This window comes from Hemicordylus capensis, chromosome 1, assembly GCF_027244095.1.
Source record: "Hemicordylus capensis ecotype Gifberg chromosome 1, rHemCap1.1.pri, whole genome shotgun sequence".
In the NCBI taxonomy this organism is placed as follows: domain Eukaryota; kingdom Metazoa; phylum Chordata; class Lepidosauria; order Squamata; family Cordylidae; genus Hemicordylus; species Hemicordylus capensis.
Window position 1 is genome coordinate 73,857,592 of NC_069657.1, and position 137,130 is coordinate 73,994,721.

The 137,130-nt window shown below is 43.3% G+C and overlaps 2 protein-coding genes across 2 annotated transcripts; both read right to left on the reverse strand.

Annotated features, from left to right (window-relative positions):
* Positions 1 to 200: 200 nt before the first annotated feature.
* On the reverse strand, positions 201 to 84,564 carry LOC128352626 (cytosolic phospholipase A2 epsilon-like). Its single transcript, XM_053313282.1, has 22 exons — positions 84,551 to 84,564; positions 83,731 to 83,814; positions 76,096 to 76,198; positions 52,390 to 52,462; positions 50,942 to 51,078; positions 46,345 to 46,473; positions 43,260 to 43,300; positions 41,070 to 41,112; positions 38,949 to 39,012; positions 37,254 to 37,420; positions 34,470 to 34,553; positions 33,729 to 33,766; positions 33,073 to 33,208; positions 30,743 to 30,879; positions 26,579 to 26,801; positions 22,705 to 22,819; positions 21,287 to 21,424; positions 19,830 to 19,937; positions 5,685 to 5,882; positions 2,796 to 2,962; positions 1,530 to 1,716; positions 201 to 564 (listed from the first exon to the last, which is right to left on the reverse strand). The coding sequence occupies exons 1-22, from the start codon at positions 84,562 to 84,564 to the stop codon at positions 332 to 334; spliced, it is 2,619 nt and encodes an 872-aa protein (XP_053169257.1). The 3' UTR covers positions 201 to 331.
* An 11,276-nt stretch (positions 84,565 to 95,840) lies between these two features.
* On the reverse strand, positions 95,841 to 122,831 carry LOC128335058 (cytosolic phospholipase A2 delta-like). The gene is made up of 13 exons (XM_053273234.1): positions 122,807 to 122,831; positions 121,726 to 121,839; positions 119,626 to 119,663; positions 116,189 to 116,324; positions 114,613 to 114,749; positions 113,279 to 113,501; positions 112,602 to 112,719; positions 111,138 to 111,275; positions 107,959 to 108,066; positions 106,397 to 106,588; positions 105,628 to 105,794; positions 101,555 to 101,741; positions 95,841 to 96,762 (listed from the first exon to the last, which is right to left on the reverse strand). Exons 2-13 carry the CDS (start codon positions 121,783 to 121,785, stop codon positions 96,554 to 96,556), a joined length of 1,713 nt encoding a protein of 570 aa, XP_053129209.1. The 5' UTR covers positions 121,786 to 121,839; positions 122,807 to 122,831; the 3' UTR covers positions 95,841 to 96,553.
* Positions 122,832 to 137,130: the final 14,299 nt, after the last annotated feature.

Consider the following 137,130-nt stretch of genomic DNA (forward strand, 5'->3'; position numbering starts at 1 on the left):
AAAATCTTAGATGCATAAACTTCAAACATTCCTTAAAAATCACCCCTTTGCCCAATTGCTTTGAAATTTGGGTGGTAGCTTCCACCCATTGAGCACTACCACCACTACCCCCACTCTCTTGGCTCTGTGGCCCTTTTTTGGATCCAAATCGATTCAGAAAATTCGGATACAAATAGAATCAGGGGTGATTCAGGGGGTTCAGATTCAGACCCAAAACAAATCGGGGGTGTTTCAATTCAGGTACAAATCAAAATGAAAAAAATCAATTCGTGCACACCCCTACCCTACAGCTTCCTGAGTAAAAAAGTGTAGAAAGCACATTTGGAGAGCATTAAGAACCAGGGAATAAGCACTCTCTCTTCTTCTGTTTTTTCCGCTCTATCGCTATATGCAAAGCCCGATGAATCAAATGTTCATTATTGAGGATATTGTAACTGGTCAAATTCAGCAGCTTGTTGAAATTCTCCTCTGAATACTGCAGCATGCCAGTAGCATATGGGGAAAAAATAGTGCTGTTGACATCAGCTTGGCCTGCTTCCATTTCACTAGGACTGCGTTCCACACCTATGGTGGGAGAAAAGGAAATGCATAGATGTCAGCGCTTAGCTACAACTCTAGTCCAATGCTCATCTAATTTCATTGTACCATTGAAAATAAATTAGAGAAGTATATGTGTGTCGGGTGTCAATATTTTTTAAATTTAAAGGAAGATAATTCAATCATGCTTGGAGGTAGCAGCTGGGTTGTGCATGCTTTCCGAGGAGGAATGCAGGGGCATGCGTATATCTGTTGCTTTTGGAAATTTGCATTTCACTTGTTCTGCCCCTTGGGGAAGCACTTTGTCTTCTAGTGAGAAATGCAAGCTGATGATGGCGAAGCAAAATGAAGTCCTCCATCTACCACACTGATTTGGGTTCTGGCAATAGGAGTGGTGCAGAGATTGAGGGGTGAGTGAGAGGGGTGCTTGTGGTGACTGTCCAGTAAACACTGTCAATCAAGAGGAATTTAAACTTAGGATCCGCCTCTGGAGAGAATCCCAAAGGGAGGGGCTTTGGAATGGAGTGAACAGGTGTGCTTAAGGCTATTAGCTGAAAGTAACTGTCAACAATGGAGAATGAGCTGGGGGAATAAGAGGTATCAAACCAGTTAGACAACTAAACAAGTGAGATCAAGGGAGCAGTGGGCGGCAGGGGAACTCAGGCTCCAGGCTCCAAAGAAGAGTCATGTCTATGAGGGAGAAAACCACACACAATGAGGGTCTCTCTCACACACACACTCTTTGCTGCAGCATTTACTATTGTCAAAGAGACAAAGCACTTTTAAAAAAATTAGCAGCAGCTTGTCTCTTTGGCAGCAGGGACTGCCCACTGACAAAATAGCAAATGTAATTCTGACTACACAGTTCTGTCCCTCCCACACTTCTTTCAGTCCCAGCCATGAACGGGGGAAAAAATCAAACTGGGCTTGAGAATCAGTAGATAGGGAAATCATGCTGTCCCTAGATGGAATTCTGCTCCTCATATACTTACCAGGTGCTTTGTATTTTTGGAAGGTGTCGCATACTAGTGGGAAATACAGCAGTATAGGAGCTCTTGGACTCTCTGCCTGATCAAAGAGGTAGCACTCCTTGAGGTGCTCCCTGTCTTCTTTAGTCAGCACAGCTTTGGGGAATGGAATGCCCTGCTCCTCATAGTACTTTTCAGATAAGTCCAGTGGCTAGAGCATCAAAATATGAGCAAATTAGAATCCACAGAACTAATTATAACGCTTTGATTTCATAAAGGTTAGAAGTTCTTCTAGAAAGGGATGGGGCTATACTTGGTGACAGAAGCACATGCTTTGTATGCAGGAAGTTTCAGATTCAATTCACCTGCTATCTGCAGGTAGGCTGGAGGAGACCCCCCCTGGCTGAAACCTTGGAGAACTGCTGTCAGTCAATGTTGACCAATGGTCTAAGACAGCTTCATATGTTCATAACAGTGGATAGGCACCTGTTAAGAATGTTGAGGGTATGGGATATTCTGCCTTGGTATAGGGGGCTGGATTAGACTTTCTAGCACTATGAGTCTATGAGAGGAAGAGGAAGAGCAGTGATGATTGCCATGATCCAGCAACCCTAGAAACCCTTTCCACTGCTTTTCTGCATTCTGCTCCCATGTTATCCAGGGTCAGACATAAGAACTGTCTTGCTCTACATCGTTTCCTGTGTATAAATACTGTGTGAGGGTTGAGACTGGCTCTTTAGGGAAGGGAGAAATGGTGACAGTGAGCAGGTTTCTTAAACACAACCCAATCATAACGGAAATAAGCTCAGTTGATTACAATGCCACATATTTTACACATACACTGTCATTACACCAAATGACAGTACAAAACAGCTCAAGTAATTTTACAAGCTTGTAGAATCACCTTCTCTTAATGTTTAGAAGGGCAGGAGAGCTGGTCTTGTGGTAGCAAGCACGACTTGTCCCCTTATCTAAGCAGGGCCCACCCTGGTTGCATATGAATGGGAGACTTGATGTGAGTGTGTGTGAGCACTGTAAGATATTCCCCTCAGGGGATGGAACCGCTTTGGGAAGAGCAGAAGGTTCCAAGTTCCCTCCCTGGCTTCTCCAAGATAGGGCTGAGAGAGATTCCTGCCTGCAACCTTGGAGAAGCCGCTGCCAGTCTGTGTGTAGACAATACTGAGATAGATGGACCAATGGTCTGACTCAGTACATGGCAGCTTCCTATGTTCCTAGAAGAAACCCAATGGCTAAGGACAAGGTGCCAAAGACAACAAAGAATCTTCTCACCAATGTCTGTGATCCTCCACTATAATTTAAATGCAAAATAACATCCACTTTCCTCTCTGGCCTCAGAAGAGGTGGGCAGCTGGTATTGATGAAGAAAGCTGTATCAAGAAGTTCCAAGTATTCTGCCGTATCTCGCAGCTGATTAGGGGAAGAATCTAGTACAGTGTCTGCAAGGAAAATTGTTCACATGAGTAACTTTGTAAGGGAAGCTCTTCAATGATAATAAAGAGAAGGGTGCAATTAATCCTGTATTCTTGACATATTCTATGCAACTGCAGTACAGCCTTAATTCAGACCTCTATAGTTCATACGTTTTGCCATTCAAAGCATGGATGGCTCTGAATGATTGGGAAATTTTGCATTTCCATTTTCCAAGTCAATACAACCACATTTTAAATCTGAGGCAGTTCTTCAAAGCAACAATAAACCTATCAAGAAATTAGCTTCACAACACATTTGCAAAAAAATATTTCACTTAGGGCAATACTGCATGTGAAATCAAACACATTATTAGGGCTTCTTTTGAACTGAGCAAGTAGCAAGCAGATCAGGCCCCAAATAGATTGAGACCATGGTAATAGGGGCTTTAATCTTACCCTCTGTCATAGTCCCAGTCTGGGCCAGGTCACTTGTGACTGATATTGTATTGAACAAGAAAAAGAAGTTCTCATTGGTACCAATTGGATTACACTCCCCACCCACCCCACCTTGCTATAAAAAATAATTATTCCTTAATAAATTGAATAAATAATATAGCATGTGGGAACCTAATTGGATGACCATGACAAAGGGTAGGGTTAAAGACACTGTATTCCCTGACTGTAGTCCTAATCGTGTAGGCCCTGATCCAGTTACTATTTACTCAGTTAAGACATTCTGCTGACTCTGGAAACGGGTTTAACAACACATATAGGCTGCATCTACATGTAATGCGGGTTCTGTTCCCAGGGAGACTGCAGAGAGGGAACGGGCTGCATAGGATTTCTTCTTGACTGAATGACAGCCCTGGCAGCCAATCACAGCTGGAGGGAGAGAGGAGCTGCCTCCCTCAACTCCCTCAGCAGAGTGGGACTGCAGTGCAGCATTGAGATGTAACACTGGCACCACCAAACCACAGGTAGGGATGACGAAACCCACTACAAACCAAAGGTGCAAATCAGAGTTGCCAAAGGAAAATCTCAGGTCACTTTTGGGTCCAAACTGCAGTTGCACGCATTCGGACATACAAAAAGTTCAGCCCGAGACCTCTTCAATTCTGGTTTCACAATACATGCAAATAGGCTTATAGTTTGCCTTCATATTACATCCTAACAGTTCAGATTCTGATGAGCCCAGCTGCAGACTATGAGAAAGTTAAAGGAGAGGATAAATTAAGCATCATACTACCACCATATATTTTTAAGTACCCTGAAGGTATCTCAGGTTATTATGGTTACATATTACACCAGCTAGAGCAACATAATTGTGATACCACTTCTTTAAACCATATCTGAGGCTTTCCCTCCTTTGCTTCTTATTCCCTTTGCTATTGTAGTATTTGCAAAAAGGCAGTAATGCAAAGATTTTAGGAAGCATGAATGATTTGCAAAATTTATTCTGGATGCACAGTGAGGAGAAGGGGAGGGTGGTCAAAAAGGGAAAAGGAATTGAAGATTAGATTCAGAAGTCAAATTGGACCATGGAAGGAAGATGACTGGCCATGCAGGTTTGTGCTGTCCTACATATTAGAATATTCAAGACATACCCCACCTCCGTAGCTCTGAGCCTTGCCCAGATACTGCCTACACACTGAGGCTGTTCTCATATTGCCTACAGACTGAGGGAAGCCCAGCCCAGTTTGGCCTGTGCATGAGAACCACTGGGAGCCATGTGTCTCCCAGCAGTGGCACAGCGGCAAACCCGCAAGGGAGCCCTTCCTGTTAGCCCGGGTTAAAACACCATTAGCCCAAGCTAACTGATCATGTGGTGCATTATGGGGGTTCCGGGGGCCTCCCAGACCCCAAACCTTCCTGCTGCCAGCAGAAGCCAGCAATCATCTGGGCGGGTGATCCACACGGCCAGCAACGAGGAGAGGATCATCTGGAAGGGAGTTAAGCTTTCCGAGGCTTCCTCCCCTCACCCCTTCAAGCCCTTCTCACGGATCGTGAAAAAGGGCTCTCTGTCTCTGTATCCATAAGGATTTTTTTTTTAATGGAATGTGAGATTCTCAAGACATCAGGATCAGATTCTGCAGCATGGCCAACCTTATCCCAAATGAGGCTGCATATCCTGCCTAAGATAGTGAACTTGGAACACAATTCAGGAGCAGCAAACTGCACCACCACCCAGCAATAACATACCACCCCAGGCCCTAGTGCCACCAGTTCCTTTCTCTAGTGATAGGGGGAAGCACCACTAAAATTATGCCAGACATGCACATTGTGTCCAGATTGCCCAAGATGCTGCTGCCCCCCGTCAGCTGCTTAGGAAATCTGTTTGCATTGCATACATTGATGCCCAGCATAATCCCAAGAGCATTTCTCCCCTGCCACCATCACTGGAGGGAAGAGGCCATTAAGGTTAAAGAGGAGATAGAGGAGAAGAAGGTAGAAGCTAACTGGGGAGGCTGAGGGTGGATGTTGACTGAGGCAGCAGTGAAATCTTGGAAATCAATCCCACTGTGTTCAATGGGGTTTACTCCCAGGACCATGTACAGGAGTGCATCTTTTTACCAACTGAGAAAAAAAGCCTAAGGCCAGACCAGTTGTTAAATGCTAACTATGTTGTGTGCAATGTGCATAGTCTTGTATATAGTTATGGCAGAGAATCACAAGACATATCGAGTGGATGGAAGGAGGGAGAGAGAGGGGGGAGGGAGAGAGAGAGATCTGGATTAATCTGTCATGTTACCTTTCCAGATACAAAACCTGGCATTTTCCAAATATTTATTATTCATTTGGAGGCCCCTCATGAAATTGTGATATTGTGAAACCACTGGACGCAATGTTACAACATCTCTAAGCAGATCTGTGAGGGTGCCGCTGGGGATGAAGAGGCGTGTTGATTCCACATATGGCCTCTTAGGCAGAGTGTATGGGTTATCGTCTTCTGTGGAGAGAGAGAACTTTGTTTAGATTCACAGTGCTCCTTTGTAGTAGCACTAAATATTGCCACTGTGGCTATGAATAACAGTGAAGAACAATGAAGAACACCAAGATTATTATTTTTCTTTTTTAAAAAAATCAAATCTTAAATGTAATATCAAATTTCAAATGTATCACAATATCAAATGTAATATCAAATTTCAAATATAAAATCTGAGAATGGCTTCCCACTGTTAGTCCTCCAATGTCTTTGGGCCTTATGCTATAGCAATGATCATGAAATTACAGGACTATTGGGGCTAGTTCACATGATTATGAATAGGGAGCCCTCCAACCCACGGCTGCTTAGCGCACTATCACTATCTGTTTTTTCACTCACACACAAGCAGAAAATGGGAGTGTGCACCATTTCCGAACTTAGGTAGGAGGCTTCTCCTACCATAAGAACATAAGAACAACCCTGCTGGATCAGGCACAACGCCCATCTAGTCCAGCATCCTGTTTCACACAGTGGCCCATCAGATGCCTCTGTGGAGCCCACAGGCAAGAAGTGAGGGCATGCCCCTGTAACTGGTATTGAGAGGCATCATGCTTGAGGCTGGAGGTGGCCCACAGCCAATTAACAGTCATGAGAACAGCCCTACTACTAAGAATATTACAGAATATTCCTGGAAGGAGAAAAGCTTTTCACTATAGTCCTGCTACAAGCGACGTATTCCCACCAAAAAATTCCTCTGCTTGCTTCCCTTTAGCATATCAAACTCTCAGTTCTAGTTTGACTGCGGGCTCCTGCTTGCATGCTGCTGCCACAGCAGGCATGAGGGTTCCCTGGCAGCATGAGGGTAGTGTTCATGCACAGCCCTTGGCATCCATGAGTTTTGTGGGGAGGGGTTGGGAAGGACAGTAGTTATCTAATACACACACACCATTTCTTTGCAAGAGAACATAGCCTCTACCAATTTACCCAATTTTATCTCCAAATATACTCCCATACACCCACTTAGACACTGCAATGTTTGCTTGCAGGCATCCCAGTTTACAAATAGAGGAAGAAATACTAGTACTACTGCACTGCTATCCCTTCTGTAAAGGACACAGAGGGTTTCTAATCTATGTTCTATGGACCACCAGACCAGTGCTTTTCAACCAGTGGCATGTGTATCACTGATGGTACTTCATAATATGGTAAGGGTACTTGGCTACATTGCCACGGGGATGACATGATGCTGCTCTGGCTCAATCTCTGCTGGGAAAGGAGATGCAGCAGAACTGCATTGGTAGTATGGAGCAGCTGTGCAGTGGCCTGGTCCTTCAAAAGAGGAGCAGGAGGAGGGTGTTGCAACTGTAATGAGGGTGCATAGTCTGAGCCATTTTTGGAAGGGCGGTATAGAGATCAAATTCTTAATAATAATAATAATAATAATAATAATAATAATAATAATTAATAATAATAAATTAATTCAGCCATCCCAGGTCCTTGGGAAAGACTCGATGTCTGGATAAAACAAACCAGTCAAAAACACCTGCCTGACTGTGTAAACAAGAAATAATAATAATAATAATAGTTGAGGAGAGATCAGAGGGCAGCAGCAGCTGGAAAAGCCTCTCCCCCACTGCAGGGACAACTTTGGGGGAGCTGCCAATTTCTGCCCTGGAAGCGGAGACTTCAGGGCTGACTCTCATGGAGCTCAAGTGCCTTAATGAACCAGTCTCTTTCACACCAAGGATCTCACGCTCCCGCAAATTTGCACAACAGCACCAACAGGCCAGGACAGATTTAATGGAGCAGAGGAGGAGAAGTGCTACACTGCTACTTTAAATCTCTCTGCTCTCTTACCTCATTAAAGACCATGGTACAACTGCTGTGTCGGAGGGAGCCCTCCCAAAAGCTGCTGCTTAGCACACTATCACCACTGGCACCTCTGATATTGTTTTTAACTCACAAGCAGCCACCCCTCTGCTCATTGGCAAGCAACCTTTGCTCTCACAGATGAGCAGGAGCTTTGTGCACCCAACCACCCACGAGATCAAAGTCGCTCCTACCAACTATCAGAGGGGAGGCTGTTTCCACTCATCAGCAAGAGCCTCCCTTGCTCTCGTGGGTGGGTGCTCTGGCAGAAGAGCCCCTGCAGCCCCATGAAAGCAATCATGGCTCTTGCCAATGAGCAGAGCAAAGCCTCCCTCTGCTGAGTGATTTTTCTGCGGAGAGCTCTCTTGAGCCCCTGTAGCTGCTCAAGTGGAGGAGGTAGTGGGCTGGTGAGCAGTCGATAGGTTGTTTCCTCTCCCTGGAGAGAAGTGGGAGGAGGGGGAGGAGGAGGAGGAGGCGGCAGCAGTGGGGCAGCTCAGATGGCCAAAGTATTCCATTAAGACACTTTAGAAAGTGCTACTTTTTTCTGACTCAGTAATGAAGCGATAAGAGCCAAGAAGCAAGAAAAAATGGTAAATAATGTCACTGAGTGTATGAACGGCACCTTGCTCCTGCAGCAACCTGACTTTCTTGTTAGTGGTCCTATTGTCCTCCACACTGTGTAGATTAGCAAGCTACTCACCAGGATGATAGGAGAAGCAGGCATCTACTGAAGATGAAGCAGGCATCTACTTTGTTGAGGATTGGTGCTCCAAACTGAGAATGGGCTCTTGACCTGGTGTCCAAAGCACAATGTCGAACAAAGGACAAGGGTCCATTCCACATTGATGCTCTACAGATAGCATCCAATCGGACTCTGTGGAGGTAGGTTGTGGAAGCAGCCACTGCCCTAGTAGAATGCACTGTAATAGGCGGCAGTAGTGGCTTCTCAGAAAGTGTATAGACCTGTTTGATGGCAGATGTAATCCAGGCATACAATCTCTGGCAGGAGACTTGTTTTCTCTTGCTCTGTCCAGCATAGCAGATGAATAAAGACATGGACTGATGGAACGGCCTGGTACGATGGAGGTAAAAAGACAGTGCCTGTTTTATGTCCATAGCATGCCACAAACGCTCTTCATCAGAAGTGGGTGAAAGAAAGAACACTGGAAGGCAGATGTCCTGAGAGACTTGGTACTGAGACACAACTTTGGATAAATAATTAACATCCAGCCTCAAGGGGTCTTTGGCCTGCTGGAAGGAAATGGACAGGGGGTCTGTCTGTAGCTCCCTGAGCTCCAGCACACGTAGGGCCATGGTAACTGTCAACAGAAAAGCCATTTTAATAGTCAAATACTGAAGTGCGTAGGTAGCCATAGGTTCAAATGGCTTGTGCATGAGGGCAGGCAGGACCAGCTTTAGATCCCAGGGAGGTGCCAGCCTTGGAGCCGGGGGATGCAAATGAAGCAGCCCTTTAAAAATGTCTTTAACAGGTTTTGAAGAAAAAACATGAACATGTGGAGACTAGCTTGCAATGACAGCATGAACTTTTAACAAAAAAACAAATAGGAAGAACTTTTAACCAAGGCACAGGAAGATCCAACTTCTTCAAATGCAACAGGTAGGAGAGAATAAAGTCTATTGAAGCCTCCCTGGGGACAATTCCCTTGGAAGTGGCAAAAGTAGTAAAATGCATCCACTTTATTTTGTAGGAGTGTTGCATCAAAGGCTTTCAGGAGGTTGAGATGACATCCAGAAGTGCCTGATCTTGGATCACCTGCTGGTGATCCTCCACACCATGAGTTGAAGACTCCAGACATCCAGGTGCAGAACCGACCCCTGTTCCATAGGGAGTAGATCTGGATGGTTGGATAGAGGCATGTGCTGGTTGTCAGAAAGAGCTAGCAACGTGGAGAACCAGAGCGTGATGAGTATACAACCTGTGTGGTCCTCCTTGATTTTGCTCAACACAGTCAGTATAAATGAGGAACCCATATGGAGTAGGTCCCTGATCTATGGAAGGAGAAACACATCTCCTAGGGATTTGTGGTTGTGGTACACCCTGCTGCAGAACTGGTCACACTGTTTGTTCTCCTCTGTGGCAAACAGGTCCACACATGGGAACCCCCCACTCCTCGAACAGGGACAGAACTGTTGTCCTGTTCCAAGTCCATTCTTGGGATTGTGTGTGACATGTGTGGCTCAAGGAGTCTGCCCACGCATTCTTTTTCCTGGTGATATGCATGGCAGAGGACCAGATGTGATGACTGAGGCACCAGGTCCAGATGTCCATGGTTAGGCAGCACAGTGCAGGTGAATGTGTTCCACCTTGGTGATTCAGGTAGGACATCGCCATCATATTGTCCATCATCACCAATACAAACAGGCCTCTCAACAATGGGAGGAAGGCCTTCATGGCTTTCCAAATGGCCAAGAGTTCCAATCGGTTGATGTGGAGCTTGCTCTTGTGGGTATTTCATTGGCCAGATACACTGTGGTTGGTGCAATGTGCGCTCCATCCTGAATTGGAGGCTTCTGTCATAATATACATTTTTGCTGGTGCCTGTACAAATACCCTGCCTTCTAGAAGATTGGAGATTTTGGGCCACCACCGGGAAGGAGCCAAGATGGCGACGTGAAAGCATCTGGCTCTGCTAGCTCCCTTTAGTGGGAATTTTCTTTGCCAATTTGTTTGGATTTTAAACTTCATTGTTTATCCTACCTTGCTCTGCTTATGTTGTTTCATGTTTGGACTCTTTTGGAAGATGAGATATTTTGTTTTGGTTTCTCTCTTCTCTTCAATTTGTATTTTTCTGTTTGTGGTCTGCCTTCCGGAGGACTTATTGTATTTAATCACCTACTGCACTGCTTGAACAGTTGGCCGGCTGATTGACTGTCTAGATTTTGCTATTTTTGGATAATTTGGTTTTTTAAAGGGGGCAACAGATTATGTTTTGCAGAAAACATTTGAGTCAACCTAAATAATGGGAACTAAAAAGTGCAGTGACTGGAAAACAGTGAAACAAATACGTCTGGATGAATTTATGACAACAAAGGATAACAAGACAACAAAAGAGACTGTAAGTTTGAGTTATTCTCTCCTCACATTGAATAGATTTTCACTTTCAGAGCAACAGGAGCTTGAGCTAATTGAAGTAGCAACAGTTATTATAGAAAGACAGTTGCAGGGAGATGACACTTTGGTAAATGATAAAGAGCCTTTAGCGAGCATATCTCCTACACAAGTTGAAAGACTGGTTCCAGGCGAGTGCCCTAAATCAGTGTTTCTCAACCACCGGTCCCTGGACCGCTGCCGGTCCCCGAAGGGTTGAGTGCCGGTCCCTGACTGGGAGTCAACCCCCCCCCCCCCAACTGAAATCAAGGCACTCACTTCCTCAATTTTGCACATGGCACGGAAGAGGAAGAGTATCACGGAGGCATGGGACCCTTCTTGTGCCTTGCCTCCACTTGCTGCTGAGATCTTCCTACAGCTACCTTATTCCCTATCTTTACAGCTTCAAACTGTATGCGATGCGGGGGCATGGAGGAAAAAGTATGGCAGTGGGCGCCACTTGAAGGGCTGCTGGTTCTTGCATGCTCATTGTTTGCAGCCAAAGATTGGTTAATTGAAACCCAGCTGCCTGTTGTGGTCGAGGCGCCTTGAGAGGGAACGCTGTTTCCCTCTTGCATCAGTGGGGCTTGCTTGTATGTTGTTTTCATTGGCCCCATGTAGCTTTTGAATTTTTCTAATGGCCCAACATCCCCTCTCCATTGAGTAATCACAAGCACCTCCACTGCAGACATACTGGAGACAAATTTGTTCACCCAGGCTTTTAGATTCAGGGGTTCTCAACCTTGGGTACCCAGACGTTGGTGGACTTCTACTCCCATAATCCCCAGCCATAATGGCCAAATGCCATTGTTGTTGGGGGTTATGGGAGTTTAACTGAGGGACCCAAGGTTAAGAACCCCTAATATTCCATGTTTGCAAAAGATTCCAAATTTAATTATTTCAATGCTTATATTATTTTCATTCTAAACTGCCCAGAGATGCAAGTTTTGGGCAGTATAGAAGTCTGATAGATAGATAGACAGACAGACTTGAAACCCCTTTACTAACTGCTGGTCCGGGAAACTGCGCATGAAGAATGTAGCGGTCCTTGAAACTCTGCATGAAGAATTTAGCGGTCCTTGACTCCAAAAAGTTTGAGAAACACTGCCCTAAATTATCTGTGAATCTTATCAGAGATCAATGTTTACTTACAGTTCAGACTATCATCTCAGTTTTCCAAAATTTAAACTTAATTAGCCAGAAGGTTGACTGTATTGACTTCTGTATAACTTCTGTATGATATTGTATGACTGTATGATATTGTATGACTTCTGTTGATGCCCTTGTGCAAAAGGACCTAACTAGTACAACTAGTTCTATCACAAAGACTTCTGTCAACAGAAATGCTGAAGGCAAAGGGAGTAACTTTGGCAAGATGACTGATACCAGGATTCTACCGATTAAACAGATCATACATCAGATAATTACAAACAAATATAATGTTTTGGTCCACTTGGCATTGGTCCACTTGGAAGGCGATTAAATTATGCCAATAACGTCATTGTCACTCTCAGAGTGTTGATATTCTTGTTATTGAATGGATGCCATCTTCTCCAAAGTGTAAATGAATTCTGTTAACTTTCAGTCAATCTGTTGTTCCCTTGATGCTGCTGAAAATGAGAACCTTCCTAACTAGCTTTCAAATTTTCCTTGTCTGTGTATTTCAAAATACTTCCATCCACCCATTAATACTGTTAAGGGTTAATACTTGAAGACCTGTGCCAGCTAGACTGAATATATCAAACACTGATAAGCTTACTGTAGAAAACGCTCTCCCACAGCCAGCTGCTGAGATAGATTTACATAAACAAAACGTGCTGATCATCTAGGTAGAACTTTTGAACAGTCTCCAAAACAACAGTCTAATTTCCTCTCTGATGATTTGGCAAAGGAGATGTAGCAGGGAATTAATGGAATTAGTGGGAATTTGCTTAGCCTCAAACAAGCCGTGTCTACAGTTCATGCACTAGTGAGCCCTCTTGCAAAAGATGGCCAACACCAAGCTGAGTGTAAGTTAACTGACATCTCTGGAACTACAACTCCTGATCAAATGGAGGTTGCAGTGCAACAAGACCTATTTGCCTTAACTAATGTCACCTTCGATAAGGATTTAATAGACTTCTTGAACTTGTAATATATACAGATGGATTCCTTTACTGAATGCCTTGCCACGCCAGAGGATGTGACTGTTAATGAGCAGATAAATGAGGGAGAAGGTTTTTTTAAAAAATCTGTTGAGCTGTTGGAGAGGAGCTCTATGAATAAAGCAGAGCATTCAATGAAATTACAAATGGAGACCATGAGCCAATTGAGCCAGGAGATAAAAAGTGTGGATGGGTCTGTTGCAGAAGTATACAACCCCACAGCCCAGCAGTTGGGGCACAGCTCAAGACTCAGGATGGAAAGTCCACAGGAAGAACCTTGGCTTCTGATTCACTAGATATTTCCGCTAGATTCCTTGTAAATCATAATCCACAGACAGGGGAAGCTTCAGAGACCAATATAAATTGCTCCATCCCTGAAGATTCTGAGAATTTCCTGCTTGCTCCTTTGTGGAACTGCAAAGTTGACTCCCATGCCATTTACAATGCTTTCTTGGAGTCCAATTTACAAGACTAAGTCTTCAGATCAATAAATGTGTTAGGCGAGTGTTCTGGAGGATATTTCCCATATCTCTTCCCTGGTCTATGAAGCCTCCCAAAGCCCATCATACCTTCAACACATACAGAAAATATTTACTTCATCAAGCCATGATTGGGTTGGCCTGCTAAACTCAACTTCCTTGCAGGAGAACTCAATTGACTGCCAACAGTCTCTGGTATGCTCCCATTTTGGTGCTCTGGCTCCACCAGTACTTACCCTGCTGGATTCTCAGCAGCTGCCCTCTGACCTACGTTTGAATAAAAGCAAAGAATTTTTATTGATTCCTCAAGATCTCTTACAACCTGACTTGGAGGAAACCACCCCAAATCTTATGACAGATCTCCAATGGTCCCTATTGATTGACATTCAGCACAATATGGCTCTCTCAAGTTTATTTCTTGGAACATTTCCAGGTGGCCTTCCAAAATTACAGATCCCTCCTTTAATGATTACATAGGACTTCTTGATATTGTTATGTTGCAAGAGACATGGATGTGTGGGAAGATATTGGCTGAAGGTTTAATCTCATTCGCATTGGAGGTGGCTGAGGGGAGAGGGAGGAGTAGACTTAAGGGTGAATTGGTTATTCTGTTTCCACAAAATTACAGGCTAATGTTAAGCACTTAGATCCATGTGGGCAAATTGCCTCAGCATGTTTAGTTAACCTTGATTGATTAAGTGCCATCAAGTCAGTGTCGACTCTTAGCGACCACATAGATAGATTCTCTCCAGGATAATCTGTCCAGTTAACTTCATAATATTAGTCATAATATTCTGTCTATAAATTTATATCTCCCTGCCCCCATTTACCCTACAATCTCAGGCCCAGGAACAATAACTAGCATTAGAAGAGTATATCTCTGAACTGTTGCGGACCTTCCTCAATGTCTTGGTAGTCGTGGCAGGTGACTTCAATGCTAGAACTGATCCTAATAATGAGCTGCTATATGCACATTTTAATGCTGTCCTCCTATGATCATTTTGAGAATGATCTCAAAACAGTGGTGCATCAGCTGGTAACCTCCAGGTTGCATTACTGCAATGCGCTCTGTGTGGGGCTGCCTTTGTACGTAGTCCGTAACAGTTGTGTGGGGTAGTGTTGGAAAACTGGTGTAAAACTTGAGCCCACATTTTACAAATGCACTATATGTCCAAGCTGGTTGGACATGTCCAAAAACTTCACTCACTCACACTATTTACATAGTATGTCATCAGTAAGAATGATTTTGTTATCATACGAAATGTTAAGGAGCCCTCGCACCCCTCTAGGGATGGCCCTGGCCACATATGAATGGGAGACTAGAAGCGTGAGCAATGTAAGATATTCCCCTCACGGGACAGAGCCGCTCTAGGAAGAGCAGAAGGTTTCAAGTTCCCTCCCTGGCTTCTCCAAGATAGGGCTGAGAGAGATTCATGCCTGCAACCTTGGAGAAGCCACTGCCAGTCTGTGAAGACAATACTGAGCTAGATAGACCAATGGTCTGGCTCAGTATATGTCAGCTTCCTGTGTTCCTATGACAGGGGCAATTTCAGAGGCCAGCAGGGGGGAGGCCCCTCTGGAGTTCCCCTGTGGCTGTGCTAGTGACCCCCCAAAGGGGTAAGTGAATTTAAATTTTTTTAAAAAAAAATACCTGCAAACACCCCTGTACAACCGGGTTTGTCCGGTCTGGTGCTGAACTAAACCAGAGGGTGTTCAATCCAGTGCCAGACCATCAAACAGAAAAGGTATGTTTGCACACGCCTTATAGGCTAAAGAATCAATCCATCAGCACCTTTGGGATATTGCGCTTCAAAAGGACAGAACGCAAACTACATACTGTGTGGTTGTAGGAAAGCCCAGACAAACCTTATCCCCGGCTAATTATATTTATACAAACTTATTTTCCCTAAGTTCCACCATGCCTTTACTTTGGCCCATTTAAATGTGTTACCTTCAGCTATTTTGGGGGGTAGATTTTGCCATATGCCATATTTCCAACGGCTCTGCCCCTACCGCTCAGGCATGTTTGAGTCAGTGGGGCATGTATTATTGTATTGTGTATTTTATATAGTTATATGCTCTCTTTTTATTGACCCAATTCTGTTACATTATTCAGGCATGCCAGACAACTTTTATGTAAATTTTCTCCTTTGTGACTCGTATGCCAAGATTACCTACTGTGTGGCCAAATTTTGCGCCACTCTTTGTAACATCAGGAAACAAATAGTTAACCCTTATGTTATGTAAGGTACATGTCTTACTCTGGTGGTGAGTTGGTACTTTAGTATTATTCAGCATTATTATTCATTATTATTTAATATCAGAGCATTTTAAGTTATGTTGCCTGTAACTGTTGATTATTGTAATTGCTGGGTGGTTGTGGACTATAATAAATGACAATGGATGATGTTGATGGACCATCACCATATTGACCAGTGAGCATCATCTGGTAGCATGAGACTTGTGTGAGGATGGTCCTCTTGTGGATGGAAAACTGACAGGAACCACTGCTGTAAGGGACACATCCGGAGGCGTGCCAGTGATAGGATGCAAGTAGTGGAAGCCATAAACCCCAGCATCTTTTGTATAGACTGTGCTGGGTGACTGTTGGAGGCTAGGATTCTGTGGGTCATGGCCCTGATGTCAACCATCCTCTGTGATAACAGAGAAGCCAGCATATCCTGAGAGTCTTGCCTAAGAACTCTATAGTCCATGTAGGTGTTAACTTTGACTTTTCCCAATTGACACATAGGAATATAGGAAGCTGCCATATACTGAGTCAGACCATAGGTCCATCTAGCTCAGTATTGTCTACACAGACTGGCAGCGGATTCTCCAAGGTTGCAGGCAGGAATCTCTCTCAGCCCTATCTTGGAGATGCCAGGGAGGGAACTTGGAACCTAGGTGCTCTTCCCAGAGAGGCTCCATCCCCTAAGGGGAATATCTAACAGTGCTCACACATCAAGTCTCCCTTTCATATGCAACCAGGGTGGACCCTGCTTAGCTAAGGGGGCAAGTCGTGCTTGCTACCACAAGATCAGCTCTCCTCTCCTAGATTCCACAAAAACTGCACAGTCTTTGGAGGAGGTGGTATATAAGAAGTTTCAATAAATAAATAAATTCTAGGAATTAGACCTGGGAAGTTCTGCATATGAAACAGATGCTATTCCACTAAGCAACATTCCTTCTGAGAGGGATGTGGTCACATGCTCTGTAAATGAATTATGGCCTAACTCTAATTAGAATACATTATGCTCAGAAAACCAAAAGTTGCACAGAGCTGTGCTATTCATGTGTTTTACGCAATGCATCCATTACAGTTTGTTCAAAATAGATCCATTACTGGTTAATCTATTATTGGCTATTGTAGTATATTACTTAATTAGCCAATGTAGTAATGGTCAGAGAACACTGGCTGACATGTCATGCTTGCTACCACAAGACCAGCTCTCCTCTCCTAGGGGAATCTCTTACAGTGCTCACACATCAGTCTTCCATTCATATGCAACCGGGGTGGATCCTGCTTAGCTATGGGGACAAGTCATGCTTGCTCCCATAAGACCAGCCCTCCTCTAGATATATAGACCCAAATGGTCTACGAGTGTGAGTGTAATTTGAATATGCTGCTGCAATTTCTCTTGCAACACCGGTCATCCAAATACGGAACTAGACAAATGGCCTGCTGACAAAGTTGTGCTACCACTATGGCTATGCACTAGGTGAAGACTATTGGGGCTGTGGACAGGCCAAAGGGCAAAACTTTCCATTGGTAAACCCTCCTCCCAATAAAGAAACAAAGATACTTCCTGTGGTGTGGCCTGATCGAAATATGAAGGTATGTGTCTTTCAAGTCTATCGCAAACCAATTGTTGTTAAACAAGAGTTGTGGGATTTGGCTCAGAGTAGTCATCCAGAAATGTTTGGAATGTAAGAAACTTTTGAGGCTGCAAAGATCTATGATGGGCCTCAAGCCCCCACGTTTCTTCGGGATTGTGAAGTAACGCGAGTAAAATCCTACTGCAGTATCGCTGTGTACTGCTTGGATTGCACCCTTCCTGAGAAGTGATTACCAGGTTCCCAAAAAGGGTGGCAGTGTGTGTGGAACTCTACTGCATGCCCCATACACACAATGGTCAACACCCATTGGTCCATAGTGATGTCTTGCCATGCATCTGCATAAGGGAGGAGTCTTGAGCTGGACAGTGTGTCACGTTCTCTTATTATAGGCTGCCTTGGATTTTGGAGTGGTCTTCTGAGATGGAGTAGATAGCTTGTGGAAGGAACTATAAGTTTGGAATCTGTTCCTTCATTGTTCCTGGTGGTGGAATGTCTGATATGAAGACCTCTGCTGTGATCGTTGTGTCCACTGACATTGCTTATTTGGCCTCTGCTGGAAAAACTGGATCCCCATAGACTTTGTTGTAGTTTTCAGCTTGTGGATTCTCCCTAATGTATCATCCATCTCTTTGCCTAGCAGATTGTCCCCATTAAATGGGAGATCTTCAATCCACACCTTCACTTCTGGTGCAAGAGAGGTCAACTTTAGCCATGCATGCCTGCGTAATGCAACAGCTGCTGCCATTGTTCGAAAACCACAGTCCGCCTCATGGTATGCTGAGTGCAGTTGTTGCTTAGTAGTCTGAAAGCCCTTGGAAAGGAAGGTCATGGCTGCCTCCTTCTGCTCTGATGGAAGTTGCTGGATAAACGGCCCAAGCTTCTCCAAAAGAAAATGTGTGTAACAGGCCATGCACCCTTGATAATTTGATATGCACACCTGTAAGCTTGCATTAGCATATGTGTGCTTTCCAAAAGAGTCCAGCTTCTTACCAACTGGGTCGAACGGCGCAGATAACAGCTTTTGCTTTGAACTATGCTATGAGGACTCTACCACTATTGAATTAGGCTTTGGATAAAGAAACAAATAGGATGCTTCAGTCTGGTGAACTCTGTAAATGTTTTCCAGCTTCTTAGTAGTAGGTTGAATGGGCACTGGTTTAGTACAGGCAGAAGATGACTTGATAAGGAGAAAGTCAGGGTCCGCTGCCTCAAGCTTTAACTGCTGTGTCTCTAAACCGGGGGCTGATGCCATTCGCTGTATTTGCTCAGTATAAAGTATGTAGTTTTCTGATATTGATTGCCCTTTATCACTATCTTGTGAGTCCTGTGGCCCAAGAGAATCTGGAGACATATCAGGATCTTTGGGATTAGAGGAGACAGTGTCTAATTCTGACTCAGAGTCAGAGTCAGGTGCTGCTGGCACCATAGAGGAATCTGGTTTGTCATGCTGAACAATTTCAGGTGGCTTTGCAAGTTTGCACGCTTTCCCTGTCTCTGAGCCTAATTATGTGCTTGTCCCCATAGTATCTCTCGCATTTACAGTATTCATCAGGATCACAAGGCTTGGTACTGGAGTGCTCAGTGTCCTCTGAATCTGAATCTCCCAGTCTGCTCCACCCTCATATTCCAGATCGGAATCCTGCTGTTCCTCCTCCAATTCCTGTGCACTGACTGGCATCGGAAAGGTCGCTACAGAGACTGTGGCATGTTCTTTTCCTTGTGGTGCATTTTTGCCTCTGTGCCTTTCGACTGTGCTTGCTCAGCTTTGCCCTAGAGGTCGAGAGTTTTGGCACCGAGAGAAGGGCGAGAAGGCGGGGCAGGGGAAAGACGTTGGAAACAAAAATGCAAAACCAGAAAGGCAGATATAACAAGAAGGTAGAGAAAGGGATTCCCTTAGAGAATTTTAGAGAATTCCCCAGGGATTCTCAAAACACCTAAAATAACAGAGGGACAAATTCAGTTCGCTCTCTCTCTCTTTCAACTAAAAACAGCTCTGCTCACAGGAAAAAAACTACAGCAGAAGGTCAGAAGAAGAATGAGGGAGGCAACATCTGAGGGACTGTATATGTCACCAAGGGGGTGGCGCTACCACCAAAAGGTTTGTCACGTCTAGAAGTTACCCAAGGTAGGTCTGCGCAGGCACAGATATCCACAGTGTGGAGGACAATAGGATCACTAACAAGAATGCACCCTGACTCTAAGAAGTAGGAGATTGGCTTAGTTCTCCATCTAGGAAAGCTAAAGGCAGGGAAGCAGAGCCTGAGAGGAATAGTCTGAGCCTGGAGGTATTTAGGACCTCATTTCATCCTTGGCCCTTATCAGAGCAAGTTGCTCACTGGGAACTATCCAGGGTTCAACAACCTTGATTGCCTTGTCTTGCCTTGCCTTCCCAATTTTGGGACAGAACAGGGGAAAAGCTAAGATAGGGTTTCAGTTTTCTCTTGAAAATAAACCATCTCCAACATTCATAGCACACAGGAGCCTTTCAGGGTAATTCAACAAGAGGGGGAGCAATGTTCCAAACATGACTGACCAATATCAACCATTCTGTCTCTTGTCCACCGATGCCAAAAGTCCTCTGAACAGTCTGCTAAATATAAGGCATCCAGCATATTCAGGGAAAATATATTGCTCCACATGCCTGGGAAGCAGAGAAAATGCAACAAACAAGTCTGATATCAAATTTTAGAAGCATTTTAAACCAACATTCATGCAATGGAAACAAGTTTCCACTTTATGGACAAGTTTCTTTTAAATGTATTATTTTGCAATTAAAATATGTTATTGTTGACTAATTGTTTAAAAATATGTACACCTCACCTTTCCATTTTATAAATATTTATACTGCACATTCCCATTTTATATAAAGTACTTAAGGTGGCTAAAACAGCATAAACATTAAAATACACTGGCTGACATCCTAATGAAGCATGTGTGCTTTGAGGAATTGCGAAGGCATGAAGGGAGCCTGGCACAACTCTGCCTTTCCCTCTGCGCACAAACACTGTGTCACCAGAGCTATTAGACTTGCAAGCACAACTCACTCTCTAGAAGGGCTCGGCAAGACTGGAAGCACATCACTCAGCAACGTGCTTCCATTCTTGCAGAGCCCTTTGAGAACATGAGCAGTGCTCAGTTTAACAGCTCTGGCACATGAGTGTGCACATAGGGGGAAAGGGGGAGTTTTGCAAGGGCTCCAATAAAGGGTGTGCAATTTGATTTGACCTCAAATTTATTCGGGTTGAATCAGGGATAATTCGCAAATCCAGTCCTGAATCAAATCACCTTCAAAATAGAGAGCCCAATTCGGAGTCAAGGAGAAACACTGCTGATTTGCCCTGAATCGATTTGAGTGATTCAAATACCATTTTGAGGCCTGTTTTAATGGGGAAATGGGGCCTCAAAATGGCACTTTTTCCCGGGGAGAGCAAGTCTATGAATTGGGATTGGTGGGTAGACCAGCCCTCCACTCCAGACTTGGCACACCACCCTGCCTCAGAGGATTGGTTTACCCAGGCTGGTCTACCTGCTGATCTCAATTGGTAGACCAGCTCTCCCCAGAAAAATGGCACTATTTTGAGGCCCCCTTTTCCCAGAAAAACAGGCTTCAAAATGGCAGTCAAATCACTTGAATTAATTTGTGTGATTTAAGATTGATTTGCCAAAGCAACCGGCTCAAAAACGTGAATGAATTCAGGTTTTTGTGATTTAATTTGAGCTCAAATTCAATTTGAGCTCAAATTGAATGGTGACAATTGATTCATGCACACCCCTAGCTCCCATCACACCCCTCACAGCCCTTCAAAGCACACATTCTTCCTTAGTTAGGATGTCAGCCACTAATTGTAGGAACTTAATCTTACTCTTCCATCATTTATGAATGAAATTGAGAGCGCAGTTAAATTTTCCTTATCCTGGTAGTAAAGACTCAGATTTCATTTCAAGAGATTTAAACTATAAACAGTATAGACTTTATTTTAGGTAAGCCACCTTGTAGGAAACAAAGCCGAGATTCCGGGATTTTCTTCATCAAACGACCCATGAAGAATTCACTTCCAAAATCTTCTGCATTAATGAAAGCTCCATATTTCAGGAACCCTACTTCATAGGGTGTAAATTCCACCCACTCTGCAAATAGTCATATACAAATAATGTCATCTAAAAATGTGATCATTCAAGCAGCAGAGAAAAAAGGTAATAAGCCTCTAGGCAGTGCATGAAACTAACCACTTCTCCCAATGTGTTCTACCTGAATGTGGCTTTGTACATCATGGCTCTCTCATGAAATGCCTCTAGCATAACTTATGTGAAAGCTACTGCATTTGGCAGCCATGATGTATACATGTCAACTGCCCAGTCATATGTTAAATTTAAATTTTAATGTGTTTGTTTTATCTATTATGATTTTATCTTCTTATGAATTTAAAATTTGTTATGTTTTATGTTTTTAATTCTGTACACCGCCTAGAGCTATCAGGTCTGACAATAGCTACAGCCAGAGAGCCATGGAGCACCCACTTCTTCTGTCCCACTCCAAGTGTCCCAGACCTCCTCCTTGCAGTAGCAGAGAGGAACAAGACTACAGCTGCAAGTTCCTTGTTGAGCTCTACTGATGCAAGAAGAAGCTGGACATTGTGGGAAGGTGAGCAAGCAGGCAGGTCCTCATGCAAAAGCACTGAGCGAGGAATAAGAAGGAGGATCTTTTGTGGATTGCGGTAGTACTTGTGAGAACCAAAAGCTACCACCACTACCTCCAAAGAAGCTCCTGGTAAGACAGAGATGCTATTTTTTAAAGTTATGTTAAAGTTTTGCAAAATATATTCAAAATGTTTAAGCTTTTATCTAGTGATGGCCATTGGTTTTAAGCTGCCTGATTCTACATCCAGGTTGCACAGAGGGGTGGGCGGGGGAGACTGGTGAAAATCCTTCCCACCCGCACGAGCATCCACACTTCACTAGCACGGTCACTAACACAGCACAGCTGCTTTTGGAAGCTGCACAAGCACACTGTTAGCGAGGATGCCAGCCACTGACTGGCAGCACCTCTCTAGGATTTCAGGCAAGGGTCTTTCCCAGCCCTACCTAGAGATGCCAGGGATTGAATCTGGGACCTTCTGCATGCAACACGTGTTCTATCACTGAGCTATGGCCCATCCTAAAGACAGGAAATACATGATTTACTAAAGTAAAAATAAAATAGACATATATATTATCTTGACAAAAGTATAGCAATGTTATACAAATACAATAGAAATAGAATAGAATAGAAAAGTCATCTGTGAGTCATTTTCAAGAAGATTTAGTGTGTATTTAAAGAAAAATGTCTGTTAAAAGCCTCCCACCTAGCAGACAGACAGCCTCAAAATAAGAGTTTATTTAACTGATATACTCTTTTTAAAACATCTTACCCTTAAAATCTAGAGTGCTATATTTTTCTCTGACATGAAGAGCTAAGTAGATGGGGAGTGGGTTCTGGCCAAGATTAACTGCCTTTCGTTGATCTGAGAGCTTGTTGGGATCTGGCTGTTAACAGAAAAACATGACACAGAAAGAAATGTCAGAAACACCTGTCATATACTAATCAATTTCCTTTGATTCAGTTCACATTTTTCAGAATAACCTCATTTTTATATGTCAAGAAATATCTCGCACTGCACCACTGGTTGATAGTACAGTATATTTCTATGAGATTTTGAATGAGTCTTCATGTTTATGTTGTAATAAAATCCATTGCATCATTGCTTTCTTCTTCTTTTTAACATGTTGGCATTTTATTTCTAATTATATGAATCCAGGGAGATATATTTGCACTGTATTATGCCATTTATACTTTATATGACAAGAAATATTTCTTCAGGCTTGTAGGCAGAAATTGTATGGTGTGGGGGCCTAGTGGGGTAAGGAATAAAAGCAGAATAGCTGGAACATAAATATAGGTAGCGTAATACTTTTTTAAATGCTCAAGGGGGCTGTTTTAAATTGTATTAAACATATATGTAATTTAAGAATTGCTCAGAACATTGGAAAGTGGGAGCAAGTTTACTTCTTAGTAAGCAACTGGGTTGAATACTATCTGCATAAGTAAAAGGGCTGGAGGCTTACTTGTTTTTCGTGAAAACTGGACATTCAAAGGGCGACCTGGAATATGGCAGAACCAGGGAGGAGGGCCAAAATCCCCATCCATGCATACAGCTCTGTACTGCTTGGGTGGGTGGATCCTTTTTAGAGTAAGGCTCATGAAGACACAGAGTCTATTCACATGTGCATGCAAAACCAGGCTAAGGAAGCCCAGCCCGGTTTTGCACGTGCATGTGTGCTGCCAGGATCGGACCTGATCCCAGCGGCACCACAGCAGCAAACCCACCTATGGAGCCTCCCTCTAAAATGAGGTTAAGAGAGCAAGCGCTCGCCAACAGCCATGGCTAGCAGACTCGGGGAGGGAACGGGAGATCCCGATAATGCACTGCGCACCCAGGCCACTGGGTATGGGAGCTCTGGGGGAGTAAGGCGGGGCAGGTTCCTGGCACCACAACCCTCAGAGCTACCGGCAGCAGCCAGTGCTCTTCTGGGCGGGCAATCCTCCAGCCCAAGGAAAGTGAACTGCTCACGTGCAGGGAAGGAAACTCTTCAGGGCTCCTCCCCACTAACCCCTGCTCACTTGGCAAAGAGGCACCTTTTAACGTGGTGATTCTCTTTTATTTAGCAGGGGGAGAGTAACTGGCCCTATCCACCCCCCAGTACAGTACCTCCAGTGACTGTTGCTGGTGTCTATCTTATTTTTCTTTTTAGTTTGTGAGCCCTTTGGGGACAGAGATCCATCTTTTTTATTCATTCATTCATTCTCTGTGTAAACTGCCCTGAGCCATTTTTGGAAGGGCAGTATAGAAATCGAATAAATAAATAATAATTACATAACCCTATTGCCCTTTCTCACTGGTTGCGAGAAAGGGCTTACAGTCTCCTCCACTCTCTCTAAGCTACTTGTTGGAGGGCCAAAGGCCACCTCCAGCCTCAAAGGCAGGATGCCTCTGAGTACCAGTTGCAGGGGAGTAACAGCAGGAGAGAGGGCACACCCTCAACTCCTGTCTGTGGGCTTCCCAGTGGCATCTGGTGGGCCACTGTTCGAAACAGGATGCTGGACTAGATGGGCCTTGGGCCTGATCCAGCAGGGCTGTTCTTATGAGCTATTTTTAGGTAATAACATAAGAATAGCCCTGCTGGATCAGGCACAAGGCCCATCTAGTCCAACATCCTGTTTCACACAGTGACCCACCAAAGCCCACAGGCAAGAGGGATGTGCATGCCCTCTCTCCTGCTGTTGCTCCCCTGCAACTGGTATTGAGAGGCATTGTGCCTCTGAGGCTGGAGATGGCCCACAGCCACCAGACTAGTAGCCATTGATAGACCTGTCCACCATGAATCTGTCTGAGCCCCTTTTAAAGCCATCCAAGCTGGTGGCCATCAGCACATCCCATGGCAAAGAATTCCATAGATTAATTACGCACTGTGTGAAAAACACAGTGCATAATTAATTATGCGCTGAGTGGATAATTCTCCACTCACATATATGCTGAATTGGGTCACATTATGGTCACTGCTACCCAATGGTTCTGCAACTCTAATAATTTTATTTATAAAATAAATAAAAATAAAATAAAATAAAAACTCTGACATCTTGCACCAAGTCCTGGGCACCACTCAGGATTAAGTCCAAGGTCACCATCCCTCTGGTTGGTTCCATGACTAACTGTTCTAAGGTACCTTCATTTAGCACGTCGAGAAATTTAGCCTCTCTGTCATTACCTCAATGTGAATTTACCCAGTCTATGTGTGGGTTGTTGAAGTCACCCATTATTACTGCCCTCTCTCTGACGCCTCTCTTATCTGTTTCTGCAGCTCCAGGTCACTCTCAGTGCTTTCATCCAGTGGGCGATAGCAAGTCATAAGAACATAAGACCAGCCCTGCTGGATCAGGTCCAAGGCCCATCTAGTCCAGCATCCTGTTTCACACAGTGGGCCTCCAGATGCCGCTGGAAGCCACTAGTTACTAGGAACACATTTCCTTTCAGTCCTCATAATGTTACCCATAATGATTCTGTGGCGGACTCTGGTCTACCTAGGTTTTCTAGCTTATTGGAATCTACCCCTTATTTGAAATACAATGCCACTCCTCCCCCAATCGAACACAGGAGTGATTTGTTTTGTCTCCAAATCACCCGAATCAGCAAGATTCAGGTACAAATCGATTTGTACCTGAATCAATTTGCACATCCCTACTATATACCAATGCCAGAAGCCCCTGAGCCAAGATGGGTGAGCTGGAGTATTTGGTTACTAATGAAAACATAGATATAGTGGGTGTAACAGAAACCTGATGGAATGATGAGAACCAGTGGGACAAGATTATTCCAGGATATAAACTCTATAGAAGGGACAGGGAGGGGAGAATTTATTTTTCTCATTCATTCATTTATTCATTCATTCATTCGATTCTACTTGGGATGGCTTTGGAAAATCAAGGTCAAGTTGGTAGGTCATTATTATGCAATCTGTGAGCCAATAGGCTTGTTCATACAATCTCCAGTAAGGTTGACGAAGTACTCAGCCTGGGTGAGAAAGCTGGGTATGCTTCCAATTTTCAGCCATGTGCTTGCAAATGATCATGTGTGAGGCAGCAGCTGGTAGGAAGCTTTCCTCATACCTTGGTAAAATGCTGGGGACATAATCTGTGTAGAGCATGCTTGCCTTACCCAGCTGCTGCTTCCTACACAAACATTCTCCCCACCTCCTACCTTAACATTTGCAAGCACATAACTGAAAATCGGGAGTATGCCTGGCTCTCCTACCCAGCCTAGGCACTTTTCCAACCCTGCTGGCAGTCATGTATTTTGCAATGGCAACAATGCTGAATTACAATAGGGATGATCCAGCTTCCATGCTCCATCCATGTTCTTCATCAAATCCATGTTTTCTGGGTGGCCTTGGATACACCCTTCTCTCTCTAAGCCTAATGGATCACAAATAATTGGTATGAAATGCCATTTGAGATCCTTGAAGGGAATGCAGGGTGCAAATAAACGATTTCATCAATAAACAAATAGTTGTTTTGCTGTATTTTAACTAATTATAATGGGATTTTTTTTCCTGATCTCAACTCTTCATAGTGGGGTGTGATATAAATTTAAAGAAACAAATAGTAGCAAACATCTTTTGTTCCCTCTTGGGGTTGAATCCTTCCATAAAGATCATGTAATGTTTTTTAAAAATGCATATATACTGTACCTCATCATGAAGCATAGATTCAAGAACGAGTCCCCAGAAATCTGTAAAAGACAACTTGTGACCTTCAAGGTGTCTCTGCCATATTTCTTTTTCATAATATTTTAAGTGCTCCAGAGAAAAACAACTCAATTTATTTTTCATTACTTGTCTCCGAGCATCACTGATCAACCCTTCCAAATCATTTTGTGACCAACGTGCGTCTTCATATAACTTTATCATAGTCCTAGGAAGAGGAATTTTAAAGGGGGAAAGGGAGAATATAATGTAAATCGGCCAATAACTTCACATGAATACAAAAGGCAATAGTGATAACCTACCACAGTGATAACCTACCACAGTGTTTGTATAACTGCTCAATAAACCAGCTATACCATTTCCCTACTAAGCAGTGAGCAGAATTTTACCACACAATGAATCAAAAATCCAGAGAATAAGGGAGGTGATGACATTCTCCTTACTACTTTGCACACTATCTTTCTACACCACTTTTGTGCGTGTGTGTGCGCGCGTGTGTGTGTGCGCACGTGTGTGTGTGTGTGTGTGTGTGTGTAAACTAGATGTCATGTCCACAAAAGAACCCCAGCTCTGACAATATATTTGAAAGTTTCTAAAGATTCCTAAGTAGTGTAATAGCTCCCTCCCTAACTGGTCAGTCTTCAAAATGGTTGTTATGGGCACATCCAGACCAGGGAACTTGTTGCCTTGTATTTCATTTCCATTTTTTGTTACACACACACACAAACACACACTTCCATTTCCTATTTCTTGCAGACTCATTTTTTTTATTTCTTTTTTTTATTATTCAAGTTCAATATGAGTAATCACACTCATACATCTCCTAATAAATTAGTTTTGGCATGCCCAAAAAAGAGCAACCCCCTGGCACCCTTAATGGCTCTGGCACCCCCAGAGCCCTGTGGTTGTCTTTGGTATATATAGTAGCAGTGGGGATTTGAACTAGCAACCTTCTGCTTGTTAGTCAAGCATTTCCCCGCTGCACCACTTAAGGTGAGCTTCTGCTAAAAAGGGGGGAGAGTGTATGGGTGACATAGCACACATTTAGTACAAAACGTATTTTTATCTTTTTAAAGGGGGAGGTTCTTATAACAAAAGAATGGGAGGAGAACAGGAGATTTCTGTCAAGAAAGCTTTGCTCCTCTTTCATGATGTACAAGCCTTCACAGGATTGTACAGTGCACAAACCAACTGAAAGTGGAGTGCTAAACAGTGACAGATCACAGGATGCTTGTGGAATACAGTACTACCTACTATGACTATCCATAGCAATGTGGGCAGTGGGCCGGGGCACCGTTATGCACAAACCTGGGGCCCAGGTCCATGTTGTGCCCATTCTCCTTCCCCAAAGGAAAATAGGGTCCCTTTTATATTTCTGGAATGGCTTGTCCTAGAGTTCTGAAATTTAGCACAGATGTAGGACAGGTTAACAGGATTGAACTGAACTCTCTCTTTGGACAATCATTCCACTCCCTTGTGAAGGATTCTGTCCTTTGTCTTCATTTAAAAAAAGTGCAACATGCCACCACCACCCCACTTTTGCTCAGCCCTTTACATTTCCAGAATGGCTGGGCTTACCATTCTAAAATTGGGTACACATGTAGTCCAGATGGCAGGACTCTGTATTTTTATTTCAAGGAAATTGGTCAATCCTTTGGTTTTTAATGATTGTTTCTCTTCTGCAGTAAAACTACCAGAAAAGGTTAGGGGTGTGCATTTCGTTTTGGATACAAAACGTTTTGTGCCCAAAAAAGGCCGTTTTGGCTGTTTTGTAGCCAAAACAAAACACCCAATGCTCAAAACAGAATATTTTGTAGCCGGAAAAAAAAGTCCCTGTTTTGGATACAGAACGTTTTGTTGTTTCGGCTGTTTTGGAACTCAATTTTGCAATCATGAAAAGTCTTTCTCCTTCAATCTCCATTTTGAGTTTTGACATCTGTTTGAATTTCCAGCCCTTCCAGCCTGTAGATTGGCCAGCAAAAGCATGGGCTGATCTGCTGGCAACTATTTATCTATCTATCTATCTATCTATCTATCTATCTATCTATCTATCTATTCAATTTCTATACCGCCCTTCTAAAAATTGCTTCCTTATTTCTTTTAAGGAAATTTAAGGGTAAAATTTACCCCCATTGGCCAGTGGGGCAGTGTGCATTTACCCTCATTGGCCACAGTGTGCACACTGCGTGGGGCAGTGTGCATTTCACTGTTGTTGTTTCACACTGTTGTGTGTAGATCAATTGCATTTCGGGGGGGCGGGATGTGGAAGTGCATGACCTTTGGAAATCTGCCTGATTCTTTGCAAAACTCTGCTGTTGTAGTTGATGTGTGATGCTGAGGTTATTTGGGGTGGATTTGGGCAGAAAAGGAGCTATGGGAGCAGAAGAGTGGGTCAGGTGGTAGTGCCCCAATGGGTGCCTGTTGCCACCCAGATTCCAAAGGAATTGGGGAAAGAGCTGGTTTTTAAAAAATTTCTGAAGTTTACATGTCTTTGGAGCAGTTTCAGGGCAGACAGGGGGCCTGACGGGCAAAACAGTGGGTTGGGTGGCAGTGCCCCAAGGGGTGCCTGCCACAACCCAGATTCCAAAGGAATAGGGCAAAGGGCTGATTTCTTAGGAATTGTTGAAGTTTATGTTCTTCAAGGTTTTTTCCCCCATAGGGAATAACGGAGGTTTCAGCAGACCCATAACTCCACCTGGGGCTCACTGGGGTGGTCGGGAGCGAGTGGTGGTGTAGTGCACATAGGGGGCCAACCATCCCCATGGGTTGCTAACCCATAGGGTGCTGGGTTCTGTTATTTCTGAGGTATTCTGAGTGTAGATTCTCTGGTAGCATAAGAGATTTTCAATGACAAACCATGAATCCACTCTCATATGCTACCAGAGAATCTACACTCAAAACATCTCAGAAACAACAGAACCCAGTACCCCATGGGTTAGCAACCTATTGGGGTGGTGGGCACCCTATGTGCTCTGCACCACCACTCGCTCTGGGCCACCCTGGTGCCCCCCAAGTGCAGTTATGGGGCTGCTGAAACCTCCATCATTCCCAATGGGAAAGATGCATAAACTCCATTAAATCTTTAAATATCAGCACTCTGCCCAATTCCTATGAAATAATTCTGGCAACTTCCTTGCCCCCACTGGGCACTACCACCCACCCTGCTCTGCTTTGGGCCACCCCTTCCCCGCCCTGCCCCCCGACGTGAAGCTATACTTTTGCTGAAACCTCCATTATTCCCAATGGGAAAAATCTTAAACTACAAAAATTCACCAAAAATCAGCCCTTTGCCCAGTTCCTCTGAAATTTGGGTGATAGCTTCCACCCATTGGGCACTTCCACCCCCACCCACTTGTTTTTCCCCGGGGTAGTTTATTAAATCCAAAATGTTTCAGATTCGGATTTTGGAATTTCAAATAAAGAACCCAACTGAGGTGTTTCGGATTGGCTGATTTCAAACAAAGAACAAAATGGGGGTGTTTTGGATTCAGGTAAAAAACAAAACAGAAAAACAAACAAAACGCACAACCCTAGAAAAGGTTATCTCTACTCATACTTCACATCTAGTGAAAGTGGAACTAATTATTACATCTGAATAAACAAACAACCTTTTTTTAAAAAAACAAAGTTTCTATGCTCAAATTGGTTTGTGATCCAAAAGGTCTGCATAAAAACTGTGAAGCAAGGGGCACGTATTGTGGTTTTATTTTATTTTTCCTTACAAATGCACTATATGTCCAAGTTGGTTTTGTGTTTGAACTGTGGAGCAAGGGACATGTGTTGTGTCTCACTTACTTTGTGAATGGTCAAAAAGCTATGTGAATCCACTGGTGCATAGTCTCTTTCTTTTTTCTTTTTTCAAGCAAATACACTCTGGCCCAGATGTATGGATCCTTTGGAGGTTGTGTAGTCTCACCCCACCTTCCAAATGCACTTGGCCCAGATCTGTGATTATGTGCTGAAGTGTGTGTGTGTATAGATAGATAGATAGATAGATAGATAGATAGATAGATAGATAGATAGATAGATAGATAGATAGCGGGGAGGCTTAAGGTCCAGGGTCCAAAATTATCTAGCTGTACCACGGATGGCAGAGAGGAAACTCTGTCTCTAGATATGTCCTCATAGCTTCATTCATGTTGTCCTTACCATGTTGTGCCAGATAAGCCTGTGATATATGAAAAGCAATCCAAGAGATTCAGTTTCTGGAGACCTAATAGGCTTCCGTAAAAAGCCGTCATGGATCTTATGCCACCTGCTGTTGTCATTGCGGCTACTACTGGAATCTGAACAAACAAAGGTGTAAAATTCAAATAAGCATGGCTCTATTCAGTATTACAGTATTGTTTTTAAAAGTTTAACCAAAAAGACCATTTTGAAATATAAATACATTTTAAAATGATGCACTAAATGTTTTGTACCCATGTTCTTCCCACATGTGTTCAAAATATCTAGTCAAAAGATACTAGCCCGAATATCACCCAGACTATAGTTTCTCATGTAACCCTGGCAGTACACAAGACACAGGCAGGGATGTGGGACTGGGGGTGGGGGGAAGAAGCCCAGCAGGAGGAGGGAGAAAGAGTCCCTGCTTGCCATTGCTGCTCAGTTTCTGTCACTAGTTACTGCCAAGAATTAGTCTCTCCCAGTCCCCGCCCCCTGCCTGCCCTCTCGTCCCTGATGGCAAAATATTCCACAGACCATATAATTTACAGCAGTTTATATTACCCAGCAATAATTTGGGATGCGGTAGCACTGGGTTCATCCAACTGGCTTTGGCTAAAATCACATCTAGCCCCGGTACATACTTAATTTGTGCACCGTGGTGTAAAAAGTGGCAATCCAACCCAGACACCGGTCATGTCACCACCCTATATTACAGTCCTTCCAAAATATAGCACACATTACTGTAAATATATAATCCAACTGGAAAATTGAAGTACTTCTTAAATGTTTCAGAAATTAGGGGTGCCTGCTACTTTAAAGGTTGAGAAATACTGACCCCAAGCGAGCCCATAGACAGCATGACAAATATGTGTATGAAGAATATGTTTTATGTACTGTATTCAGGCCAACCCTCAGTGTTGCAAGACATTTTTCTGTTTTCCCCCCGCACATTCAATGTCTAATGGCACAGCGGGGAAATGACTTAGGGACATAGGAAACTGCCATATACAGACCATTGGTCTGTCTAGCTCAGTATTGTCTTCACAGATCGATTATCAAGCCAGAGGTTACTGGTTCAAATCCCTGCTTGTATGTTTCCCAGACCATGGGGAAAACCTATATTGGGCATCAGTGATACAGGAAGATGCTGAAAGGCATCATCTCACACTGGGCGGAAGGAGGCAATGGTAAACCCCTCCTGTATTCTACCAAAGACAGCCACAGGGCTCTGTGGTTGCCAGGAGCCGACACCGACTCAATGGCACACTTTACTTACTTTATCAAGTTAAAATAGAGGTAGTGGCAGTGGGAGAGCATGGGTGGCCCATGTTCTCACAGGCAGCCCTCCTGTGGTGGTGATGGCAGGGACGCTCTACCCCAGTGGCCCCTGACAGCAATTATGGTGGAGGCATGATGGAGGAAGCCTCCCCACATCAAGCAACATTAGGGTAGGGATGTGCGCGAACCGGTCCGGAGGCCATCATAGAGGCCTCTGAACTGGTTCAAACGTGACCGAGGGGCTTCTTTAACAGTGGGGGGGTTGCACTTACCCCTCCCACTGCTTTCCCCCCACCGGCGCTCCATTTTTATTAAATGTTTTTGGGGCGGCAGCATTCCTCCCTGCCGCCCCTGCCCCCGTTGTAGGCCAGAAATACCGGAAGTACCGATCACGCATGCACCCACCGCCGCGCGCACACCCGCCGCGCACGTCACACGTTGCATGCATGTCATGCACGCAACATGTGCAATTCAGAAAAACAGAATCCCCCCCCTAATGCCAGCGGGGGGAAAGCGGGGGGAGGGGTAAGTGCAAACCCCCCGCCCTTAAAGGGAGACCCGCGCTGACACCAGACTGCACCCTCCATGGTTCCGTGCACATCCTTTGGTCCAGCTGGCTCTGTCCCCAAACAGCTGGGAAGCAGCAGCAGACTCTAGGAGCACCCCTGCTGCATTGGAGATGGGCAGCATGGCAACACCGTAGAGAACTGCACAGAAGTGGGTGGGTGGTGAAGTGGCCAGCAGGCAAAGAGAAGGGAGCAAGGTGGTCCCTTGGCAGGACAAGATGGCTCTGGAGGCAGGGCAGCAGGGGGTTTTCAGAGCCGTCTACCTTATTGTAGCTGTGCCTCTGAGTAGAGTTCACATATTATAGTGCAAAATTGGGGGGGGGGGCAGGGCATATGCTACATAGGGAGTTGGCCCTCCAACTCCTGGTCTAGGAGTACAAAATGAATGAATGTGGGTGAGTACGGACACCTATGCATTCTGTCACCACAACCTTTTCTATGCTTCTTCAGTTGCTCTCGAAGTCATACCTCATCCTCTTGCAGATCTTCTTCTAGATGAAGAACCTGTTTCAGAGCAGCAGCAACATATCTTTTGCGCTTACAGATGAATTCCTGCTCCTCTGGACATATACCAAATCCCAAGCGCATATCTAGGTCTTTCTGGCTAAATGATAAAGGCTCATATCATAAATCTGAGCAACTAAATAAGCATTGTATATGCTTTATGATTTGAATTAATTCCAGGACATAATACATAAGTATGAGCAAATGAAATAGTGAACATGATAAAATAAATGAACCTATTCCCATGCAAATCCACTACAACATACTGGACTGAAAAAACCTAATTTAACCTAATTTTGGCAGATATTTTTCAGCTTTGCTTTATAACATAATATCTGGAGCTGAATCCCCACTTCTGCCCAGTTAACTACCCACCCCCCACATCAGCATTCTGTACACAGATTCCCATGAGTGACCAAGAAATAGGATCTTGAAGGCTTTCAACGAATTTTATCCTGGATTCATAGGGAGGGGATGATAAAGCTAGTTATCTGTTACTTTTTAGGCTGTTAAAGATGCAAACAAATGCTCTCAAATTAATTTTTAAAAAACAGTCAATATAAAAATAGAACTTGAACTGCAAAGTCAAATACACATAAACAAGGAAAGATGCTTACCACCAGTTCCCTGTCGTCGCAAATATTTCATATGCTTTGTCCTAAAAAATATGAATTTTATTATCATTGATTTCCAAATCATTTCTAAAATGCCATAATCTGAAAAGCAATTTTGCTTGTTTTCTCCCTTATTAGTCCAATCTGACAACAATAATCAGTTGTGAATTCGATATTCCCAATGGGTTGGTTTGCAATTTTTCAGATTCACATCTTCATTCATTCAGGTTACATTCAGACTTCTGCTAGTTTGAATCATATCTCTGTGCCCCGGCACATATCAAATCTGCACAATCCACAGTGCACTCTGTACATGTGCTGCATCTGTGTGAACTGCATTTGCCCCAATCTAGTGGCTTTTTCCAGGCACAGGAATTCTGATACGCAGACAAAATTCCCACTGTGCAGAATGGCTTCTCCATTCATTTCAATTGAGAGTCAAATCTGCATGCATATTCCATTGGACACATGGGTCAAGTTCCCCCACTGAAAATAATAGGAAGCCACAGACACTTCTAAGCACATACAGATCTCTGGATTGAGGAGATCATCTGTAATCTAGCGAAGTCAATTACCAATCCACATTGTGCACCTGTAAATTTAGTTGTATTGCTTTGTATATTATACATTGTTTTGACTGTCAGTCCGGGAGTAGAGAAGCAGAATAGATAAGCTAAAGAACAACCCAACATACAATATAACAGAACATGTACCAGTTCATAAATATTGCTAGCAACCAGAACTCACGTTTGCTATTCCTACTCTTCCTTCCATAGGAAGTTGATTCAAAGGCAAAATTAGAGAGTCCTTTATCCCTTTATCTGAGGGCGACTGAAAGGGAAAAAACAAATTATCACAACACAAAATTGTTTAAAAACCAGTGGCTTATGCTCAGTGGTTGACACATCCTACAGCATAACTCAGGTGGTTCAGAACCACCCACCAGGGACGGAGCCCCACTGCGTGGCGGGGGGGTCAAAGAACCCAGGTTGCTGTGCTCAGGGGCTGCACCTGGTGCCTCAGCCACACCCCCAGCATATGATGTCAGATGCAGGGTGCGTGACCACTTTACCAAATGGGGCCGCGCACCCGTTTGCAAGTAAACTTCAGCCAACGCTGCATTTGCTGAGAGGCAGGGAATGCCTCTCCCTGTTTGCAAACGCGGAGAGGTATGTTCCCAGCCAGGCTAGGAGCCCAGAGCTGGCTGAAGCTTTTAAAAAATGGAGCCACACAGCAACTTGGATGTGTGTTTGATGCCTGCAACTGTGCAGGTGCTTCTGAAGAGCCTGTATTATGCTGCAGGATATGTCAGCCAGTGTTTTCTGACCATCACTACATTGACTGGCTAATTAAGTAATGTACTACAATAGCCAATAATAGATTAACCAGTAATGGATCTATTTTGAACAAACTGTAATGGATGCATTGTGTAAAACACACAACTTGTGTGTGCAACCTTTGGTTTTCGGTGCATAATGTATTCTAATTAGAGTTAGGCCATAATTCATTTACAGAGCATGTGAACACATCCCTCTCAGAAGAAATTTTGCTTAGTGGAATAGCATCTGTTTCATATGCAGAACTTCCCAGGTCTAATTCCTGGAATTTATTTATTTATTTATTGAAACTTCTTATATACCGCCTCCTCCAAAGACTCTACAGTCTTTGTGGAATCTAGGAGAGGAGAGCTGATCTTGTGGTAGCAAGCATGACTTGTCCCCTTAGCTAAGCAGGGTCCCCCTGGTTGCATATGAAAGGGAGACTTGATGTGTGAGCACTGTTAGATATTCCCCTTAGGGGATGGAGCCACTCTGGGAAGAGCACCAAGGTTCCAAGTTCCCTCCCTGGCATCTCCAAGATAGGGCTGAGAGAGATTCCTGCCTGCAGCCTTGGAGAAGCTGCTGCCAGTAGACAATACTGAGCTAGATGGACCTATGGTCTGACTCAGTATATGGCAGCTTCCTGTGTTCCTATGTACAGATAAGGTTGGGAAAGTTTCCATCTGAAACCCTGAAGAACTGCTACCAGTCAGTCATGTTTCGAGATCAGCTTCTTATGTAAGTCCAGCTGCTGTAGGTTAAATAAGGAAGCTGCCTTATACCAAGTGGGACCATTGGTCCATCCAGCTTAGTATTGTCTAACATGGACCAACAGTGGCTTCTTCAAAGCATCAGGCAGGAATCTTTCCCAGTTCAACCTGGAGATGCCAGGGATTGAATTTGAGACCTTCTGCATGCAGAGCAGATGCTCCATCCCCTTGTTCCATTCATTTCAATGCGACTTAGCTGGACAGGGGTCTTTGAGTGTTGCACCAGCTGACAGGTAATTGGGAGCAAGCACAGAACGTTTAGGTCCTCTGAACATGGGCAGAAATGTGCAATCCTCATGTTTGTGGACCAGACTACATGTTACAACAAGCCCATGATTGGGCCTTTGTGCTAGGCTTCGTTTCCTATTAAACAGCAGCCATGGGAGGCCCAATTCAGATTGGGACCAAAGAATGACATCATGATGGAAGTCCCATTTAAATAAATAGGACAACATAGTTATGACTAACTTGTCCTTTTGATTTCAATGGGACTTCCATTGAGTTATTTAGTTAAGTTGTCAACCACAGTATACAGGGAGGAGGCTTTAACCTTCCCTGCCATGGTCCTGGTCTGTTTCCCCACACAGCTGCTATTTAATCTGTAATCTGAGCTCATAATCGGCCTTCTGGAGAGAGCCCTTAAAACCTATCTGTTTGGCCCGGACTTCCAGGGTTTTTAAACTGTTGTAAATATTCGACCTGGTTCTCCAGGGTTTTTAACTGTTTAAATGTTATTGTATTATGTTGTTGTTAACCTCCCAGAGATGAACGTTTGGGGCAGTGTACAAATTTGACAAATAAATAAATAAATAAATAAATGTTTTAACTGTTAATTGGTTTTATGCTGCTTTTATAGTTTTGATTTTAGTTGTTAATTGATTTTAATAGTTTTTATTTTGATATAAACTGCCCTGAGCAATTTTTGGAAGGGCGGTATATAAATTGAATAAATAAATAAATAATGAATTTAGGAGAAGAAAGCAAGAATGCAAGGCCAATCAAAATTTTGTCTGGCCCTCGGGGTTTGCTATCTACACACAGAAACTCTTAACTCACACTTTAAAACAATAAAGAAACAAATTACAAAATCCATGTGGTTGCACAGAAAAAAACTGAGAATATGTAACCTAGAGGTGAAGCTTTCTGCAAACATAGATATGGGTATGGCAGGATAGGGGTGGATCTTCAGTGTTTAGGGGTGTGGCTTCACTGTTTCACTCAATACTTGCCCCTTCCCTGCGGTTTCTATTACAGCCCAGCTATCCCCAAGTCTTCAGAGCTCTATTGTCCTACCCAACATCAACTCTAATCCTCCCAGAAAAAATCCAAATTCCTTGGAAATCTGGACCATGGAAACCCGAATAGCATGCCATTTGATTAACATGTGCCATTTATTCTTGTGAAGAGCACCCTGGTCCTGGAAATAAGTGACAATTACTCACACAAATGGAACTTCTCTTCTTCGGTAATATAACCTCCAATTCTGGATTACAGTGCTTGACATAATGGAACACTGCAAAATTTGGGGGGAGGTGCCTGCTATGAGAGTCCAGTAAAATTTCCTGAGATTCTTCATCAGATCCTGCCACATTGAATGTGAAGCTTCGCTCTGAATGCAGGTTAGAGAATATAAACAGAACTTCAGTATTAATTATTCAGAAGTACATCATTATTTATAATGGTTAACATCCAGACTAGACTTGTGTTAGTGTAAATGTGCTAGCATAAGGATGTAGTGCACCATAACTGAATGAAGTCTGTACCAGACTAGTTCTTATGCAACCTGTTTTGCAGCCTGATACTGTAGGTTAGGTTACTGTAGATTACTGTAAGGTACGTTAGGCTGGGTAGATGGCCTGGGCTTCCATTTTTTCCAATGGAAGGAGCTCTTCATGGCTGCCTAGAAGCAGTTTTCAGTCATTCCACAGCAGCCCCACCGTCGTACACAGTTGAGGCTGCCTTTCAAATTGTGCACAGTCCCAGTGGGTCCTTAATGTTGCTGGATGGCTGCCTGTCTTGCCATCCAATGACTTACCCAAAGTCACCTCATAAACTTAATGGCTGGGTGATGATTTGAACCCAGGTCTGTGCAATCTAAATCCATTCTATTGGCTCTCATTTACAAGTTCAGATTATATGATGAACAGAAGAGAAGTACACGGTGTCCAAGAACTATCCAGACTGGTGGGTGGGGGGACTGGCATGCAAAGCAGTGGGTATCCAAGGCAGGAGGACTAGGGATGTGTGAGCCGGCTCCGTTTGAACTGCGATTCGACTCTCCAGATTCCTCTTTACAAGTATACCCCCGCACCGGCCTGCAAACAGGTTTGATGGCCCAGTTCATGCAAATGGCCAGTGTGCATGCGTAGAGGCCAAACAAATGGCCTTCATGCATGCGCTGAGGCCCGAAATGGGCTGAAGAAGGCCCAAACTGGCATGAATTGGGCACTAAGTGGACCCAGGCCAGCACTGAACACTCAGGGAGAGGCTGACATGGGTTGGGGGAACCGTCGCATGGCCTCCACCGTGGCCTCAACGGCCACTGTGAGTAAATGTTTCTAGCCCTCTTTACTGAGCAGTAGGAGCTTCGAACTGGGCCCAAGCCGGTTCAGCCAGTTCTGCTTGACCTAGAACCAAACCAGAACCGGTTCAGTTTGAGGTTGAACCTTTCAAACCAAGCCAGTTTGAGTGCGAGCCAGCTCAAGCTGGCTCGCACACCTCTACCCTGGGCTCATAGTACCTTGAATGTTAGGGGCTGAGTCTGCAAATGAACGTTTTAAAACCTGTGAGTGAATGAGGCCACTGTGAGTGAACATTTCTAATCCTCTTTACTGCACAGTAGTGGCTTTGAACCGGGCCCTAGCCAGTTCAGCCAATTCTTCTCAACCTAGAACCGAACCAGACCTGGTTCCGTTCAAGTTCAAGCCCTTTGAACTGCTGGCTCAATATTGAGCTGGCTCACACACCCCTACCCTGGGCTCATAGCATCTTCAATGTCAGGGACTGAGACTGTGCGCACAACTCTAATCTCTCCCTCCGTCAATATAATGCATTCATTTCTATATTAACTGAATGACTGTACAGAGATACACACTATGTACAATGCAGAAAATCCAGATATAAAAAACCCATCTTACTTCTGTGTGTCTTTCTTTTTTGTCTTCCAGCCACCTCTACTTTTAAGCATGAAAGTTCCCGAGACTGCAAAAGAAAAAGAGAACGCATATTATCTTCCTCTTTCTACATATAACACTGCTGTTCTCATACCATGGATTACCACCTGGCAATGCCCTGCATTATAAATTGCTGAAACCTCTTCTCTGTCTGTTGTATGCTATTTTCATTGACACTGCAATATCATTCACTGTTTCAAAGGGGAGCAGGTGTTTCTGTCCTTCCAGTTAAAGAACTACTAGAAAATTATCTTCAAGTTCAAAATAAACTTCAACCACAGTGTGTGAAATGGCAGGCTCTATACTGTGTACTCCTTTAGTGTTCCTATACCTGGACTTATGTACGTAATCACATACAACAGAGACAAGGTGCATCCACCCCCATTTAGACTTTCACAGGGCAATGCTCCCAGGTAAGTGTGTACAGTGTTGCAGCCCAAATTTCTAGAGACCCAGGAAAGGAAGGCTGCCAAAACCTGAAGAGTGGAAGCTCTAGGAACTCACAACAGCAAAAGAATTTAAGAAAAACAAAAGGGACAACTATTTACTAAGGACAAATACAAAAAGTGCTTTGAGAACCCTAATTAACATCTGTCTCACTCTTCCCTACTGTAACTTAGAGTCTTGTTGCAAGTAACAGCAAAGTTTAGGTGCCATTATATGCTGATGTATTGAGACCTAAAACTCAAACACTTTCCACTTAAGGGTCAGATGAGATGTGAAAATAAATGCACATAAATACAAGGCATGCTTACAATTTGAACTGCCTCTTCTTACTCAAAGAACAGCCAAGGGGGTCAGATCCTGGTCAGGGCCACAGTGCAGAGGGAGGAGTGGTTATTATTTGTGTATGTATGTATGTATGTATTCTATTTTCATACCGCCCTTCCGAGCTGGCTCAGGGCGGTTTACAATTTTTTAAAAAAATTCCCCCACACTTGTTGCCTTCAAAAAATTTCCTCTTGAACTAGCTACTTGACCTGAAAAAGCTAAGTCATTGGTTGGCATGATATGCAGCCTTAAGAGGGTGGAGCAAGAGTTTTGTCTTTGCAAGTAGTCAAAAAGCTAAGTTCAGGTGAGGTTTATCTTGCAAGCACTGCACACGTGGAGGGGGAGAGAATTTTCACTCCCCTCCCCACAAAAGCCCTTTACATTATTAGGAATATGTCCCTGTGGGCTATGCAGCCCTCAAGGACATATTCCTGCCAACAAAAAAGGGTTTTACAACCATGAGACAATTGCTTCTTCACCCCCTCCCTGCACACTGTAGGGGTATGCACAAAACCAGAAAACCCAATTCAGTTCAAGTAGAACCAGATTCAAACCAAACCAGGTACGGTATGGTTCAGTACACACTAGAGCCAGGCCTGGTCTGGCTCTAGTCTAAACTGGTTCAGACCAGACTCGGGGTGGGGAGGATTTAAACCAAAAAATGGTGGACCTACCACCATTGCGGGGCTTCAGGGGTGCTGCTGTGGCCACGGGGGATCTCCTGATGTTCCGCTCCCCCGCTTGCCTCCACCCAGTAATTTTCAGCCCATTACAGGCCTCTCTGCGGTGGTAGTGGCCCCATTTTGGAGGCCACCACACATTCCAGCCACACAGATGGCTAGTAAGCATGTGCAGCAGCCTTCAAAATGGCCACTGCCATCACAGAGAGGCCCGTAAAAGGCAGGAAATGGAACAAAAGGGGTTGAAAATGACCAGGGAAGACTGGGGGGGGGGAGGGGGATATCAGGAGACCTTCCTGCAGTCGTGGCAGCACTTCCCAAAGCCCCACAAGGGTGGTAAGTATGCCATTGTTTTTTAAAACCCAAACTGGCTCTGGACTGGCCTGGAAGGTTCAGTTCAATCTCGAGATGAACTGGGCCCGGGCCAGTTTGAGTATGAGCCGGCTCAACCACGAACCAGCTCGCATATCTCTAGCACACTGCACTTGCAATGCAAGTATTTCCCTCACCTAGTTTTTAGGCTACTTGCAAGGACAGAGCTCTTGCTTTGCCCTCAGAATTGTGCATAAGTATCATGTGAGCCTCTGTGAATAATACAGAAATCATAAGTATAAATACAAAATACAAAACATACCACTAGCACTCCATTTGTAGTAAGGCATTCGGGCATATCTGGCCTGGAAAAAAGGCAGGAGACATACCTATTAAACTGGCATCTAGCCAAAGGTTGGCTTAATTCAAACATTTCCAACAGTAGTGGTCTGTTCAGATGGGGCAGGGAGGTGGAAAATGAGCCGCAGATGCAACTCTTTTCACCCCACCCTGACTGCCTTGCTCTCCCTCATCTTATCTCACTGCCACATTAACCCCAGGCACAAAGGCTGGTCATTTGCCAGATTAGTGAACCAGGTGAATGATGAGCCTGTGTACATGGGGTTAACATGGCAATGGGGCAATGCAAGGCAGAGCAGGGCAGGAAGAATGGGAATGAGTTGCACTTGCAGCTTGTTTTTCATCCTCTCACCCCACCTAAGCGAGCCATCATGGATTCCAAGCACATTGAACCATTTCAGACGATACCAAACATGTTATATTTTCCCATCACACAAGCTGCATGCAAATTTTTGGCATCTGTTTTCAGTTTTTCCATACAGAGTTTTGGGGTGTGTGTGTGTGTGTGTGTGTGTGTGTGTGTGTGTGTGAGAGAGAGAGAGAGAGAGAGAGAGAGAGAGAGAGAGAGATATCTGGCAGGATAACTTAGCATCCTTAGGAACATAGGAAGCTGCCATATACTGAGTCAGACCATAGGTCCATCTAGCACAGTATTGTCTTCACAGACTGGCAGCGGCTTCTCCAAAGTTGCAGGCAGGAATCTCTCTCAGCCCTATCTTGGAGATGCCAGGGAGGGAACTTGGAACCTAGGTGCTCTTCCCAGAGCAGCTCCATCCCCTGAGGGGAATATCTTACAGAGCTCACACATCAAGTCTCCCATTCATATGCAACTGGGGGGGACCCTGCTTAGCTAAAGGGACAAGTCATGCTTGCTCCCACAAGAGCAGCTCTCCTCTCCATTGGAGGAGGGACATTTTTAATGTCTTATTTAGAAGTAAGACATATTAAGGTCATTCACATGTCCAGGCCTACCCAGGTTTGCACAGCTGTACCCAGGTAGGGCCGGTCATGTGGAGCATCAGGATCAGTCCCAATCCCACGGCTCTTCAATTGGGTAGCCCAGGTTTTTTACCAGGGCTAAAACTGAGGTAGGGTGTGTGCTGCTTTTTACCTCACCCCTCCAGGTCATGTGGATGCTCTGGCTACCTGTCCATAGACCCAGCCGGCAGCAGGAAAATCTTCCAATGCACTGCACTCCTTGCACAGTGAATGGTGGGATGCCAGAGAAGAAAGTCCTCTGGATCCCAGCTCTGCCACTCACTGCCACACCACTCATCTGGCACGCAAGTGGCAGAGTGTGGGGATGCCTCATGTTCATTTGCGGGGAAAGCAGGATGTCTCTGAGTACCAGTTGCAGGGGAGTAACAACAGGAGAGAGGGCATGCCCTCAACTCCTGCCTGTAGGCTTCCAGCAGCATCTGGTGGACCACTGTGGGAAACAGGATGCTGGACTAGATGGGCCTTGGGCCTGATCCAGTAGGGCTGTTCTTATGTTCTTATGAAGCAGGTAGAAGCCTGCCTCCCCACCAGCCCTCCCCAGGCCTGAGTAAGTGGTTGTGTGAATGACCGTATTGGGTAGCATCTCAACGCTACCTTCCTTTGGAGGCAACTCTGTGGGGGGGGGAGCCCATAGAATACAACCTTAGAATACACTGAAATAATGAGACATACTTCTGAGTAAACACAGGATTGTGACATTCCACAGTGAAAACTATACTACCACTTTAGGATTGCAGAGGGGGGGGGAGCATCATTATTTTGGAGGAACACATTTTTATCAGAAAAAGAATATCATTAAGTGTGCCTGGCTCTATACTGCATTAAGACTAGTAAGTTTTACCTATTTTAGACTCTATAACGAGCCATCTAATGGTGCAGCAAAGAAGCAACCTGCCTAGAGAGCAGGAGGTTGTTGGTTCAAATCCCCCCTGGTGTGCCAATATAGGAGCTCTCAGAATATGGGGAGCTCCTATATTGGGCAGCAGCAATATAGGAAGCTGCTTAAAGGCATAATCTCATACTGTGCATGAGAAGGCAATGGTAAACCACTCCTGTATTCTACCAAGAAACCACATGGCTCTATGGTCTCCAGGAGTTGACACCGACTTAACAGCACAACCTTTCAGACTATAACAGCTTGAGTTTTACTCACATGTATTCCAAAGTGAACTCCACTTCTAGCAGTTCATCTTTCTGAAATTAAGAAATGGGGGGAAATAAAGTCCAATAAGTAATTTAATTAATAGCTGTCAAAATGTGCTAATGTACAGATGCCACTTTCCTGAAAGTTATTTCACACAAAACCGTTTCCTACATTATCTCTTGGCCATGTGGGGAAACTACATGTATACTATTACCTGTGATTACCACACATGTGCCTGATTCAGCGTAAATGAGGAGGAGTCGTAGCTCAGTGGTAGAGCATGTTCTTTGTATTTAGAGGGCCTCAGGTTCAATCCTGGTCATCTCCAGCAGTGCTAGGAATAAGCTCTGCCTATAACCCTGGAGAACTGCAGCCATTCAGCATAAACAGTACACAGTAAAAGTCAACTTCATATGTTCAGTGCCCGTTCCCTGTTGAGGGTGGCCAAACGATGCTAAAAAGGCACAACCCCTCTGGGCACACCCCCTCAAAGACCGTGGCCAACGGTTGCCACTCTAACTGATGTCCTGATGCCTTGCCCGCAGTCTGCCAACACGAGTGCTACAGAGCTTGCTGGGATGCAGCCTCAGCAGGCCAGGGAGAGGGAGGGGTCTCTCTGCCCACAAGCCAGAGGCTGCAAGGCTGCGGTTTGAGGAACATGTGCGGGATGATTCCAGGGCTCACAGATTAACCACAGGTTTGTCTACACAAGCTTTCACACTATGTCTAAAGGCAGCCTATTACATCGTTAATAAGAAAAATCACAATACTCTGAAAAGTTTAAAAACAGTGAAATACCTCACAATTGTTCCAAAGTTAAGACGTAAGAAGGACATCAAGTTACTCATCACTGCTGTTTAGAAAATTTCAGAATGTACTTCGTGCTTTTTTAAAAAATTACAGTATCTCAAGAAACTACATGAAGATTTCATAATATACAGTAGGCCTCTTCTAAACAACAGTGAAGTGTGTGTTGTGAAGAGCTTGCAAGGACATGCTAGACGAGAGTTTGCTCAGCATCCAGACCCTCTGAAGACTTCTGTCATGTTTCCCAATGGGATCTCACATGCAGGTCTGATGGCCAGCAGGGACCTTGCATAATTTCTGCAACACCAGCTGCCAGTCAGTCTCTTGCTTTTAAATATTAACCCACCACTTTTCAATACTACTGTTCTAGCAAATTGAGAAAACGGCTGATTAATCTCAGAAACCAAGAGCTGACCAGCAGGTGGCACTGAGGAAATCACACAAGGTCTTGCTACCCATCTCACTTGCATGTGAAATCCTGCTGGAGAAGATGATGGAAGTCTGTAGATGCTGGATAAGCTCTCATCTAGAACCTCCTCACAAATTCTTCACAACACAGAGTTTATTGCCATCTGCAAGAGCCCATAAAGAAAGATCTGCTTAATTGGCATGACCATTTGGTTGCTGGCCTCTTCCGGACACTGAAATTATATATTCCAACATCAGCTCAAATGATCAGCTCAAAAAAAACAGGAAATCTACTTTAAGAAGAAAGGCTGCATTTTATTCATAGCACCAGCTGCTTGCAATCTGTGGCAATAGGTGAAACAACCATGGAGAACTCATCTTTTAGAACTCATCTAGCTGGACTAAAAGGTGTCTTTAAAAAGATGGTTGTTCCACTTATTGTTGCAGATTGCCAGCAGATGGTGCTATAATGCAACCTCTTTCTTCCTTGTGTGGATTTCCTAGTTGCTGTTATTTTCCTGTGGTGATTTGAGCTGATGTTGGAATATATCCGTGTCTGGAAGAGCCCTCTGTCTGCAGATGTTTATTACTAGTGAATTGATATTACGTCTTCTTGCAAATGTGAAGCACTGTGAAGCCAAGGCCAAACATTCACACTAAGTTCTTAAACAAGAAACCAAGAAAGACAAACTATCAAAATTACTCTTAAGAAAATGTTGCCAAGATAAAACTGTTTCCAAGGAATGAAAGACAACAAATTCCATCAAATACCACAGAATGAAGAGTAGAGTTAAGGAATTCTCAGACTCCAAGAATTACTGTAAGTAGGACATACTTAAAGAAGCCTCTTTGCTTTGGGTCTATCCAAAAGCACATACGTTTGTTGACAGGAGAGCACATGTTACTACACTTGTATCCTAGACCCTGCCCACTTTCTAGGGAAAAGATCTGATACTTTTATAATCTGCACGTGAATTCAGCCTGGGCTATGAACAGAATGCCCCGTTTTGCAGCCTTATGCTGGCGAATAGGACTTGTCCCATCCCCTCAGCAGACAGCCTCTAGGAGTAACCTGATTGGGCAGGGCTTGGAGGAGGGCAGGGCTTACACGCTGTTCAATCAGCTCCCTGCTTCCACTCTTCAGTTCATTTTGTTTTGGCTTAGGGAGAGGAGCTTGCTTTAGCATCTCTTTTCCAGCCATTTAGGCCTCTTGAGGTCCAGCGGGAGCTGCGGCTGGGTGGCATGGGTGCCAGAGAAGGGGCCAAGCAGGCCAAGATAGTCTGCCGCTCTCGCTGTCTCAGCTCAAGCGGGCCCGCCAGGGAGTAGCGGGGAACTACGTTGGAGTGGTGCGGACCAGGGCACGGGCCAGATCAGCTGGGAGCAGCAGCAGCTGTCACCACCCAGGTTTGATTGGGGCTGCTGCCCCGTGGTTTGGGCGCAGCAGGTTTGGCCTGGGCAGCCAGGTTTGCAGTGGCCCTTGCCATGGGTAGGGGAACATCTGGGGCTTTAGCCTTTGAGCAGGAGAGCACCCTTGACAGGGGTGGTCTTGAGACACAGTGTGTGAGGGCACCAGGGTTGTGGCAGTAATGGCCCCTTAGGTCTTCTGGCCCTCCTGAGTGTCCAGAAGGTGGAGGCTGGGACTTCTAGCAGCCAGGGGTGGAGCCACCTTTTTCCAATTTTTTGCATTTTTCCCATAGGAAATAATGGAGATTTGAGGCAGCCCCATCTGCCCCCCTTGAGGGGTGCCTGGGCACTCCAAAGTGGGTTTGGCAGCAAGGAATGTTGGGCCACTTAAACCACTTTAGCGGGAGGAACTGCCTGAGATGCCACACTGCTAGACTAGGAAGAGGAAAACTGTTCATATAAGTTTGTTACTGACCTGTTCGTTCAGTTCAAAATTCCTGCAAACTGTTTCTCCAGGCTGAAGATTAGCTATATCAAAAAGAACTGTGTAAAGCTGGTCATCCCTGAAGGTATCTTCATCACAGACTTTCAGTTCTAGGACATTCTGGAAGGGGAAAGAAGACAAAAATATTGATAAATCTATATTTATTTATTCATTCATTCATTCATTCATTCGATTCCTATACTGGTTTACACAGAGAAATAATAAATAAATAAGATGGATCCCTGTCCCCAAAGGGCTCACAATCTAAAAAGAAACCTAAGATAGACACCAGCAACAGTCACTGGAGGTACTGTGCTGGGGGTGGATAGGGCCAGTTACTCTCCCCCTGCTCAATAAAGAGAATCATCATGTTAAAAGGTGCCTCTTTGCCAAGTTAGCAGGGGTTTTATGATGGTTGAGGGATGTAAGGGAGGATTCAGAAAAATATTTGAGGTGATGGCTGATGTATTCACAAGGCACCAGAGCCATCACCCCTTCCTGTTTCATCATAACCTTTTTCCATGTTTCCTGCTCCTCTTCCTCAACCACATTGCAAAATAGGTCATTGCCATTAAACAGTAATTGCTGGTTCAGGAAGAAGAAAGAGAATGAATGAACAGCCTGGGTTTTAGGAATAGGAGCATTTTTAATTGGCAAAATAACTCTTAGATCTGCTAAGGATCAATAGGCTGCAATTCTATGCACACCTTCCTAGTAGGAAATCCCATTGAGCATAATGGAGCTTACTTCTGAGTAAACTTAGAAGTAAACTCAGGATTGGACTGCAAGATTACTCAAGCACTATTTAGCTACAGTGATGATGTGTTATATTCAGATGCTACAGGAGGAGCATGATTCCCATTGCATTATATTCCACTCAAAAGAAAACAAAAGCTAAACCTTCATCACAAATGCAAGTGTCGGAAGGCAGGTGGCAGGACCACGAACACAGAGGTGTGCTGAGCCTCCCGATCTGGCTGATCTTGGCTGTGGCCTCATGCACAGCTCCCATCAGCACTTCCTGATAACATGATGGGGCTCACACTGCCACTGCCAAGGACCATGGCCCTCTCTGGCCCTGTCAGGAGGAAGGCGGCTGTGAAAGGAGATGGGGGATTCACAGCTCTCACAATATTATGCTGGGAATCTTGTCTGGGATCCCGGCACTTGTGAGAGTTGAGAGGAATGCACTGGGCTATATAAGAAACAGAAGGCCAGTGATGAGAGGCTGGCAGCAGACAAGGGGTGGTGGGAAGAGGCAGAGCTCAGTGAGTCTGCCTGAGAATGCCAAGGATGAGAACAAAGGTTCTCTTACCGCGGACCTCGGGGCCGAAGTCCGGGGCCTCCACAGCCCCTTGTCCCCCCCAAATCCTCTTTAGTTTGTCCCGGATGTTATGGTCACCCAGCTGAGCATGATGATGCTTAATTTGCAAGGGAGGGGGGCCTCCAAAGGCCTTTAGGTCCAGGCTCCAAAATTACTTAGGTGCACCTCTGGATGAGAGAGGAGGGGGTTAAGATTAAAGAAACTCCCCTCTTCCTCAGAAGAACTCTGAATCCGTGGGGGGAAATGGGCAACAAAAAGGGGCTGCTGGAAGCATCCAGAAGAGGAAGAGATGACAGCAAGTTTTGCTTGGACATCTTTAGGATCTTCGAAGTGAATTAGAATCTCAAAGATATAGTTTTAAGTAGACCGAATTGAGTCTACTTCCTGCCTCTTTTAGCATGCTGCCTCTTTTAGCATGGTGAGCCTTTCTTCCATATGCTGTGAATCTGGTTTGTAACTGACTGTCAGCACATGGGTTACAAAGGGGTGTTGTCTTAACTTTGAGTGGCTACCATCTTGAAACTGCATTGGTAAATAGGCAAAAAAAACACCAACAACCTCCCTTGGGGTCTCCTATGTTATCCCCCCAGCCCCACTGCTTCCATGTTCTGTAAATTTGGTTTGTATCATACTGTAAATACAAATGTTTTGAGGGGAACAAATGGACATGATGAGACATAATGATCTCATAAACCTTCCCCTTCAGAAAATAGGCTAGAAAGCAGCATTGGAGGAGAGGAGATAGAATTGACAGAATATTTGCCTGGTTCACACAACTTTTCAAATGTAAGTTTAATGTGGGTTACCAACATTAACGTGATTGTGAACCCATGCCAAGGTGGTTTATGGCCTGAGATGAATCTGAGATTCCCACCTTGGCTTGGGTTAACACAATCACTCTATTGTCAGTAACTCACATTAAACCGATATTTGGACAATCATGTGAACCAGACCATATAATTAGACATCAGGGCTTTCTCGAGAGACAGTTGTAGCCAAGACTTAGAAATCTGATCAACTGGAAACCAAGGACCACTTATAAAACTTATTTTAGCCCAGGGTTACCTTTTGGCAAGTTCCATGTTATCCATTTTGGTTCCTTCATATATACAGCCAGACCTGTATGAGCCGTTTCCACATGGTGTTATCTTATGTTGCAGGGAAGCATATATTATGGGCCCTGCCTATGCAGTCATATTATTCACACACACACTGTCACATGAATGCACAAACACAAGCGCCCTGTTTGATCAAACCAAAGGTCCATCTAAACTAGTATCCTGCATCCTACAGTAGCTGACCAGAGGCTTTCAGGAAGCCTACAAACAGAGGCTTCTAAAGAAATAAGACCCTCCCATTGTTGCTCCCCAGCCACTGCTTTGTGGACAACTATTTTGTGGACAACTGCTTCTGGAAATAGAGCTTCCATATCACCATCACCATCATCATCATCATCATATACTTATAGCAAGGTCAGAGGGTTGGGTGCCCATCAGACTGGAAGCAAAACAAAGTCACCCAGGAAGAAAGTAGTGGTTTCTACATACTTGGTGAAGTGCCTAGGTATACAGAAGTACATACATTCATAAATTAAAAGAAAAGGAGGGGAAGCCCAAATAAATCAGCCTGAAATGGACTGAGCATGCTTAGTCTCCAAGAACAACATATGTTGAGGGGTCAGCTGGAAAAACAACAATAGGAGAAGGGGAGAGGGAACTGGCCGGCCTGTGCCTTTAACAGGACAAGTTATTATGGGGGTGGCCATTAGGGTTGGGAAGATGGCAGTCCCACGTGTTTGTTTCCTCTAATAGCCAGCTCAGGTGGGCAAGAACCTATTGGAACAAAACAAAGTCGCCCAAATATAGGGTAACGGTTTCTGCATACTTAGGAGACTTCCTAGGCATAGAGGACTTGAAGTATATGTATTTGTAAATTCAAAGCAAAAAAAGTAAATACTCCAGAAACAATCTTATGATCTGCAGGACCAATGGAATGTTGAAGGTACAGAGATAGGAAAATACTAGAATATCCTCATCTCATTGTCTAGAAAGAGAACATTCAGGTCTGCTCTAAACATCACAGTCAGGGACTCTGTCTTGTTTGAGGATGGCAGGTGACATGCTGCAGGCCACTCACAACTATGCTATAATTCTGAATTTCCGTGTTATATTTTATGAATGGCTCTCACTTCTTCCCTAGGATTTAAAAAAAGGAACCAGACATTGGGCAGATTGTGAGTTTAGCAATTAAAACTGTCTGAGGTTAGTTGAGCCATTGAATGCTGAAGTTGTTCATTGTGGGGGAAAGAGATGAAGTGAGAAAAGAAGAAATAATCTGCCTAACCCTTTGTAATAAACTGGTGTTGGGAATTAGGTTCAGCAGGGGTGTACATCATGAGGTTAAAAACCTCTCTTCCTATGTTCCACCCCCCAAAGCTATATAGCAATCAGGCACTCCAGTTCAAGGCTGGTGGGCAGCCCTGATTCTGAGTCAGGGGCATAGCAGGTTTGGAGTGGGCCTGGTACAAGAACTGAAGATGGGCCCTTGCCCACTCCCTAGGTTCCTCGCCTTCTTCTTCTCCCCACCACCACTATGCCTTTGCTCCAGCTGAACAGTAAGGACATGGTGATCACTCCTATGCAAATAATAGCACATATTCCCCATGCAATGCACCTCCATCAGGGCCCAGGGACATTTGTCCCATCTTGTTCAATGATAGCCATGCTCCTACTCTGAGTCCTTTGGCATTATAGATCAAGTATATAAATTAAATTAAATTAAATTAATACATACATTCATTATTTTGTACGCCGCCTAGAGATGTACATATCAGAAATATGATAAATAAATATATAAAATGAATAAAATATATAGCACAATGGGGGGTGTTTCAAGGGGGGGCAAAAGGTGCCACCTGTAACCCCCAAACAGTGCTAAAGCCAGGTGCCAATTCCAGACTATTCAGTCCCTAAAGGAGGACTTCTGTTAGAGGTTGAGGATACCCTGTACCATTTTGTAGTGGGGCCCCATGTGTCATAACTAATTACCATCGATAAACCTAAAAAGTGGAGTAACACTGCATGTGTAAAGATGGCCAATACTCCCCCTCCATTAAGTGGGCCCCCCATGTTTGCAGAAACATATTAATTGGGATCTAAGTGCCTACCAGAATTGATAACCACATTACCATGTCCACAAATTAAAAATAAGTCCAAAAGCACAGCCATACCAGAGGCTATCAGGAAGAAATAAGTAGCATCTCACCTTAACCACGTTCTGGATCCTAAAGTAGAATGTTTCATTCCAGACTGGATTACTGCAGTTTGAGATGGTTTTTGTCCGAACATCAGTAAAAGAAGCTGTTGGTAACCTCAGACTCACATAACAATCATTTTGGCTTACTGCATTTAAAAAGAAAAGACATTTATTCTGAGAATAGAGATAGGGGTCTCTTAAAAAAAAAATCAGTTACTGTTCCTAAAAAGATATACATCAAGAAGAACTGGGTCAGTTAAAAGAAAGGCAGTGTTCTGCTAACATACATTTGCTATTTTGTTGGCCAGTTGGATATCTCAGGGTCATCATCATGGTCTTAGCAGCAGGATCTCATACATGGTCTTAGCAGCAAGATGTTCATTTTTGTTGTTGAACCCTTTTGAATAATACTCTTCTTTCCTCTGTGAAAGCCAGGAGTGGGCCCCACTTCCACACACACCGAGCATGGCCTGTCACTTTGTTGTTTTTAACTCTTTTCGTGTGGCATGGCATCTACAATGAATGAATAGAAGAAGGGTTGAGATTTCACCCACCGGCCTTACCCTCAATCTCATTATTAGAACTTCTGGACACAATCTATGTGTGCATACAAACTATACACATGTGGATTCAGTTCAGAAGATCTGACAGACTCACAGTAGGGGCAGGTAGGGGCAGGACCAGCAGGACCACCAGATGGTAGGGGCAGGACCAGCAGATGCAATCCCAACCCCTCCCCCCATCCCCCACCAACCGCCTTGGGGTTTTCTTTTAACGAAAGGAGGTATAGAAATGTAAAAATAAATAAATAAATAAATAAATAAATAAATAACACACATACTCATTTTACACACCATGTGTGTACAGGGATTATGTCATTCCCTTCCCACAGACAGCAAGGACATTTTATATCAAAAGTCAGCATTCAGTGTTATATTGTCATTGTTTAATGGAAATGGTAGAATCATTACAACTATTGGTTCTGTTGATAAGATATCCGCTGTTAGTGGCTTTGCAGAAATATCTGAAGAGTTTACACTTGCCTACAAGGCAGGGGTTCTCAAACTTGAGTCCCCAGATGTTGTTGGACAGCAATTCCCAACTTCCCCAGCCACAATGACTTCTGTCTGCCTTTGGTCATTGTGACTGGCGCTGATGGGTGCTTTCATCCAACAACAACCAGGTACCCAAATATGCAAGCAGCAGCCTTCTAGGCAAGCATAAATTCTTGAGATGTTTCTGCTAAGCCACTGACAGTAGATATCGTGTCACTAGAACCAAAGTAGGAATAATTGCTTATTACTTATTAAGGTTACTGAATCATCCTTCCATTAATTATTTCCATTAAACAATGGCAATATAACCATGAATGCAATCATTTATATTAATGTTAAACCATTTCACACACAACCCCACCAGGATTTTTGAAGTCAGCTATGGAATTTACGGATACTCACACAAATCCGCTTTTCGGACATTTCTCATTCTTATAATTCGTACGGAGAGCAAACAAAAGGCTGGTACCTGCGCCTGAAGGTCAATGGGAAGGAAGACACAAATAACTTTTAATATTTATATCCTTCCTCTTGACAGTGCTCAAGGCAGTTTACTGTAATAAACAATACAAATTAAAATGAAGAACAAAAAAGCAAGCACCACAATCAGAACCTAAATCACAGCAATAAAAGCAGGGATGTGGAGAAACCATCTGAGAAAATTCAGGGAAATTTCTGTGAAGTTTCTCCTTGCAAAGATCCCTAAAATTCTCATCAAGCACCTCTGTAACTTTCCTGCTGCTGCTGTTTTCTTGATAGATGTGTGTTTTTTGGAACATAAATTTCTTTATAGTGGAATTTAAAGCAGAATTTCATTTCCAAAAGACACACCTACATCAAGAAAGCACCAGCAGCTGGAAGGTTATGGAGGTCACCTGCTTACCTGAGGGAGTTTGCTCACCCCTCCTTACACAGGTTCTGGAGTGGATTATGCGCACATGTTCTAAGAATCTGAGCACAGCTGCCGCTGAGGCTGCTTCACTCACCACAAGGGGCACCGAATGGCAGCAGCAGCCCCCATTCTCTCCCCTCCCTACCACATGCAGAACCCCCGCCCCCGTGGCACCCCTTCTCTGCTCACGGTACACACAGGGCACTCCTTCACTCCCCACCATGTGCATGAGTAGTAGCGGCAGCAACAGCAGCAACCTCCCTGAAGGAGTAGCCCAGGCTAGGCTTCCCTGCCCTCTCCACTCAGCTGGCCGCCACACATGCACGGTGGCTATTTGAGTGGTTGACATGGCAGCTGGAAGCCATACCTACCACTCAGCTGTCTGTTGTGCATATGTGGCAGCCAGCTGAGTGCTGGGGGCAGGGCAGCCTACCCTGGGCTGCTCCTTCAGGGAAGCTGCTGCTGCTGCCATCATTGCATGCGCACAGTAATGTAGGTGCCTCCCGTGTGCAGTGAGCAGAGAAGGGCCACTGCAGGGGTCCACCAGCATGGTGCCACCACCGGCTTGAGGTGAACTGGAGGCCCGAACACAGGCCAACTATGCGCCCCCTTCCACGCTGCCACTGAGGTTCTCCACAGGATGGAGCCCTGAGGGACTCCATATAATAGCTCCTCTTTGGAAGAGCAACTGTCGCCAAGCGCCACCATCCAGAATCTACATGAGAGATAGGAGTGGAACCACTGCAAAGCATTGCCTCCTATCCCCAACTACCCTAGGCAATCCAGAAGGATACCATGGTCGATAGTATAGAAAGCCATCAAAAGATCGGAGAGAACCAGCAGGGTCACACTCCCTCTGTTGGTTCCCTATAGATCTCATCCATCAACCCTATAGTCCGCTCTAAAGCCAGTTTAAAATGTGTCTAGATAATCATTTCTCTCCAAGACTGTCTGGAGCTGGGAGGCCACCACTCTCTCACTCACCTTGCCCAACCATGAGAGACTGGAGACTAGCCTATAACTATCTATCACCAAGGGATCCAAGGTAGGCTTCTAAAGAAGCAGTCTAACCACTGCCTCCTTCAAACAAGGGGGCATTCCGCCCTCCCTCAATGATGCCAATTAGGCCACCCACAACAACAAGATGAAAGCAGCCAAGTTGGGCAAGGATCAGAGATTTATAATCAGAGATGAAAAGAAAAGTGTACAGATACAATCAATTTAGGAATGAAATAAAGATAAAATATTTGTAATGTTTCTGCTCTAGCTCTGCATCGATGGTAATATGCTCAGCTGACTCGGAAGACTTTGAAATTTACAAGGCTAAGGATCATTAAAAATAATTAACTTTTATTAAATAATTTTAGAAAATAAACCCTGCTAACTAAGCAAAGAGACAACTTTTAAAGTGGTGGCTCTCTTAGATTTAAAAGGGGGAGAATACTCCCTATCCAACCCCAGCACAGTTTTTTCCCAGTGCTGTTGCTAGTGTCTACTTTTCTTTTTAGACTGAGCCCTTCGGGGTCAGGGAATAATCTTATTTCTTTTTCTATGTAAACTGCTTTGTGCACTTTATTATTAAAAGGTGATATATATGTACTTGTAATCATAATAATTTTTCAGCATATGTCATGTTTTAGACTGGCATCTCAGAAATGCAAAACTGGCATCTCAGAAATGCAAAATACGTAACATAATATAGGCATGACCTACAGTCATCCCTTGTCAACCGTTCTGGGAAAACCTCACAGTTGGTGAATTTGCAGTTGGAGAACAATAGAAATACATTGGAAACAGGGGGTTAGGGGAAACACAATTGGAAAAAGACTGGAAAATACAGTTAAAATAGAAAAATCACCCCAAGTCCCCAAAATCACCCCCTGAGCCCTGGAAATCACCCCCTGAGTCCCAGAAATAGCAAAAAAACCTGACAACCCCAAATTGCCCAAAAGTCTTGCCAAACCATGCAAATGGTACATGGGGTACACAATGTGAACATGCTGCAGCAAATGCATAGAGGACTGCATCTGCTATATTATAATTTTTCCACACTAGAGGGGGCTATTTTATCCCATCAGATGTCAAGATATACCAGGCCAAAACATTGGCACAAATGTTATATGGGGTCCAGATCTGTTCCACCTGCAACTTCAAACCCATAGAAGTTGTTCAGTCTAGATTTCTTTGTGCTATATTCCAGGTGCCTAGATGTGTTTCAAATGACATCCTACACCTAGAGGTGGGTTTAACCAGAGTTGAGGCCCAGGGGTGGCTTCACACATTTAATTTCTGGCTCAAATTATATTTTTGCCATCAGGGCCTCCCTCCCGCCCCGCCCCGGTATTGAAAGATGAGTTCCATTCTAATTGGTGTAAGAGCCTTCATGATAAATTGGGCACATATTTATTAATAATTATTATTATTATTTCTTGTTTACACAGTAAGACAGGTGTTATTGACTGGTTTGTTTTATCCAGACATTGAGTCCTTCCCAAGGACCTGGGATGCCAGAATTTTATTGTCAATGGTTATAGATATCGTCGCAGAATATAGGCTGTTCCCAGTAAAGCTGCTTTTTGTAATTGGCTGGTGGTGATTTCTGTGGCCCCTATGGTGTTGAGGTGCTCTTCAAGGTCTTTTGGAACTGCACCCAGGGCGCCAATTACCACTGGGATTATTTGGGTCTTTTTCTGCCACAGCCTTTCAATTTCAATTTGTAAATCTTTGTATTTGGTGATTTTTTCTATTTCTTTTTCTTCTATTCTGCTATCCCCTGGTATTGCTATGTCGATTATTTTAACTTGTTTCTCTTTCTTCTCGACTACAGTTATATCTGGTGTATTGTGTGGCAGACGTTTGTCTGTTTGTAGTCGGAAGTCCCATAATATTTTTACATCTTCATTTTCTACCACTTTTTCAATTTTATGGTCCCACTAATTTTTGGCTACAGGTAGCTTGTATTTTTTGCAGATGTTCCAGTGTATCATCCCTGCTACCTTGTCATGCCTTTGTTTGTAGTCAGTCTGTGCGATCTTCTTACAACAGCTGATTGGGTGGTCCACTGTTTCATCTGCTTCTTTACAAAGGCGGCACTTGCTGTTTTTTGTTGACTTTTCTACTTTTGCTCTTATTGCATTTGTTCTTAGTGCCTGTTCTTGCGCAGCCAGTATTAAACCCTCTGTTTCTTTCTTCAAGTTGCCATTCTTAAGCCATTGCCAGGTCTTGGTGATGTCTGATTTTCCACTTATATTGTGCAAATATTGACCATGCAGGGGCTTATTTCTCCATTTTTCTGCTCGGTTCTTGACTTGTTCTTTCTTGTAGGCCTGCTTTCTTTCATTGGTGTTGAATAGTTTCGTGTTATTAACCATTTGAAGTGCATCTTCTTCACTGTCCTTGATATATTCTTCAAGGCCTCTTTTCTCCTCCTCTACTGTTTGATGGACTTGCAGCATTCCTCTTCCACCTGAGCTGCGAGGGAGGTAGAGCCTATCTACATCACTGCGGGGGTGCAGAGCATGATTGATGGTCATGATTTTCCTGGTCTTACGATCCAGCGTCTCTAGCTCTGCCTGGGTCCAGTCTATTATCCCTGTAGTGTATCTGATAACAGGTATAGCCCAGGTGTTTATGGCTTGTATGGTGTTCCCGCCATTGAGTTTGGACCTGAGGATTTTTCTAACTCTCCTGATGTATTCACTTCCAATTTTTCTTTTAACTGCAGTGTGTACGATGTTATCAGCCTGGAGAATGCCCAAGAATTTGTAAGGTTCTTTCTCCTCCAGGTTCTTGATCTTGCTTCCATTGGGCAGTTCTATTCCTTCTGTTTTTCTTATTTTCCCTCTGTTCATTATTAATGCAGCACACTTGTCTAGTCCAAACTCCATTGCTATATCGCTACTGAATATACAGACAGTGTTTAGCAGTGATTCGATTTCTGACTGGGACTTTCCATACAACTTCAGATTGTCCATGTACAGCAGATGGTTGATTTGACTTGATGTTTTAGATGTTTGGTATCCGAGGCCTGTTTTGTTTAGTATTTGTGGAAGTGGGGTCATGGCGATTACAAACAACAGAGGGGATAGTGAGTCCCCTTGGAAAATGCCTCTTCTAATGCTAACCTGTCCAAGTGCCTCGCCATTGATTGTTAACTGTGTACTCCACATGCTCATTGCTTTTTTTATATAAATATCTGAATGTTTTTGCTGACACCAGTTGTTTCTAAACATTTCAGTATCCATGTGTGAGGCAATGAATCGAAGGCTTTCTTGTAGTCAATCCATGCAACACTTAGATTGGTTTTTCTTCTCTTGCAATTTTCTAAAATCATTTTGTCAATCAGCAGCTGGTCTTTTGGGCCTCTGGTGTTCGGGCAATTTTCTTTCCCATTATTTATTATTATTATTATTATTATTATTATTATTATTATTATTATTATTATTACATTTATATCCTGCTCTTCCTCCAAGGAGCCCAGAGCAGTGTACTACATACTTGAGTTTCTCTTTCACAACAACCCTGTGAAGTAGGTTAGGCTGAGAGAGGCGTGACTGGCCCAGAGTCACCCAGCTAGTTTCATGACTGAATGGGGATTTGAACTTGGGTCTCCCCAGTCCTAGTCCAGCACTCTAACCACTACACCATGCTGGCTCTTATTTGGAGAGAAGGAGGAGATGGTGGAGGGGGAGAAGAAAGGCATCTCTCCACAATATCTACTTTCATTGGGACATGATGCTGCCAAAGAAATTATTAAACAATGTATTATGGATATAGCTAAACAATCTTATTTAAGTCTTGTTACCCTTAGTAGCATTCCAGTTGACTTCTCATACTACTCTCAGCCAGCGGTGTACCTTACAAATCTGACCACTCTAAATCAGAGGAGAGCATTCTCATTGGCGCAATTTAATGCCCTGCCATCTGCCATTTTGGATGGCAGATTTAAGAGAATACTGCTCAGGCACCAGCTATGTCCATGCGGTTCAGGCAATATCAAGTCGATCTCACAGGTGCTTTTACACTGTTTATATTATAGGGACATTGGCATTGCCTGGATTGAACCACTTTTTAAAAACATGCCAGGTCGATCAGAATGATGTATGGCCAATATATAGTGGAATATAGAAGTTAACTGCTTGACATAAGCGTCGCCATCTTGCTTGAGTCTGTAACAGGGAATTGCTTATGCTGAAATAATTTTCACCCCAGTCCGTTTGGTTTCCCACAGTTAGCAGAATCCATATTATGCTAATTCTGTGCCGCAGCATGCAAACTGAGATGGAAGCAGTTGATGAATTGCAACTGAGACCTCTGTATGTATATGTTTTGATATTCTATTACCCAGTCCTGTTTTTTATTTTCTTTTACCTTGAATTTATTTTCCATTTTATTTTTTGATTGCTGGTCACTGACTGTAATAATAAAATTCATTCATTCTGTCTATAAATTCATAACTTTCCATCAATCAATCAATGAGGCAGGTCTCATGATCCAAAAGACCTGCCTGGGGAGGGTGAGTGGGGAGAGCGGGCTTAACCCACTCTCCCCACACACGAGCAGGGCGGCAGCCCTGGGCAGCCGGATCAGCCGCCCACACGACTGCTGGCTCCATGATGGAGCCAGCGGGGGCTGGGAGGATCAGGGGCCATGTGGCCCCCAGAAGCTCCAGTATGCCCTGCGCGAAGCCTCCCGCTGAGGGTCTACTCATGAGTAGTCATGGCGTGGAGCTGCACCATGGCTACTCACGATTGCTTAAACTGGGTTTACGGCGTGCTCGCTCCACAAACCCGGTTTAAGCACCGGGCTACAGAAGTGGGTGACCCGCTTGTGAACCACCAGGCTCGCAGCTGAACCCGATGGTTCACACGACGGGAGAAAATTGGGCTAGCCTCCGCTAGCCCAATTTTCTCCCATCGTGTGGATAGCCTCAAGGTTTATTTCAATATCAAATACAAAGTCAAAAACAAACATATTAAAGACATTGCAACCCAATGGATCATGATTGTGTCGATTGTTGTCATATTTTCACTGCTACACAGAATTTAACTACCATGCAGGTTATGGTTTGATTTGTATCAGAGAGCAATAGCTTAGTATAGGACCCCTCCAGTCTGTCTGGGTGCCTCTGCAATATATCTTGTAAGGGAGTATATTTCTTATACAGGGAAATATATCTTGTACAGGAGTCCTTGTAAAAGGGGCAGTATAACAGGACATGTTGGATCATTTCTATCTCCTTTGCCCCCACGTGAGCAGGTTCTATCAGCCAATGGCACTTTTGAGTATCTACACTGCAGGAATACAGAGGGGGGGACATTATGTCTTGCCCTGTCCCCCTGCCTTATGATGCTCCTTCCCCTCTCCTTTTTAGGAACTCTAAAGATGCCGTCGAAAACTACTCAGGCTTAAATCTTACTCAGACCTTTAGATCTTCATTTACTTAATGGGGCCATAGCTTCCGATTACCTGGCAGAATACTCACATTGGGCAGGTACCAAACCATCCCTCATAGACTATATGGCAGTATCTAGAAATTTATTACCTTATTTGAGGGATTTTCGGGTGATTACACGTACTGAAAGTGATCATTCACCTCTAATTTTGACTTTAGTATTAAATGAAACACTTTATTTAGAGTTTTGCCAGCCCCTTGTATGCGAGAAGGAATTGGTCTGGATTAGGGCCAGATGGACATCAGCTCTTCAACAACATATTGAAAAAATACTGTACTCCCCTGTGGTGTCTGGCCTCCAGGCAGATATAATCAATGGTTTGTATAATGGTACGTATAATGGCTTGTATAATGGTACGGAACCATCCCCAGTTGAGTTATATAATCGTCTGATTGCTTCTCTTACATCAGCTCTAACAAGCTCGACCTCCGCACCTTTAAAGAAATTTAATCGCACTTTGCATACCTGGTTTGATCAGGAATGCCTTGAAGCCAAGAGGAAATTAATTTATCACTTTAAATTGTATGGCAAAGGCACCTCTAACATTGCACCACAAACTTTGGTAACCCTTAAGAAGCAATATAAGAACCTTCTAAGAGATAAACTCCAGGCCAAAAAAGAGGAATCGGCTGACCTCATTGCCGCTTCTAAACTTAAAAATCAGACTAGATTCTGGCGGCTAATTTCTTATCCTTTAGGGAGGACCACTTCTATTTCTAATTTGGCAATTCCAGCTGGGATATGGGAACATCATTTCTCAATATTATATCAAAAAGAGGGCTCCCATACAGCTATAACTGATTATAAGCTGGACCAGCTTCCAAACTGGAGCCCAGTCAATGTCTCGGAAGTTGAAGCTTTGGTTAAAAAATGTAAGACGCGTAAGGCTTCTGGAATCGACTGTATTACAATTGCAATTATTTGCAACAACCTTGATTGGTGGGCTCCTCTTTTTGCTTCCTTATTTACCTTCATAGATACTACTGCAAAAATGCCCGAGGATTGGAGTGTCTCAGTAATAGTCCCAATTTACAAGAAAGGATCAAGGGAGGATCCTAATAACTATCACTCGATCCTTAGCATTATTACTAAACTCTATGCTAGACATCTCCTGGGGAAATTACAGGAATGGCTGGATACTCAGGATATCTTATCCGCCAAACAAGCGGGATTTCAAGAAGGATATTCTACGACACAGCAAGTATTTATTTTACAATACTTAGCTGAGAAATATTCCTCCGTGCCTAAGTCTTCCCTGTATGCTGCATTTGTAGATTTTAAAGCAGCTTTCGATTCTATTTCCAGAGATAGACTATGGACGAAGTTAAAGGAATCATCAATAGATCCATGTTTACTTTTATCAATCTACAATCTTCATCAGAACACCCACTTCAGAATGCGGTGTAGTAAGAAAGGGCATCTCACAGCTGAGATACCAACTTCAGGGGCATAACTACTATTAGGCAAGGGCAGGCGGCTGCCTGGGGGCCCCCACACCTCGAGGCCCCCCCCAGAGGCAAGTCACATGACTATATATTGTGAAGTGTGTGTGTGTGTGTGTGTGTATCAGCGAGGGGCCCATTTTAAAATTTTGTCTCTAGGCCCATTCCAGCCTTGTTACGCCCCTGACCAACTTATAGAGGAGTACGACAAGGTTATATTCTTGCCCCGGTTTTATTTAATTTTTATATAAATTCAATAGTTTCTCATCTGAATGACCTTGTTCTTCATCCCCCTAAACTTGCGAATAGGCATATTTCGTTACTGCTTTATGCTGACAATATTGTCCTATTATCTCAAACCAAGGTAGGGTTAAGCTGTGCCTTAACTTCCCTGAGTGTCTATACTGCGAAGGAGGCCTTGGAGGTAAACTATACCAAGACTAAGGTGATGGTTTTTGCAAAACGCCCCCAAACCCATAAATGGACATAATATTGAGCAGGTCAAGGTTTTCAAGTATTTAGGGGTTGTATTTCATTCCAGTGGATCCCGGAAAGCTCATCTTAGCTTTGTTTCTCACAGTGCCCAACAGACGGCAAATGTAATTAAATCTTTTTACTTCTTGAGATGTGCTCTTTTTGTCTCAGCGGCTGTCAAATTATTGAAGGCTAAAATATACCCTCAAATTCTTTATGGCACGCAAATTGGGCCTTTTGATAATTTTACAATATTAGAAGCAGTTCAAACTAAATTCTTAAGGGCCATCCTTCAATCCCCCAGAGGCACAGCTAACGTGGCTCTTCGTAGAGAAGTTGGGGTTACCACCTTGAAAATGAAAATCTGGTTTTGTATAATCAAATTCTGGCTGCATTTGGTTTTCTTCCCAGTCAGTTTAGCACCTTTAGTATTAATTGACAGCTTTACATCTAAATGGGAAATAGCTCTGAAAACGAAATTGCATCAACTGGGCACATCCCAAGAAAACCTTATAGGGAGGGGTTTAGATCAGGTGATATGTTTTGTTAGGCAATGACTATCGGACATAGATCTGCAGGAGGAGTGTGCTCAACTACCAAGGGGAATCTATTTAGGCTCTCAAAACTTCAGCCACAAACCGGCTGAATATTTAGATCATATGTTTTCACCTAAGTTTAGGAGAGCATTGACCATTGCTCATTTGAATGCCCTTCCCTCTTCACTCCTAGACTGGAAATATAAACAAGTTCCATACGCATTGTGTCGTTGCCCTTGTGGCTCAGGGGATAGAGAGTCAGTTGTTCATGTTATTCTGTATTGTCAATTTTATAGCAATGCTCATATTAAGTTTATTGCTCCTCTCTTAAAGAATTATCCTGGCCATATGGATCAATTTTACTTGGATTTTTTGCTGTCAAATTTTAAATCTCTTACTTCTATAAATGTGGCCAAGTTTTGTTTTGTTGCATCCGAACTTCGTAGAGCTTGTATTAGCAATTTGAATATTTTGTAAATTATAAATATATTATTTTAAATGTTAAGCTGGTCTAAGGACCGTAATAAATTCACTTACTTACTTACTTACTTACCCTGAAGAATTCCTTTTGCAGCCTGGGGAAGGACAGCATAGTTGCTCACAGGTTCCGATACAAAATTTACTGCCCAGTCCCTCATATACTGGAGCATTCAGTTAACATCATTTTGATATTCTATATCACATAGGGGTGTGGCTGGCATGTGTATGCTCTGTACACACAAAAAAGGCCCCAGCAGGGCCACTGGGGAGGGAGGTGAACACAGGTCCTTGCTTCTTTAGCTACGCCACTGCATCCAGACTCATACAGCATGCGGGGGGACAACAATAAAGGGCCTGCACCCTTCTTCCTAGGGCCTTGGGGGGAACCAGGTGAGGTTCCCAATCAGCCCCAATCCCGGTGCTCCACACAAGCAGCCCAACCTGGGTCGGGCTGTACTAACCCAGGTCGGGCTACTCGTGTGAACAGCCACATTGCCTGCCAAAAGGCTGGTAAAAATGGGAAGGGGTGTTCAGATAAATACCTTTCTTCTTCCCCTCAACCCTACATGAGCTAATAGCAACTTTAAAGAGAAGAATGGGGGAAAGTGCATGGAAGGAAAGACTTAACACTTTCTTCCAGAGCAACAGTTCCTTGATATTTCCTGTGAAGCTGCTGAGTAGCAAAACAACGCCTGCAGAAGACTGTAATTAAGGATTGCCTGACCCACATCTAGTTTGGCCCAAAGTCAGTGGTATAGAGCTGGTTCACCCGATACTGCTGCCAGCACATGCAATCAGGAAGGAGGCACACCAAGATACGCCCCACAGATATCCTGCCTCCCTCCTGTCACTTCCCTTTAGGGGAGGCTGTTCATCCAAATGGCCTCTATACACATGCTGCAAGTATTTGTTTAAACAAGTATTTGGAGTGTGTGTGTGTGTGTGTGTGTGTGTGTGTGTGTGTGTAGGGGCTATTCGAATGATTAGTCTCCCATACAAGGAACACACTTGGAGGGTGTCAGGACATGTGTGGAGGATGTCCCAACCGGCACTCTATAGGTGTGCCCCATTTGTGTGTGCTCGGGGCTGTAGTAACCACCCCATAGTCCTTCAGCCTCTGTATTATGGATGTTGTCTGTTAGTACTTTGCAAAAAGTTCTATTGCCATAGCGCACACCAGAGATGAGAATGGGTACCCCAGCTGGTCCCCACTTTTGATAGGAAATCTATCAGAGCTATGGCCACTAAAGCAATTGTGTAGCACGGGAGAATTATATAAAGCATGAATCACTCTTTAAAATTGCTGCTCTGTGTCCATCTACAGAAGCAAATAATTTGTGAAATTTCTAGTCCGACACATCAAGCACTTTTTCACCATATAATACCAGAATCTAATACCAGAATAATATAATAATAATATAATACCAGAATCTAATACCAGAATCACCAATAAATTGCCACATTGCTTCACTGGATCATATCATGTACCTCATAACAATGTAACTAAATGGAATACATCCTGTTTTATCTCTGTGTTATCATCTAATTATCTTGTTATGCCTGTTTATATGAAAGCACGAAATATTTCTTCATCTCAATTAGTTATTATTCAATGGGCTTGTATTCAAAGCACTTGTGTAATCTTTACAAGGCTTTGGAATGACTACTGCATAAATATCATTTAAGTTTTGTGGAAACTTTCCTTCCTGCATGACATCACTGTAACGTATCAACAGGCATGGGGACAAATGAAATTCCTTAAAGGTGTTGTCAGATTCTGCCAAGGAATCTCCAGCATTTTGCCATTCTTAAGCATCTTCATTATAACTGGCACCTCTTTGATGGAAGCAAATCATTAAAGATTACCATGTTCTCTGGAGAAATATTTTGAACAAAAATAGAATCTAACTATTTTATAATAGCATCATGATCAAATGTTTCCTCTTTGTACACCACAGCAAAAAATGAAAATGAAAAAACCAAGAAGATAGATATCACAGATTAATTTTGAGCCAACAATTAAATTATATTTATCTTTAACAATGTTTTTGTTGTATTCTATCTAGTAGTCTACTTTATAGCTGCTTCTCTCATAAACACAAAGTAATCTTAAACAGATTTTACACACACACACACACACACACACACACAATCTACAGGATCCCCACTGGAACAAACTTCTAAACAAAACATAAAAGATACTGGATAGAATACAACATAGTTTTGTGATTTTAGAAGTATGTCCCAGTAGGGATCCTGTAGAGAGTGTGCGGGTGGAATCAGAAAGAAAAAGTAGGGAAAGAAGTAGAAAAATGGAATTGTTTCTGAATAAAGTATTAATTAAACCAAGTTAAGACTACTTCATGTGTATGAGGGAAGCAGCAATAAAATGTTTGATGATGAAATTTTCAACCAGCTATGCATGTGAGCCTGTAAAGCTTGGTAGGGATGTGCAAAAAATTTCGGGCACAGAACGATCTGTGCCCGAAACGAGCAATTTCGGGTGATTCGGGTCCAAACCGAATCACCCCCGATGTCCCCCGATATTTTTTGGGGCCGAGCCGAATCACCCGAATTTTGGGCCCGAAAAATTCAGGTGATTCAGGATGACATCTCTTTGAATTTCCCTCCTTTTTGCCTCCATTGATTTGACTGCAAAAAGGTCTGAAGTGATGTCAGCCCGAATTTTGGGTCCCAGGGGCAAAATAGTGGGGTGGGGTGGTAGTACCTAATGGTTGGAGGCTACCACCCAAATTTCAGGGGAATTGGGCAAAGGGCTTATTTTGGGGGAATTTTTGAAGTTTTAGTGTCTTTGGGGCAGTTCGGGGGCATAGAGTGGGATCTGGGCACAAAGAGTGGGGTGGGGTGGTAGTGCCTAATGGGTGGAGGCTACCACTCCAATTTCAGAGTGATGGGGCAGAGGACTGATTTTGGGGGAATTGTTGAAGTTTACGCATCTGTAAGGTTTTCCCCCATAGAGAAGCATTGAGGTGTCAGCAAATGGATAGCTTCACGCGGGGGGCAAAGGGGTGGCCTAGAGCAGTTTGGGGTTGGTGGTAGTGCCAGGTAGGGTCAAGGAAGCTACCTGAATTTTTTTAAAGGATTTGGGCAGAGGGCTGATTTGGGGGGAAATGTTAAAGTTTACGCGTCTTTAAGGTTTTTCCCCATAGAGAAGCATTGAGGTGTCAGCAGCCCCATAAGTGCACTTGGGGGGTGCTGGGGTGGCCCAGAGCGAGTGGTAGTGTAGTGCACATAGGGTGCCAACCACCCCCATGGGTTTCTAACCCATGGGGTACAGGGTTCTGTTGTTTCAGAGGTATTCTGTGTGTGGATTCTATGATAGCTTTAGCTTGAGCTGGGGTCTGGGGACAATGTTTAATTTTTGTTTTAAAATGTTTTTAAAATGTTTTTGTTTTTGTTTTAAAATGTTTTTAAAATGTTTTTGTTTTTGTTTTAAAATGTTTTTAAATTGTTAGTTGTTGTTTTATTGTTTTTAATTTGTTTTAGCTTTTCATTGTTTTATAAGTTGTTTTAATTGTAAACCGCCCTGATCCATTTTGGAAGGGTGGTATATAAATCAAATCAAATCAAATCAAATCAAATCAAATCAAATCAATCAATCAATCAATCAATCAATCAATAAAGACGCGTAAACTTTAACAATTCCCCAAAAATCAGCCCTCTGCCCAATCACTCTGAAATTGGGGTGGTAGCCTTCACCCATTAGGCACTACCACCCCACCCCACTCTTTTTGCCCATATCCCATTCTATGCCCCCAAACTGCCCCAAAGACACTAAAACTTCAAAAATTCCCCAAAAATAAGCCCTTTGCCCAATTCCCCTGAAATTTGGGTGGTAGCCTCCAACCATTGGGCACTACCACCCCACCCCAATATTTTGCCCCTGGGACCCATTTTTCCTTCCTGAATCGATTCAGATTTGGATTTAATCCGAATCCGAACCGAATCAGGGGTGATTTGGGTGGCCCAGATTCGGGCACAGAACAGATCGGGGGTGATTCAGTTCGGGTCCTGAACCGAATCACCGAAAACCCGAATTGCACACCCCTCATTGCATTACTAGGTCTACATTCCTGAACTGCTGCATTCTGCTATTGCTGCGGCTGATTGTATATCTAGCTTCCTGACCTGCACAAACCCTGAAGGTATTTTTTTCCTCATCAGTCCTGAACTCTGTTGTTCACTGGATGCCCACTGCAGCATGGCTCAGATCCCACCAGCACCTATTTTCTTGTCCACTCCAGGAGAACCTGCTCTTCCCTGACAACAGTGGAGGTCTTATTTCTGCAATTACCTCCTCACTATACAGACCCCTGATTTTACTCCAGCAAAGCAGAAGGCTTTTCTGCCTGGGCCCTGAAGACCAAAGAATATATAATCATTTGCCCTTTTCTACCAACTTGGAAGGGGATGCCAACCCTTATGAAGCTGATCTTAAAGCCTTAGATATCATTTCAACCCTACTTTGAATGTGACTTCTAAACATTTTAAGTTCTATTCTAGATCCCTTTATTGATTGTCTCTCTCTATTATATCATAGTCTATGATTACTTGTTCATTTTGTTGCTGTGGTTGCTGTTCAGCCTCTTCATTTACTGGAAAATCCAGATCACAGTAATTAGCATTTGACTTTTGCCTCTCATCAAAATATGCAACCCTGAAAAATTTAACAGTCTATGTGATAGGACCAAGTATTTTGTAGCTCTTGCTGCCCAGTGCATATCCTATGAATATTCCTTCTTCACTTCTGCAATCTAATTTTCCTCTTAGTTCTTTAGGAAGATATGCATATGCTTTGCATCCAAATATTCTAATATTATTTAAGTTAGATTTTGTCCCTTTCCACGGTTCAAAGGGTGTTACTCCTTTAGTTTCAGTTGGAAGTCTATTCTGCAAATAAACTGCAGTCATTACAGCTTTTCCCCATTCCCCCCCATTACAGCTTCACCCCCCCACACACACATACATACTTGTTTTCCAGACCTGAGTCAAGAAGCATATTTCTGGACATTTCAATCAAGTGTCTGTTCTTTCTCTCTGCCACTCCATTTTCTTCTGGAGTATAAGGTATTGTTCTCTCATGTTTAATTCTTTATTCTTTTAAGCATTTCTCTATATTCTTCCCAGTATATTCCCCCCATTATCAGTGCACAAAGTCTCAGGTTTTCTTTCAAACTTGTTGCATACTCTAGACACATATTTTTTCAGTTTTAGCAACATGTCACTTTTCTCTTTGAGCAGGTAAGTGTAAGTATAGCAAAAAAAAAATCATTTATGAAAGTCAGGAAATAGAGATTCTTTCCTGGTATCTTTACTGAGAATGGCCCACAGATATCACTGTGACTCAAATCCAAAACTTCACTGGATTGCCTTTCCATGGTTGATTAATATGTGCCCTTTGTTGCTTTTGCTTTAACACATTCAATGCATTTGACTTCAGATTTGCATGATTTAACTTGTAGATTTGTTGCCAATTGTTGTTCTACTAATTTTGAAATGCATCCCTTGCTTGGATGCCCAAATCGGTGATGCCATAAACTCATGCAATCTTTGTGTGCACACTCACTTGCAACATTAGCTTGCTCTATTTACGTCTATCTCATAGAGTTCATCATTTTTCAACATGTCTTTCATCAGAAGCTTCCCTCCTTTGAAAATAAAGCAATAGTCCCTTCTGAAAAGAACTCTACATCCATGCCTTGTAGCTGTTTTTACATTCTTTAAACTGTTTTGCAAACTTGGAACATAGTATGCCCCTGGAATACACATTTCATTCACTCTATTTGCACCAAGATTACACTTCAGATAAACTGTTCCTTTTCCATCAGCAAAAATTTGCTGCCCATTAGCAAGGTATGATCCATACTTATTTCAAAGAAATCTTGCAAACTGTTGAAGAAATGGGCCAGCCCACGGCCTTGTGTGGAGGTCAGGCTATTTGCTCCACTCTCACTTGAGCAGCCGCAGGATGGGACACCCTGATCAGAGAAGAGGAGGGAAGGGGTGGGCACTGATGGGCTGTTGGGTTGTCACTTGCCTCCCCTCTCAGTTTGCCGCTGATCAGGTTTTAGCACCAGGACGGCATGACCAAGTAGCAGGGCCCGGGACAGGAGAGCATGTGGTGGCGCACAGGCTTGCTTTTCCTGTCGGCAGCAGGCAGGCCTCCTGAGCTAAGCAGTGGAGTGTGCACCAAGAGGAACTCGGTTCTGAAGAGCATGTGGCTGGGTCAAGGCCATTCAATGAGTGGCGGTGTCAGTGGCAACTTTACAGGGGGTGGCAGAATAGCAAGGCCATGGGCTGGTGCAGGGGTAGCTGCAACTCTGGATTTTGACCTCCAATTCCTGCCGTAAATCTGTCAGGCTAGTCAGACGAAGCGTAAAACAGGCAGGCAGAAGTATAACAGCAAAGTCTTATGGAAAGCAATTCTCCAAACCAGGGCCAGTCCGAGTCAATCCAATCAATCCAACAGAGTCTAAAGCAAAATTCACAGGCAAGGTCAACACAGTACAGGGTCCAAACACAGTCATGGCAATACACAAACACAGCTAATTAGCTCACAGGAAATTGACATTGCTATCAGCAGGGTAGCTGTGGTACAGTCTAAGATGACTGTACAGTTAATCAAGAGTTCCTGAGTCAGCAGCTTTGCCTGTTGTTCTACGCATTCGCTTCCTTAACTCTTGCTGTCTCTTGAACCGATGCCTCTCCACAGCTGAGACCAGTCACGCCTTGTCCACAAGAGCTGCCTCACCCGGCTCTAACTCATCTTTGACTCCCCATGCGCCGGACCCACTCTCCCTTGCGACTTCTGGTCCTTGCCCTCCCTCCTCTGATGTCAGCTCCTCCAACTCCTCCTCAGAGTCTTCCAGTATGCCCATGACAATTCCTCTGCTTCCTCTGCCCCACCCACAACGTGTCTCCTTTGCTAGGTAGGGTCCGCCATTGTTTGCATTTGAATGGGAAATTATGTGTGAGCACAGTACAATATTCCCCTTAGGTAAGGGGGCCACAGCTCGCTGATTGCTTGCTTGCTTGCTTGCTTGCTTGCTTGCTTGCATGCTTGCATGAAGAAGGTCCCAGGATGGGGTCATAGCTCAGTGGCAGAGCTCCTACTTTGCATGCAGAAGATCCCAGGTTCATTCCCTGGCATCTTCAGATGGGTTAGGGAGAGATCCCTGCCTTAAACGTCTCATATAAACACTTTCTTAGTGTTGCAACACAAACACAGGTTTGCTGGGAGTTCTTACTTGCCTAATGTTTGAGTGGTATTGTCCTGATCATGCCTCCCTTGGAGGCTAACACTCCCCCCACCTTCGACTCTCATTATCTAGAGGCAGGGTGGACAGGGGAATCGAGGGCATTGATAGCCAGGAGGGAGGATTTCATGAGGGCTAAGACAGTCAGACCTGATGGGGTGCAACACAGGCTGATTTGCTCAAGGCTTTGTTTGCCAGGTTGACAGCGCTGGAAAAAGCTGAGGAAGACCTTGGATCAGTGCCCCTGGATGTAAGTGGTTCTGACAAGTCCCCTCCAGCAGCTCCTGCGCTGGCAATGCCTCTATGCTGACACCAGTACCACCATCTACACCTGACAATTCACCAGGATAGTTGCCTGCACAGAAGGGACCTTCAGGTCTTGTTTGTTACCTAGTTTCGGCTGAGTGGAAGAGAGAAGCTTAATCAAACATTATGATACATAGGGCTGCTTAATTAGGTACACTTTGCCAATTAGTGTTAACCAGCAGTCTCCACCTCCAAGTTGAGGTGCTTTCTCAATATCCCCATGCTCTCCTTGAGTACAATTTTATAATGGACATGCCTGCCTTATTCCTATAAATTGTCCTCATCTGTGTTTGGTGGTTCCTGTTTACAGTCTGCTCCCACTGCCACTCTTCTCATTTGGATGGCCCATATTTCCTCACTAATCAGATTTTCAAGTGCTTGAAGTGGTATGAAGAGAGATTGCTCTTGGTCTGGAGAGTGAAGCGGTATGGAGAGGTGCTTGTGCCTACCAAGGCACAAGCACAGGTGTGGGCCATCCTAATCTGTCACAGACAGATTGTCTGGGCTTTCAAAATGATGAACTTTTGAAGTCCATCACTCTAACCGTCTGTTAGAGGTTACTAGAGATCTTCTAAATTTTAGTATTTATATTATAAAATGATTCATGCAACTGCATGCAGTTGCGCAGTATAATAACATTTATCAAGTGCATGCAGTAAGGTCACCCTAATCTGGCATGGAATTGCCTGGGCTAACTGTTTGATCACTTTTCATAGTGATGGACTGTTGGCCAGAGTTTAAGAAGCAGGTGTACATAGAGACCATCGCAAATTATGTAATCTATTATGGGGAAGCCACAGCTCTCACTGTACGATCAGTTCATACGGTCAGATATTTTAATAATGTTTATGAAGGGCATGAAACAGCCCATACATAATAACTATTCATTGGAATATCTTTCCACAGAGTAAATCACTTGGTTCTCTATATATTTATGGAGCAGGTTGCTATTTCCCACAGAACAATTATTTGAACTGTAGGGGTAAAGCTGAAGTTAGGGATTGGGAGAAAATCAGAGGCATAACTATAGGGGGGGAGGGGGGGCACGTGCCCCGGGCGCCATCTTTTCTGGTCACGTGGGGGGCACCGCCATGACAAAAAAAAATTCTTTTTAATTTTTTTAAATTTTTTTGTTAATACAAATGTTTCCTGCTCAGTGCAGCAGCGCTGCAGCAGTCAAGGGAGCGCGTCGGCGCCCCCTCCCCCACAAGCGGTCCCTTCCGTGCCACCCGCGCCCCCCCCCCATTGCTTTGCTGGCACCTCGCGGCCAGTCAGTGGCCTGGCTTGGCGGCGGCAGGCGCTTGTGAGGAAAAACCTAAGTATAATGTAGTATGTTGGGGGGGTGGGGGGGCGCGGGGGGCACAATTTCAGTGCTTGCCCCGGGCGCCGTTTTCCCTAGTTACGCCTCTGGAGAAAATTGACCCCATTCTACACACTTACCCCTGCTGAACTTGAAATTGTTATGAGTCTGCTCCGTGCCAGTAGGACCAACACTTTCGCTCTAGCAATTTGATGGATCACCCAAACCAGCAAATTGTGGCACAAATTTGTCATCCAAATCTGATTTGAACAAACAATGGTTTTATTCCAGTTGGTTTTCCTAATCTGGAAGCATGACAATAGTTTGCTGGCACAGATGAAACGGTGCACTATACCAAAGAGAAAGGGACTATTTAACAACAAATAACAACAAATAACAACAAACTAACAAATGCCATGACACAGTATTGGGGCAATACAGTAATGTTAAAAGGTGGAGATATGGATGTGACAAGAAGTGAGATGGTGGGGCACTGGTGGTTGATAGAAATCTGGACTCCAAATCAGCTTGGATTTTATTTAGTGACCAAGGGCACTTTCAAATCTGTAGCTTTCAGGGATGACAGGCTGGACTCCAAATCAACTTGGAGTTGGGAAACTACTATATTTGTAAATATGTATCCTTCATCCTAAGTTCAGTTGAGGATCTGCTCTGGTAATGGTATATCAATATGGAGCTCACTTTCACCCCTGTAGAGTATGAGAGATAATAACTCATGGTTTACCGAGTTTGTTTTGGCAGGTATACACAACATATCAAGCAGGTTGATATTCACCAGTGTATATCTGTATTGATAGGCACAATACACTTGATAGGCACAATACGCTTGGGAAAAATGAGTAGCCACTCCTGGCCTATGAACTCTAAGAGAGGTTCATGCTTGCAACTACTACTTTGCAGATATCAGTTATGGGGATTTTAAATAACCCAGGCAAGCAAATGCTGAGAGAAGTGACATTTTGGCTGGTTTTGGACAAGCATTCTATGTCTCCTACTAATTCAAAAAGGAGGATTTGCCATATCTGGCCTACTTAGTAGTAAGAGGGCATAGCAGGAAGGATCTTTGGTTACACAAAGGTGTAGTGAGCCATCCTTGATGGGGAAAACAAGGAGATGACAGTGAGGGAGGAGAGAGATTGCTAGTGGGGCAACTATTTTGCCAGTTCAATAAATGGGTATGTGTAGGTAAGTACCGTTTGGGATAGGGGTGTGCACGGAACCGCCAACTGTGGTCCGGTACTGGGGTGGGGGGGGTACCTTTAAGAGCGGTGGGGGGGTTTCCTTACCCCTCCCGCCGCTTTCCCGCTCTGGCGCCCGTAATTCTAAGAGTAATTAGGGTGGCAGGACACCTCCCTGCCGCCCCTTTCCCGACATTGCTCTTCAAAACTCCCAGGCATCCATTGCGCGCGTGCGTGCATGTCACAGAGATGAGCGTGCGTGCACGTCTCTGTGACATGCGCGCGCGCAAAGGACGACTGGGAATTTTGAAGAGCAACGTCGGGAAAGGGGTGGCAGGGAGGTGTCCTGCCGCCCCAATTACTCTTAGAATTACGGGCGCCAGAGCGGGAAAGTGGCAGGAGGGATAAGTAAACCCTCCCGCCGCTCTTAAAGGTACCCCCCCACCCGAACCGGACCGCCCAGGTCCAGACCGGTCCAGAGGCTTTTTAAATGGCCTCCGGACCGGTCCGGGCCCATCCCTAGTTTGGGATAGATTTAATGACAAGTCAGCTGGAGATGGAAGAACTCTGGGTCTTGAAAAGTGAAATATGTCAGCCTGTGCAATGGCAAGGAAACAAGAAGATTGGGAAGTGAGACAGACAGCTTGGCTAAATAAGGTCAATATAAATGCAGGGCTTCTTATACGCACAGAGTTACCATACAGTAGGAGTGTGCATGGAACCGGTTGGCCCGGTTCGGTTTGAGTCCAGACCGAACCAGTTCAGTCCGGGACCCCCTCGAACCCCCCCCCATTTTATTCGGCTGGGGGGGTCATGAATTTCTTCTTTCAAAAGATTTTTTTTTAATCACTTACTCCCTCCGGGGGACTTCCTCTAGATTGCGGTGGGGTCTGCGGGGCTCCCCCTCCTCCCACCAGCCTCCTTGCCACCCTAACCGGCCTTCAGTTCTTCGGCCCATTCGGGCCTTCCTCCTCTGGTCCAGCGGCCATTTTGGAGGCCACCACACCTGTGCAATGGGCCTCTGCATGGCCTGGGTAATCCAGAGGGTAGTTCAGTTCAACCCTGAATACCTGTTTGCACACCACTACCATACAGTTATGTTTAAATCATTTGGTATTTTCAGCAGCATATTTCTCTAAGAGAAGCAGTAACATCAATATATGTAGTATAGATGAGACAATATCTACTACAGTTGGTGACCAGCAAGACAATACAATGAAGTCATTTATATGTGGTGTATCTAGACCTACCCTGCTCCAGGGTCAGTTGATGCTAATTCCCCAAAAGGGTTCTGTTAGTTCCAATTGGAAACTGCCATTTGATTGAGTCTGTTCCACAAATTTTCACTTCAAGGGCATCAGAACATATGAGTTTTGTGCAGCTCCCATTGATTGGCACTAATTTTCTTCCCCTGCCTGTTGCAAGTGTTCACGTCTCCTGGTTTTCTTGGTAGGTGCTGGTGGAACAGCCGCTTCTGGACGTGTTTTGACTCTCTTGTTTTCTGGACCTACAGATGAGCCAGTGTAAGATTCACTTGGGATCATTTTTATATTGAATAAGCACGTAGATAGGTTAACCATGTTGTATTAGATAAATGCTTGACATGAGTCCGATTGCTGATATAGTTCGGGTCTTGATCTTAACATGAACCCTTGGGCAAATGCCAAGTTCCCCTATTCCAACACATTTTCCATGCTAGAGAAAATCGGCCTGTTGGCTTGGGCACGCTTCCTCATTTTTCGATAACTCATATCGAGAACGCTCCCTCCCAAATGTTCCATCTGAGGAAGGGGAGGGGGTCACTCAACCTGCACCTGCATCTGGTTCCTCTTTCATATCTCTCCTGGTCATACAGCACACCTGGTTCCTCTTTCCGATCTTCCCTGACCAATGGTGTTTAAATGTCAAAAGTGTCGGGTTGAGCGGGGGGTCATAAATGGTCAGGACCCCATCTTGGCCAATCATCGTTGGTGCGTGGGCAGAGAAGTTGGGGTATTTAGAACCCTGATCTAGATCGGAGGAAATATCGGACTGAGAGGAGGATCGCCCAACTTGACATACCGATACTCCGAAAAGGGGAACATCAGTCTCTTTTGGTAAGCTCAGGAGATAAACCACAAAGGGTGAGTGAAAACTCTGATGATCTATAGGGTGTCAGTTAGATACTATCTTAGTTGCTTTGTGTGAGAGAAATAATTCTGCTGCATGCTATATGCTGTAATTCACCTGAATAAAATAAATCTGCTTTGATTGAATAGATACCTTTCCTCTTCTCTTCGTGTCTTCTTGGATCTTGGGATTCTTGACAGCCAGTACCATCAAAAGAACCCATTAGTAATGTGAGGATTTTTGGAGCCCTCGTTTATTCCTGTCTGCAGGAGTTTTGGGGTGACAGAAATCTCTTACACCAGTACCTCCCTAATAGGAGCCTAACTTGATATGGGAAGCAAGCGTGTGTTTGCTGGTTGGGCCAGCACCTCCCAGATGGTAACCCAACTTGGTTTGGGGAAGTGAGCATGAGTTGGCTGTTGAGGATGCAGGGGATGCTATGCTGTCAGCTGCTTCTGGCACTATGGGAGTTATATCAGTTACTGTCCCGTCCAAGGTTTTGATAATTTGTTTAGGGGAAAGTGATCTGGCTAAGCGAACTGGCCTTTCCTTGATTCAGCAAGCCATGCCTGGATTCCTGGGGTAGTAATATGGTGGGCAGATCTACTGTAATGCAAGATTCGGAAGGGTGTTCAGAGTTTGAAGGAGAGTGGAAAGAGCAAGGAGGAAGTTTATGCAACCATGGGTAGCTCTGTGGTTGTAAATAGGAGAAGCTTTGTTTCGCACCCAAGTATAATACACTCATCTCATTACTTGTTCTGGCCGGATGAGCTCCATTTATCCATGAATCAGGGGCGTAGCAAGGTTGGAGTGGGCCCAGAGACAAGATTTTAAAATGCCCCCCCCCCCAAGTCCAGGGCCTCCGCACACCCCTGGCCCCCAAGGATTTAAGTCTGATATTCCAAAATAAGTATGCTGCCTGCAAATACATTTCACTGAATACACACACACACACGTCACAATATATAGTGATATACATTGAGTACTATACATTTGTATTACTTTTAATGCCTAGAACACACTAGAAAGATGAATTATTAAAATGGGCCCCTTGCTGCAGATTAGCAAAGGAGACTTTCAACCATGCAGGGTGAGCCTATGTTTGTTTTCTCAGAATTCTGAACAAATTCAGTCAAGTTTGATTGCAGGAGGTTTTTCACAGGAGGCTTTTAAAGCCCTTTAAGACACATCTCCTCTGGAATGGAGGTGCTGCATTCACATGTTGGCCAGATTTACCCTGAAGTCCCTGCAAGTTATTGGGGAGCAGTTCACACACAAGAAAACCAAAATAAAATAAAAGCACCACACATGCTTCACAGTTCTCACTCAGACCTTCTGGGTTGCAAAACAACTTGAACATAAGTGCATTTATAAATGAATGAATGAATGAATAAAATTAATAAAATACTGTTCCAGAAGTTTTTGCAATTTTCTGCCATGAAACAAGCCACTTATAGGACTTTTTAGATAGTTTTTTTTAAGTCAGCAAATTTTCCAAGCTGTTTCAAAATAAATATTCAGAGACTTCTCGGTCCCTCCTCCCCCACCCCCATATCCAAGCCCTATGGCAAGCAGATCCCTATATATGGCGGGGGGGGGGGCGGGAAAGGTAACCACAAAAAGGAGTTCACACTCTACCTGGCAAATGCTGGTCTGGGTTGAGCAGGGCAGCAGGGGGTCTTCTGCTGCAGAGAACACTCTGGCTGCCTCCTCCTTCCTGGCTGGCTTGGGCCCTACTCGAGTTCAGGCTTCACTGCGGCCTACACAGAGGCCTCCGTGGAAGCCCCGCCCACCCACCGATCAGCTGAGAGGCGGGAGAAAAGGAGCTCTTTGCAGCTGGGCTGCTGCTTCGATTGCGGCCAGCAGAACAAGCAGGAGAGACGGCGAAGAGGGCAAGTGGCTGAGAGGCTATGGGGCTGGGCAGGGGGCAATGGGGAGTCACATGAGGTGCCCCTGGGGTGCCCCTCCAGGCAGTGGGGCCCCCAGACAACTGTCTCCACTTGCCCTATCATTGTTACGCGCCTGCCATGAATGGTTGTGACCTGTATTTGGCAGACCTGCTGGAGATTTTTGAGGCAGGGTGAGGCCAAGCTGGGCTGACCTCCCCTGTGGCAGGTAGAGTACTGTCTGGGTGGATGTTTAGAAGGGTTTGGTATCAGTGAGCACCATTGGGCATTTTGAAAGGGTGGAGTGGTCCATCAGTCCTTAGAGGCTTCATGGCTCAGGGGCTATGATTATCAATTATTCCTGCTTTTACCTTTGAGCCAGCATGTGTCATCCGTAGGAGGCTGGAGAAGGACATAAAGTCTGACCTCCAGCCTTGTTCGGTCCACACTACAAGGCATGGAGTTTCAATATCCAGTTCATTAATTCAAAACATTTAATAAGGTTGTGGCCATTTTCATCCAATGCTGGGTGTGTTTCATCCTCATGGCTGGGGTGTGTGAGGGCAATGTGAAGTAGTTCCACTATCCAAATATGTTTTGTTTTTACTTTGACTTGCATCAACCCTGCAGATGATTTCAGCACACAACTTTTCATCATTCAGAGCATTCTTTTCATTGCTTTCACTTTTGCATAGGCAAGTTTGTTTGTTAGAAAGTCCATTTTTCTGGAATTTATTCTTATTCCCTTTTCTCTATTGAAAATAAATCCTTTGCTCTTTACTAGGACAAGCATTCCTCAAATGCAACGTACTTCCACGTATAAAACACTGCAACTTTGTAGGCTTGATTTTTAACTGATTCCTCCCTTTCTGTTTGCTTTTTCAAATTAAACCCTTGCAAACATTCCTGCACATAACTCAAAGTCACATTTTCTTTAATTTGCAGAAAATTGACAATATTCTCATATTCTTTAGGCAAGGTATTAAGCAAACATCAAATTTTTGCTGGTTCAGGCATATTTATCTCTCGCAGTTCCAAATCTCTCAGTGTTCCCCAAAATGAGCATATTTGTTCCTGAAGACATTCTCCCTCTTTGAATCTTTTGTTACACAACTGCAGCATAAGAGAAGCTTGAGTATTCATGGTTCTTTGTTGAAAGACCTCCTTTTCCTTTAATCTTTCCCACATCTCTTTTGCTGTATTTTTATCTTCTATATGATACATTAACTGATCACTTACAGAGATATGCATCCCGTAGCTTGCTTGTTTGCAGAATCCCATTCTTGCTAATTCTCTTCATTCTCGCTCAGTCTTTGGTCCTTCAGAACATTATTCCAAATGTATTTAGCAACATATTCACTTTGAAGGGCCTTCTTTTTCATTGAGCAGTACCACAGTGAGTGGGATGCCTCCTCACAGATGCAAAAGTAGTCATCTTGTCTAGTGTTCTTGCCTACAAACTCTTAGTTATCTCACATCCTATTGCTTCACAACTGAGCCCATAACCCAATGTTGCAGAGAAATTACTTGTTCTCTGTAAGTAATTGTAGAGGAAGCAACTTTAACTGAGAAACAAGAGTTTGATATTTATTACTAACTAAAACATAGGCTAATAAAACAATAAACAGTCTCTTATGCAGAGAGAAGGGAAACCTCTCAGTTTGAATTGCTAGAACTTTTTAAATGACAGAATACATCTTCTCTGATGCAGTAAGCAAAGCAAAGGCAGCTGTTAGGATTTTGCCATGGACTTTGTCTCAGTTCTTTGCGTGAGGCTTCTTGTTTATGTCTGAATGAGGACATCTGTACTTTGCAAATGGCTCCTGGCCAGATAAGATGCTCATTCTTACACCCAGCCACTGCCACCAGAGAAATCCTATGAAGTCACTAGGACAGTTCCAAGTAAGTTGGTCCTGGATTGCAATGTCTTCATGCTAGCTATTTGCAAGTACAAATATATTATTCATTCATTCATTCATTCATTCGATTGATTTATATGCCACCCCTCCAAAAATGGCTCAGGATGGTTAACATAAAAATGTAAAATATGATGTGCTCTCTATATAAAACTATTTATTTTTTCAAATAACAATCTTGGCTGCATGCTAATTTACATTGCAACAAATATTTTGTTGCATTATATCATTTTTCTCAGACACATTATGCATCAGTTTGAAATAGTTGCCTTCAATGCCAAGACAAGAACAGGGCAAAGGGAGCTCCTACCCTGGGCATAATGCAAAAGGGGGCATCTCAGGGAGCCCCATTCTGCAATATGAGGAAAGCACGTGGACCACCACCTCTAGTTACCTCCTCCTTCTCCCACCCAGCAGCAGCATAATTTCCAAGGACACCCTGTCCCCTGCTTTCCTCTTCTTTGCAAAATGGAATTTTGCATATCTGCCCCAGGTGCAAGAACAGCTGGTTCCAGCAACGGTTACATTGTGAAAATAATTGATATGTACATGTTTATGGTATGTCTCCCCAAATTGCTTAATTATCAAGCATAAGGACCTGTTCTCTAACATCTGAGAGTCAGTTCAGGCTGGGTTTTTCTCACAGCTAGTTCTGTACTAAAGTGGCCAAGAAAGTAGGCCTTCAGTGGCCAGATTTGTGTGATGCTCCTGCAAATCCTTATTCAAAAGGATTTTTTAGGTTGCATTACTAGAACCATCATTCAAAGTCCCAAGTATAAATAGTTCAATTTTAGTCTGCACAGATCAGACCTCCTCTGAAGTACTATGTCTATGCTGGGCACAGCACTTTTAAAAAGATGTAGACAAATTGGAATGGCTTCAGAAGGCAGCCACTGAGATGGTCAGGAGCCTGGAAAACAAGCCATATGAAGACAGATTGCAAGAAATTGGTACACTGAACCTGGAGAAGAGGAGGCATGATAGTATTTTTCAAATACCTGAAGGGTTAATTACACAGAAAAGAGCAGTGTGCTGTTCTCTGCTGGCCCAGATAGTTAGTAGGATTAAATCTAATAAATTTAAGTTACAAGAGGATTTTGTATTTTGGCTGAACAGCAGGAGAAACTATTTTGGCTGAACAGCAGGAGAAACTAAGATCAGTTTGACCATGGAGCCAATTACATTGGGGTGGGGAAGTGATCTATCCCTCAGTGGATTTTATCAAGCAGAATCCGGTTGACCATCTGTTGGGGATGTTCTAGGTAACTGGAGTACCTGCACTGAGCAGCAGGAAGTTAGGCTAGATGGCCTACAAAGCTCCCTCCAACTCTATGGTTGTGTGCAAAAAGAGAGCTCACTTAAGAGTTGAAAGTGACTACTGTCAAAGCAGAGTCTAAAGAAGCGCCTATTCAGTTTCTCCTCAGTAAGGGGCTTAACATCTTCTCAAAAATTCTAAAAACACATATAGTTTGTTTTTCCATTGGCCATAACAGAAATACTAAATACAGTACATCTAAAAAATGTATTTCAGAGGATTGGGATTAGACTTGCTGACCTGGCTCTCATTTCCTCCATTCAGGCATCCTGCAGAAGAAAGGATGGAGAGATACATGAATGGAGGAAACAAAGCCATACAGGTGTGGTGCTGAGGTGAGTGAGGTTCTGGAGCAGCTAGCAGCAAGCAGCGACATACAGTCCTCAAAGTGGTGAAGCAGCCAATGGATGCACACTGCTACTAGTATAGCAAGCGCAGGAACAGGAGCAGGAGAGCAGGTGCCTAGAGCGGAAGGCTGGCAAGGGGGAAGAAGGGTAGTGCCAGTGGCCTCCAGCCCACAGGGCAGGGCTGGAAAGGTAAGGGCAAGGCCCATGTGGGGAGCAGGACAGTGTGTTGCTGGGCCTTTCTAAGTACGGCGCTTATGGCAATTGCCCCAGTTTGTTGTGTCCTAGAGAGTCTGCAATTGCCCTGTTGTGCTGGTGTCCATTTCCCCTGACACTAGGCCAAACCCTCCAAAAATATACATATGATAAGCTATTTATATTGTAACTTGCTCTCTATCTCTCAGTTACTAAGGAATAAAGATAGGGAATTGTAACAGGCCTCAGGGCTCCCGCCAAACACTGCTGACTCCCCTCAGAAAGTCTTGCATTTCTAGAAAGTTAACTGTCAGAATCACCAGAGGAATATAATCCAGAAAATAATTGACCCCACCCCCTACATGCACACACACACTAGACTTATATTTGGAGGATGGAGATCCTCTCTTGACTGACAGCTCCTACAGCCATTCTTCTAGGCTGTAGATCCCCTTTGTCTTATGGGGAGGTCATGTGATCCTTGCCTTCAGTGGTATCATGGGCATGATTCAGCCAGAGCCCATAACACCTGAACAATACACTCCATATCACACACCAAATTATAGTGGTCCTGGTAGCAGAGGGAAAGGACCACAGTTCCCCTAGAGAGTGATACAGTGAGTGCTGGGAAAATGTGATAGGCTTCAAACTATAGTGCTTATCTGAATGCCTTCTGCATTCCTCAGACAAAACAAAGCTTGTTCTGGTGGCACTAGATGCCTTGAAAGTCCCTCAGAGATGGAAGTGGTAGGTGATACATTAACCAAAACAAATCTGTACATTATGCTCACATATTTGGCACCAAAATTCTTAAAAAGCAAAATTCAAAGGAAGTTTCTGGGTTCCAGCCAAGTTCTGAGAGTTTTTGAAATAAGCCATATGAGTTTCTGTAATATGAGTGAAATTTGTTAGAGGTTTTCAACTCATCCTTTATTAAAAGCCCTGGAGAGATTAGTAGTGGTTAGAGTGTTAGCATAGTGGTTAGAGTGCTGGACTAGGACCGGGAAGACCTGAGTTCAAATCCCCATTCAGCCATGATACTAGCTGGGTGACTCTGGGCCAGTCATGTATCTCTCAGCCTAACCTACCTCACAGGGTTGTTGTGAGGATAAACATAACCATGTACACAGCTCTGAGCTCTTCAGAGGAAAGCTGGATATAAATGTAAATGTGAAATGTAAAAATGTAAAAATAAAAATTAAAGGATTCAAGGGAAGTATATTGACCAACTTGATTGATTGATTTGATTAAGTGCAGTCAAGTTGGTGTCGACTCTTAGCAACCACATAGATAGATTCTCTCCAGGATGATCTGTCTTCCACTTGGCCTTTAAGGTCTCTCAGTGATGCATTCATTGCTGTCATAATCGAGTCCATCCACCTTGCTGCTGGTTGTCCTCTTCTCTTTCCTTCAACTTTTCCCAGCATTATGGACTTCTCAAGGGAGCTGGGTCTTCGCATAATGTGCCCAAAGTATGATAGTATGAGCCAGGTCATTTGTGCCTCGAGTGAAAATTCTGGATTGATTTGTTCTATGATCCATTTTTTTGTTTTCCTGACTGTCCATGGTATCCTCAAAAGTCTTCTCCAGCACTAAAGTTCAAAAGCATCAATACTTTTTCTATCTTGCTTCTTCAAAGTCCAGCTTTCACATCCATAGAGTATCACAGGGAAAACCATTGTCCGAACGATTCTAATCTTTGTAGGTACAGACACGTCACGGCATCTAAATATCCTTTCCTTCGCTGCAGCCCTACCAAGTGCTAGTCTGTGGAGTATTTCTTGACTGCTGGATCCTTACTGCTGCATAATAACATAAGAACAGCCCTGCTGGATCAAGCCCAAGGTTCATCTAGTCAGGCATCCTGTTCCACACAGTGGCCCACCAGATGCATCTGGAGTCCCACAAGCAAGAACTGAGGGCATGCCCTCTCTCTTGCTGTTACTCCCCTTCAACTGGTATTTAGAGGCATCTTGCCTCTGATGCTGGAAGTGGCCTATAGCCCTCAGACTAGTAGCCATTGACAGACTTGTCCTCCATTAATTTATCTAAACCCATCTTAAAGCCATCCAGACTGTTGGCTGTTACCACATCTTGTGGCAGAGAATTCCATGGCTTAATTATGTACTGTGTGAAAAAGTACTTTCTTTTATCATTCCTAAATTTCTTGGCAATCAGTTTCATGGAATGACCCCTGATTCCACTCTGAATGGAATGACAATGCTTTCTTCTTGTGTTTTGTTCCATTTTAGGAAAATCAAGCATGCCATCTAGTACATAGTACATAATACATGCTCCCAGAATGTTTTTAAAAACATATATATTCCGCTGTTCCTCCAAGGAGCCCAGAGAGGTGTACTACATACTTAAGTTTCTCCTCACAACAACCCTGTGAAGTAGATTAGGCTGAGGGAGAAGTGACTGGCCGAGGGTCACCCAGCAAGTATCATGGCTGAACAGGGATTTGAACTCGGGTCTCCCTGGTCCTAGTCCAGCACTCTAACATTTCTATACCAAGTGCACTCAAGATTACTGATCCTAGTACTACTGGTACAGGTGGCCCTTGCTATCCATGGTTTCAACAGCAGCAGTTTCACGTTTCTGCAGATGGGTCTTAGAGACGCCGTTTCTTTATCCATGGTATAAAAATAGGCTGAAATTCACATATTCACAGTTTTGAGTGACCGGAAATGACTTCCGACGTTATTTCCAGCTGCCATTTTATAGTGCAGAGCCATTTTGTTTCTCTTTTTAAAAAACATTCCTGGCAATTTTTCACAGAAAAATCAGAGGGATTGGGGGTTGTGGGAGGGGGCTGGAGACCTGGAGAGCAAGGTACAGTACTTTATTTCTCGGTTACTGCCTCCTCCCTGCGTTTTTAGCGCTTTTTTGTGTAGGAACGTAACCCCTGGATTCCCAAAGGGGTAAGGTTTAGTTATTCATGGTTTCCATATTAGCGTCCATAGGCAAGAGCGGAATCCCCATGAATAACAAGGGCCCCCTGTACTATTATTTATATAGAAAAACTATACCTGCACATCACAATACAGATTATAAATATAAATCACGCACACTCACACAAGAGGAGTGCTCCCTAGTTTGTTATTTCTCTGTGTAAACCGCCCTGAGCCATTTTTGGAAAGGCAGTATAGAAATCAGATTAATAAATAATAATAATAATAATAATAACAACAACAATTACCAGGGGATAGCAGAATAGAAGAAAAAGAAATAGAAAAAATCACCAAATACAAAGATCTACAAATTGAAATTGAAAGGCTGTGGCAGAAAAAGACCCAAATAATCCCAGTGGTAATTGGCGCCCTGGGTGCAGTCCCAAAAGACCTTGAAGAGCACCTCAACACCATAGGGGCCACAGAAATCACCACCAGCCAATTACAAAAAGCAGCTTTACTGGGAACAGCCTATATTCTGCAACGATATCTATAACAATTGACAATAAAATTCTGGCATCCCAGGTCCTTGGGAAGGACTCGATGTCTGGATAAAACAAACCAGTCAATAACACCTGTCTGACTGTGTAAAATAATAATAATTAAAAAAAAACTGAGTTCCCAGACAGGTTCATGCCATAATACCCTTTCCTTGCCTAGTACCTGACATTCAGCCCTGAGCAGGATTTCTTGAAGCTTCCACTTTGTTTCTCCATTTCTGTAGGGATGTCTTGGGATGTTTGGGTCCTAGGAGAAAAAAAGAAAGTAGTGTAATGAGTGTTCAAACAAATTAGTTGCTTTTAAAAACATGTTTAGATTGACTGTATTATACAATTGGAGTGGATCCAAAATGCAAAAGAATTTAACGTCTGGAATCGTGCACTGCCAGATTCAACTCTGGGATGCCTGCCAAATGTAATCTTGATTTGCAAACTAAGGGCTCTCACCTACTTAAATAATACAGTGCAGTAAAGAAAATCCATGGATCAGCCACTCCATTCTGTGAGATGAAGGGGGCAGATCACAGATGATTAGCTGCCCTGCTTATTTTGTTCCAGACCCACCTCCGTCACAGACACACCTAGTTCTTAAAATGCAATGACAATGCTTTCTTCTTGTGTTTTGTTCCATTTTAGGAAAATCAAGCATGCCATCTAGTACATAGGACTTTTACCTACCTGAGCTAAATAGGCTGATGAACCCATACAGATATCTGTTCCATACACTTCAGATGCTCCAAGAACTGTGTTACTTAGTACTAGATCCCAAAGCTGAAAATAATCCTTGGCACATAATCTATGAACCAATTTAAGAGGAAGAGCAAGTGTATAAACACTGACTCAGAGCTCCACCCCTATCTAATTTGAAAATTACAATACATCGCCTCCCTTTTTCCACATTTGTTCCAAGTGGTTGGAATGTGAGACATTATCTGCTTCTTGGAGAGTTAGAGATGAATCAGGAGATCAAAAAGAACTCGTACGTGATTACCCTCATTATGAGATATACAGGCACTTCTAATAAGTGATGAAGGTGCATTTGTGGGCCAGGTCAGGCTACTGCCAGTGGCTGACACAATGCGCAGCATACTGGCTCTGCTCCAGGGCTGCTGCAGACTCATAAGCAGCCCCAACGCTGTCCAGAATCAGCGGCTGCACAAGCAGCAGTTCTGCAATTTTCCCTCTTCATCGCATTCAGGGGAAACTGCAGCAGTGCTGCTTGCACCACAGCTCCTTCTGACCACCATCAGGAATGTTTTTGAGTCCATAGCACCGCTGGAACAGAGGATTGTGGCACCATTTTGCTGCACATCGTATCGCTCCATATCATATCCATTTTGTTTTTGCTATTAGAACTCCCTTTCTGGGTTGGTTGGTTTTTAAAAATCCTGTTTGTATGGTGCTTTTTAAACTATAACTGTTGCTGTTCCACTGATGTGTTTTTTAAAATTGTTGTATTCTTTTGATTTTTGTTGTTGCCTTGAGTTCATGGGGGAACGGTTGGGTCCAAATGTTTACATCAACAAATAAATAACCAGCTTCCCAAACACAAAAAAGAATACCCTAAATGTTCATATTGGATGATGACTTGGAAAGGAAGCAGGAATTATTATTCTTACAGTTCACTTCAAAAGACCCTTTATTGTGCAAGAAATAAAAGTTGATACACATCAATAAAAGCATTTCAGTGTACACACCATCATCAGTTTAAAAAACAAGAAAAAAAAGACCTCTTCTATTCCCCAGCTGTTAAATACTTTAAACCAGATAACACTCTGTTCCATGACCGGCGGAGAGATCATGAGGGAAGAGAGAGGGATTATTCTTACATGTATATCCCAGCCTTCCTGTTCAGTAGAGCATGTATTTTATCCTCATAATAACCCTATGAGGTAGGTTAGCCAGAGAGACAGTGATAGGCTCAAGATTACCCAACAACTTTCATGGCTAGCCAGGGACCTTGTTTTTCTGGGTCCTGTAGCCATAATACCACATTTGCTTTCAGTATTTAAAACAATGTTTTAAAAATCTAATAGGTTCCTCATTAGTATTCCTGTTCATGACAAAGCACCAGGTGACTGAACTGCTAAGATCTCAAAATTTAGTATCAATAATGAGGGTGCATTTGTAGGCTGGATCCAAGTTACTCACCCTCTTCCATATTAGCCAACATCCTGACGCTACATATGTGAGGCCAAAAGAAGCCCGCATACAGTGGCTGCATTCCTGCTTCAGCCATGTGGGTGCTTACTTGAGGAGCCCTTCCCCAAAAGTGCTCTATACAACACACAGATATGTCCCTGGGGATTTTTCTGCCAATAGTTCATTTATGTTTTAACTAATTAAAATAGATAGGTAATCAAATAGTGTGAATTTGCACATTGCACAGAGTACTTCTAAGAGAAAGGGAAATCAGTGAAAATCACCCCTCTGCTAGGGATGTGTGGACCAGCTCAACCTTGAGCGAGTTCACCATCAAATTAGTCTGGCTGACACCCCGCCCCGCCCCGCCAGCCAGTTCGAGACTTCTAACATTTTAAAAAATTAAAGAAAACACTCACTTTCTCCAAGGGGCACTACTACAGCTGCAGGGGGAGGGGTCTCTGGCAGTTCCCCCTCCCCCCGCATTGGCCTCCTCCCAGTCTCGAAATGGTCTCATTTTTGGCCCATTCAGGGCCTCTCTGCACTGGTGGTGGCCATTTTGGAGGTTGCCGCTCATGCACACTGGCCATCTACATGACCAAGATCATGCAGATGGCCAGTGTGCAAATGTGGCAGCCTCCAAAATCTCCACTGCCAATGCAGAAAGGCCCTGAATGGGCCAGAAATGGCGTGAACTGGACCATTGTGAGACCAGGAAGAGGCTGGTGGGGGGTGGGGGATCCGCCACAGCAGTGCTCCCCAAAGTCAGTGAGTGGTGGTTTTTTTTAATTAAAAAAAATTAAAATAAAAACCATTAGAACCCCCAAACCAGCTGAAATTTGTACCAGGCCCGGGCACCTGTTCAGAGGCATAAACCCAAACATGCCCAGTTCTGTTTGAGTCCAGTTTGGACTCAAACCAAACTAGGCCAACTGGTTTTGTGCACACTCCTACCTCTGCACATGAGCACCTATTCTTCAGAAGTGAGAACAAAGCTGCTGCACATGTGCTTCTTTTGGCTGCACATACACAGCATTAATCAGGATGACAGCCTTTGTTTTTGCCTATATTGCAGAATACCTCCTCTTTCCAAAGATTTTTGGCATCACTCTTGAATGATTTTTTTAAAATCCACTTTTTGAATTGTCTGGCACTGTACATATTAATGACCTGGAATCACTGCATAAAGGTGCTGGCACCAACTTAGCTGTTGATCTATATGATTTTATTTATACAGGTAGACCTTGTTATCTGCAGCGGGTTCCATTCCCACCTTTTTCTGTGGTTAATGAATACACAGACAATGAGAACTGAAGTCAATGAGAATTGGAAGATTAGGTTTCTGGAGGTTTGAAATGGCCCCCAAAAGCAGTTAAAAATCAGAAATAAGTGAAGTACAGTACTGTACCATGCTCTGCATCTGTCCAGCTGTCCAGTAATGCCCCCCTAAAACCCAGAAATCCATTGCAAAAAATTACAGGGGTTGTTAATAATTGACTTCTTTTAGCAAAATGGTTGCTGGAAATGACTTCAGAGATCATTTCTAGCCACCCAGGAACCACAGATAGGTGCATTTTAACTCTTTCATATCCACGAATAACTAGGTCAGGTCTCCATAGTCTGGCTGCAGATACACGAAACCGCGGTTGTTGGGACCGTTGTGGATCAGGTCCACCTGTAGTTCAGTGAAATTAGCATCACACCCAGACTTTTAAAATAGAGGTGAAAAATACAGAATATGCCTGATAGCTGTGATTGTTGGAGATCTAGCTCCAAATGGCATTGACCTTTTGCACCAGTGACCACTAGGGGCATTGAAAGTAGAGATAGGTAGTTAGGGTCTCCTTCTCTTTCCTGTTTATCTCTGCCACTGATAGGATAGGATAGGATGTAGCAGTAGCAATAGCAATAGCACTTACATTTATATACCGCTTTATAGACGGAGCTCTCTAAGCGGTTTACAACGATTTAGCATATTGCCCCCAACATTCTGGGTACTCATTTTACCAACCTCGGAAGGATGGAAGGCTGAGTCAGCCTTGAGCCCCTGGTCAGGATCGAACTTGTAACCTTCTGGTTACAGGGCAGCAGTTTTACCACTGCGCCACCAGGGGCTCATACTCAGGAACTTCCTGGGAGTGACTTCCTTCTTCTTCCCAGAAGGCTTCTAGCTCTCTCTCTGAGCACCATGCATCTATAGGTCTCTCTTTGACCACAGTGTAGCCAGTGGTTAGATATAGGTCTTTCCTATCATCACAGACTTCTGAATAAAGTAGATTAGTTTAACCTTACATAAATCTCCATGCTTATCATTTACAAGCTGTTGCATCTGATACACTGTTAACGTCTGCTGTATGGGAGTGAGCTAGCTCCTGAAATACTCTGCTATATAAGTAATTACCCTCAACCCCTGCTAACTGGGCAAAGAGGCACCTTTTACCGTGGTGATTCTCTTTATTTAGCAGGGGGAGAGTAACTGGCCCTGTCCACCCCCAGCACAGTACTTCCAGTGACTGTTGCTGGTGTGTATCTTATGTTTCTTTTAGATTGTGGGCCCTTTGGGGACAGGAAGCCATCTTATTTGTTATTTCTCTTTGTAAAGCGCCCTGAGCCATTTTTGGAAGGGCAGTATAGAAATCAAATTATTATTATTAATTATTATTATTATTATTATTATTATTATCAGACACCGTGCCGGGGAATAGGCCCGGAAAGGGCTGAAGACACCTAAACTGGGCAATTTTTACAAAAAGAAAAGCCAGTGGAGGGAGGGGGGACCTCTGCAGACACACACCCACACACCGCACCACCTTGGAGAAGCCCCCTGCAGGGGGTAAGTTTAAAAAACATTTCCAAAATTGTTCAACGAACCCGAACCCCCCCCCCCAAAAAAACTGAACCAAACAGAGGTTACGAAGGGGGCCAAACCCAAACTAGCCCAGTGTGATTCAGGTTCATTTCAAACTTGAACCAAACTGGGCCAGGTGGTTTTGTGCACACCCCTACTCGAGCCTAGTCTGAAGTGTGGTAATGTGAACTTCTCCTGGAAAACCTCAATTCCATTCCCTCCCCTAATCCAAATCTCTCTGTCTCTCCCATCTTTTCCCCACCTTCTTCCTTTTTCCTTTTCTTATAAGATTACGATATTCTTAGTAGTTTTTATGTATTGTTTCTTGCTAATCATTAAGGCAACATGCATCACCTGTCAGCTATTATTTCTCTGTAAAAGCTTCAGTTAGTTAAGTAAACATTTAAAAGACAGTTTGGTGTCCGTATCTTTCTCATTTCTCTGCCAATAAATTGCTATATCTCAATAGAGGATCAGAGAGTTCCCAGGGGACAGTGTTCAGTTCTTTTGGCTCTGAGGTGCTCTAGAGCAGTGTTTCTCAACCACCAGTCCATGGACCAGTGCCAGTCCACAAGTCATTGCGTACCAGTCCATGAGGCATCACTAATAAAAACCACTCCCCAAAAAAACAATTTTGGGCCGGTGGGGACTACTGGGAGCTCTCCGGCAGGGGTGTGCAAACCTGCTTGACATTCAACAGTTTTGACGTTGAGCCGGTTCGGTTCGATGGTCCAGGGTCCAACTGAACCACCCCCTGTTCAGTCCGACCCCAGATTGAATACCCTCCAACTGTTTGAGGGGTTCGTGAGTTTTTTTAAAAAAAATTAAATACCTTATCCCCTTCAGGGGAGTTTATTTGGGGCGGCAGGGGGTCCACGGAGTTTCCCCCTCCCCCTGCCAGCCTCCGTTATTACCCCCTTCGGCCTGTTCGGCCGGTTCTTCAGCCCGTTCAGGGCTCCGTAGCTCATCACAGCAGCCATTTTATATGCCGCCATGCATGCGCAAATGGCCTCTGTGAGGCCTGGCATGACCTAGGGCCTCACAGAGGCCATTTGTGCATGTGCGGTGGCATCCAAAATGGCCACCGCACTGAGCTACAGAGGCCCGAACCTGCTGAACAGGCTGGCAGGGAGTGATAACAGAGACCAGCGAGGGGAGGAAGAACCTCCGCAGACCTCCCCCAAAGGGGATAAGGTACTTTAAAAGAAATTTAAAAACTTTTTTAAAAATTCACGAACCACCCCCCTGGACCGAACTGGGGGGGTGGTTGAGGAAGTGCCGAACCGAACTGGTCCAGTCTGGTTCGAGTCCAGTCTGGACTCAAACCGAACGAGGCCAGTCAGTTCCATGCACATCCCTACTCTCCAGAGCTCATTTCCAGGCAGTCCCTGCTGCTGGATAATGTTCATTTCGCTTCCTTAAAATGAACATTATCCAGCAGCAAGGGCTGCCCAGAAATGAGCTCTGGAGAGATGCCCAAATTGTTGGGGGGGGCGTGCCTGGGGGTGGGGGTGAGGGAGGCGACCCCCTTACTAACTGCTGGTCCAGGAACCTGGATGAGGGCCCACTCTGCAAGCACAACCTAGGTAAGTGCATAGCCACAATTCAACAATGGAGACAAACATCCCAGAGAACCTAAGGAGGATAGGCTCTTCTGCTGGGTGACAGCTTGCTCTTTGCTTTCCCCATCATATTTCTCCCCATTCCAACCTTGCTGCACCCTTGAAATCAGGCTGCTATATATGGGGGTTTTCATGCAAGAGTTGCTTGTATGTGCAGTGGTGTAGTGGTGTCAATCTGGTTTTTTCTGCATAAGTCACCCTTTACTGGAGTGGATCCTACCCATCATCATATAAATTGCCTTATATTAATCCAGATCATTAATCCATTTGGGTCTATTGTCAACACGGGCAGGCAACAGCTGTCCAGGACTTCAGGCAGAAGACTTTTCTATCCCTACCAGGAGATATCAGGGATTGAACCTGGGACCTTCTGCATGAAAAGCAGGTGCTCTAACAGGGCTGGAGGTGGTCACCCTACCATTGAGATATGGCCCCATCTGACTAGCTACATCTGTGATAAGATACACAGATACAATCAAAGTGGTTAAACTGCTAAATGAAGGCAGATATGTTTTGTAAGTATATTACCAGACTGATCCTACAGATCCGATTAAGGTGTGATAGTATAAGTTAAAACACACACACACAAACATTTCTACTCCACCTCTCCAGTACACTACAGCTCAAGACAGCTTACAAGAATAAAAAAGGTTATAAAAAATAAACAGAATCATAACAGCAACAGAATTAAGAATAGTGATGCAGACAAATTTGATTGAAAGTGGAAAATCAATTAAAACCAGAAAATTGATTTAAACCAGATTTAAAATGCTATTTGGAAGAGGAGGGTTTTCAAGCTTTTAGTAGTGGTTCGCACAGTTGCAGAAGCATGATTCGGTTCACAGGCACTGCTGCCCCACTTTTTAAATTCAATTTTATCACCCTGCTACCCTCAAACCAGGCCCAAACTGGCTCGAATTTGAACTGAACTGAACCAGGCCTGGCTCAAGGGGGTGCAAAAACCAAACATGCTGATCTGGTTCAAATCTGGTTCATATTCAAACCAAACTGGGCAAAGCAGTTTTGTGCACATCCTTACTGCTTGCTCTGCTCTAATACCTTCCAACTATCCCTATTTAGCAAAGACAACCCCTGTTTTTCAGCACCTTTCCCTGGTAAAATCACTACCCCAATTTTGTCCCAGTTGGGGCATTTTGAAGAATGCCTTCTTAAAATGTTGTTTGTGTGAGTCACGCATGAAAGAAAATTCATGCATATGAACACCCAGTCAACAAGCGGTGCAAAACCTGGATTTCACACACTGCAGTTGTTATGAAATTCTTACATTGAATTTGTTGGTAACATATTGTAGGATAATTATGCTTTTTTAGTATGATTTAACCACAAGAACTATCACCATCTTGGCATTAAAGTCATCTGAGAACAGGCTGTTACAAAGTAAATGAAATAAGCAGGCAGTGATGAGTCTTCAACAATAGACAGCAGCCTGACTAGCAGTGCCACAAATGCAGTGCCACAAATTCCACTCTGCAGCCCTTGGTCCCCTGCAAATCTGACCCTAGAGACTGGTGTAGCCGCAAGAGCAGAGCTTAGGAACATAGAAACATAGGAAGCTGCCATATACTGAGTCAGACAGTAGGAGAGGAGAGCTGGTCTTGTGGTAGCAAGCATGACTTGTCCCCATAGCTAAGCAGGGTCTGCCCTGGTTGCATCTGAATGGGAGAATTGATGTGTGAGCACTGCAAGATATTCCCCTCAGGGGATGAAGCCGCTCTGGGAAGAGCAGAAGGTTTCAAGTTCCCACCCTGGCTTCTCCAAGATAGGACAAGATTTTTTTAAATTTTTTTTTATAGGACAAGATTTTTTTTATTGAACCAACAAACTACCAAAGCATACAGTATGTTGCCAAAGCACAATTATATACAAAGTGGTTGTTTGTACATGATATATCTACAAAGATTTACACACAAGGATTTGGAAACCCACAAGGTTATGAAGTATATGCAGGTAGTACTGTAACTTGGGGGTGGGGGATTTCAAGGCACGTAGGGCTGAGAAAGATTCCTGCCTGCAACCTTGGAGAATAGACCAATGGTCTGACTCAGTGTATGGCAGTTTCCTATGTTCCTATGTTCCAGACCATTGGTCTATCTAGCTCAGTATTGTCTTCACAGACTGGCAGCAGCTTCTCCAAGGTTGCAGGCAGGAATCTCTCTCAGCCCTATTTTGGAGAAACCAGGGAGGGAAATTGGAACCTAGGTTCTCTTCCCAGAGTGGCTCCATCCCCTGAGGGGTATATCTTCCAGTGCTCACACTTCTAGTCTCCCTTTCATATGCAACCAGGGCAGACCCTGCTAAGCTATGGGGACATGTCATGCTTGCTACCACAAGACCAGCTCTCATCTCCTTGGCAGGGGGTGGGGTCCAAAGGGCAACAAAGAGGGGATCAGCAAGAATCATTGCTGTCCCCTTGCATGAGTGGAACATGTTCCACTCAAAGAACTTCCACAGAAGATGCTGCCAAAGAAGATGCTGTGTAATGGTGGAAGGGATGCGGCTCATGCAGGTAGATTCTAATAGAGATGTTAGAAGCATGTCCCCATTCCATCACTGAAATGTTGGCAGGTATGCTGGTTGTTCTTATTGGTTCCTAAAAGGGTGGATTTTTCTACTAATTCACAGCAGTAGTGCAGAAATACTATTCTATGTTTTGATAGATATGGTCCCTGAACTGGGGTGGGATACGCCTGGCTGACTTATTCAGTAGGGAAAGTATACTTTTTGCATGTGTACAAAGACACTTGCCTGCCTGCAAAGTCCTGGGTAATCCTAATGCAGATAAAGATTGGTAGATATGATCCTTGAGGTGGGATGTGGGTGGCTGTAATTATCACAGAATGATGGCTGGTAAGTCCAAAAGTAAGTGCAAGCACCTTCCAGCAGTGGGCACTATGTGCGCAAATGTGTAATACGTTGTGCACATGCAAGTGAACTGCAGCTCCATTATCTCCAAAATGCATTAGCCATCACTGGATTTTGTCCCCCAAAGAACCATTTCTGCAGATGGCCATGGGTCTGATCTTGTACATACTGAAGTCAAGGCAGTGGTGAGCTGTAGGAGCAGGCTATAATTAATATTATGAAAAAATGACTTAGAAATAATATTAAGAAAATTATAAAGCTATAATTCAATGTTTAGAAGTAGTTCACAGTGAGCCTGATAGTTATTTATCCCACAAGTGACCTTGTGGAGTTTTGCTAATGGGAGAATTAGTAATCTCATATTCAATTGTAATGAAAAACAACATATGCATATATTTATTTGAAGTATACATACATTAAGATGCTGAAATAACTATTACTCAGAAATAATTTATTACTCTCAAATAATAATTATTACTCAGAAATAATTTATTAATAATTTACTAATTTATTCAATTTCTTAGTAACGATGGGGAGATTATCCTTTTGACTGACTTTCTCTTGGAAAGAGCTGAATCCCTTCATTCAGTCTTATTTTAAATCACAGAACTGAAGATGAGAGCAAGAAGTATATCACCAGTCATCTTGTCCAACCCATTTAGTGAGTCAGCATTCACTATTCTGAAAAGGATATGATTATCTAGCATCTATAAAATTCCACAGCGTTCTTAAACAACTTGTTCCACTGCAAATCCTGGCCAATTTATCTTGAATTTACCTTCTAGCATCAGTTGTCTCTCACTTTACCCTATTTGGCAATGGCAATCTTCTTTATATCTATCTCACTTAAATGGCTTCGCCCTTAATCTTCTTTGTTCCAAGCTAAATACATCCATTTCCTTAAGGATATGGAAATGATTAAGGAAATAGATATGTTTAGCTTGGAACAAAGAAGATGAAGGGTGTAGCCATTTAAGTCAGAGAGTTATAAAGAAGATTGCCATTGCCAAATAGGGCAGAGTGAGAGACAACTGATGCTAGAAGGTAAATTCAAGATAAATTGGCCAAGATGTTTTGCAGTGGAACAAGTTGTTTAAGAACGTTGTGGAATTTTATAGAAGCTAGATAATCATATCCTTTTCAGAATAGTGAACCCATACTTCTTGGATTCCAAACTCTTTATCTTATTATTTTCCACTTTGTGGACTTCTCTGTTTGTCAACATCCTTTTTACAACATGAAGGCCAACACTCCATGTGTGCAGTAAACAAAGCTTGACTCTGTTCCCAAATAAAACAGCATGGGGCACTCACATGGGGCAGGGGGAGCAATTTTAGCTGATCTCCCCTTTCCTCTGAAGTATACTGTGACTGCCCTAATATATGTCCCTGATAATCATACAGACTCACAGACATATTTTCAGATGGCACAGAGCACTTCAGAGGGAAAGGGAGATCATCTAACCCCCACCCCACCACCGTGTACGAGTGTCATGCTGCTTTACTCTGGAATCCAGCAGCTGAATGTGTGCTTCCTTTGCTTCCGGAGTGGAAGTTATTAGTTAGGATGATGGTCAAAGTCAGTACTGAGGTGGAACTAGTGCTGTGCAAACCAGCACTATTACTTCATGCCCCTCTTGAATCAATATGGCAAGATGTTTGGGAAGAAAACTGATTTCAAGGAAGGCTAATTCTGATAACTGCAACATTGCTGTTATAACTGCAACAGTGTGATAACTGCAACATTGAGATGAGCTATCACATACGGATCTGATTGCATAAATACTGACGTGACACACAGAAGCCATCACAGATTGACTGTACACACTAACACAACCACAGCGTTTTGCTATGAGCCAAATTACATCTTAGCCATACTTAAAGTCAAATTATATGCTAGGTTAATAAATTACTTGGCCCTGACATGCTTAGTTTTTTTTGGGGGGGGGGGGTTATGAATGTCAAGAACAGGAGGAGAGCTGATCCAGATCAGGAATAGGATGGATTAGGGGCACTGATGCTGCTGCTCCTGCTCCTCCCACCTTCCCTCAATTTGTTAAAAAAAGAAAGAGGTGGGGGACAGAACAGAAGAGGAAGTATGAATGACAAGAAAGGGCCAGAGCATCTCCCAGGAGACACTCTAGCTGACCACTCTCCTCTACTTCACCTTTCTTCTTCTGCTCCGCTTTTATTTTCTTTTTTAAATCAAGAGGATGGAGGAGGAGGAGAGGAGGAGTGACAATGGTAATGGTCGACAGCAAAGTGGGGAGTGGGGGAGAGGCTGAGGGCAAACGCAAGTGGCTGACCCTGCTAATCCACCACCACAAACAATTGCCTCAGTCCACCTCATAAAGGGTCCAACCATGCCTAAGGACTAAATGAGACATGACAGCAACAGTTGTGTCTCTTTACATGCAGATCTGCCAGTCAAATATAAAGTAAGGGGCCACTTTTAAGAGTATAAGGGTTGTGCAGTGGAGAACCATTAAATCCACCCTGTCCTACAGCTTTTCTCTCTCTCTCTCTCTCTCTCTCTCCTTTTCTCCAGCTGGGCTCATTTCTGGGGTAACTGCTGCAAAGGGTCACGGGAGCAAGGAGGGTTAACACGCACCCCACCTGCCTATCCCTTTTGCTTTTAAAATCAGACCTCCAGATCCCATTTTATAACATAACGATGGCAGACCTGATTTAAAGAAGCAGGTCTGCCATTGTCATGTGTAATTTTAGTTTTCAGATTGCGAGCTCTTTTGGGAAAGGAAACCATCTTATTTATTTATTTGGTTGTGTATTTACTTATGTTGAAAAGTATATAAATTGTAATAGTGATTGTGGCTGTAGTAATTTGGCCTTGAGGAGCGTGTCTTGTGAGAATCAGATCTCAAATGCAGACCAAATGCAGGCTAGACATTAAAAAATATAGCATGCACTGGCACAAAGTAATTTCCCCTCAGCCATTGCCAGTGCTCATGTTACATATAGCTTATGACCACAATCATTGTTACTGAATGTATCATGCAAACAAGTACACAAAGTTCTAATACCGGCTGATTATATATATGCCTGACTTGAGCATTCAGTGGTATGTTTTACCCAGACTTCTTTCCCCTCTTTTTTCCCAAAGTATCTTTTAAGTGCTTGAAAAAGGCACAAGCTTGTTTTTCCTTGATGCTAAGATTCCTTTGAAGCAAAGAAGACAAGCAAAAGCAAGACAAATTTCTCCATTATAGAGTTCTTATGCAAACTTCTAAGTCTGCTTGCTGAGAAGTAAGTTTCATGGAGTTAAATAGAATGTACTTTCTAATAAGTCTGCAGCCTTTGGCTATTTTAGGTTTTATGGCATTGACTTATCAACCTTTCTCTTCCTGCAAAGGAAAAGCAAAAGAGTTGATGGTATACCAGGACAGAGAAGTCAGGCAACAGTTGAGATCCTAATAGCAGCAAGCGGGAGCAGGCAAAGAGTTAAAGGAGATCAAGTGGGTTGGATGTTTAATTTCACTGCCTCCCACATTTTTTCCATTCCATGGCAATGGAGAAAGCCTGAAGTATCAAGTCTCTGTTATTCTGGACATTATAATCAGTCAGCTTCAGGAGTTTGTCAAAGTCCTCCTTTGTGTAAGTGAAATTCATCAGGTGGTATGGCCAGCAATAGCCAGCAAGCAGTACTTTGCCTTCTTCCATCTCTGGTTGCTCGCGCTCCACCCCTGAGAAAACAGAAACCATCTAATTATCTCATTTAGGAGATACTTCTGAAAATATGCTTAAGGCTAACTTCAGGAACTTATAAACCAACCTGGGGTGTTTTCTTTTGTTTTGTTGTTGAAGTCATTTGAAACAAGTGACTGGTTCTGTGAAGAGTCACCCATTCTTATAGCATGTCTTGTTTGTAGTTGATTTTGAATCATAAAAGCTGGAGAAAGGTTTAGAGTTGATTCGCCACCAAATATGCTGGTGGATCTGGGCCCAAGTCAAACCTTTTCACACTGCCAGTCTCTATGTGCTAATTGGGATTAGGTTGAAAACCGCACCAGCCTGAGTTGAGATGAGTCTCAAGAACACACTGTGAATTGTTGATTTGTCATGAAGTAAAAGAACTTGACTCCATGAAAGTCAAATCCAGAACAGCAGAGTAAGGTACTCTTGTAATAAATGTTGAAGCTATTCACACAGGCAGCCAAGCCCTGGCTTTGAATCGAGCCCAATCCCAGTGCTGCCTCAGCCCCAAGCCTAGGAATTTACCTCAGGTGCAAGTTCACCCTTAACTCCAGGGGGGTCATATGTGCAGGCAGCGCACACACACACAGAGCCGGGTGGCAAGAGCTCACAGCTGAGGGGGGATCCCTCAATGCACCATGCTCCTGGTGCGGTGCATTGAGGTTTGCTGAAGGACTTCATCATCCATCTCCCTGCTCTGCAACTTGCTGTGGCACCGATTGTGTGCTGAGCGAGTGGCAGAGCCAAGAGATCAAAGTTGTTTATGTACAGGGAGGCAGGCGGGAGGCAGGAGTACAGGGAGGCCGGCTTTACACCCCACTCGCTTATTTGGTCATGTTGTGGACCATCTCCACATCTCTTGCTCTAAGTTTAGTTTTTGCTTCAGGCAGGGGTGTACCCTTAATTAGGCAAAGGGAGACAAATGTCTCCTGGCCCACAGCCTCTGAGGACCCCCCAAGGCCAGTCCTTGCCATTTCTCTCCCCCCCCCCCCATTTCTCTTTCCCTTTTTTTAAAAATTGCGGCAGCAGCAGCAAAGTGGCCCAGTACCCACTTTTTTTCATTTTTCTTTTGGCCTCCTGCCTGCCTCCCAGCATGGCTGCTCCTGGCCATGCTTTGCACAGACTCACTCACTGAAACTGAGAGCATGATAACTGAGTGACGTCAAGCAGATACAGCAAGCACAAAAACACATGAATTCGGCAGCGGCAGCAGCAAGAGAGGGTGCTGGAGGCTGCCTGGGGGCTGCATAAAAGCCTTGTTTGTGTCACCGACAGACTGACTCAGAAGAAGGCAGGGGGTAAAGTAAATGAAAGTTGTACTAGGCAGGGGGAGGAGGGGAAGAAGAATGTGAAGGAAAAGAAACTGCCTGAGGGCTGCATAATCGCCTTGTTCTGCTGTGCTGACTGACCCTCAAGAAGGCAAGGCAGGTGGAGGACGGTAAGAGAGACTTGCGAGAGAACAAGTGGAATGTGAAGGAAACAAATGAAAAAAGAGGGAGAGATGACAAGAAAGGGATGGGGGCTGCCTTGGTACTGCTGTCTCACAAGAAGGGGAGGAACGATGGAAGGTAAAAGAAATTTTTAAAAGTAAGCATGATGGAGGTAGAGTTGGTGTTCAATGTGGGATCTTTCAGGCTGAGTCATCCATTTGATAAGGGGCTTAATAAATAATAAATAAATGCTTTTTTAAAAAAAGATACTTGCATCAAAATAAGACTTTGCAAATCAATTGATGATGGAGATTTTATTTTTTTTTTAAGCTGCTTTTCTCTCCTGCACCAGAAATGCTTAAATCCTAAGAAACTGGGATGACTCCATGTATTCCATTCTGTGGTCTGGTTTGAAATCAAATTAGTGGGGGGAGGCATGAGAGAGATTGTCTAAACCGATTACTGGTGGGTGACTTCTCCTTCTGTTTAGCATAAATGGCACTGGCATAGCTCAGGATAGTGTTTGTATGATTCTTCCTTCCTACTTTTATTCTTACAACAATCCTGTGAGGTGGGTTAGGATGAGAGAGAGTATCTCATTTATGGTTATCCCCTGAGCTTCTTGGCTGAGTATAGAAGGATTTGAACCCAATTCTCCCCAATTCTCATCCAACACTCTAACCAGTACACCACACTGGCTTTTAACTAAGTGGGGTACTGAGTGCAGGAGACAAGGAGACTAAACTCCTTATTTTAGCTATGAAAAAAGTACTGGAGTTGCTAAACATTATTAAGGTTGGCTGGCATAAACTAAAAAAACCACACACCATACAATAGTGTTTCTTCATAGCAGCACCTATGGAATCTTACATAAACTTACTCCATCGTAAACCTGTGTTCACTGGGATGAACAAAAATTTATTTTTGTTCAGGACTGAATCTGTCCCCTATCAATTGGTTGAGATATACGTGCAAATGTGAAGTGGAAGAAAGGAAAAAATGTGAAATCCATGTTTTCTTTCATATTTGTGGATATGTGTGTGTACACTTGTATCTATAATGGCACACAAAATGTGCACACATTGCCTTGATACTGCTGCCCAAAACAAAACTCATTCTGCACGTGGATGAAAGAAAATAAGTGGAAGTCTGGTGCTGAAGGCTGGCTGACATCCAAAGCAGAAGAGCAGCAGCACTGGGTGAGAGAGGGTGGGAATCAGAGCAGAGGGGCAAAGAGCAGACAAAGAGCCCTGTGGCATGTTAAAGCAGAAGCAGGCATTGGGTAGACTGGCAACAGAGAGTTGATGATTCCCACTAATTTAACAAGGCCCCAGTTAGGAACATAGGAAGTTGCCTGAGTTTTTAAAAAAACAAACACATCTCTACCATGGCTGGCCTTGTGCTAATTGCTTAGCTTTCAGCCTTGGTGTTCATTACCAGCATAGTTCCCTTTGACTAGGTGTTTGTGCAGTTCTGCTTTCCAGTGTTTTTTGTTTTATGTTAGAATCCCTAATCTGTGTTAATTAGGGTGTATGTTTGTCTGTTAGGGATCACGGGGCTCTAGTTGTGTAAAAGAGCACATGTTTTGCATGCAGAAGGAAGGGGGGTCCCAGGTTCAGTCCATGGCATCATCAGATAGGGTTGGGATAGGGCCCCTGAAATCCTGGAGAGCTGCTGCCGGTCAGTGCAGACAGTACCAAGCTAGATGAACCCATGGTATGACTCGGGCAGCTTCCTATGTTCCTAACTGGTACCTCATGCAATGTGCAATTGGGCAAGACAGTTAACACAACTTTATGGAGAAAGCCCTCCATAGTATTCTAGTGTTTCTGCTAATGAATATTTGCATAAATATACTTGTTTTGTATTATTATATTCTTGTGAGTGCAGTTGCTGTTTGTGCCCCCAAGAACCCATGTGTTAAAAATTCTGCGTGTGTCACTGTGTGTCTCTGTGTGTGTAAGTAGGGGGATAATGCTTAAATGCTGCGGGGGGGCTCCAGCAAGGGGGGGCTTTCCAAAGGCCTCTATATCCAGACTCCAGAACTACCTAGGTGCACCACAGCATTCAAAGGACAGACTCTGCAGAAGTCCGGATGGCAGAACCTCCCCAACGTGACCTAAGGTGGTGTTTTGATTGGTCAATGTGCCCAGAAGGCGTGGCGAGCATTGAGTTGCTCATGGCTTGTATGAGGTGGGAGTGGGCTTGAGGACTCTGGCACGGGGTGTTTGTAGGTTGTGATGTTTAAGCGCCACCAGTGAAATTCATGATGCTCTTTACGTAAAGTGCTTTCTAAGTATGTGTGACTGGGTTTTAAGCATAGTGTTTGGAATCGCTTACCTCGCCCGCCCTTCCCCAAATGTTTCTCTTAAAGTAATGTCTAGTGTTGTTCTAGAAAAACAGCCTGTTAGTGTTCATCATCTTCCTTCAAGAGGAGGGCTCAAATGCAGATTATTGAGTGGGCTGGGCGTTGAATCAATTCCATGCAGGCTCACTATTTTTTAGTAGCATACAAAAATCATAGGTGGCCATCGGTTGATTAAGGGGAAACATCCAAAGTAAGGTAATAACTTTATTGGGACCAATTAAAATATCACAAGTGAACAATGAAGTTATCTTTTTCAGGCTGGATGTTACAGGAGGTGTACAGGAGGTTAAGACTGATAGGACTTGAGTAGAGTGTGGGGGGGGGGGTCTGCCCTGGAAGAACTCTGGGTTTTTTGTTTTTTAGTGCTGGACATAGATTCAACTAACCGGAAGATTTTATATTAAAGTGGGGCAGGGCAACCATTTTTTTCTTTGTCCCAGTGGCACCCCGTGTACTGAGATCTGTTCTGCACCTAGCTGAAGGTGAAGGAGACGAAGGCAGCAAAGGGCCCATTTTAAACTCTTATATCCGGGCCCACTTCAACCTTGGTACGCCCCTGGCTTCAGAAATAATCTGGAGATTTCCTTAAAATAAAACCAATTCTACAGATATTGTAGAATTGATATCTTTTGTCTTTCACACACTCATTTTGAAGTTGTACCAGTCCTGTATGGAACTTCTTTATGTTGAGTCAGACCATTGGTCTGTTTAGCTCAGTATTGTCTACACTGACTGCTAATGGCTCTCCACGGCTTCTAACAGGGGAGGTTCTTTCTCAGCTCTACCTGGAGATGCCAGGGATTGAACTTGGGATCTTCTGGTGCAAAGCAGATGCTCTTCCATGGAACCACAGGCCCTTTATCATCCTTATCACGCTGAAATGCAGATTTTCCAAAAGCTTTGCTCACTCCTGCCCTAAAGTTACATTACTCCTATGTGATATGTTACAAGACTAAATATTGTAGGTCTAAACATGAAATTTACCTGGTTCTTTGAATTTCTGGAATGTATCATTCACAAGTGGGAAGTGAAGCACAATAGGAGCATTTTTATTCTCATCATCTACAAACAGGTAACACTCTTTTGGATTCTTCTTGTCTTCGTCACTCAGTAAAATCCTGGGGAAAGGAATTCCTTGCTTCAAGCAGTATTTTTCTGTTTGTTCTATAGACTATAGCATTAAAAGAGAGAAGATCCTTAGAACCCAAACAAAATAAAGGCTATCCTTGCATTAACACATACTAAATCATGTAACCAGTTACAGGAATATGAATGAACCAAACAGAAAGAAGAAATGCAATAGGTGTCATGATAGTAGACAGTAGACTGCGCATCAAGCTAGAAAACCTAGGAGGACCAGAGTCCTCCACCCAAATCCTGTGGGTGACAATACAAGGCCTGAAAGGAAATGTGCTACTGTGGACGTGCTATCACCCTCCAGATCAAAATGCTGACAGTGACTGGGAGTTGCAGGAGGAAATCAGGGAGGCGTCAAGGGGAGATGGGGCAGTAATAATGGGTGACTTCAGTTACCCACACATAGACTGGGTAAATGAAGGGAGAGAATCACCATACATGCAGGGAGAGAATCACCAAGGAAGTCTAACACAGACACTTTGAATTTCAGAAGAGGAAACTTCTCCAAATGAGGAGTGTGGTGAAAAGAAAACTGAAATGGAAAATCAGGAGAGTCACTCCGCTCCAGAATGCATGGAGTTACTCAAAACCACAATACTAGAAGCCCAGTTAGAATGTATACCAAAAAAGAGAAGAGGTAGCACTAAGTCCAGGAGGGGGCCAGCATGGCTAACTGGTAAAGTCAAGGAAGCCATAAAGGAGAATAACACTTCCTTCCAAAATTGGAAGGCCTGTCCAAATGAAAAGAACAGAAAGGAACACAAACTCTGGCAAAAGAAATGCAAGGTGCCAATAAGAGAGGCAAAAAGAGAGTTTGAGGAACATTTAGTTAAAAGCACCAAGGGCAATAACAAAAACTTCTTTAAATACATCAGAAGCAGGAAACCTACCAGGGAGGCGGTTGGACCGACAGACAATGAGGGAGTGGGATTATTAAGGAACATATGGAGGCTGCATAGAAGCTAAATGAGTTCTTTGCATCTGTCTTCATGGCAGAGGATACTGAGCATATACCTGCTCCTGAACCAGGCTTTTTAGGGATGGAGGCTAAAGAACTGAGTCAAATAGAAGTGACAAGAGATGACGTTCTGAACTGTCTGAAAATTTTTTAAAAATAGCAAATCGCCAGGGCCAGACAGCATCCATCCAAGAGTCCTCAAAGAACTCAAATGTGAAATTGCTGACCTTCTTGCTAAAATATATAACTTATCCCTACAATCAGGTTCTGTACCAGAGGACTGGAAAGTAGCAAATGTAACACCGATTTTCAAAAAGAGATCTAGGGGCGAACCAGGAAATTACAGGCGGGTTAGCTTAACGTCTGTTCCAGGCGAATTAATGGAAAGCATTTTCAAGGATAAAATTGTTAAGCACATAGAAGAACAGGCCCTGCTGAGGGAGAATCAGCATGGCTTCTGCAAAGGTAAATCTTGCCTCATGAGCCCTTTGGAGTTTTTTGAGAGTGTCAACAGGTGTGTGATAAAGGTGATCCGGTTGACAAAGTATACCTGGACTTCCAAAAAGCTTTAGACAAAGCACCTCATCAAAGACTCTTGAGAAAACCTAGGAGTCATGGGATAAGGGGACAAGTATATCTGTGGATTGGTAACTGGTTGAAGGACAGGAAAAAGAGAGTAACTATAAATGGAGAGTTTTCACAATGGAGGAAAGTAAGAAGTTGGGTCCCCCAGAGATCTGTACTGGGACTAGTGTTTTTTAATTTATTCATAAATAATCTAGAAGTAGGGGTAAGCAGTGAGGTGGCCAAATTTGCAGATGACACCAAACTATTTAGGGTAGTGAAATGCAAAACAGATTGTGAGGAGCTCCAAAAGGATCTCTCCAAATTGGGTGAGTGGGCTACAAAATGGCAAATGTGGTTCAATGTTGGCAAGTGTAAAGTGATGCACATTGGGACGAAAAACCCCAACTTCACATATACACTGATGGGATCTGAGCTGTCGATGACTGACCAGGAGAGGGCTCTTGAGGTCATGGAGGACAGCTTGTTGAAAGTGTTGACTCAATGTGCAGCAGCTATGAAAAAGGCCAATTCCATGCTAGGGATCATTAGGAAGGGGATTGCAAATAAAACAACTAATATTGTAATACCCTTATACAAAACTATGGTGCAGCTGTACTTGAAGCACTGCGTACAATTCTGGTCACCACATCTAAAAAAGGACATTGTAGAAGTGGGAAAGGTGCAGAAGAGGGCAACCAAGATGATCAGAGGCCTAGAGCACCTTCCTTATGAGGCAAGGCTACAACACCTGAGGCTTTTTAATTTAGAAAAAAGATAACTGTGGGGAGACATGATAGAGGTCTATAAAATCATTCATGGTGCACAGAAAGTGGTTAGAGAGAAATTCTTCTCCCTCTCACTTAACACTAGACCCAGTAGTCATCCCATGAAATTGACTGCCAGGAAATTTAGGAAGTACTAAGTTTAGGTACTAAATTTAAGAAGTACTAGAAAGTACCAACAACCGGAAGTACTTTTTCACACAATGCATAATCAACTTGTGGAATTCTCTGCCACAAGATGTAGTGAAAGCCAACAACCTGGATGGCTTGAAGAGGGATTTGGATAACTTCATGGAGGAGAGGTCTATGAATAGCTAGTAGTCGCAGGGCTATAGGCCAGCTCCAGCCTCAGAGGCAAGATGCCTCTGAGTACCAGTTGCAGGGGAGTAACAGCAGGAGAGAGGGCATGCCCTCCACTCCTGCCTGTAGGCTTCCAGTGGGATCTGGTGGGCCACTGTGCGAAACAGGATGCTGGACCATATGGGCTTTGGGTCATGTTCTTATGTACTGCTTCCATAAGGATCTGCTGTGAGGCTCTTGCAGACTTAAAAGGAAGCTCCAACACTGCCCTGAGGCAGTGATTTTCTGCAGGTTCTGAAGAAAGGATGGCAATTGCCATCTCTGAACAAAATTCCAAGGTGTTTTTTAAAAAAAAAAATACTTCCCGAAGTTGAAAAAGCAGTTTGAGGAATTTGGCAATATTTTCCTTCAAGTTTCCCTTTAAATTGCTTTTCCATCAAAATTTTAGGTTGAGGGAGTTTAGAGACCAGTTAGGTGTTCTGTGGGCCAGCTTTTGAGAAGCAAAGACTATGAGGGATTATTGTTGTTGTTGTTATTTAGTATTTATAGCCTGTTTTTCATTTTAAAAAACACCCTGCCCACAAAGACTCACAACATACACACACACACCCATCAGCTACCACAAGACCAGCAACCAAATGGGATATTAGTCTACTGTAAAGGCATGGTTGACAGAGGCAAGATACATACTTGAGAGGCATGGGCAATGCAAAGGGATATACCAGTGCTGAAAAATAACCAAGCATTGCCAGTGATACAACAAAAGCCTCCATACTGAGTGAAAAGTTGAGAGTAATCCTAAAACATTTCACCAAATCCACAAGTAGGGTCTTGCATGTTCAAAATGTTAAGAACCAACATCAGGTGTTTGTTTTTCTACATTGTAGTACAATGACTTATAAAGCTGCTGCATCCCCTGCTAATTTGGCAAAGAGGCACCGTGGTGATTCTCTTTATTTAGCAGGGGGAGAGTAACTGGCCCTATTCACCCCCAGTACAGTACTTCCAGTGACTGTTGCTGGTGTCTATCTTACGTTTCTTTTAGATTGTGAGCCCTTTGGGGACAGGGATCCATCTTATTTATTTATTTCTTATTTCTCTATGTAAACTGCCCTGAGCCATTTTTGGAAGGGCAGTCTAGAAATCGAATAATAATAATAATAATCCTTTAACTTGCTCCCAACTCAATATTAAGAATGAAGATTTAAAAGTTGACCAATGTTTAAGTAATAGCTGCTCTACAATAAATGTTATGAATCCTGGAAAGTGTATAAGGAAAGCAGGTGGCTTCAGAGCAACAAATTAAAATTGACCTGGAAAGGGGTGTCCAGGGAGTAATCAAATGATAAGATGACATCCACTTTCCTCTCCTTCTTCAAGAGTGGGGGACAACTCGTGTTGATGAAATATGCAGCATCAACCAAGCAGATGCCATTTTCTGATGGAGTAAGTTGATTAGGGAATTTGTCCAGTTGACAGTCTGAAAGGCAGATTGTGTAGTTAAAGCAATCATGTAAACCAATCTGATTTTTCTGATCAATGAAAGTTTCACAAATGTTTCAAGAGGAACTGAGGAACATCTTCTTTCACAGGTGCTTTTCAAAGGAAGTGAGAGGTGACACCATCATGTGCCACAGCCACACTATCACACAGCAGCTGAGAACAGTCTCTGTTGCATGGAATTTCCAAGACAGAAAGCAGTATGGTAAATTTAAGTTCCTTTTAAAGGAAAAAAAAGCAAAACATAAACCTGTTCACTGACAATACACATCACCAGAAGCAAAGGGAAGACAGGCATGAGGAACATATCTTATGCCTGCTGAAGATCTCTACCTACCTATCTACCTACCTATATATTTAAATAGCACTAAGAATGTTTCAGAAAATAGTGTTTATAAATATATCTTTAAAAAAACAAACCCACAGTGGTCTTCTGAATACTAAACAAACCCTAGGCTTTTTTTAACTAAATCACAAGAATTGTAAAGAAAAGATATTTGTTTTCTAGCATCACTACAAAAAGCTGCTGGATAAGCTAGTGAGAGAGTACCAGTACAAAATATGACAAGAAGTGGTAGTTACCTTTCCACGTAGAGAATTGACTCCCTTGGTAGTAGTCCTTATGCATATGGAAACCTTTAAGAAAGTTATGGACATGATGGTGCAATGGACGATCAGTTAAAACGTCCTTTATAATCTTACAGAGCATCCCATCAGGACACATCCAAGAGGTTCCTAAGTAGGTGGAGCTTTCGGGTCGAACATGATTTTTCTCTGCAAAAGGGAAATGAGGAGAGGAAAAAGACAGGCCTTGTTGCTACATTATGACACAATAGCAATAGAGAAAAACAATTAAATAAGTAACAATGAAGATGATAATCCATGAATCATATATAGATGCCATTCATATGACCTACCAGCGGGTGGGGAGAAGTCTTTGCAAACCTTGCCTCCCTCCCCCAAGATGATCATGCTGTGCTTGGTGGGAGATTAGAGTGCGCTCCTGCACGATCAGCGCTGCTCCATGGAGCAGGGTGGATCACTCAGAGGCCGGAACTCATTGACCTGGCCTCCAGGTATCTCACCAAGCTGAGTACAGTGCACTGGGGGATTCCACCAGGGGACGGATGCTCTAGGCCCCCATCTCTGTGTCTGCAAGCTGCCCGCACTGACACATGATCCCAGCAACCAGGTTAAGGGTGCATTTGCACCCTTAACCTGAGCTAAGAACTGGGCTTTGGTGCTGAGTTTGGCACCACAGCACCACCAGGATCGAAATGGATCCCAGCAATTCTCATGGGTAGTCAAGGTCAGCCCAGCTTGGCTGCTCATGAGAACAGCCTCATAGTATATTGAATTGTCTTCCTCTGTCTGTGTATCTGCTTCTTTTCTTAAAGCAGGTGTGTAGCATTGTTTACAAATAGCATAATGGAAAGAGTTTTCAAAACTTTATACTTGTGACAGCCAGAGCACTTAGACATCAAAAGAGGCTAAATATGACCCTAGCATTCCTTCAACTGGATTTTTTCAATGAGATTTTTCTAGAATAACTAAAGCCCAGACATCACTCACCTATTGTGTACATCATTCCATGCCACCTCAGCATCTCTCATGTTCATGTATATGTACTGCATGCAATCTCTACAACGTTTGCACTGTTGTACAATAATATTTTATAACATGGAGACAACTGCCACAGAGTATTATTTGAAGGTTCACATGTCAGTTGTTTATGTACACCAGTTCTTTCTCTGACTCACATGTTCTATCTACACTAGATTTAAGCTCTCTATTCCTGGGAACTGTGGTTCTGTAAGAGGGTGGATTAAGGGATTTCTAAAAGAGAATCTTAGCACCTCACCAAACTATACATCCCAAAAGTCTTTGAGGGGAAGCTATGACAGCTGAACTTGTTATCAAACAAAGATAAGATTGTAGTGTAGAGTCTAGACATGCCACACCAAAAACAACACTACACTGCCTTTAATCTCTTCTGTTTCTCTGATTACACACTGGCTGTGGCTGTGTTCATATGAATATAAGCAAACAACAAATAACCTTATGTACTTCTGTAAGGATTTATGAGAGTGCTTTCTTGCTGTAGTGTCTGTTCACTTACATTTTAAACCAACATGAATACATACCAATGTTCCTTATTTTGCTTTGAATAAGTTTCTGCCAAGCTTCATCTGTACTGCTCAGTTTATTCCAGCCATCAAGCAGATTCACAGCAAGAATATTGCTCCATAATGCTGCAGGGCCAAATAGATTGAGATAAATCAGTTCGTATTGGCGCCATTTCTTCCCACTCAACTATTCATAAGCCAGACATTTAACAGTAATAGATTATCTCAACCTAACTACATGAAAAAAGTAGAATCTACAAAAGTGGAATCTTACCATTGCCTTCTAAAGGGCCTTCTCTGCTGTTTCCCATAGGTTGCGGAATGTGCTTCCCGTGGATATAAGAGGTAGGGATGGGCCCAGACCGGTCCGGAGGCCATTGTAAAGGCCTCCGGACTGGTCCGGACCTGGGCGGTCCGGTTCGGGTGGGGGGGTGCCTTTAAGACCAGGGAGAGGGTTCACTTACCCCTCCCGCCGCTTTCCCACTCTGGCACTGTAATTTCAGTAGTAATTGGGGCGGCAGGATACCTCCCTGCCGCCCCTTCCCCGCTGTCGCTCTGAAAAACTCCCAGGAGTCCTTTGCGCGTGTGCACGTCACAGAGACATGAAGCGCGCACACAATGTGCGCGCGCGCAAATGACTCCTGGGAGTTTTTCAGAGTGACAGCGGGGAAGGGGCGGCAGGGAGGTATCCTGCCACCCCAATTACTACTGAAATTACAGTGCCAGAGCGGGAAAGCGGCAGGAGGGGTAAGTAAACCCTCCCCCCACTCTTAAAGCCACCCCCAACCCCACTGCTGGACCGCAGTTTGGCAGTTCCGTGCACACCCCTAATAAGAGGATTGTCTTCTTTGAAAGCCTTCAGGAGAGCCTTGAAGACCCATCGTTTTAGCCTGGCTTTTAATAATATCTAGTTTTAATATTATCTAGTTTTAATTGTAATTTTAATTTTAGTTATTTTATTTATTGTTCAGTTTTTATACCACTTTTCATAATGCATTTCAAGGTAGTTTACAAAAGTTAAAATACAATAAAATTCTGTAAAGGTTACATTTAAAACCTTAAAATTAATTAAACATTACAACTATAAAACACCAAGAAACTTTAAAGGTGTTAATGGGGAAATAGTACCCATCAACTCCTTATCTTTTCTTCCATATCTGGAACCTTGAAAGGTGTAATTTGACCCTGGTAATAAATATGTTTTGATTCAACTGGATTTATGGAACTATGGGTTATATAGAGTCAGGGGTTTTTTTTAATGGGGAGGGATTATGTAATAGGGAACAGATTGAGCATCAGATAGGTTATCAATTACTATGGTTATTTTGGTTTCAAATTAAATCTATTTTGAGTAATAAAGAGACAGTAAATTCAGTAACTCGGTCACTTACACATTTTGAAAAATTAATTCTGTCTTATCAGGATCAGCCAAAAGGGGTAGTTTCCAAAATTTATATACTACTGTTACAATTAGAAATAGGGGACCCCCGCAAGAGCTTTGAAAGATATTTGGGAAATGGATTTGGGAAGTCCTATAGAAGAGAGTAAATGGCAAGCAATCATTATGGAAGTCTGGGGGATTCCTGTCAGCTTCCATGCAAGAGCTACAATGGAAGATTTTACATCGGTGGCATTTAACTCCAGTAAAATTAGCATATATTTCTCATAATTATTCTGCTTAGTGTTGGCAGGGGTGTAAGCAAAAGGGAAAATTTTATCACATGTGGTGGGCTTGTGAAAAGGTGGTATGTTTTTGGCAAAAAATATTTGGAGAAATAAGAACTATAATGAGACAAAATGTGGAGTGTTCTCCAGAATTAGGGTTATTACATATATTTGTAGGAAATAATGCCAAGTTAAAAAATAAGGAACTTGTAACTTTTTAAATCTTGGCAGTGAAAACACTAATTGTTCAACAATGGAAGTATTTGTGTCATTTAACAATTGAGCAGTGGTATAATAAGGTGTGGTCAGTTGCACTCTTAGAAAAGATCACTGATAAGGTTAGATTAATGCAGGCTGTGAGAATAGAATTACAGTTTCACCATATTTGGGCAGTTTATGTTTATTATATTAACAGTACTAGATCTGATTTTGTATTTTCTTGTGATATTTGGAAAATATGATTGTTAAATGTACTGTGTTATTATGTGATACTGTTCTATGTTATTATGTGAATACTGAATATAAATTAAAACAAAAACAGAACACCAAGAAACAATTAAAAAGAAACAAATGCAAGAAGGCTGAGAAACCTGTAGCCTCTAGGAGGTAAAAGCCTGAGAAAATAAAAAAGTCTTTAGTGTGTGTTTAAAAAAAAAAAAGCAACGAGAAGGCCCTATCCCCTGATGATTTTGTTGGGCAGGCAAAAACCCTTGGAACAGGGGTGGAGCCACCATTGGGCCAACGGGTTCAAAGACATTTCCCCCGTGTCTGACATCAGACGCGGACGTGCAGGTTTAGCTCCCGAGCGGGGGCCACGCAGCCCCTTCAGGAGTTAAACTCCAACTCCTGAACGGAGTCTCAAGGCTCCGTTCAGGAGCCAGACCATGCCCCGCTGCGTCTGACGTCAGACACAGGGGCGTGGCTAGCCCCCACATCTGACATCGGGGCGGGGTCAGCGGGGCCACGGCTGCACACAGGCCACCGGTGGTCAGGCTCCGCTACTGCCTTGGAGTCAGGATTAATCCCACTTAATCCTTTTAAGCAGGATAAAAATAAATAATAAATCTCATTTTAATTGTTTTTTATTTCAATGTAAACTTCCCTGAGCCACCTTTGGAAGGGTGATATATAAATCAAATTAAAAAATGAATAAATGAATGAATGAATGAGGAATTGGTGTATAAGATGTATAATTGTTACATGCACATTTGTTTGTTTGTTTGTTTATGCATAGTCATTAATCATTTAGCAATTGCAAAAACACAAATAGAAAAGTTCAAATTATATACAGTACATACTCCAAGAATTCAAAGGTGCCACTGTAAGAATACGTTACAAAGGCTGCTCTTTGTGGGAGGGGGAACTGTTGACCAATTGGAATCTCTTTACTTTGACAGGATTTCCTTAAATTCTTCATAATAATTAGTACACAATTCTAACTGAGTATCTTAGTACTGTATACTATAAACCAAGTATGTAACTTTGCTTTTGAGATAAAAACACGTCCCTCCATAGGCACTTAAGACAATTACCTTCTAAATAACAGATACGGGACTCTGGGTTCTTCTTCATTAGTCGTCCCATGAAGAATTCACTTCCAAAATCTTCTGAGCGAATGTATGCACCATATTTCAGAAAACCAACTTCATAAGGAGAAAATTCACACCATTCTGTGAACAGAGTATCAGTCAATACACTTGTTATCTAATTGTGAAAACAAGCCTGAAAATATAACTAGCTGGCCTGGGTGCTGAGCATCTGCGCCTCTAGTTCTCCCCCCTCCTCTGCCCTTGTACTTGGCCCTCCCCCATCCCTCTTGGCTCTTAACCCGCTTCTCAGCCCCCCTTCCTCATTCTCAGCCCTCCCCCCTCCTCTCCCCTTCCCTAACCCCCTTCTCAGCCCCCCCTCCTCATTCTTGGCCCTCCCCTCTCCTCTCCCCTTCCCTAACCCCCTCAGCTCTTCCCCCATTCTCTGTCATTTTTCCCCCCACCTTCCCACCCCCTGCCACTTTCCCACCTCACACTGCTTCCCCACTTCCCACACTGCTACTTCCCCCATGCCACCACCTTCCTGCCTCCCCAGCCACCACTTTCCCCAGCACCACTTTCTCTCAGCCAGCCGGCTGACTGGGCGGCCGTTAGCCTGCCAATTCACTTTTTCCCTGGCAGCTCGCTTGCGAACTCTCACGAGAGCTGCCACACATGGGATTAGCAAAGGAGATGTTTAAGAGAATTAAACAGAGAGATAGTGCTACATCTAAGCCCACATATAAAGGAGTACTATTTGATATATGCATTTTCTTTGTCATACTTTCATCCCAGCATTTCTCATAGACGTTGGAGTGGTGTACATTTTATTCTCAACTCTGTGAGCAAGTTCGACTGACAAATGCCAATTTATTCAAGATTACAAAGTGTGGGTTTTGAACCCATTCTCCTGAGATCGGGGAAGGGAAGTATAATTATTAGCATATCTCATTCATTCTCACAATAAGCCGTAGGTGAGGCCTCTATTTTATACATCAGAAAGTGAAGTCGAGAGAGAGAAACTTCACCAAAGTCATCAAGTAAGTCCACGGCTCCTGGACCAAGACCAAGGTCATGATCCAAAATATTTGTTCATACTCGTGTAAAAGAATTGCACATATAGCCCAAGCTTTCTTTGCTACTGAAGCCCCAAACACCAATGAGACAAGCTACTATTCCATTAAGTAATTTGTCCTGTCATTTAAGATAGTTGCAGCAAGGAAAGCTACACACCCTCTTCCCTAGCTCACACTTGATGACTCCTTTTAATATGAGCTCAGGACTGCCACTGAGCTCCTTACAAATGGTAACCTCTTTGGATTGTTTTGAAATCTCACATATGGAGCTCACAATGTTTACATGAGCCTACACTACCGGATATAGAAAACCTAACTTGGCAGAAAGTGTTAAGAAAAACAACTATCATTTTCATCCCATTTTTTGAGTTACAATTACACTCATAAGAATTACCTTTAAAATCAAAGGAAGAAATGTGGTTTTCTTTCACATTAAGGGCTAAATAGAGCGGTAGGGGATTCTGCCCTTGATTCACAGCCCGCTGCTGATCAGAAAGTTTAAAATCATGCACCTAAACAGAAGAATACATTAGGAGCTTGAAAATCAAAGAGAAAGTAATGATTTGGAATTCAACACTGCATACTTGCACATTGCTGGTTAATGACCAAATTTGAATTGAATTTGTTCTTTCTAGCCTGTTTTTCCAATTAATGCATGATTTTGTTGTTGTTTTTTAATGATGATCAATAAGAAATAACACAACATGGTTTTATTATTCTAAGCTGTCCTTGGACTACAGTGAAGGTGCAGGGTGAAAATCTCTTAAATAAATAAACAAAATTCAAACATTTACATTTATAAAGAAGACATTTGGATGCACTAAAAGGAGATAAACAAATTTTGAGCAGGAAGAAATTATGCCATTTTTAAAAGATTATACACATGTATTTTTGGACTTCTTTTCATCTTAAGTGTGCCCTTACAACTCCAAATGAGAAGGAATTAATCACACCTATTTTTATAAAAACATATGCAGATACTATACCAACAAAAAGCAGCACAGAAGTGCACATGTGAAGCTGCTTTTTATTACTGTCTAGTCAGCTGAAAAAGTTCCAGCAGTTACATACCTTATCATGCAAGATATCCTCAAGAGCCACTGCCCACAGATCATTGAAAGAAGTGGAGATGCCCTCCTTAGCCCTCTGGCTCAGTTCCCATTGATAATAAATCAGATGCTCCAGAGAAAAAGTGTTGGTCTTGTTCTTTGTCAGGTGTTTCTTGGCCTCACCAATTGGCCTTCCCAGATCTTTTTGGGACCAATTAGAATCTTCATATAAATTTGACATGGTCCTAAACAAAGGGTTATAATAAATAAAACACTTAGATAAATATACTAAGATCACATTCATACATACAAACACACTTACTTCATTGTAAAAGATCCATATTTGTTTTGCCAAGAATTAGGCTGTTACACAGAAATAGAAGCATTAATAGAAGCATGGACGAGTCGTGCTTCTGGTTTCCATGACTGTGTGATCATATGTGAAGTGGTACCTGTAGCCTCATCCATGAGCCCCAGAAGATTATGGAATTCCTTCTTTACATTTTATATCAGGAACAGAAGTAGCAAAAGTACAATTACTAATATTTGTTTTCCCTGCCTCTATGTAACATTTGTACTGGCTCTATGGAGACTATAATATGGGATGGTTCTATCTTGAATGTCCCGATGGGATATTTTTCACTGTACTTCCATTCCTGAAAAAGCCTTGCTCAGGAAATGTGAATTGCGTGGTAATAGTGTTTATTATATACCATGTGCTTCTTATGAAACCCCTGCTAACTTGGCAAAGAGGCACCTTTTAACATGTGATTCTCTTTATTTGGCAGGGGGAGAGTAACTGGCCCTATCCACCTCAGCACAGTACCTCCAGTGACTGTTGCTGGTGTCTATCTTATGTTTCTTTTTAGATTGTGAGCCCTTTGGGGACAGGGATCCATCTTATTTATTTATAATTCCTCTATGTAAACTGCCCTGAGCCATTTTTGGAAGGGTGGTACAAAAACCGAATAAATAAATAAATAATGAATGAATAATTTTCCTTTGTTGCAGCAAGGAACACCAAGATGTCCTTAGTGTCCCAGACCCTGGTGTAGTGCATGATGCCTAGGTCCATAGGAGGGCCTTCTCTGTGGCCACCCCTCTTCTTTGGAACACTCTTCGCCCTGAGATTCGTTCGGCCCCCTCCCTAGCTGCTTTTAAGGCCCTTCTTAAGACCTATCTGTTTCGCCGGGTGTTTGCCCTTTATTTTATTTTATTAATTTTTTAATTGGTATTGGTATTGTTGTCCACTGCCTAGAGTCTTTGAAGGCAGCGGTATATAAGAAAATTTCAATCAATCAATCAATCAATCAATCAATCAATTTCCCTTTTCTCATTCCATGCTGAAAATCTCACCAAGCTGAGCCAGAGGTACCGCTGATGTATGTTATGCAGTCCAAAATATTAAGTTTCTTAAGTCCCGAGAGCTGCCCACAAAGAGATGTCATTGCTCGGCATCCACCACCAGTTGCCATGACTGCCACTACTGGAACCTGTTTAAAATATACATATCTATGTAAAATGGTGTATATATGCAAAATGTTTCTATTAGCACTTTCTTTCCATGGGGCATAATCTCAGTTGAGATAGCATTAGCCCCTTTACAGAGAGTCATTAACCAGTAGGTTAACCCAGCAAATAATTCCTGTGCCAGAGAGAAGCACACCACATACATCCTATTCAATAGTTGCTCAGCTGTCTGCCTCACATGTGTCAACTAAACCAGAGATCAGCTCCTTTACTAATAACAATGCCCTCTCTCTCAATACACCTGTCAGGAATTCATTAGCTGTTGTTGAAGGGAGAGTGTGGAGATCAGTTTACAAATACAAAACTCACATCGAAGTCAGAGGCATTCACCAGATAAGGGAAGGCACAAATACTAGCACTGGAGATTAAGTGACACATACTCATTTGTGCATGCACAAAACACACAGACAGAGAGCATACATTTTTCTGTGGAATCAGCTGCATTCTAGATGGCTTGAAATCAGACACCTGATGGGGAAGGGGTGGGGGGGGTTTGACCTAGAAAGGTCTAAGTGGCTTGGATCCTAAATTGCTTCCTCCTCTCTGTCCACTACAGTCTGTAAGGTAAGGGTAACTAACAAATAATCTAAATATGCAATGGAATAATATTACATAGTATACACTTTTCCAGGACATCAGACTGTGGGTAGGGGGTCACAGTTTCTTTCTTTCCCCTACTGTTATTTTACTTTCCCCTTCTTTAGTATCATGGCTTTTAGCGTGACTCTTTTTAAAATGTTATTGGTTTGTGTCTTATATGTTATTTTAATGAATGTATGTGAGGCACTCTGAGGTCCTGTTGAGGAATCAGAAGGTGAGATATAAATATTCTAACTCATTAAAAAAGAATTAACTGTTCCCGCATTAAAAAAACAAAAACAAAACACCTCTCCACACAAAAAGTGAGCACATCAAGAAGAAGAGTTCTAGGTTAGCAGCCCCTGCCCTCATCACCATTCCATTTGGCAGGAGTCAAAAAAAGATCTAGATGGAAATAACTGAGAAGTGAAGCAATGGTTTCACAGCAGGGCTAGTTTGGTATAAACATTTCTCTGTTTCTCTTCTGGTATACACTTCCCCAACATACAGCTCTGTTTGTTTTTTCCTCCTGTGTGCACATTTAGTATGGTGCTGTTACAGCTACACTGATTTGCATACAACACAACTGAAAAATGCTAAAAGGACAAAGAAATTAAAAAATGCTTTAAAAGAAATGCTGTTTCTTTTTAAAACAACATTTACTCTTTATCATTCCTCTCTGCACATTTGTAATATGTGAAGCCACTATTAGGGTATACATAAATATGGATCTGGTTACATTTGCTGTACAAAAACTGATATTACTAATACAAGGCATTCTCTTCCTCACTGCCCCAGATTCCCCTACCCTGCCCTCTCATACCTCATGTTCTAACAGATCCTCTTCTAGTTGGAAGACAGTTTTCAGAGCAGCAGCAACCACTTTCTTTCGCTTGTGTAGAAAAGCCGCCTCCTCTCCACAGAGATCAAATCCCAAACGTATATCGAGGTGTTCTGAGCTGCAACATGTATGAAGAAAGAGATACTGAAGGAATATAGCAGCAAAGCATGCAGTGAAAATCAACATCTCATGATGCATCTCTGCATCTCTATGAAAATCAGCATCTCTTTGATGAAGGTATTATCACCTTCATCTAAAATAGGTGATATCATCCCTATTTTCATCCGTGAAATGTCAGGGGGTATGACATTTTACAAGGTTAATTCTCAAGACCAGTTTATACAATGACGAGAATCATGGAAAAGCTTTTCCTGGAAATACTACTTCAAGTGCTCACATGATTTTAATGTGCACATTACACATACACAGGGGCACCGTTAGGCATGGAAGTGGGGGCCTAGGTCCATGTGCCCAACTCTCCTAGAGGACCCCATGATGTTTCCCAAGGGAAAAGAGGACCCCTTCTCTAATGGCTTGGCCTGGAATTCTGAAATTTGACACAGATTTGGACAGGTTATCATGACTCTGTGTATAGAATTTTTTTTTCCAGTTGCGCAAAACATACATCTCTGAGTGATTTACAATTAATATTTTGAAGAGGATTGGTCAAGCCATTGATTTTAAAGTATTCTAAGTGGCTTATTTCATAATTTAAAAATTACAAAAACTTCTGGAACTGAAGGCCCCGCTTGGACTATCATTCCATCCCCATGTGGAGGAATTTGCCCATTACCTTCAGAAAAAATGGTAAACATTAGGGATGTGCAAAAAATTTCGGGCACAGAACGATCTGTGCCCGAAACGAACAATTTCAGGTGATTCGGGGCTGAACCGAATCACCCCCGATGTCCCCCAATATTTTTCGGGCACGAGCCAAATCACCCGAATTTCGGACCCAAAAAATTCGGGTGATTCGGTTCATGGTTGATTTTTGGCGAATTTTTGAAGTTTTAGTGACTTTGGGGCAGTTCGGGGGCATAGCATGGGATCTGGGCAAAAGGAGTGGGGTGGCGTGGTAGTGCCTAATGGGTGCAGGCTACCACCCCAATTTCAGGGGGATTGGGCAAAGGGCTGATTTTTGGTAAATTTCTGAAATTTTCATGCCATTGGGGCAGAAAGTGGGGCCTGGGGCATAATAGTGGGGTGGGGTGGTAGTGCCTAATGGGTGGATTCTACCACCCCAATTTCAGGTGGTTTGGACAAAGGGGTGATTTTTTGAGAATTTTTGAAGTTTTAGTGACTTTGGAGCAGTTTGGGGGCAGCAAGTGGATCTGCCCAAAAGAGTGGGGTGGAGGCTACCACCCATCCCCAATTTAAGAGTGATTGGGCAGAGGGGTGGATTTTGGTGAATTTATTTTTATGAGGTTTGTCTTCATAAGGTGAAGTGTGCCAAATTGATTACTTCCTCATATTATTCATAGTAATAGAGAGTGTGAAAAAGTGAAAGTGGGGTCATGAGAGTTGTCTAATTGAAAAAAAATCTCATTTGCTATGATACAATGAGAATTCACACCTCAGAAAAATCATTAGGCACTATCTACCAGCCCACCCCACTCCTTTGGGGCAGATCCACTTTCTGCCCCCAATCTGCTCAAAAGACACCCAAACTTCAAATATTCCCAAAAAATCAGCCCTCTGCACAATCCCCCTGAAATTGGGGTGGTAGCCTCCACCCATTAGGCACTACCACCCCACCCCACTTTTTGGGACAGGTCCACTTGCTGCCCCCAAACTGCCCCAAAGTCACTAAAACTTCAAAAATTCTCAAAAAATCACCCCTTTGTCCAAACCCCCTGAAATTGGGGTGGTAGACTCCACCCATTAGGCACTACCACCCCACCCCACTATTCTGCCCCAGCCCCCACTTTCTGCCCCAATCTGCCCCAATGTGCCCCAAAGACATGAAAATTTCAGAAATTTACCAAAAATCAGCCCTTTGCCCAATCCCCCTGAAATTGGGGTGGTAGCCTGCACCCATTAGGCACTACCACCTCACCCCACTCCTTTTGCCCAGATCCCATGCTATGCCCCCAAACTGCCCCAAAGTCACTAAAACTTCAAAAATTCACCAAAAATCAGGGCTTTGCCCAATCCCCCTGAAATTGGGGTGGTAGACTCTACCCATTGGGCACTACCACCCCACCCCAAAATTTTGCCCCTGGGCCCCTTTTTACCCCCCTAATCGATTCAGATGCAGATTAAATCCGAATCCAAACCGAATCAAGGGTGATTCGGGTGACCCAGATTCGGGCACAAAACAGAACAGGGGTGATTCGGTTCGGGTCTGAGCCGAATCACCCGAAAACCCGAATTGCACACCCCTAGTAAACATCATCCCCTTTTCACACATACCCCTTTTTTTCCAGAATGGCTTGGCCTAGAATTTTGAAATTGGACATAGATGTAGGACACTTTGTAGTCCTTGAAGTGGATTAGTCAATCTGTTAATTTTTACTGGTTTGGTTTTTTTGTTTTTTGTTTTTAATTAGGGTTTGGAAATTGGGCACACATGTAGCCCAAGATGGCTACTGTGAATTTTTATTTCAAGGAAATTGGTCAAGCCTGTGATTTTTAATTAATTTTTCCCTACTGCAGTAAAACTGCCAGAAAGAGTTATATCTGTCCATAGAGTACTTCACACCAGTTAAAGTGGAACAAACTGTTACATAAACATTTTTTTTTTACAATGCACTATGCTCAAGTTGGTTTGTGACCCAAAAGGTCTGCATGAGAACTGTGAAATAGATAGATAGATAGATAGATAGATAGATAGATAGATAGATAATGCTTATTTTGCAGGGGAGGGCCCATAAGTTCATTAGGTCCAGGGTCCAAAATTACCTAGCTGCACCTCTGCACATACACATAAACTTTGTCACACATGGAAAAATAGGTGAAATCCAGACTAACAAAGCACTGGTGTAGCTAATGCTGCACTGGTCCTAGGAGTGATTTTCGATCTCATCTTCCCTCTGAAGCCCAATAGCATGCATGGGGCTTTATGCAACCCTGGAATGCCATGTAATGCTGATTCCAGAAATTCTACTGTACCCTAGAGCTTTCTTGTCCTGGCACTGCATGAGCTGTGAAAGTCTTGTCCAAGTTTCTAGGTAAGCCAGGGGCTCCAAAGTAGGACCCAAATCCATCAGCTAACTAAGCAGTGGCTTCTCTTGTACTGCAAAGGGGCCTCTCCAGAAAAATAATATTATTTATTAATATATTATATTATATGATGTTATGTTATGTTATGTTATGTTATGTTATGTTATGTTATGTTATATATTAATAATAATAATAATAATAATAATAATTTGGCCTACATTGAATGGCTTTTTCTCCCCAGAAAAGTGATACTTTACCAGGTTTTTGTGCGTAACTTGAGTTCCAAACTAGTATCCTGAAAATAAAGAATTTTTAAAAATCAATACTTATCATTGTGCTCTAAAGCCAAAAATTCAACTTTTTAAGATCAGTTTGCATGATCATTTCTAACTAGAAAATTCCACAAAATGAAACATCTCTGTAGTTTTCTGGTGGTTCTTCTTTACAAATGCACCCCCACATGATGAAAAACAGCAGTAGCTATAGAAAATCTTTCTACTGAAAATTAGCAGTGTATGTGTGTGGTTGTATTTGGCAGCACAAGAATTTCCTTCAGATGTTTACCACAATACCTATGCAGGGCGGGGGACAAAACTGCAGCACCAGGTTCTACCTCAATCTATGCACATTTATAAGAGATCTATGCACAAGAGAGCCAGCGTGGTGTAGTGGTTAGAGTGCTGGACTAGCACTGGGGAGACCCGAGTTCAAATCCCCATTGAGCCACGATACTAGCTGGATTACTCTGGGCCAGTCACTTCTCTCTCAGCCTAACCTATTTCACAGGGTTGTTGTGAAAGGGAAACTCAAGTATGTAGTACACCGCTCTCGGCTCCTTGGAGGAAGAGTGGGATATAAATGTATGTATGTATAAATAAATAAATAAAGTAAGTAAGTAAGTTATTGTAAGGTCTGAAAAGACTTTTGTGGGTAGAAATGTTTGCTGTCATGGAGGGAACCCTGCTTTGTACATGCTGAGGTATGATGAACATGGGAAGAGCCTGCTACTGTGATGTCATCTCCGCATGGGGATTCATTGGGCACACTAAAAACAACTGAAAGGGACTGATGCAGGCACATGAGGCACTCTTAGCCTCAGTCCCTATCTGGGGTTAATGTTACTGAATGAATGTACAGAGTTTCTATTAGGGATGTACACAAACTGGTTCGGAGGCCATTCTGCAGGCCTCTGAATCGGTTCGAACGCAGCGCCGGCTCAAAGTTCAAAGCCAGCGGGAGTACCTCTTTAAGGGCGGGGGGGTGCACTCACTCCTCCCACCACTTTCCCCCCACCAGCGCTGTTATTTTTAGCATCCCATCGGGACGGCAGAATACCTCCCTGCCACCCCATTGCGCTCCTTTTCCGGACATTACCAGAAGTTGCCGATGCGCCTGGGTGTGCGTTACGTGCGTGTGCCCGTGCCAGTGTGCGCAGGTGCATTGGCAACTTCTGGTAATGTCCAGAAAAGGAGCGCAGCAGGAAGGTAAGCTGCTGCCCCAACAGGATGCTAAAAATACCACTGCTGGCAGGGGGAAAGCAGTGGGAGGGGTGAGTGCACCCTCCCCCGCCGGCTTTGAACCACCGAGGAGTGGTTCTGTACACATCCCTAGTTTCTATATAGATTCTATATATACCATCTTTTCCCCCTTACTCCTTTTCTATCCTAACAGTATTTTTCAATTACACAGCATTGTTTGCTGCACTCAACATGCTTCACATATATTAGCTCTGTAAATATATGTGAAACATGTAGAGTGTAGTTAAAAAGTACTGTGTGAATGCAAATTATTGTAAGGATAGAACTAGAACAAAGGGGAGAAGATGGTGTACTAATTGGTGTCTAGGTCTTTAATAAAATGTTCTGGCTTTATTATTACAACAATTACCATTTGGTGCTGCAGTCTTCGCATATTGGCTGACATACAGACCAAGGATGCACCAATGCAGTGAGAGAGAAGCCCAACAGAACTTCCCAATTAACTGCACCAGTGCAGCGAGGAAGTAGCAATTTTTTGACACCCTTTCCCCAGGAAGCCCTCTGTGCCACCCAAAAATATATCCCTGAGGACTCTGTAACCCTCAAGCACAGAGGGCTTCCTGGGAGAGGGGAGGGTGCTAAAAGTTGCAACTTCCCCACTGCACCAGTGCAGTTAGTTGGGGGGTTCTGGTAGGCTGCTATCTTGCTGCATCCATGCATTCTTGCTCTGTTGGTCAACCATTGCTCTTAAGGAGGCTCATTTTTTTTCACCTGTCAGGATTCATGATTCTGCCAGGATTTCAGGATTCCATGCGCAATGTATCACTCTCAGTCCACTCTTTCAAGATCCATTCCAGTATGTATGAGTTAAAAACTTACCGCTGACACAGGAAGATTTACTTTTACCTCCTGCCTGGGAGAAAGTAATTTCAATGGCATTGTCAAGGATGCAGAGAAATTTTGCTTCTCTTTTCCCCCATTACTTGAGCAATGCTGAAAAGAAAGTTATGTTTTAACATAAAGCATAAGAAAACAATGTGACCAGTTTATTTTTCTTCTTAATATAACATTATTTTTAAGATGGTTGGTTTTAGAGATTCAATATCCCAAGCTGAAGCTGATATAGGGTAGCAATTTAAATAACTTGTCATTTAAAACTCACAGGATTTGCATATAGAGTGTCATCAACTAATTGAAACTTTGAAATTATACATATATTATCAAGATAATTGCATTAGATGGGCAGCAATTTGGAGTAAAAGTAATTATATAATCAGCATCAGTCAGCTCTGAAATTAAACCAGCTATTTTACCCTCCCTCTCCTCTGACATCTGATTTGCTTGTGGTAGAGAAGGAAGGTTTTGCATGTGAGCTGCCCAAGAATCTCAATCCAGGGCTTCCAGAAACTATCTTCACTATCTGCCTTTGGAACCTGACACCCCTTTCCCACCTTGAACTTCTGCTCATAGCTCTTGTTTCTGGAACTCAACCTTTTTCCTGTCTTGGGCTATGCTGCTTGCCTTTTGCTCCCCTGCCTGATTATTTATTATCTTCTGACCTCAAGTAAACTCTTTCATTGAATTATATTGAAATTGATGGCTTATGAAGGGTTCGGAGCAGAGCATCATGAAAGTCACTGGGGAAATAATGTGCATTTCTAGTTGGTACCGGTATCTGCACTGGATATTGATGGCTCTTTTCTGCTGGTGCTTATCATGGGAGACGACGCAACTTGCATCAGCATCCAGAAAAAACATTTCATCAGGAAAGTACTACCGGCAAGAATGTCTTGGACATTTAAAGCCAGCTGTCTACTAGGCTTTAGAACTAGGAAAGAGAGATCAAGGAAGTATTTATGACTGCCACTGAGTACAGCAAAGTACATTTTCTACTCCAGTTTTGAGTGTTATTACTAGAAGAATTAAGTAAGAAGAAATATTTCCAACAACAATCATGTACCCGCAGGTGAGCATTCAATTCTGGTTCCCAGTGTGTTGGGTAGTGGAAGTGAAAGGTCTCTACCAGTCCAGATCCCAAAGTACTTTTCCACATATCTTCATAAGAACCTTTCATTCTCAATTCAAGGTCATCTTCCTCTACAAAGCAAAGCCCAAAAAAATCGTATTGCCGACATCAGTAAGTGCCGAATCCCATTAGTATCATACCTTCCATTATTTCACTGATGAAAATAGGGACATGCTTGTGAATGTATAGCGGGTGTGGCAGGGGCGTAACTATAATCATGTGGATGTGTTCAAAGAACACAAGCCACCTGCTCATAAGGAGGGCCCTTATGATCACTGAGGGCCCTTCACCTATCAGCCCTCATCAAGCCCCCCACTCCCCTCCAATGCCATATGAGAGCTGGCACTAGACCTTCTGTGCCACTGCTGCCTTATTCCTGCCACTGCCTCCGGCCTCCTACTCCTACCTTCACCACCACCCACTAGCATTTCCCAGCTGGTTCTTGTGGTGGCAAGTGAGTAGATGGGCTATTTCCTCTCTTGCAGAAACACAAGAGTCGGCCAGGAAATGATGGCGGGTGTGATAATAAAGGCATGAGGTGGCAGGAGGAGGTCATAGCAGTGAGGCAAGGGGCAGCGTGGAGGGGGTAGTGCCAACCCCCACATAAAATTGGAGGGGAGTGGGGCTTCAGTGGTGGGGGGGCTCATGCAACTTAGAACACAGTCCGCTATGGGCTTCTTATGCCACTGGGGTGTGGCCAAGCAACCTGGGAAGCATGACATGCAATTCTAACTATAAACATACCACAAGTGAGAAGCAGGTAATAAAGTGCATGTAGAGCACATAATTCCAGTTTACTCAAAAACACTAATTATACAGTGCCCCTTTGGATTTAGGATGTAACAAAGCAAAAACAGCCCACACGTAATAACTGCTTGCCAGCTTATTATTAGAAGGAAACACCATTCAAAACATGCATCATGGTGAGGGGACGGCTATCACAAACTGCAGTTTACTATTTAATTCTTTGACTGATAACACTTGTTTTCAATGGAAGTAATATCCATAATTCCATAGTAATGCTAGGGGCTGGGTTAAGAAGATGGACCCAGCTGTAGCATTAACAATCTCAGGGCACTTATACATGGACATCAAGGCACCTTCTGTTCCTTCTGCTGAGCCCTTTGAAATTCTACACAAAACAGGGTCCAGTACCCTAATGCTGCCCATGGGCACCGCAGAAAAAAATCACACACCCAGAGCCAGCGTCCCTGCCTCTGAAGGAGAAGGATTGCCAATGTGCCTCTTGCTGCAGAAGTCCTCTGTGCAATCCAAAAGTAGGGCCCTTAGGGTTGTACAGCCCTCAGGAAGACATACTTCCAGGTTGCATGACACGCTTCTGGGGGGATTGGTGAAAATTACTCCGCCATGCTTCAGAACTCTGTGTGTGCTATTTTTTGTTGGCTGCACCGGGCTGTCCTTAGGGCATGGCAAGCAGGGCGACTACCCTAGGCCCTGCTCTTTTAACCCCCATCAGAATTAACTGGAAGGGAGCCCCACACTGGCTGATCTGCCCCGGGCCCCAAACCCTACCATGGCTCTCTAAGGACAGCCCTATGCCCTGGCACAGTATTAGTCAGGATTTCAACCAGGAAAAGGTTGTTAGTCTCCATATCTTGATTCCCTGTGCTTATTCAGGCTACACTATTAAAGAGTGTAGCATTAATTAATTAAAGCCTCAAGGTGGCACAACCTTAGCCTATAATCTGAATTGCTTGTTTAGCAACAAGCCATTCATGATACGTCATCAGAGGTTCTCTTCTGGCTGGCATTGTTTAAGAATGAACACACTTAAAATGAAGACCTTTTAAGCACCTTGCATGCATTTAGTTTTATTCACAAAACTGGAATAGAATCAAAATTACCACTCAACCAAAAACAGAGAAGATATTTATCTATGTCTATTTTCTTGGTTCTCAGACTAGAGAAAGGAATTGCCTCTCATTAGAGTGCTGTTCTACTGAGATAATAATCTACGTGGTTTTACCTTTTAAATAGTTCACACTCTTTCCCTTGGCCACAGAAACATTTAAACAGGAAACTTGACGAGACTAGAAAAAATGAACAAGAATCCAAATTATGAATATCCAAGTTACTGAGAATATAAGGCATTCAATAAGAGCTGCCTATCCTTTTGAACAGAAGACTGTTCTTTTGACATTTGTCAAAATGAGAGCCTCCCTCTACAGTCTTTAGGGGCTATCATCGATATAAAATGTACTCAGAAACTTCAGTTGGTTCAATCAGCTGTGGCCAGAGAGTGGACCAGAGCCAGTTATTAGGAATATGTATTATTGCAATGGCCAAACTGGCTTCCAGACCATTCCTGGGCCCAATTCCAAGTGCTGGTTTTGACCTGTAAAGAGACCAAAGGAACACCACCTCCCAAATGACCCCACCTGTCTATTTAGATTGTTGTCAGAGACCCTCCTCTGGGTTTCACCAACTTTTGAGATGCATTTGGTTGGAACATGAGACAGGGCCTTTTCAGTGGCTGCACCATGACTGTGGAATGCCCTGCCTCTCCATTTACTTTCTGCCTCCAGGTAAAAACTTGCCTTTTTAAGCAGACTTTTGCCTTTTAGCATTTATTGTGCCTACTGACTGTAAGTTGAACTGTTTTCATCTATGTTTCTGTATCCAGTTTTTTAATAATGCTTTGGTGTGTTTGTGTAAAATATTTATTTCTCATGAACCTTGTCGCCTACTAAGATCATCTGGAGAGGTCCATATACAGTTGCCTCTGGCTCATTTGGTGGCAACTCAGGACCAGGCCTTCTCTGTGGCTCCCCCAGGTTTTGGAATATGCTCCCTGTTTAAATCAGAGCATCTCGTTCTCTGTTTGTTTCTAGGAAAACTCTCTAGACACACCTGTTTTCTCAGGCTTTTAACTGATTTTTAAATGTAATGTGCTTTTATCTGTGATTTTGTTTTATTAGCTTTGTGAATTTTAACTGTTTTATACTATTTTAATATTCATTGTATGTTTAATTTGTACACCACCTAGAGATTTTTATAGCAGGTGGTATAGAAATATGATAAATGGAATAAAATAAAATAAAATAAAATAAAATAAAATAATAATATGGAAATATAGGATATAAATTCCTTAATTAATTAATTAATTAATTTTAAATCCCTTTAAGGCATATTTTAAAAGTAAAGAAAGAAAGAAAGCACAAAGTCAGAAATATTACCACTAGGATGTCATTTGTGATGAGGTGTTCAAGATGATCGAAACTAAAAGGAGGGGAGAAAGCACTTTTTACAAATAGTTGCATGAAATTCATCAATCTTAGGAACCAATATGACTTAGAAATGTAGATAACGGACTTGGCATAAAGAGGGAGTAAACACAAACAAGTACAGAAAGGATAGTTACAAATATGCTATTTTCTCCCATTGATTTTAATGATACCTAAAAGTGCTTAACCAACTTTTATCCTGTGTTGACTGTAAGTGCTAAAGATGTTCAAATCCCCATTCAGCCGTGAATCTCATTGGGTAACTCTGGGCCAGTCACGTATCTCTCAGCCTAACCTACCTCACAGGGATGTTGTGAGTATATAACAGTGTAGGCATGTTCACCACTCTGTGCTCCTTAGAGGAAGAGCGGGACAGAAATGTTAAATAAATAAATGTATTCTATATGCATCATCACCCTCTGCTGGATGTAATTAAAGTTGCTTTGCACATGAATCAAAGTATCATTGACTGGCCTATTAGGAAGTACTTTTGTAATAATGCTCCCAAAGATTCAAGAACAGAAAAATGGTGTACCACCACTATCTTCAGACTTCTATCATAATAGCCAGCCACTATACTTAATACTATGTAACACAACCTATGTGTAAAAACAAATCACTCCGCATATGTATTTTTGTAAATGTACAAATAATAATAATCACTGCTTCATAAAACAAAAATCAGAATTTAGGAGGAACACTGTCACCAAGAGATACAAATCAAGCTCTTATGAATAAATGCTGATCTTACTATTCCCTTTGCTTGTTTTTTGCTCGAATGTAGATGGTATTTGCACAATAATGTGAATACAGAGCCATAGGAACATAGGAAGGCAGTGGCTTCTCCAAGGATGCAGGCAGGAATCTCTCTCAGTCCTATCTTGGAGATGACAGGGAGGGAACCTGGAAACTAAATGCTCTTCCCAGAGCAGCTCCATCCCATAAAGGGAATATCTTACAGTGCTCACACTTCTAGTCTCCCTTTCATATGCAACCAGGGTGGACCCTGCTTAGCTAAGGGGACAAGTCATGCTTGCTACCACAAGACCAGCTCTCGTCCCATAATGAAACATATGAAGCTGTCTTATACCAAATCAGAAAATTGATCAATCTAGGTCAGTATTATCTACACTGGCAATGACTCTCCAGGGTTCCAGATGGGGTCATTTCCTGTTCTACCTAGGAGTTCTCCACACTGCAGGCTTTACTATGAGTTTTCTGCGAGGCTTTACTGCGAACTCAAAGTTATCTCAAAAACCCAGCACAAAAAGTGGATTTTTTTACCCCAGAAATAAATCAGGCTGAACTCTTTATGTCCAGTGAAAAATCCAAATTGTGTATGAAATACTCCTCAATAGCTCATAGGGTCTTCGGGGTAAATCTGGCTATGTGAATGCACCCCCTCCATTCCAGAGGAGATGTAAGCCTAAGGGCTTTAAAAGACCTGTGCGAAAAACCTCCTGGCAATGCCAGGGATAGAACCTTCTATATGCAAAGTACATGCTCTCTCTGCCTCCCACAAAACAAATTGTTCTAATGTGATATTTCCACTAAGCTTCTATAGCGATAAGGATCAGGGGACATCCTGTTTCACATTTCATATAGTTATGTTCCCTGCATGGAAGAAGAGCCCTATGTAAAGAAGAGCTTTCTTTAATGAAATTTAGCAGAAAAGCGAGCATACAAAAGACAGACAAGAGCTATAGGTAAAAAGTAATTAACTGAGAAACAGTCAATTATTTGCTTTTTCTATAAATAGGCTGGCTTATTTTGCACAATTAAACTCATGCTGAGACAAGCAAAAGTTGAGATCTTTCCTCATAATAGTCAGGGAGCTTTTAGCATCCCAAATGCTTATGACAGCACTTGTAATTAGTTTTAACTTACAGCTCTTGGCAACTCCTGCTAATTAAATCTACAGCATACCATAAACATTGATGTCTATATTAAATCCACAACATACCATAAACATAGTCATACTGGTTTAAACTCATTATTTTTATCTACTTTGCTTTTCATTAGGAATCTATAATATGTTTCCCATGATTATTACTTACTTTTCCTTCACTATAAACTTCACATCCAGTTCTTCCTTTCTCTAGGATAAAAAGTTGGTTGGGAGTAGAATAAAAAATGTTAAAATTAAAAGACAAGAAATGTAGATGCAACATTCATATTTACTAAAATTATACGTTTTTTAAAAAAAAATCAGAGGCACCTGTGTTGGTCCATAAGGGGGGGTGGGGGGGTGGTAAAACCTTTATGAAGACCAACTAAAATGTCGCAAAGTAGTGACCATGCTTTCAAGTTCTCCAGAACTCTTCTTAAGGTCGGATGTTAAGCAAAACAAAAGTGGCAATGGCAGGGAATGAGGTGGGGGAGAGAATGTGACATGATCGGAGACTCAGGAAACCCCTGCTGACTGAGCAGAGCAGAGGCGTATCTAGGGAAAATAGCGCCTAGGGCAAGCACTGAAATTGCACCCCCTGTCCAAACATCTGACACCCATCTTTCAGATAACTTTACTATAATATCAGCTGAAAAATATAAGTCAAGCTCATTAATCTTTTAAAATTTCAAAAACTATTTAGCAGTGGATGTAGCCAGACCAAAAAATGCTGGAAAACTACAAATTTCAGTATGCTGGGGCTCATGAAATACCCAAATACTATGTGGAGGTGTACTTGGAAAACCAAACAGAAGTGCCTGTCTAATTCTCAGATTGGAGGCGGGCCTCATCAAAGTTGAGGCCAGATGTTGGCAAATGGCGCTGTTTTACTGGCTGAGAGTTTTTCCTCAGACACAGGGCTGAGCCGCTTAGTATTAGAGGATTCTTATCAGTCGCCCTGGAAGTGCGCTCTGAACCAAAAGATAACCACTTTGGGCCTCGATCAGTCTGCCCTGCTTACGCAAAGTTTGGAGACAGCTAGGAAGCTCATCAAACAGAGAATTGAGGATATCGAGAGACAAACAGATATAGCAAGGGTACCTGACTTTCAGAGCCAGGAATCAGCCAGATATAGTTTGGCCCCAGCATCCTACCTCACTGTCTTGGAGGTGCCCCCTCTTAGAAGAGTTTTTACCCAGGCAAGATGCAATGCCCTGCCTTCAGCCCTCTTAGAGGGCCGATATAGAGGGATTCCCTATGGGGAGAGGCTCTGCCCATGTGGTGAGGATCAAGTGGAAACAGTCACCCATGTGCTATTGGAATGTTTGTTCTATAGAGACCTGCACCGGGATCTCATTTACCCTTTGATAGCTAAATGCCCAGGTCTTGATTCTCCTCAGATGACTGACAGACTGTTGGAAGGAAGCAATTCCTGCGCTACCAGACAGGTAGCTAAATTTTGCAGTGCAGCCCTTCGTTTGCGGAAGAACTTAGTAATGGGAAAATAGGTGATGGATCTAAGACCAGAGCAACTTGTAGCCATAATGTGGCTAGCTGCAGGTGGGCACGCAGGTACTGGTATCACCTGTATATCAGCTGTAAATTTAATGACAATGTTTTGCAGAGCTCCTGAATTGTTTAAACCCCCCCCCCCCAGATCTAGGAGTCGAGAAGGCAACTGGTTGAGTTTTGATTTTGTGTAATAGCCTCATAAGTAGGAAATATTGCTGCCTCTTTTATCTCCAATTATTTTAGTAGTATTTTTAGCATCCTGATCTATGCTGAGGAGGACTTTTTAAAATTTATCTGGTGTTATTGTTTGCAATAGAAGTTTGATTGTCCTCTCTTTTACATTTGTTTTAATCTCATGCTGGTTGTTGACCGAAATAAAGAGATTGTTGTTGTTGTTATAATTTGTAAAATCCATTCAGGTTTTTAAATGTTTGCTCTTGATATATTTGTTCTTCTGTTTTCTGTTTTTCTGTGTCTGTTCTTTTTGTGTGTTTTTGTACTCTGGTCTATGACCGTAATAAAGATTGGATGGGCCTGTCTAATTCTCTACTATGCATCTACTAGCATCACTATTACATAAGTTTTAAAAATCTATGGAGAATTTGACTTTTCCCAGATACTGTGAAAATAATTAAAGGATATGCAAAGTAAACTGTGTCACTGCTTGGAATTTATTCTAGTATTTCAGAAAGACAGTTAAAATGAGAGAAAGAGAGCAAGAAACTCCCAGTGGGCCTTAATACTAAGGATTTCACACTGATTCAAAGACAAACTCACCATTAATAACCATATTTTTAAGACACCACATTTAACTCACTTATCACAAGAAGCAAAGTAAGAGCAAATGAATACAATCCTAGCTCATAAGCTTCAGCTCAGTATTCACAAGCCCTGATACTCTGTACCTAGTGCCAAACTGAATATGTGTACAGTGACTTATATTATATTTTAAAAAAAAAATTTTACCTGTAGCCCCTTCGGGGCACTTCCTATAGGCTGGGGGTGGGGTCCTGAAAAGGTTACCCCTCCCACTGTTGGCCTCTAGGGCCTCGCAGAGACCATTTGAGCATGTGCAGTGGCCATTTAAAAAAAATTTTTTTTAATGGCCACTGAAAACAAAATGGCCACCACGCATGCTCAAATGGCCTCTGCGAGTCCTGGCATGTCCTAGGGCCTCACAGAGGCCATTTGAGCATGTGCAGGGGCCATTTTGTTTTTGGTGGCCATTTTTTAAAAAAAAATAATTTTAAGAATTTGTGCCCTCCCCCCTTTAAGTGGCGCCCAGGGCACGTGCCCTGCCTGCCCTACCCTAGATACGCCCCTGGAGCAGAGAGGCACCTTTTCAAGTGGTGAATCTCTTCTATTTAATTGGGGGAGAGCAACTGGCCCTATCCAACCCCAGCGCAGCATCCCTCCAGTGGCTGTTCCTGATATCTGCCTTATGTCTCTTTTTTAGATTGTGAGCCCTTTGGGGACAAGGGATCATCAAATTTATGTTTGTTTTTTTCTATGTAGATTGCTTTGAGAACTTTGGTTGAAGAGCGGTATATAAATATTCATTATAATCATAGTTGTAGACTTAGTCGGAGAGCTGGTTTTGTGGTAGCAAGCATGACTTGTCCCCTTTGCTAAGCAGGGTCCATCCTATTTGCATATGAATGGGAGACTACATGTGAGCACTGTAAAATATACCTCTTAGGAGATGGAGCCGCTCTGGTAAGAGTATCTGAGGTTCCTGGTCCCCTCCCTCCCTCCATTTCCAATATAGTGCTGAGAGAGATTCCTGCCTGCAACCTTGGAAAAGCTGCTGCCAGTCTGTGTAGACAATACTGAGCTAGATGGACTAATGGTCTGACTCAGATTATGGCAGTTTCCTATGTTCCTATGTTCCATCATGTCCAGCCTTTTCTTTCCACCCACTTTTGTTTTGCTAAAACGTTTATCTGAAATAAGAGTTTTAGGAACTTTTTTTTAAAAGTTAAACTCACTCCAGGGCCTTTTTATATGGGCTAACATATGGCACAGCACCCTGCAGTTCCATAAGCAGGGTGCACACACCACTTCCAAGCCACCAAACAGCCCATGCATGCTGCTTTCAAACCATGTGCTGTTCATGCCTCCTGAGGTGTGTAATCCCTTCAGTGCCCCTACTGGATTTGGAAATAATGGCAGTAGGGGCACAGCAACAATAACACACATTCTTGAGGAGGCACAGAAAAACCCTGCATTTGCAAGTTGCGAGCACAGGGTACTGGATCTGCGGGACAGGCCTCCAAACTGGTCCAAACAGTGGGCAGTTCCGCCAGTTCAAAGGCAGGGGGTGCATCTTTAAGGGTGGGGGAGAGTGCACTTACCCTTCCCTCCACTTTTCCCAAAGTCCATCAGGGTGGCAGCATACCTCCCTGCAGCCCCGCTACCCCCTTCTGGAAGTAACCAGAAGTATCCAGTTGTGGGCACATGTACACAAGGGAGGCGTGTGCATGCGCCCATGCCCAGAATGCGCAGGTGCGTCAGATACTTCCAGTTACTTCCAGAAAAGGAGTAACGGGGCTGCAGGGAGGTAAGCTGCCACCCCAATGGACTTTAAGAAAACGGAGCACTGGTGGGGGGGAGTGGAGGGAGAGGTAAGTGCACCCACCCTCGCCCTTAAAGATGCACCCCCTGCCTTTGAACCACCTCTGCCCAGTTCCATGCACATCCCTAATATTGAGGCTATTCACACAAATAGCCCAACCCAGACTAAAGCAGCAGAGCCCAGGCTTCCTGAGGAAGTGGACAAACTGTCCACTTTTTATTGTCATGTATTTTAATGTTGTGACTTTTAAATATTTTAAATTTTGTGTACTACCTTGAGATTTACATATCAGGCAGTATGAAAACATGATTTATACATTCATACATACATACATATGTACAGCAGCCCAGCCTGGGTTGGGCTGCTCATGTGGAGCACCGGGATTGCTCCTGATCCCAGTGCTTCCGCCCCTGCAAGCCTGACTTTGTAACCCGGCATTTAGCTGAGGTTCATTGAACCTCAGCAAGCAATTGTATGTTCGCCAATGGGTTAAAAGGCTTCCCCCTCGCCCACCACCATTTCCAGCAGCGAGCCAGGAGGAAGGACTGTCCATCACGCACATGGCGCGGGACACTCTGGGATGTGGTAGGGCGAAGTCCTCCTATTCCCAGCTCTTCCCTTTGCCTCGCCACCACTCATGTGGGCTCCTGCCTTCCCAGCAGCCTTTAGAAGCACCAGCCGATGCTCATGTGTACAACCTCAATATTTTTCATATACATACGAGATATGAATCAATGTAGTAAAAACCTCATTTGCAAAGCACACACACATTCCTCCTCTATAGAAATATATAGCAATGGTAAGCTTCTTCAATCTATACCTCGGCATTCAGGATGAAGGTTACATGGACTCCCTCTCCAATACTGATTTCAGCTACATCAAAGGGAATGGCAAAGAGAAGGCCATCTTTTGTAAAAGGGTCTTCATGAAAAATCTTCAGCTCCAGGATATTCTGAAAATGAATATGTTTGTCAAAAAATGTGTACGTTTGTATAAGATTTAAAACTTGAATCAATACGATTTAGAACTAGAAACTTATAATTATAGAATCGGAATAGATAAGATCATGCTAACACATATCTAGCATTGATTTGGACTGAAGGAGATCCCTGTAGGTAAAATGTTGGTAGTGCATTCATTTTCACAACCAAACAAGATTGCTCCAGAATCTTGTCTAGAGTTGGAACTGAAATTTCTCCAAAGTGAAATTCAAAAGAGAATCTCTTCCCAGAATCTCTGGGGTTCCTCTGAGTCCAAGGAGAAACTGAAATTCAAAGACAAATTTCAGAATTCCTCCCAAGGATAATTAGAGTAATTTCTTAGATGAGTTCCCCGCATCTTGCCCATCTCCATCTCCTTGAGAAATTCTAGAATAAAGATTCGTTATGAGTTGAAGACAAGAGATGCCACTTCTTCACCTTAACTTGATTCTGGATCATGAAATAAAAGATTTCATTCCATACAGGTGCATTGGAGTTTAAGACAGTCTGAGTCTTTGCTTCCTCCTTTGTTGCTGTTGGCAGCCACAGGGTTACGTAGCAATTAGGTCTTCTTACTACATCAGAGAGAGAGAAACTTGCTTAATGTGAATCTAAACCAAGTACTAAAAGCATAACATTGGAGAGGACTTCAAGGATAATCTTCTTCATCCTATTCCATTACACTTGGCATTTATCAAAAAAAGCGGTTAGATGGGTTTTGACAATGGGGCAATTTAATCCCCAACCCAAAGGTGTCCATACATGTACCTTTTTACTTTCATATAACTAAAATGTTGCCATCAGTTCTATGAGGAAAGTAGAGCACTGCACTCAGAAGCACCTTTGGATGGAGGGAAAAATCTGTCCTTCTCTCACAATCAAACATTGTGGCCTGGATTCCATAGACCAGGATGTAACAGAGGTACAAAGTGTCTCTTGTTCTCTGCAATATACAACTTCCTCTTCCTCATCATACACGCCCCAGCCATCATAGTGGGAATTTTTGCTAGTCTTATATAAATAGCTGCTCCATAAGACTGACTTACACATTATCTGATCTACCTGGTTGCCACCTTCCCATTGTGATGTTAGACTCACAAGAACAGCCCTGCTGGATCGGGCACAAGGCCCATCTAGTCCAGCATCCTGTGTCACACCATGGCCCTCCAGATGCCACTGGAAGCCTACAGTAGGAGTTGAGAGCATGCCCTCTCTCCTGCTGTTACTCCCCTGCAACTGGTACTCAGAGGCATCCTGCCTTTGAAGCTGGAGGTGACCAATAGCCCTCCGACTAGTAGCCATTAATAGACCTTTCCTCCATGAAGTTATCCAAGCCCCTCTTAAAGCCATCCAGGTTATTGGCTGTCACCACATCTTGTGGCAGAGAATTCTACAAGTGAACTATGCATTGTGTGAAAAAGTACTTCCGTTTGTTTCCTGTCCTTCAACCAGTTAGCAATCCACACATGTACTTTTCCCTTTATCCCATAACTGCTAAGTTTTCTCAGGAGCCTTTGATGAGGAACTTTGTCAAAAGCTTTTTGGAAGTCCAGGTATACTGTGTCAACTGGATCACCCTTATCCACACACTTGTTGCCACCCTCAAAGAACTCCAAAAGGTTCATGAGGCAAGATTTCCCTTGGCAGAAGCCACACTGGTTCTCTCCTATCAGGGCCTGTTGTTCTAATGTGTGGCCCTACTTTTCACATGGACATTATGAAGAGTTCACACAAAGGTTAGCCCTCCCTTTATTATGTGATTTACATAAGAACATGAGAAGGGCCTTGCAGCATCAGACCATTGATCCATCTAGTCCAGCAACCTGTTTCCCACCTAGAAGCCTCCAGGAATCCTAGAAGTGTGGAGAAGTAAACAGAGAGTCCTCTCAGCAGCTTTGAGGCTTCCCAGAAGCTTGTATTTAGGAACATGCTCTTCCAAACTTCAAGGGAACATAAAGGCATTATGATTAGGAGTCATTGATAGACTCCATATGTTTGTCTACTCTCCCTTAAAAAGTTGAACTAATACAAGGGTGATTAAAATGCTCCTTACCTGGGGCATCAGATTTGCAAAGCACTTGGTTATAATGTGAATGCATAGATCCACTCTGACCAGCCTTTGAAAATATTATATTATTATATTTTCTTCTTATCATTAGTTCTTATGTTACAAGAGTCACTGAAAAATCTGTAAGAAATATAGTACTCACATATTTCTGCAACAGTGACATTTCTAGCTTGCAAGATTTTTACAGTAAGCAGAGAAGTGGTAAAGGCTTGAATCTGCAAAGTAAAGGTATGACAACATGATGTGATGACATGGAGCCACTGGACTGAATTCAGCTACACACTACACCCACACATGGGAACAGAAGATATCATCTCTGAAACAAGGATCAACAAGACTGGGACATAGCTGAGACATAGTCCAATCCTAAATACTGAAGCAATACCCTTCACACTGAATGCTACAAGCATATTTGACCATAGACTTATTCAATTATGTGATTACCATGTATAATCAGAGTGGATCACACTGGCTGTCCCTGCTTCCAGCTTCCACATATTGATCTGATAATCTGAATAGAGCCTAAGGGTGACTCTTTGGATCAAAACGTGAAGGTCAGGAGAAGGGACAGCCTGATCAGCATGCACAAGTCAGAAGCAGACAATCTTGGAGCGCTCCCCTCTCCGCATGTTGATTATCCTTGTTTTCACCAAGTGCCTGAACAGAGCTCATGTCATTTAGGTTGAACATCCTATATACAGAGAGACAGGACCAAGAGGCATCGTTTTCAAAAGGACAAGGAATGTGGTTGGTTAGTAAAATAAATTCAAATGGTTCAAGCAAGAGACACTTCCCACCATGTAGGTATTTCTGCTTTCAGAAGTGAGTATTTTGTAGCTAAAACAAAGCACAAAATGCTATACAGTTTACATTTCTTAGTTGATTATTTTGATCAAGAGGTAGATTTCAAATTAAGAGAACATTATTTTGGTGTGCCCCCTAAGAAAATAGTTTGGAATTAAATGCAATATGGATCAGAAACACTTGTCTGACCTGGGAGAACATTCTATACTGGTCTTAAATGTGATGATGAGATAAAAGTCTGATTGGACAAGCAAAACCTTCAAGGGAATATTTTCTGAGCAATAATTTACTTTATGTTATATACCTCCTGACTCCAAAGGTTCTAGAGAGTTTAGCACCATTTCAATTGATCTGCTTTAGCAGTTATAAGTGTTTGGGATGTAATATATAACTGTCCGGTGGCGGGGCCCAGCTGGCCTTACCAACTCCAATGTTCCCTCTCCAGCCGCGGCCAGGCAAAGCAGCCTGACAAGTAGCCAGCCAAGACACTGCGAGACTGAGGAGCCAGGCTAGATGGGTCGAGGCAAGTGAGGGAGGAGGTAGTAGCAGACAGAGGCACAGCTGAGGGGGGAAAGGGTGAGAGGAGCCTAATATGGCAGGGCGGAGGTCCAGTCAGTGGAGGCATGGGATGCATCAGTTGTCAGGAGGGATTGTAGGCAGGCTTGGCCAGTGATGAGGGGCGGTTGGAGGGCAAGTTGTGGAGGCCTCTGGAGAGAGACTGCCACGGTGGCCCCAAGGAGCCTGGAGGAGGAGGACTCAGGTAAACCAAACCCTCCCCTCAAAAACTCTGTGGCCCTGCCTAGGGGAGATGAGAAGGAGAAGGAAAACAAGAGAACGGCCATATCGTGACAATAACATATTACTATAGTATGTAATATCAGTGTACTGTACTGAAGCTGAGATTCTAGACAATGTATTATTTACTGGATGAAACATTCTTTAAAAAGAAAGCACACTCAAATCTTAAAAGGTGGGAAGAGACAAAACCTCTACATCTTCAATAAGATTCTAGTGATGTATCAGATTAGAATTCACTTCATAATAATCCTCAGATCTTTTTAAAATAAGTACTTTGCTAAATATTCTAAATTGTAAAAAAGAAACCAGCTAAGTCCTCCCAATCAACCTAAGAAGGGTGTAAAGATGAAAGCAGTGTTCTAACTAAATTCCCTGATTCCCAGGCCAT

Coding starts and splice junctions, on each gene's coding strand:
- LOC128352626 (XM_053313282.1), bottom strand. Junction 41,113..43,259: donor GAGTTCACTTTGGAATACAT/GTGAGTAAAACT, acceptor CCTTTTTTCCAG/GCCAGATATGCCCGAATGCC. Junction 37,421..38,948: donor AAAAAGAAAGACACACAGAA/GTAAGATGGGTT, acceptor ACCTGCATTCAG/AGCGAAGCTTCACATTCAAT.
- LOC128335058 (XM_053273234.1), bottom strand. CDS start 121,785: ATGCCATTGAAATTACTTTCTCCCAGGCAGGAGGTAAAAGTAAATCTT. Junction 114,750..116,188: donor AGGATCTGTTAGAACATGAG/GTATGAGAGGGC, acceptor TATTTTAAACAG/GTTCCAGTAGTGGCAGTCAT. Junction 113,502..114,612: donor GGTACCTCTGGCTCAGCTTG/GTGAGATTTTCA, acceptor CCCTTTGTTTAG/GACCATGTCAAATTTATATG.